General features: G+C 33.1%; 3 protein-coding genes and 1 non-coding gene across 8 annotated transcripts in view; 1 reads left to right on the plus strand and 3 right to left on the minus strand.

Annotated features, from left to right (window-relative positions):
• Positions 1-71,339: 71,339 nt before the first annotated feature.
• Positions 71,340-72,278, minus strand: LOC107921509 (uncharacterized). The gene is made up of 2 exons (XM_016851354.1): positions 71,987-72,278; positions 71,340-71,917 (listed from the first exon to the last, which is right to left on the minus strand). The coding sequence occupies exons 1-2, from the start codon at positions 72,276-72,278 to the stop codon at positions 71,340-71,342; spliced, it is 870 nt and encodes a 289-aa protein (XP_016706843.1).
• Positions 72,279-91,016: 18,738 nt separating this feature from the next.
• LOC121214258 (small nucleolar RNA R71) lies at positions 91,017-91,123 on the plus strand. The gene has a single exon (XR_005909842.1). It is a non-coding gene; the product is annotated as a small nucleolar RNA R71 (small nucleolar RNA).
• A 34,651-nt stretch (positions 91,124-125,774) lies between these two features.
• Positions 125,775-126,101, minus strand: LOC107921508 (uncharacterized). The gene has a single exon (XM_016851353.1). The coding sequence runs from the start codon at positions 126,099-126,101 to the stop codon at positions 125,775-125,777; it is 327 nt and encodes a 108-aa protein (XP_016706842.1).
• Positions 126,102-132,767: 6,666 nt separating this feature from the next.
• LOC107922268 (microtubule-associated tumor suppressor 1 homolog) overlaps positions 132,768-144,179 on the minus strand; it is an 11,854-nt gene continuing 442 nt past the window's right edge. Inside the window, exons 2-5 of one of the 5 annotated variants that reach the window (XM_016852208.2) lie at positions 143,827-144,108; positions 143,260-143,478; positions 134,186-134,388; positions 132,768-133,014 (exon numbers count right to left, since the gene is read on the minus strand). In XM_016852208.2, coding sequence (XP_016707697.1) covers positions 132,933-133,014; positions 134,186-134,388; positions 143,260-143,478; positions 143,827-144,108 — 786 coding nt within the window. In that variant the 3' untranslated portion in view covers positions 132,768-132,932. Of the gene's footprint in view, positions 133,136-134,035; positions 134,389-143,259; positions 143,479-143,826; positions 144,109-144,179 lie in introns of those variants that run through there. The other 4 variants (XM_016852210.2, XM_016852209.2, XM_016852211.2 and 1 more) reach the window with 4 other exon arrangements.

Here is a 144,179-nt window from a genome sequence, read left to right on the forward strand (position 1 = left end):
ACAAGTTGTCTTTTAGTATCATGATCTGACCACGTGATACTGCTCAGTATTAGTTTAAACATTAGATAACTAATAAGCAACATTTGCTTCCATTTTTCTTTACATGCAAAAACCATGTGAGGAAAATCATACAAATTATATTAATGTAATAAATGAATTTGTTTTATTAACCAATCTGTTCGAAAAAATTATAAGTGCACTTAGATGAAAATACTACATTTAGGGTACCAGATCCAACAGTATCCTAGTTGCCCTAGTGAAGTAGATGAGTCATGTTTCGCATTCTTGTGCTCTTTTATATGTTACCCAAAGGACTCTCTAACTACTAAAGTCTTGGTAAAACAAATCCCCAAGGTATGTCCTCGGATGCATTCTTTGACTACATTCACTATTCCGTCAAGCACTACCATCTCCCTTAATATGTTTTGTCTTATGTGGTTTCTTTTAGGTTTAGCTATATCCACACTGTTATAGTGTTATAGCTTTTCCATACCTTATATTCGGCCCTCTATAGTGAAGTTAGTAGTGTAACTCTACTTGACACTTATTCACATTATGGACCCACCATTTAATACAAAAGCACAATTCGATGTCGATTTCCTCGAATCCTGATACGTTTGAAAGTTAAATTTGGTTAATCTAATAGATGTAGGATCTCTTCCGGAATACACAAGCATATAATCCCTCACTCTTTGTAAATACTTGAATATATGCTTAACTGCTTGCCAATGTTTTGGTCTTTGATTTTCCTGATATTGACTTACCAACCCCACTGTAAAATAGATATCTGGACGTGTGCATAACATAGCATACATGAGACTTCATACTACTGAAGTATAAGGAACCTTTCTCATGTTTTCTTTTTCTTCTTTTGTCTTAGGATAGTCCTCTAAAGAGAGACGAAATCTCGATACGGAGGGTTAATTTCCTTTCTTCGAATCAGCCATTGCATGACATTCCAATTTCTTATCTTTGTATGGAGCCTGAGACAGTGCTATCACTTTGCTCTTTCAATTCTTTAGGATTCGAATGCCTAGAACAAACTTAGCTTCTCTCAAGTACTCCATGATAAACTGTTGGGTTAGCCATAGTTTAACTGACAATAATGTCCCTACATCATTCCAAAGGAGTAGAATGTTATCAACTTATAGAACAAGAAAAACCACCTTTCTATCCCCTAAACATTCATAAACACAAGGTTCATAAACGTTTTACTCAAATTTAAATGTCTTGATTATTTGATCAAATCTTTGATTCCATGGGCGGGATGCTTGCTTAAGTCCATATATGGATCTAAGCAGTTTGCAAACTTATTCACGTTTTCTTTAGCTATATATCTGGTGGGTTGCATCACATAGATGTGATCTATCGTAATTCAGTGTAGCAGATTAAACTAGTTTCCGTACTTGATGAGCTTAAATACAAGCACTTTTATTATGTTTTAGTTAAGTTTTTATATTTTAGTTTAAATTTAATAAAAACTATATTTGGAGTATTTTATTAACCTTAGAGGCCGAATGAGGCCTAAAGGTGAGCTAATGTACTTAGTAAGTGTGTAGGAGACCATTCAAAGGCGTAAGAACTGAAAGCTAGTCACTGTGCTGCAACACGGGGAGTTCGATGTCACAACATAGAGAGTAGAATGCCAGAATTGCTATACTGCCTTTGGTGTCGTGACACATCCAAGGGATGTCGCGATACACCCTTAAAGCTACCCTAAACCTGAGATACTACCTTCGATGTCACGACATAGGCACTAAGGTGTCACGACATCGGCCTTGTATGAGAAACACTTACAAGACAGGGGTGTTTTAGTTTACACAATGAAGAGTTAACACGAGAACGTCAGCTGACCTAGGGTTGAAGACGACAACAACCCTAACTCTATAAATAGGCTCTTAATACACTTGTTGAGGACAAATTTTCATACTTTAAGTTTTCTTTGTAATTTTAGTTTTAATTTTTTCTTTCCTTGAAGCTTTAGGTTGATTTTTATTTGTGTTCTTCGGAGAACGTGGTTTGTAAAGGCGATCAAACGCTAGTAGATTTTCTACACTTTATCTATCAAATACAAACAGAATCCTATAAACTCTCCTCTATATTTGTTATTTATGTTTATCCTTATCATCAAGTTTATTGTGTTCATGAGATCTATGAGGAACTAATCCTCTTATGGGGGATTAGCAAGTGGAGGTGTGAATAAATTATTATTATGTAAAGTTTTTTAGCGGATCAACTATTTGGGAGAGAAAGAACTTAAACCCTAGGTTTGACAACCCTATGAAGACATTTAGGTGGAAATTAACCCAAAATTGCTATAGCCTATCCGTGAATACCTTAGCCCCAAACCGGTCTAAACTGTGAGGTCGAGAGATAAGTAGTTCTTATCGGCTCATTACTTTAGTGGAAGATTGAGACATCATGCTAGGGTAATGACTGGTTGATTGAGTAGAAACCCAAAATAGGAATTAGTTATGACCATCGAAGCGAGCTAATCACGCATGCTTAGAATTAATTAAGTTTATAAATTAGTTTTTTGAAGTCCTTTTAATTTAGGTTTTTGTTATTTTTATTTCTTTATTTCTAAAAACCCAAAAATCTTTATTTTATGTTTTATCGTAATATATTTTTTAAAGTACTAATTAGATCTATTTTCATATAGGTTAGAATTAATCTTGTAACTCGTCAAGAAGCATGAAGCCCTCAAGAAGCATTATAGGAGACACTCTACACGCAATACACGGAGATTCGACAAAAACAAATAAGAGATTGGAACAAATGCTAAAAATAGAATATGGATGTCCCATCTTCAATTAAACAAAAAGAAAAGCTAATTCAATTAAACAAAAAGAAAAGCTAACAGCTCGGCAAGATTTTAGTGAGAGCAACCATCCCAAGTTGGATTGGATGATACATTGGAAGCAAGAGACAGACCTGGTTTTCCAAGAACACGTAACTAGAGGATGAAGAAGAGGGGCAAGAAAGTGATGAGCAAGAAAAAAAGCGAGGATGAGGAAAGTGAACGAGATGAGGAAATGGATTTTGAGGAAGAGAATGACGATTAAACTTTTTAATTTTTAATGTTTATTTTTGGAGATTGTATTAAATTTTGGAGAGTTTTTATTTTAGGAGAAAGACTAACATTATATTTTTATATCTTTGTTTTCTTTTCAATTTCAAGTTTTCTGTGTAGAAACCCCACATGAAAGAAGCACAACATTTTCAAGCTTATAACGAACAAAGAAGGAAACACCCACTAGTATACAAAACTATCACGATCAATCGGGTAACTTATTTCCTTATCCTTTCAAGACTGCACATTAGGAACAATGTGCTATCTAAAGTGTGGGGATAACATAGGAAATTTATTTTTATTTTTATAATTTTCTTTTATTTTTTATGTCAAATGTGTGCTTTAGCTTGTAGAAATACAAGTGATTGGTTAGGAGCATGTATATAGGTTGATTATATTTATTATAAATTTGGCATGATAGTGAATGATTTTAAGTTTTTTATTATTAGACTACTATATATTACACTGTAAATAGGCATTGAGTAATTGAATTTACCAAATGATATAAAGAATACAGGGTAACGAGCATGCTAGTACGTATGATAAATAGTTGAATTTGTGATTGTTAGATTGATTAAATTTGTGAATAATGAAACACCTAGGGATGACCTAAGGCATTGTTTGGTATAAACCTAGAGCCAAAAACCTAACCTTGTGTATCAATCCTTAGTACCTATTTTGAGCCAGAAAACACTTTTTGATGAACCTTCATACAAAACCCGAGCCAAAACATTAATCTGTACTTACACTTTTTCTTTGGTCTTGAATTACATGAATAATAAACATTTAACCATGCATATTGATGGTTAAGTAGATACATCATGGTGGATTTTTTAAAAATAGAGTGAAATATGAAGAATTGGTATGATATAGTGATTATAGGTTAGCCAATATGTGCAACAAAAGAAAAATTCAGAAAGAAAACAAGAAAAGTGAGTAGAAAAAGATCATGAAAAATCAAAAGCATTATGAGTGAGATGTGCAAAAAAGGAAAAAAATGTGATAAAGTATAAAAAATAGAAAAACCTAGTCAATAGTGCACAAAAACTCGTGAGTTACTAGTAGTTGCTATATTATATTGTGACTTCTTACGTGGAGAAATGATGAAGGTGAGAGAATGAGAAATAAGGTGGTAAGAGGACATGGGTTACTGCGGGGGAAGAATAGGGACCAACACGATGTGCCAAACTATTTCCGTGCTTGAAACCATTGTGATGCTTCCTGTTCTTGAATTCCATGCATGTCCTAAGCCTCATAAAGTTACAAGCCGAAAAGCCTTATGTGACCTATGTAGACTTATTCATGAATTGACATCATATTAAGTAATTACATTAACGACTGTTTATATTCTGCAAGGATAATCAAATTACTTGTACGATTTATTGATGAATGCATATATTTGAAAACCTTAATGTCTGCATACTTTGTAATATACTGAACTTAGGTGTTTGATATTAAAAGTGGTAAGTCGTTTATGTATCATGCTAGGATTATGTGTAAATATGACAATCCCTAGTTATGTACTCCAAAACCAATTTTTGTACTATACTTGCTCGAGGGCCGTCTTTTACTTTCTTTCTTTTTTTTCCTTACTTGAGGACAAGGAATGACTTAAATGTGGGGGAGTTTGATCTGACACAATTCGGTGTAGCAGATTAAACTAGTTTTCATACTTGAGGAGCTTAAATACAAGCACTTGTATTATTATTTAGTTAAGTTTTTATATTTTAGTTTAAATTCAATAATAAATGTATTTTAAGTTATTATGTACCTTAGGGGCCTAATGAGGCCTAAAGGTGATCTAATGTACTCATTTAGTTTGTAGGAGACCATTCAAAAGCATAAGAACTGAAAGCATGTCACTGTGTTGCAACACGGGAAGTTCAATGTCGCAACATAGGGAACATAATGCCAAAATTGCTATACTGCCTTTGGTGTTGTGACACACCCTTAAAGCTACCCTGAACCTAAGCATACTACATTCGATGTCGCAACACATGGACAAAGGTGTCGTGACATCGGCCTTGCATGGGAAACACATACAAGTCAGAGGCATTTTGGTTTACACAATGAAGAGTTAACATGAGAACGTCAACTGACCTAGCGTTGAGGACGACGGCAACCCTAACTCTATAAATAAGCTCTTAAAACACTTTTTAAGGACAACTTTTCATACTTTAAGTTTTCTTTGTAATTTTAGTTTTAATTTTTTCTTTTCTTTAAGCTTTAGGTTTATTTTTATTAGTGTTCTTCAAAGAACGTGGTTTGTAAACACGATCAAATGCTAGTGGACTTTTTGCACTTCATCTATCAAATACAAACAGGATTCTCTAAACTCTACTCTTGATTTGTTATTTATGTTTATCCTTATCATCAAGTTTATTGTGTTCATGATATCCATGAAGAACTAATCCTCTTATGGGGGGTTAACGAGTCGATGTATGACTAATTGATTACTATGTAACATTTTCTTAGTGGATCAATTATTTTGGAGAGGAAGAGCTTAAACCATAAGTTTGACAACCCTACGAAGTCATTTAGGTGAAAATTAACCCAAAATTGTTATGGCCTATCCGCGAACACCTTAGCCCCAAACTAGTCTGGACTGTGAAGTCGAGAGATAAGTAGTTCTTGTCGGCTCATTAGTTTAATGGAAGATCGAGACATCATGCTAGGGTTAGGACTAGTTTATTGAGTGGAAACTCAAAATAGGAATTAGTTATGACCACCAAAGCGAGCTAATAATCCATGCTTAGAATTGATTAAGTTTATAAATTAGTTTTTCGAAGTCCTTTTTATTTAGGTGTTTGTTATCTTTATTTCATTATTTATAAAAACCATCATAATATAATTTGTGTAAATTACTAAATAAATCTATTTTCGTTTAGGTTAGAATTAATTAGTAACTCGCCTCCCTTAGGTACAATCCTCGGAGTACTCACCCACTCCGTTGTAACTATATTAGAACCTGTCCCGTATGCTTATGGACACTGCCTCTATATTTTGTATCTTTTAGTTGCAGTATTCATACTCTGGACGTTAGTATGTTCGGAGGTGGTCAAGATGTTCTCTTCAAGATAGTAGTTCAAAAATGTTTTCTTGACATCCAATTGCCAGATCTTGTAATCAAGAGTCACCACAATGGATAGCAATATAGGGATTAACTTGAGCATGGCAACCAAAGAGAATGTTTCTTCATAATTGATACCTTATTTCTAAGTATAACCTTTTGCTACAAATCTGGCCTTGTAAGTTTCCACTTTTCCATTCGCTTTTTTCCTCTTGTAGATCTATTTACACCCTATGGGTTTTATCCCTTCCAGTAAGTCTATAAGTTCCCAACTGCGTTGGAATACATAAAATCTATCTAAGCTTTTATAGTTATTTCCCAGAGCGTGGAATCAGCACTTTGCATCAGTTCGTCTTATGTGAGTGGGTCATCATCTTCTTATTTGGAAGACTTAATGTTAAAAACACTTCTGCCAGAGTGGAAGAACTTAGGTCTACGAAAGACCTTCCCACTGTGACGAAGCACCCTATGTTGCTGATCATTTGCAGGTCTTCTATTAGGAGTTGGTTCGAGAACCATTTCAATAGGGTTTTGTATATTCCTCGAAAGTTCCTTGATCGCCTCTAGACATACCAACGTCTAGAGTAAGAATCCTGTGCAAAAGCCGTGTCTACAAATATAGGGGTCAAGATATAATATAGTTACAACGAAGTAGGTAAGTACTCTGAGGATCGTACTTAAGGGAGGCTAGCACTAAATTAATCCTAACCTAAAACAAAACTAGATCTAATTAGTACTTTAAATAAATTATATTATGAATAAACATGAAGAGAGGTTTTGGGGGGCTTGTAATAATGAAGAGAATAGCATAATTAAAGAGACTTTGGGAAATTAATATATTAACTTTATCAAATCTAACTATGGGTGATTAGCTCGCATTGATGGTTATAACTAATTCTCGTTTTTGGTTCTTATTCAATCAAATAGTCATTAACCTAATAGGATCTCTCGATCTTCCACTAAACTAATAAGTCAGCAAGAACTACTTATCTTTCGACCTTACAGTCTAGACTGATTTTGGGTTAAGGTGTTCATGGATAGACCATACCAATTTTGGGTTAATTCCCACCTAAATGACATCTTATGGTCATCAAGCTTAGGGTTTAATTTCTTTTTCTCCCAAATAGTTGATTAGCTAAGGAAACCCTACATAGAAATAAGTTAATCACACTTCCACTCGCTAATCCCCCATAAAAGGATTAGTTCCTTCTGGATCTCATGAACATAATAAACTTGATGTTAAAGATAAAAATAAATAATAAATTCAAGAGAAAGTTTTAAGAGAATCCTAAATTATATTGAATGAAGCGCAGAATCCACAAAGAGTTGATCGAGTCTACAGATCAGATCTCCTGATGAACACAAATAGAAAAACTAGAAATAACCTAAAGCCTAAGAAAATGGAAAAACTAAAAACTAAAATTTAGAAAGAAAATACTCAAGTCTGAAAGTCACCCATGACAAGTGCTAAATGAGCCTATTTATAGAGTTAGGGTTTTCGTCGTCCTTAACCCTAGGTCAAATAATGCTCTCGTGTTCAATATATGATTATGCAGAACAAAATGTCCCTGACTCGTAAATATCTGTCGTATAGGACCGATGTCGCAACATCGAAGGCAGTATGCTCAGTTTCAAGGTTACTTTAGGGGTGTGTTGCGACATCCTATGGCTGTGTTGCAACACCGAAGGTAGTCTCGATATTCTTGAATTTCCTTCCTATGTTGCGACATCAAACTTCCCGTGTTGTAGCACAACAACCAATCTTGAGTTTATATGCACTCTGATGGTTTCCTGCACACTCACTAAGTATATTAACTCACCTCTAGGCCTCATTCGGCCCCTAAGGTCAATAACAGACTCATAATACACTTTTTATTACATTTAGACTAAACTATTAAAACTTAATTAAAACATAATGAAAATGCTCGTATTTAAGCTCCTCAAGTGCGAAAACTAGTTTAACATGCTACATTGAATTACGATAGATCATTCCCCGAGTACTTTTTTACTCTGAGATTTGAAGTCATTCATGTAACTTCCTTCAAGGAAAGTAGCATTAGTTGACACTATAACAATATGGTCTTTCGGGTTATAAAACAAACCACCCTTTGTTCCCTTTGGGCATCCTATAAACATGTACAATTCTATCTGTGAGTCCAACTTCCTCGCGTCTTTGTGCAATACATGGGTCAGGCATCCCCAAATCTTTAAATATTTTAGACTTGGCTTCCTATCATGCCACAATTAGTATGGAGTTTTCGATACTGCCTTAGTTAGCACATCACTCAGAATATAACAAGTCGTTTGTATTGCAAATCCCTAAAAAGAGATATGCAACTTCGAATAACTTAGCATCGAATGTACGATGTCTAACAACGTTTGATTGCTTCTCTCTGCCACACCATTCTGTTGTGGATTACTTAGCGTGGTTAGCAAGGATAAAATCACATTCTCTATTAGGTACCCTAAGAACTCATTAGATAAACATTCTCCACCTCGATCTGACCAAAGTGCCTTTATGGGTAAACCTAGTTGTTTCTTTACTTTCGCACGAAACTCTTTGAATTTAACAAAGGTTCCACTCTTATAGTGCATTAAGTATACATTCCCATATCTAGAATAGTCATCAAGAAAGGTTACATAATACTCGTAACCACCTCTTGCACTAATGCTCATGGGTCCACATACATCAATGTACACAAGTTCTAGAGGTTTTCTGGCCATTGTTCCTTTTTGCGTTAAAAGATCGCTTAGTCATCTTACCTTCCTAACAAGATTCACATTGTGGAAGATTAACTACTTTAAGTGAACTTAAGAACAAGTCTAGTGATTCTTTCTCGGTTAATATTATCAAGTCTCAAATGCCAAAGGTAAGCCTCACTAGAGTAAGATTTTTTAAGTCTTTTATTCTATATTTCTGCCTCAAGCAGTGTGTATATCTTTGGTTTGATAAAATAGAAATTATTTGAGTAATATCCCGAAAATTACTACTGTAATACCCCAAAAATTACTACAGTAAGAAATCAGGTATCCTTGATATAGTAAAATAAGGAAATAAAGTGGAAAAAAGGGAAATATTGAGTTATGACAACATTGGGAAGAATATTATGATTTATTAATTCAAGAAACGATTAAATCGCAAAAGTGAGAAAAATTTTGTTGATTAAGAGTAAATACTCAAAATTTGAAAGGGTAAAGTGTAAATATGAAAAAGTTGAAGGACCAATGGTACAAATATTTTAAGGGTGGAATAATCTAGAAACTAAGGAAAATGGATGAATTAGGACCAAATTGAAAAGGTGAAGAATATTGAAGGACTAGATCACAATTTTACCAAATTAAGTGATGACTCAAGGATGAAATTTTTAAAGATTATGAAGGACAAAATGGTCAATTAGAAGGGAGAGAAATCTAGAATGCAATGATGATGTTGGAGATATTTTAGATTAATTAATTAAATAAATATTAGTTTATTAATATTTTAATTTGATTTTTAAATAAAATTTTATTATTTTATTTAGTATATATATAAGAAAAGGAAGATGAAGAATCACCATCCCACCATTTTTTCCATGCACCAACGTGAGAAGAAGAGAGATAAAAAGAAAGTTTTGCTTTCTTTACAATTTGGTCCTTCCACAAAAAATTCACCATTTTCACCTAGAAATCAAAATAATTTCCATATCCATCAAAAGAGAAAGATAACATGGAGACTATGGGGAGCTAGAATATCAAGTTAGATTCAAGAAATACAAGCTGGAGGAGAGATAAAATTAAGTTAAAGTTTGAAACTAATAGGACAAGGTAAGAACATCAAGATTTCAATATATTTTTAAGTTTGATATTATTGAAATAGCACGAAAATGATGTTATAGTAGAGTTTTCTTAAATCAGGTCTTATGTTCTTGATATATTAGTGAAGCTAAATACGAGAAAGTGATGGGAAATATTATAGAAAAAAGGAATAAGGGAGTTTGAAACTTAGTAATCAACATCTTGCATTAAAACAGTTTTGGACTGCAGCAGTAGTCTAACTTTGAAAAATCACCAAAAATTGTGGGAATCAAATTAGAAGATGAATAAAAGGTGAAATTAAATCTTAATGAGTCTAATTTGTCATGGAAGAAATGTTGTAAGCAATGGAGTTGTAAATCATGAGACAAGGTTAAAATGATTTCGGGTTCTCTTGTTCTGACTTTGGAAAATCATCAAAAATTTGAAACAAATAATTAGGGGATTAAAATTATTTGTTTGAATCCTTTATGAGTTTATTTTCAATAGAAATAAATGGTAACATCATCTGAATCATGTACGAGGAGATAATTAATTTTTAGTGAAGAAGGGTCGAAACTTTCAGAAAGCAGAACATGGATGACTTTAAAGAATAAACTGTACTTATTGGCTAAACCATAAATTCTGAAAATTTTATGGTAAGAAGATATGTGAGTCTAGTTTCATAAAAAACTTAGCAGATCTTAATTCGGAGTTCCGTAGCTCAAGATATAAATAATTTAGTGACTATAACTCAAGTGGACAGCTTTGAATGAACATATAAAGAAATAGTGAAATTATAGATAATGTTACATATAAGCATGTTATATACATTAAGGATGTGAAATGGATAGGAGGAGGAGGAAAATATATGATTATTCAACTAGCATGAGTTTTCATTAAAAATGACTAATTTGCATGTTTTAGGTTCAGGGACTAAATTGAATAAAAGTAAAATTTTAAGGGTAAATTTGTAAAAATGTCAAAAAGAGACCAAATTGCATGAAATGAATTTTTTTATTATTTAAATTAATAAATTGAATGAAATATTAATTTAGATCAAGATTGAGTAGAAATTCGAGAAAAGTAGAAAATTACCAAAATATCCTTAAATTTTGGTATTTCTGCAATTTAGCCTGGTAAGTTCGTATGAACTATATTCTATATAATTTTAATTAAATTGAATGTTATTTGGTGATGAATATTATATAAATATGTGTTTTATTATTGGAATTGGATTATTATTGGTAATATGTATAATTATTAGATGCATTGAAATGATTATCAGAAGCTCGATTGGGTTGGAAGCTTGTCGGAGATATATCACACTATCCATTGGTTCTAACAGTAATTTTGGATGATTTGATTCTAGTTATAATGGCATGTATAAGTTAAATTGGCCAACGTTGGCTCATTAATGTTTTGATTTTTATTGGTTATAAGTATGAATGCTTGATGAAATGAAATGTCTGTAAATTAATTTGTAAACTCCGGTAATGCTCTATAACCCTATTCTGGCGATGGATACAGGTTAGGGGCGTTACAATTTGGCATCCATCCATTACAGATAAGATTGTGATTTCTAAATATTACAATTCCATTATTAAAATTCACGGTCAAGCTGCAACAAAAATTATGTTTCTTTTGAAAGTTGGTACATAGAAAACGTCTCTTAAAATAATCTTCCTAAAATTATCAAAATTAAGATGTACATCTCTCACTGCTTCAGCTACCACATTTTTCCTGAACTCAATCCGCAACAATATGTTTTTATCTCTTAGATCTTTCGTCTCCTCGAACCCCTGTAGAGAAACACAAATATAATTAGTGGCTCTTGAATCAATGACCTAGTGGTCTATCGAATCATCCCCTAAACAAGCTTCTATCATAAAGAGTTTCATACCTTTTCCTGTGGTGGTTAGTTATTCCTTTCACTCTCTACAATTTTCCTTGAAGAGCCATTTCTTACAGCAGAAGGAGCATTGAGACTTAGATAAGTCTTTAGGCTTACTGGTTTTCTTCCTTTCCACTTGTGGTAGCCTAGAGACCTTAGCCTTGCGTTTCTTAGCACACTTTTCTTTCCCTTTTGAAGAAGAAGTGACAACTATGTTTACTTCTGCTCTTCGGACCAACTAACCACCATTCAAATTCAACTCATTGGATTGTAACTCTTTTATGAGTTGTGTAAGCGTCAGGTTTTTGTTGTAAGGGTTATATGCGGCCCAAAAGCTAGCAAAATCCTTGGACTAGCTCTTGAAACCACCTAATTTGAGTATTTTGGTCCAAAGTGGCCTCATTTTCCGCAGCTTCGGTAAAGTATCCCATAAGAGTAATCATATAATCTTTGACTAGAGTGTCGGATTTTTGTTAGGCATTCATCAAGCTAGTTATAGCAGACTATCGAGCTAAGGCAACTTGGCCTCTCAACATATCTTCTAGCTTATCCAAAACTACTTTGGCATTCTTACAGATCTCTAGTTGCTTATATAAGGTGTTGTTCATGCTTGTCAGCATATAACAACGAGCTATCTCATCAGACTCGTCCTAGTGTTTTCTAGCCTCAACTTGAATAGTCGGTGGGCACTTATTATCAAGAATTATTTTAAGTTTATCATAGCTTAAGACAATTATCAAGTTTTTTTTTGTTCCTTATAGTTATTTTCGTTCAGCTTGTTTTCAGTGAGTTTATTCAATAAAAGAGTTGGTACCATTTTCGAACTGAAAATAAAATATTCATATATTAATATATTTGTATTAAACAAATGTTTGAAAACATTTTGCAACATTACGATATGCATTAAGATGAAGCATACGTCTTACATTAAACCTTATATACATTTTTAAGCCATTTCAATGATAATTCCTACACCCATTGAATAAAGCCACTTTGGGGTGATCATGATCAACTACTAAGAACATGGATTTCCATCCAATTAGTACATAAACCCAATTCTTTAGGCATTCACACGTACTAATAATCGTGCAATGTTTGACCATCATCCCAACTTAAGCATAACTCTTTAGGGAGTTACTTAACTAGATAATCTTGAGTATATAACCATCAACTCAACACTTATCGCAGAATGCACCACATGTAATGCCCTAAACCCGGCCTAGAAGTTTAAACCGAATCTCGGAGGTTACATTGATCACCGAAGTGATCGTAGGAAAATTTTAGAAAACCAGTTATCTCAAATTCCATTACAAACATATTTATCTTTTTACGAACCAAGAACGTTTAACCTTTTAGATTTCAATCAGAAAAATTAAAGTTAAGTTTAATTTATGAACAAAATAAGATTTACGAAAAAAGTCAAAAACAGAACTTGTACCACAGATTTTACAAAACCTTACAGTTCAAAATCGAATGAAAAAAAAATAGAAACTGAAAAGAAGAGCTGTTCATTTATTTTTCACCGTGACTGTCTGAGACCTCCATATACCCAGTCCAGCATCAGAATTCAAAAATGCACCTGCAAGGGAAACACTAAAGGGGTGAGCTACACGAGCTCAGTGTGAGTTCAAAACGATTAACAATAGATTTACAGAAGAGAACTTCATATGGTAGTTCAATGGCAAAACATACTTATAGAGATGTGAAAAAACAGAAAACAAACTCGAAAACAACGTTCCAACACACGTAAAAGTCAAGCACACCAAATCACACACAGAATACTCAAACAGATGCATATCAATGCAGTCAAGAATTAAAAACCCACCCATCCAGCCAAAACACCTCTTCGTCCCCCGATCACACCCCAAAAGAGCTGTTTAAGCTCATCCAAACAAACACACCACTAGGACCTCGATAATAATACGCTACACACCGTGTATCTGGTCTAAGCCACTCAGATAATAATACGCTGCAAGGCTGGCGTATAACAGTATAGTGATTAGTATGCAGCAGGGCTGACGTACATGCGGTACAGTGCGGTAATCTGCTATACGAATAAGTTGCAGTAAAACTTCCAGATCAGATTAGAATCAGTCTGCCTTCTCTTCACAACCAACCCAATATTTACCTTATGCAAGTGTATTTATACATATAATCCCACAGAAACATTGAACACATTAACAGACAGTCAAACTTATGCATACATACCCAGCTAACCGGGTTCAGAATCAGGCATCTCACACCACAGTCACAAATAACACATAAAGCAGAGCACATAGCCATAGATATAGAGACTTAAGTACCCTCACTAAAGCATAGCCAAGGGTCAAAATACACAGACACATTTTTAGATAAAAAACATACACAAACTAAAATTGGTGACTTAGGTCCACACGACTGTGTGTTCCGGCTGTGTAGAAAAACCTTGGCCATGTGGGGGTCAAAACGCCCTGTAGAGGGAGGCACACTACCGTGTGGCAGAGGCATACGCCCATGTGAGCCAGGGACACGTCCGTGTAGCTCACTGTCTAAATGTGCTAAAAAATAGTACAAGGTAGACACGGCTGTGTGAGGGTCTCTCAAGCCAATGTGCCAACCAGACATGGTCGTGTGTCCATAACACACTTCCGTATAGGACCCCTAAATCCCCAAATTAGCCACACGACCGTGTGATTAGGCCGTGTGGCACCAAATCACTAAATCCCTAATTCCCAAACACACACCCCCGTGTGGCCATCCGTGTGGTCACGAAACCACCCTAAAACAGCCCAGAAAAACGTGTTTTCATCCTCAAAGCACTTTCCAGCCCTCAATAACTTGAAACTATACCAAATCAAACAAGTTCTAAGCATAAAAAATAGCGGTACAACATCATAACTAACCGATCTATGAACACACACGTAAATTGCTGACTCTCACAAAGTCGAATCTAAAATTAGCAAATAAATTAGAAAAGATACGGAACCCACACCTGATTTGTGATAAAAGCTTCCAGATGTCGACTCAATGACCAAGAAATATAAGCTCTTCGAAAGCCACAACACCACCGTTTTCAAGAAAGAAAAGAAAAAGAAAGAAAAATCAAACAAAAGAAAAGGGGAGAGGAGAACGGGAAAAAGGAAAAAGAAGAAGAAAATTTCAAAAATAAGAATAATAAAATAAATAAATAAAATAAGAATAAATAGTTATTTTTAAACATAAAGAAAATCTACTATGTAACAATATAAAAAATATATATCACTCAAAACGTACACACAAGGACTCAAACTGAGAACCTAGAGGTACACTAATACCCACTCAACCACCAGACCAGCAGGCCCACTCTGACATTATAACGCAGAAACTATACATAATTGCACACCCTAACTACAAAACTCAAAACTTTTAACCCCAAACTTCGAGGTCTTACAACTCACCCCTCTTTAAAGAAATTTCGTCCCCGAAATTTCCAACTGAACAGAACAGTGGTATAACACAAGCTACACCACTACGTTTCTATTGCGCACTCTAGCCGAGCAGTACCATATCAAACTTAAGACATCATACACATATCTAGAACACTTAACCATAGAAGCAGGTACACAGTTGTCTTCTCACACTCAATTACTATGCTCTAATTTGAACGTCGAAACATTCACAACTATACCTGTCTCAAAATTGTCAAAGACACTCCTGGATCCGATGCTTTGTGGACCCGCATCGAAAGCATGCTCCCGCCTTTTTCCAGTAATTGCCCGGCTGGTGCTTCTTACAATGCTCAAAAAACGGAGCGCTCACACCACCACTGGCACCTTCTACAAAACCATTATTGCCACTCAAATACGTTCTAACACGCTTCGCAGAACGAGGCTCTTACCTCAAAGGACTACAATCTATTTTCTTCCCACAATCTACGCACCTAGCTTGAAGCATTTCACTAGTCCCCCTTATCCTATCCTTAAACACTTTCTCTGGCATTTCTCTCACTACCTGAGTTAATGCCTCAGTACCAAACTCTGGGTTATCGCTACACGAAGTTGGCAAAATCTCACTAATCTCCGACTCTTGAACAGACACACGTCCCAAAGAAGCAGACAACTTATCGCGATCTTGCTTACCTTCAGAATCTATATCCGTATTGTGGCTAACTTAGAATATCTACATTTTCATAAAACGAACACAAAATAAATGCAAAAATCTACATTTCTAGTATCACAGTTTCGAATTTCCACCTAGACCAACATCAGAGTCTCAGACATTTCATTTTCGTAAAATATTTCCAAAACTCAAATGATTTCAACTTACTGTGGTAAAGTTTCTCAATTTTTTTTCAAAAAAACTATATACGAACATGGAAATGTAGAAACACAGGCCGCGTTTTTGTAAACTTGGCTCTAATACCACTAAATGTAACGCCCTAAATCGAGCCTAGAAGTTTAGACCAAATCTTGGAGGTTACATTAATCACCGAAGTGATCGTAGGAAAATTTTATAAAACAAGTTATCTCAAATTCCATTACAAACATATTTATCTTTTTACGAACCAAAAACGTTTAACCTTTTAGATTTCAATCAGAAAGTTAAAGTTAAGTTTAATTTATGAACAAAATAAGATTTACAAGAAAAATAAAAACATAACTTGTACCACAAATTTTACAAAACCTTACAGTTCAAAATCGAATAAAAAATAGAAATTGAAAAGAAGAACTGTTAATTTATTTTTCACCGTGACTGTCTGAGACCTCCGCATACCCAGTCCAGCGTTAGAATTCAAAAATGCACTGTAAGGGAAACACTAAGGGGGTGAGCTACATGAGTTTAGTGTGAGTTTAAAACGATTAACAATAGATTTACAGAAGAGAACTCCATATGGTAGTTCAATGGAAAAACATACTTACAGAGATGTGAAAAAGCAAAAAACAAACTCAGAAACAACATTCCAACACACGTAAAAGTCAAGCACACCAACTCACACACAGAATACTCAAACAAATGCATATCAATTTAGTCAAGAATTAAAAACCCAACCATCCAGCCAAAACACCTCTCCGTCCTCCAATCACACCCTAAAAGAGCTGTTTAAGCTCATCTCACCAAATACACCACTAGGACCTCGAAGGCCCATCCAACCTTACACACCGTGTATGTGGTCTAAGCCTCTCAGATAATAATACGCAGCACTGCTGGCGTATAGTAGTATAATGATTAGTACGCAGCAGGGCTGACGTACATGCGGTACAGTGTGGTAATTTGCTATACGAATAAGTTGCAGTAAAACTGTCAGATCAGATCAGAATCAGTCTACATTCTCTTCACAACCAACCCAATATTTACCTTATGCAAGTGTGTGTATAACATATAATCCCACAGAAACAATGAACACATTAACAGACAGTCAAACTTATGCATAAATACCCAGCTAACCGGGTTCAGAATCAGGTATCTCACACCACAGTCACAAATAACACATAAGTAGAGCACATAGCCATAGATATAGAGACTTAATTACCCTCACTAAATCCTAGCCAAGGGTCAAAATACACAAAAACATTTTCAGATAAAAAACATACACAAACTAAAATTTGAGACTTAGATCCACATGGTCGTGTGTTTCGGTTATGTGGAAAAACCTAGGCCATGTGGGGGTCATAACTCTTGTATGGATGGAGGGACACCGCCGTGTGGTTGAGGTACACACTCGTGTGGGCCAGGGACACGGTCGTGTGAATAGGCCGTGTAACTTATTGTCCAAATGTGCTAAAAAATTGTACAAGGCAGACATGACCGTATGAGGGTCTCTCACACCCGTGTAGGATCCCTAGGTCTCCAAATTAGCCACACGGCCGTGTGGCACCAAATCGCTAAATCTCTAATTCCCAAACACACACGCCCACGTACCCAAGGGACATAGTCGTGTAAAAATCGACAAAAAAATCCCCAAATCAACCACACGGCCATGTGGCACCAATTTTTACCCAGAAACTCTAATTCCTAATTGCACGCGACCGTGTGGACCACCCGTGTAGGGGCACACGCCTGTGTGGCCATCCGTATGGTCACAAAACCACTTTAAAATAACGCAAGAAAACGTGCTTTCACCCTCAAAGCACTTCTCAGCCCTCAATAACTCGAAACTATGACAAATCAAACATGTTCTAAGTATAAAAAATAACGGTACAACATAATAAGTAACCGATTTTTGAACACACATAAATTGTTGACTCTCACAAAGTCAAATTGAGAATTCGCAAATAAATTAGAAAAGATACGGAACCCACATTTGATTCGTGATGGAAAATGTTCAGATGCCGACTCGATGACAAGGAAATCGAAGCTCTTCGAAAACCACAACACCACCGTTTTCAAGAATGAAAAGAAAAAGAAAGAAAAAGCAAACAAGAGAAAATGGAAGAGGAGAACTTGAAAAAGGAAAAAAATAAAAAAAATTCAAAAATAAATAAATAAATAAAATAAGACTAAATCATTATTTTTAAACATAAACCAAATCTACTATTTAACAATATAAAAAATATATATCACTCAAAACGCACACACAATGACTCAAACCCAGAACCTAGAGGTACACTAATACTCACTCAACCACCAAACCAGCAGGCCCATTCTGACACTATAAAGCAAAAACTATACACTATAGCACACTCTTCTCTCTGACTATAACCACAAAACTCTAAAATTTAAACCTTAAAATTTAGGGTGTTACACCACAAATAATTTATGTTTGGACAATCTCACTGAGTAGCATGCTGTGACTAGTTTTCCTCTTTGAAGACAAAATTTCTTGATGTTAGAGGCCGATCCAACTATCATACGATCATAAGAAAATTTTGCTTATTTTCACGAAATCTCCTTAATGAGATCCACGTGACAACGTATATTTTAGGGCAGGTTTGTTTCATGCCATCACAAAAGACCATTGATGGAGGCCGTAGGCATGATTCTATCCTACAAAAATAATAAATTTATAAAATTCACCTCAAAGCATAATTTGGGTCTTTAAATTTTCAGCCACGGTCTTTTGCTGCGGTATTGGTTCACGTTTCCTTCGTTACTGAATTTTTGTCACCGTTTCCATTCCACTGCCACTGTCGGGCTATCCCTAATCACCATCGCTAGACCACCATCGGCTCCATTGGGTCAGGTTTTCTTCGTCTTGTTTTTCGGGTTTTGCTGGGAAAGAATTTTACAAAAATTTATATTTTCGTTTCCGGCTCACATATTTTATTCTAAATAAAAAAATAATAAAATAAAACACTGTGTCGAGATTATAGTCCACGATGTAAAATTACTTTACCATCCATAGCAATAAAATAATTCTATACACTCATTCACATACAATCTGCTAAACATACAAATAATTACAAGAATCTCATATCTTATCAAATATTAATCAAACAAGATTAAGAGAAAGATTCAGTCTTGGTTAACAATAGGAACATAGTACAACCTGGCATTTTGATACCAATTGTAGGAGAAAAAATGATTTGAAAATAAATTTCTTGCATAGCGTCAAATTAAAATTTTGAAAACTCACTTGGTTTGTAATATTTAAAGCAATAAACCTTAGACCAAAATCGTACCTGTGTTTTTGGATAATCGGATTATTGATGCTTTCTGGCTTTCAACCAAACGGTCTTCTCTACTATTCTCGTATCACGAACTCCTTCGAATGTGGGCTCAAACCGGTTGAATCAAAACACAGAACTAGAAAAAGTTTTTTTTTTTTGTGAAAACGAAAATTTTCTATTATTCAATAGAAATTGATGAAATTGTTATTCTGAAAAAATATATTTAATAGTTGAGAATAAATTCTCTCTATTTTTTTTATAAAGTAACAATCTCTCAAAGTTGTGTAAATAGCTGTATCAGTGGCATCTATTTATATAAAGAGAAAATAAAACCCTTGTTGAATTGTAGAGGTTTATTTAAAATAGAAAAATAAATTCCTACTTAGAGCGGAAGTATGGTGGACAACACACCCTACTATTCCTACTAGGGTTGTTGCCTGCCTTCATGTGACATGATCAAATTTTGGGCCTCTCTCATATCGAGTCCAATTACGAGTATTTCCTAGAGTTTTCGACCCAATACTTTGTAATTGGTCCAACCCGATTCTGTTTTTCTATTTCCCAAAATAAATTTTCATATATCTTAAATAATTTTTTCATCCCAATTTTACCACCAGTAAAATTATGACAATTTTACACTGGGTAAATTTTATAAAATATATGTTTAATATTTCACTACTCCACATGTTCACTATGAATGAATGATTTATTTTCATCTTTGGGCATTAAAATAGCTCAAAAATATAAACTCATTCTTCTGACCATTTTTTAGTAATCCATGTATAGTTGACAATGAATCATTTCTCAGTTTCATTTTCATTTCCATTTCCATTTTGACAAAACCACGTTCATTTCTAAATGAATCCATTCCTCCATTTCGAAGAAAACCATAATAATTTTTAAATTTTTTAAATTTCTCTATTTCTATTCATTCTATTCATTTTGATTCAAATACGCAATTCATTTTTGGTTTCAACGAGCTAGCGAAGGGACCAATTAGACACATGTATTTAGGGCTCAAATTATTTACAATTAATTTTTGATCTTTCGCCTATTAATTATAAACTTTTAGTCACGAAGTCATTCCACTATAGTATCGTGGCTGAGGTCTCCCTAATGACAAACCATTACAAAAGCAACTACTCAGTGCTCGTCCAATGACCTTGTCATAAGTGTGTTACCCTCATAGGATATCCTTGACCTCTTTGAGAACATATCCGCTCTCCCAATATGACCCTATTTTATCTCATGGTAACCATTACATCTCCCTTCATGAAAAATCAATTACTATGAAATAGTAATCAAGTCGTCTATCACAAAGACGAATGACCTGTGGCCACCTTTACTTTTCATCAACAATATAATTCCAATGGGACGATATCATTTACCCATGTCTCAGGCTATGAATTCCACTGTTGTGAAAGACGCTATGTACTGTAGAAGTCGTACACCCAATGCACCAGCTTTCGGTTCCTTACCTATTTGAACTTAGGATTTTACTTATATCAAAGCGTACGAGTCACGCACACATATTTCGTCATCCATTCAGGATTTACGTATGTCACACTATGAATGTTACAAGTGAATAAATCCATAAACGGATTCAAAATCTATTTTGCTTGGGTCCTGTTTGATGTACTGTTAATCCAGTCAGTCACATCTATGTCTCTATCTTCTAGGAGTCATCCGCTTCGATGCCCAAGAAAAAGTGATGGTCACTAAACTAACTATAATTACGACAAAGGCAAGTGTACCTATCGAACAATAGTATAGCTATGATGAGTAGGAAATACCGTATCCACGAGGACTAAAAGTACTAGTAATTACTATTTTTTCTATTATGTAGCCGATAAATTGGGATGATTATTTTTAATCTAAATTTACTAATCTAAATAAACTAAAAATACAACAGAAAATGAAATAGGAAATAATCAAAGAATATCAAAGAGAAAGACAATACCTAGGAAAGAATCCACTTAGACTTCACTTATTATTCTGAATCTAAATTAAATGATTTATTCACTTGTGTCTTAATCCGTAGAAATCCCTAAATTATGTTAATATCTCTTTTGAGAGTAAGATCAACTAACTCTAGGTTGATTAATTGAAATATCTTTCTAATTAAAACCCCTATTGTCACATTAACTCAATCTATGGATTCCCCTATTAGATTTGACTCTAATCCGGTAGATTTAGGTCGTCTTATTTCTATGATTGCATGTAAGTCCACTCGATTATTCTAGATCTACTCTTAAATAGGGACCTTTTCTCCACTGAAATAAGCACATTAAATATGAATTAATATCCCAAAAATATTAAAACATGAAATAAGCATACGTAATTGAGAACAAGAATTAAGTATTTATCATGTAAATCAGAAATCAAATAATAAGATTCATCGTAGGTTTCATCTTCCCTAGGTATCTAGGGAATTTAGTTCATACTCTAAAATGAAAACATCTCGAAGTCAGAAAAACTACAAGACATAATAAATTCAATAAAACTTCGAAAGAAGTTAAAAGGAAATCTTCAATCTTGAAGGAGATCCGCTTCTGAGTTGCCTCCGATGATGTTCTTTGATTAATTTCTTCAATCTACTCTGAGTGCTCCCTTAGATCTTCTTCTTATTTATATTTACAGACTTTAAAATGCTCAGAAAGCCTAAAAATTAGGTTTTTCCGCGTGTATGGGAAACAGGGTGCGATATTGACACTGGCTGACACATGGGTGTGTGGTCAGCCCATGTGGCTCACACAGGAGTGTGGCCAGCTCGTGCGGAAATGCCCAGGCCGTGTGGATATTGAAAATAGCTATTTTTGCCCAATTTTGGCTTTTTTCGCTCCCCTATGCTCACCTAAGTATAGAAACATGAATTTAAAGGATTAATAGCATCAAATTCACTAATTTTCATAACGAATCACCCAAAAATGCATCAAGAATGAGAATAGAAACATGTTACTTTTATGGCTTATCAAATATCCCCACACTTAAGTGTTTGCTTGTCCTCAAGCAAAATCCTCAACTCACAATTAAAAATTAATCTTTCTCAACTTATAATTGTCATCAATAATGTTTTGTCATAATTCACAAATAATCATACATTGATAATTCAACTAAAAGAGCACTAAAGATTCAAACAATCAAAGTCGAACATTTTTAAAGCATGAAAACATAGGTATTTCCCCTTATCTAAGTAATTACCTTTAATTCAAAATCGACAAGAATCGACATCCTCACTAAAGATTCACTGTAATCACTCAAAATGTTTAAGGTTCAAGAATAAGCACTCAATAATTAAACATGAAAAGTCATTACCATAGGCTTGCATGAAAATCAAATCTCCACCACTATAAAATGAGATGATACACAAATCAAAAGGTCTTTAAGAGGTTGTAATCAAGGGTGTGGAGAAAGGCTGAAAAAGTTGGTTAAAATCAAGATCGAATTGATAAATTCCCAAACTAGAAAAATAAACAAATGCTGAATTAAAAACAATTACATCAATCGAAAACTATTCAAGAATAACACGAGCTTCTTGTCAAAATATGAATTTAACTTTTCAAGTTCAATTAACACAGAACTAAATAATAATCAATATATATGTATTTTTTTCTTTTTTTCTTTTAATTTGAGAACAAGAAGAAATAATTTCGCAAAGTAAACAAAAGGCTTAATCAAGCAATTAACCAAATCAAATCTCGATAAAAATGGAGTCAATAAAATGAGAAAAATTTTCAATGAGCAAAAAATGAGTTATGGGTTAACATTAATGTGTAAATCAAGAAACGGTGTGTTAGGCTTAAAGGAGTTCACTAAGGGTTCACTAAGGGTTAATTATGTAGGTAGGCTTTTTATGGGATAAGCGGGTTAAAACCTAAGTGCCTTTATCATCTCAGTATATCAAATCAAAGGTGTGGTCTCGACATGCATAATCGAAACAAGTTCTAGAATAAGAAATCAAATTGACACACTCATAACCAATAATAAAAATGAGCAAGAAAAATATATGCTCTAAAGGCTCAAAATCTCTCACACAAAAAAATTATGGTTTTGATGTCAATCTTGCAAACCTCAAACTTCAAGGTAACACCTCAATTCAGGGAAACAACCTAAAATTTTTAATTCTAAAAATAAACTTATCATGTTTGATTCTCTCATGTCTTAAAGTTTAAATCAACCAATACACAATTATCAACAATTTAATCTAAAACAAATCAATAAAAATCAAAAATCGATAAAAATTCATTGTAATAGAAGTGTGAGAAAATTACTTAAACACAAGACATAATTCAGGGATTTTCTAATAATTATATAAATAACCTCCTCACACTTAAGTTGTACATTGTTCTCAATGTACAAACATAGATAGTCATAGTATAAACAGAATATTATAAGAGAGGGAGAAAATTGAAACTGCCCTGAATATTGGATGAAATCCCCAGAATGGTGAAACACGAAATTGTAGTCAAATCTAAATGTAGAGTATGATTCCGAGCAAACTAATAAGAAAATAATCACAAATAGTGAAGAAGATTAAGAGATTAAAACTCGATTAAAAACAACCATAAAACTAAAATATAGTTCAAAAGATAAAAATAAAATAAGTCTAAAAAAATAACAATAAACATAAAATAAAATAAAATAAAATAAATAGACTCAATGGTCCTCATCATGAGAAGCGTCAGTGTCGTGAGTCGTCGACTCTGAGGAGGAGATATGAAGATACTAACAGATCTGCTGCAATGTCCCGTCGATACTGTCGAACGTCTGAAAGGAATGCTGCTCGAAGCGAGTGAACCGCTCAGAGAGGTCTGCTAAAGTAGCAGCAGAAGAAACATGACGGTGACTCGAAGGTGGAAGCTGAGGTGGGTCCTCGTCATGGAGAGGAACATCATCAGTGAAGTCCTCGGGTTTATTCTGAGCGTCAGAATGAAGTAATTGGTACTGAGGAAGATCCACTCCACGAAGCCGTTTGATCATCCTCATATGTATCACGCTTGATATTCCCTTTGGAGACATCTGGCTGACGAGTGTAAGTGTAAAGGACTGCTCCGGTATGTCGAGGAGACCGAAGTGTGGAGCAAATCAAGTCACATAAGGGCCTAAACAAATAAGACCCTTCCTGTTGCTGTCTGTGTGATGGTAGAAAGCTAGGGCAATAAAGTATGCTAAATAAAAATAATGCCAGGTGGCCATGCTCCATAGAAATTAGGCATCAGTAGTACCGACGACTCCGATGCTCTCTCTTCTATCTGTCAAAGTGTGAGCTAAAAGGGCATGAAGATACTGTAAAGTCGGAGAGAGAGAAGTCGCCTTTGAGCGACTCACGTCATAAAGTGTCCTACTCGTCGTAAACTCTGCCCAAAAATGAGATGGCGAGTAATAGATGTGCCGATGTAGACGAAGGAAGTTCTTGGCACTCATAAATTCCTTAGTGTAAAGTCCCACAGCAGCGTCGAACTTGAGGACACTAATATGGCACACCAAGCCACCGAGTTTGAAAGTGACGGTGCCTAGCTCGTGATGAGTCATCATGACCTACTGTAGAATAAATCTTGAACAAAAATCCAAAGTAAGCTCTATGTATGGGGGCTCAATGTGGGAGAAAAACACGGGGCTGTGGTAATAAAGGCGCCCATGTGATCAGCGATGTGGACCTGCTCCAACGCGACCCAATCAATACATCGGCCTAGGCCGAGTGGGTATTGTCAAAGTAGCTGAAATAAATCCTCCTGGGGACTCACTGAAAATTGGAGATAAGGGTAGCGGGCCTCGGCGGAGGCACTTGAGGAGGAGGTCGCGCCTGGTGTCTTCTGCTTTTTCGGAGAGGAGACTACGACCTTAAACTTGCTTCTAGTGTTTGTCATGGTGTACCTGAGATAAAATAATTCACTATTAGAAAATAAAATGCGCATCACAAAATAAACAAACAAAGAGGCTAAGAAACAGTCGTGTAAATTAAAATATGACACTAAAAATTAGCCTAAAACACGTATCGAAATCTCAACCACCCAAATAGAAAATCGACTTTGAACACACTATGTACTAGTATCAAGTAGGCAATAATAATGAAATAGCATTAACAATGGAAATACGAACACATAATAATAAAAAAAAAGCTTAAAGAAATAAATAAAAAGAACAATAGTAATAGAAACAGTGAGCAAGGAATGTAAAATAATAAACTAATGAAGAATCAGAATAATAGCCATAAACGAAAATAGTAGCATAAAGAATAAACATTGGATGATATAAAAATGAAATAAAATAATAATAAGAGCAACAACAAGTAAAAATGTATATATATAAATAAGAATAAAAATAACAATAAAAAATAATATAACTAATAAGAATAATAAATAAAAAAACAAATAAATAAAATAGACAAACGGTGGTGGATGGTGACCAGAGTAAATAACGGTAGAGTAGTGGTGGTTCGGGGCGGGTGTCCACGTGTGTGCGATGGGGGAAGGCGCGAAGATGGATAGAAAGGGAAGGCTGAGGGGGTTAGGGGGTGCGTGGAGCAGGAACGGAGAAAAGAGGGGGAGTGGTTTGGCACGAGACAATTGTTTGAGTTCGAAGGGGGTAAACGAGAGTTGGAAAATGAGGGGTCGGAGTGGTTGCTTGGTGGTGCGGTTAGGGGAAGGCTGGTGAGTGGGGCAACAATGTGGGGGTTGTGGCTTGGATGCTGAAGCATAGGTGCTAGGGTAGGTGGTCAGTGGCGAATATGGTCAGTGCTTGCAAGGAAGAGGAAGACCAATAAAAGGGCAAGCGAGGTGAGAGGCTGTCGACGGCGGTCGGAATGGGGGAAAGAAATGAGAGCGACGGCTAGGGTGGCTAGGGAAGAGGAAGAAGAGAAAGTAAAAAAATTAAAAGGGAATTAGGGTTTTTAAAAAATAACACGATTGTGTGAGGCCCGTGTTGGACCCACGGCCATGTCACACGCCTGTGTGGTTCCTATTCAACCTATGTGCGATAAAATTTTTAACCCAGTCTTCACACGGCCTCGGACACGCCTGTGTGTCCACACGGCCGTGTGCAATCTCCTTCACCTCTCACACGACCGTGTCGCACGGCCGTGACCTCACACACGGCCGTGTGCATTACCCATGTAACTCTTTGACTTGATTTAAAAATAAAAAAATTAGCTTCAGGTTTTATACGGCCTAGAACACGTCCATGTGTCCAGGCCGTATGGTCCACACGGCCATGTCACACGCATGTTTCAAATATTTTAGGTCGTGTCTCTGTCGATTTTTGGAAAAATTAAGTCCCAGGATCCACGCGGCCAAGGACACACCCATGTGTCTAGGCCGTGTAACTCATTGTCAATTTTCTTAAAATTTTAAAACTAAGTCTTGGGATCCACACGGCCAAGGACATGCCCGTGGGTCCAGGCCTTGTGGGTTACATAGCCATGTTGTAAGGCCGTGAAACTCACTGTCGAACCCCTTTTAGTGCACACAGCCTGGGACACACCCGTGTGTCCAGGCTGTATGGGTTAAAAACACATTTTTTTATATTAATTAATTAAAAAATAACATGAAATAAAATTAAGAAAATTAGCAGTGTTAACACTCGGGTTGGCTCCCGAGAAGTGCTTATTTAAAGTCTAAGATTGACCTACCTTGTGCGTACAATTACGAAGGTTCGCGGAGCCGAAGCTCCTCTCTATCATTTCTAAAATCTTCACCACTATAAAGTTTGAGTCGATGACCGTTTACCTTGAATGTGCCATATGTTGGATGAGTTACCTCTATTGTACCGTATGGGAAAACGGTTTGTACTACAAATGGGCCTGACCATCTTGATTTTAGCTTTTCGAGAAACAACTTGAGCTTTGAATTGTATAAGAAAACAAGATCTCCAACTGTGAATTGTTTGGGCTGCTTCAAACGAGCATTGTGGCATCGCTTTGTCGCTTCTTTATACAGTCGTGAGTTTTCATAAGCATTCGCTCGCCACTCATCAATCTCTTCTCACCTGCAAGTTTAAGATCATAGTTTAGGAATTTTATTGCCCATAATGCTTTGTGCTCTAGTTCAAATGGTAAATGACAAATTTTTCCATATACAAGTTTGTAAGGGGATGTTCCTATGGGTGTTTTATAAGCAGTTCTATAAGCCCATAAAGCGTCATCTACTTTTATTGCCCAATCCTTTCTATTTGACTCTGCAGTTTTTTTTAGGATACGTTTAAGTTCTCAATTCGCAGCTTCAACTTGTCCACTAGTTTAAGGGTGATAAGGGGTAGTTGTTCTATGATGCACCCCATACTTCTTAAGAACTTTATCAAATTGAGCGTTACAAAAATGCGTACCCCTATCACTAATAATCACTCTAGGTGTTTCGAATTGAAAAAAAGAGTTTCTTAGGAAATCGAGCTACCACTCTAGCATCATTGGTAGGTAAAGCTTGATCTTCTACCCACTTTGACATATAATCAACTGCTACTAGGATGTATTTATTACCAAACGGGCTAGGAAATGGGCCCATAAAATCAATGCCCTTGACGTCAAAAATTTCACATGTGAGCATAAAAGTTTGAGGCATTTCATCACGTTTAGAAATATTACCTGTTCTCTGCCATCTATCACAAGAAGCAACATACATGTTAGCGTCCTTGAACAGTGTGGGACAATAAAAACCTTTTTCAAGTGTTTTATGTGCTGTCCTAGTCCCACTGTAATGTCCTTCTGCTGGTCTTGAGTGGCAATGTTATAAGATTTTACTCGCTTCTGATTTTGTAACACACCTCCAAATTACTTGATCTGCGCATACATGAAAAAGAAAATGATCCTCCCAAAAATTATTTTTAACATCGGAAAAGAATCGTTTTTTTAATGATCTGTCAACACTTTTGGTAGGATGTTAGCAGCTAAGTAATTTGCGATATCTGCAAACCAAGAGACTTCAGAATCAGTTATAACCAAGAGTTGTTCCTCAGAAAACGAGTCATTTATCTCATTCTCATTAAGCTCCTTGAGAAGTGAATTCTCTAGTCTAGAAAGGTGATCTGCTGCAAGATTTTCAGCTCCTTTCTTATCCTGGATTTCCAAATTGAACTCCTACAATAATAAAATTCATCTTATAAGTCGAGGTTTTGCATTTGATTTAGTTAGGAGATAACGAAGAGTTGAATGCAAAAACCACATCTGATTTTTTTGTGCATCTGTCAACGTCTTGCTGGCATAATAAATTGGTTGAAAATACTTGTCTCTTCACTGCCCAAGAACTGCACCTACTGCAAAATCACTCGCATCACACATTAGCTCAAAGGGTAAATTCCAATCAGGTGCAACCACAATCAGAGCATTAATTAATTTTTCTTTAAGAGTATTAAATGATTCTAAACATTCCTGACTAAAATCGAAGGGCACATATTTTTCTAGCAAACTTGTTAAAGGCTTAGCTATTTTAGAAAAATCTTTAATAAACCTTCAATAGAACCTAAAATGTCATAAAAAGGTTCGAATAGCCTTAATTGGACTAGGGGGAGGTAATTTTTCGATGGTTTCAATTTTTGTTCTATCAACCTCAATCCCTTTACTAGAATTTTATGGCCCAACACAATCCTTTTTCGAACCAAAAAGTGACATTTTTCCCAATTTAGCACAAGGTTTGTTTCCTCACATCTCATTAGAACTCATTTTAAGTTTTTAAGACAAAGATGGAAAGAATTATTGAATACCGAGAAGTCGTCCATAAATACCTCCATAATGTCTTCTACAAGTTCATCAAAGATGTCTAACATGCAACGTTGAAAAGTAGTAGGAGCATTACATAATCCAAAAGGCATTTTTGATAAGCAAACGAACCATATGGACATGTAAATGTCATTTTTTCTTGGTCCTCATGAGCTATCAGGATCTGAAAGTAGCCAGAGATTCCATATAGGAAGCAATAATATGTATGCCCAGATAATCTTTCCAACATTTGATCTATTAATGGCAGAGGAAAATGATCTTTTCTCGTGGCATCGTTTAACTTCCTATAGTCAATACAAACTCTCCATCCCGTGACTGTTCTCGTTGGAATCAACTCGTTCTTCTCGTTGGCTACAACAGTCATGCCTCCCTTATTAGGAACAACCTGCACAGGACTCAGCCAAGTACTATCAGAAATAGGATAAATAACTCCAGAATCTAGAAGTTTAAGTAGCTCAGCCTTAACGACCTCCTTCATGTTAGGATTTAGTCATCTTTAATGACAGATCTCTCTAATGTCAAAACTCTTTCAAGCTATAGCTCTTTTATGTTCCTTTAATACTTGCAATAACTCATCTTTTTCATTTAGCTGCAAATCTGAAGCAATAATCACTGGTAACGTAGAATTATTTTCAAGAAACACATACTTTAAGTGATTTGGTAATTGCTTCAATTCCGATTTGGGAGGTTCTTCAATAGAGGGTTTTAATTTTAATTCATTGTTTACCTCAATGCCCTCATAATTCTTCTGTCTCAGTGAAGACTTATTAGAATCTAAATTAATTTTTGTCTCACCTATCACAGCAGTATTGTCATCTACCTCCTCTCCTTGGACAAGACACAGTTTCAACGTGTCTTTACGAACAATTTCCTGTAATGAATCTTGAATAACATGGTCAATAGAGTCAATAAAATAACATGAATCATCTTGTTCTCTAGAGAATCGCATTGCATCATAGATTTTAAAAATAATCTCTTCCTCAGCTACCTTAAGCATAAGCTTACCATCACCCATATCAATGATAGCCCTAGCAGTGGCTAAAAATGGGCGACCTAAAATTAAAGGTACCTCAACATCCTCATCCATGTCAAGCACAACAAAATCAAAAGGGAATATGAATTTATCTACTTTTACAAGGACATCTTCAAGAATACCCGTAAGATATTGAACAGATCTATCAGCCAATTGAATACTCATCCTAGTGGGTTTTGGTTTCCCAAAACCAAGCTGCTTGAACATTTTATAAGGCATCAAATTAATGATAGCACCCAAATCAGTTAATGCTTTCTCAATGTTTAAACTACCAAAAAAATAGGGAATAGTAAAACTTCCTGAATCTTTTAGCTTAGTTGGTAATTTATATTGGAGAATAGCTAGACATTCCTCGTTGAGTTCCACAGTGGATAACTCTTCAACTTTCCTTTTATTTGTTAATAACTCATTCAAAAATTTTGCATATGTGGGCATCTACGAAATAGCTTCAACAAAAGCTAAGTTAATATGTAACTGTTTGAAAAGTTTAAGAAATTTTCTAAATTATGCATCCATGCTGTCTTTCTTCAACTTTGCCAGATATGGGATCGGTGGCTTACATTCTTTAAGTACCGATGTTTCACTCTCTTCGGGATTTATCCCCTCATCATTTTCATTATCAGATTCCTGTTGCAGCTTCTTTTCAAGTTCAGCCAACACTTTTCCATTCCTTAGTGTAACTGCTTTCACATGCTCTTTTGGATTGGGTTCAGTGTTACTAGGTAAATTACCTTGCTGCCTTTCTGAAACCAATTTAGCAAGCTGTCCAATTTGATTTTCGAGCCCTTGAATCAATGCTTGTTGATTTTTCAAAGCTATCTTGGTATTTTGAAAACAGGTCTCTGAAACCGAAATAAATTTTGCCAATATCTCTTCAATGTTTGGTTTCTTCTCTTGCTGGTAAGGTTGTTGTTGAAATCCTGGAGGGGGTTGTTTACTTTGGTTTCCTTGACCACCCTGTGAGAAATTTGAGTGGTTCCTCCATCTTGCATGATAGTTATTCCTATAAGGATTATTTTGAGATCTAGAATTATTACACATATAATTTATTTACTCATTCTCCATGCTAGGACCGAAGGGTAAATATTATGGATTATTTACTCCACCTCTATTTGCATCGCATTGCATCACCGGATGTACCTGCGTAGAAACACATAAACCATCAATTTTTTATTTAAAAGTTCTACTTGATTCAATATCATGGTGACCGCATCTAAGTTAAAAACATCGGTTGCTTTTGTCGGCTTCATCCTCATGACTTGCCACTGATAATTATTCGGTGACATCTCCTCTATAAACTCATAAGCCTCTTCAGGTGTTTTATTATTCAGAGTACCACCGACTGTTACATCAATTAACTGCCTAGTGGAGGGATTCAAACCATTGTAGAAGGTTTGAACCTGTAGCCATAGAGGTAACCCATGGTGAGGGCACCTTCTCAATAAACCTTTATACCTCTTACACTGATACGATCCAACCTCGTGTTTGATTTTGAGTCGTATTTGCGTTGCCCGATCGTCGACGAGAAAGTATCGTTCCAATTAGCAAGTTGTTTATAGTTGGGTAAGTATGGGAAATATCAATGGAAGTTAGGTTTAAAATTGGCTAAGTGTTGAAAATAGGTCCGGCTAACAAGGAATTAAAAGGAATTAAAAGAAAGTTGATAGTTTTTGGATAGTATGGAAAGAAATGTTTCTCAAGCGGCAAGAACGAACCAACATTAAGAATTGCTAACCCGGGACTTATATTGCTTAAGTGGTTTTGGATATAAGAGATAAAACCTCGACCCACTATCTAGGGAAATAGGAACCTCAGTATGAAGGTTTGAACGCCACACTATTGATAGTGGTAAGTTCGGATTTAAAGAAAGAACTGGTTGTGTCAAAACATAATGTGACCGGGTTCGCATCACCCATACATCATATAGGGTCTCTAAATCCATCTACACGAAGGAAGAGTTATCATTCCTCAACTTAGCTGTCTTAGCTGGTGGAAAGTACTTCAGTAAGAATTTCTCGGTTATTTGATCCCATGTGGTGATCGAGCCTCGTGGTAAAGAATTCAACCACTATTTAGCATTTTTCCTCAAGAAGAAGGGAAACAACCGTAGGCGAATGGCGTCGTCAGAAATGCCGTTAATCTTGAAAGTGTCACAGCCTTCCAGAAAATTAGCCAAATGAGGATTTGGATACTCGTCTTGCAAACCATCAAACTGAACAAATTGTTGTACCATCAGAATAGTGTTCGGCTTCAGTTTGAAATTATTCATTGCAATGGTAGGTCTCACAATACTCGATTCAACCCCAATTAGATTGGGCTTGGCATAATCGTACATAATACGAGGAACAGGATTTAGATTTCTTGGATTTGCAGCAACCACAAGAGGTAGCTGATTATTCTAATTATCAGTCATCTTCTCAGTAACAATAATAACGTCCTCTTGCTTTTCTACTATACTTTGTCGACTCTGCCTTGCTTCTCTATGGTTTCTACAACCTGTACTTTCAATCTCACTATCAAATACTAATGGTCCCGATGGGTTTCTTCTAGTCATAAACTAAAGGAACCTGTTAGAAGCAAATAAAAGAAAAATTAGAAAACAAAAATTAAACTAAAAACAAAAATAAAATGCAATAAACATAAATGACTAAATTAATAAAAATAAAGTGTTCCTATTATTTTAGTCCCCGACAAAAGTGCCAAAAACTTGATGGTCACTAAACTAACTATAATTACGACAAAGGCAAGCGCACCTATCGAACAATAGTATAGCTATGCTGAGTAGGAAATACCGTATCCACGAGGACTAAAAGTACTAGTAATTACTATTTTTTTCTATTATTTAGCCGATAAATTCGGATGATTGTTTTTAATCTAAATTTACTAATCTAAATTAACTAAAAACGCAACAGAAAATGAAATAGCAAATAATCAAAGAATATTAAAGAGAAAGACAATAGCCAAGAAAGAATCCACCTAGAATTCACTTATTATTCTGAATCTGAATTAAACGATTTATTCACTTGTGTCTTGATCCGTAGACATCCCTAAATTATGTTAATATCTCTTTCGAGAGTAAGAACAACTGACTCTAGGTTGATTAATTGAAATCTCTTTATAATTAAAACCCCTATTGTCACATTAACTCGATCTATGGCTTCCCCTATTAGATTTGAGTCTAATCCAGTAGATTTATGTGGTCCTATTTCTAGGATTACATGCAACTCCACTCAATTATACTAGATCTACTCTTAAATAGAGACTTTTGCTCCGCTGAAATAAGCATATTAAATATGAATTAATATCCTAAAAATATTAAAACATGAAATAAGCATATATAATTGAGAACAATAATTGAGTATTTATCATGTAAATCATAATGAAATAATAAGATTCATCATAGGTTTCATCTTCCCTAGGTATCTAGGGAATTTAATTCATAATCTGAAATGAAAACATCTCAAAGTCAGAAAAACTACAAGACATAAAGAAATTCAATAAAACTTCGAAAGAAGTTAAAAGGAGATCTTCAATCTTGAAGGAGATCCACTTCTGAGTTGGCTCTGATGGTGTTCTTCGAGTAATTTCTTCAATCTTCTCTAAGTGTTCCCTTAGATCTTCTTCTCATCTATATTTATAGACTTTAGAATGCTCAGAAAGTCAAAAAATTGGATTTTTCCCCGTGTATGGGAAACAGGGTATAATATCGACAAGGGTTGGCTCATGGGTATATGGCCAGCCCGTGTGGCTCACACGAGCGTGTGACCAGCCCGTGTGGCTCGCATGAGCGTGTGGCCAGCCCGTGTGGCTCACATGAGCGTGTGGCCAGCCCATGTGGCTCGCACGAGCGTGTGGCCAGCCCGTGTGGAAATGCCCAGGCCGTGTGGATATTGAAAACAACTCTTTTTTCTCAATTTTGGCTTGTTTTTTGCTCATTTCGCTCCCCTATGCTCACCTAAATATAGAAACATGAATTTAAAGGATTAGGAGCATCAAGAATGGGATTAGAAACATGTTACTTTTATGGCTTATCACAAAGCATCTCCCCAATTACTCTTGATAGACGAAATATTAGTCTTTCAATCGGTTTTCTCTTTTCCAATTAGACTAAGGACATTTTTAGGTTCGTATACTAATACAAGTTGTCTTTTCGTATCACGATCAGACCACGTGATACCGCTCAGTATTAGTTTAAACATTAGACAACCAATGAGCAACATTTGCTTGAATTTTTATTTGTGTGCAAAAATCATGTGAGGACAATTATACAAAGTATATTAATGTAATCAATGAATTTTTTAACCAATCTGTTCAAAAAATTTAAAAGTGCACTTAGACGAAAATACTACATTTAGGGCACCAGATCCAACACTAACAACAAAAAAATGTACCTAAAAACTACCTAGTGGTAGAAGCATTGATACCTTCCTTATAGGTATCAGTACCACATGAATAAATTGATTAATTGGTTATTTTTTGGGCATAGGTGTCGATACCTCATAACAAGTATCGGTACCATGCATGAAAATATAATATGAACATCTCTAAACTCTTATACAAGTATTCCTAAATCATATACAAAGTATTCTAATAAATATATAATGACCTAATGTATATAGACAACCTAATGGCATGATGCAAACATGCGTGAATATTAAAATCACTAAGTGGCCTTTTTGTGATACCAAAAAGCATAACTAGGTGACCAAAAGTGATCAAACATAGCACATGCATCAAAATAGTTTAGTGCTTCTACATTTAACTTTTCACTAAGTGAAGCATTAAGAAATTTTTATACATCAATATGGTTCTAATAATAATCCTAAAAGCATGATATTTGATCTAAAAAAAATTAGAGAGATTAAGCAATAATAAAAAAATTCACATAGAAAAGCTTATTTTTAATCACAGTAAGTGCATTTTAATGTTTTGCCCTACTTCAAACTTACAATTTTCTTAACTAAATCATTTCAAAGTGCAACTAAAGTACTAAAATCATGTTCAAAAATTATTTTGAAAGTTGGCTAAACCATGAAAGCTTCGCAACCCAGTCAAAAAAAATTAGGCATTGGTCAATCATTTATGCCTTTCACCTTTTTTTCATCCACCTTCGTGCCATTCACATAAAGAATTCTTGGAATATGAATTAACATCTAAAATAAAATTTTAATTAAAATAATAAAGCATAGGAAACAGGATAAACCAAGCGTAAAAGATTTAGATTCTATTGTAGATATAGTCGGTCATTTTTACCATGTCTAATATATGAGATACAACAAGTGAAAAGTTTTATACATCGAACCAAAGAGGTTAACATCATCAATGCTAGCGTAAGCCTATAACCTAATCATGTTTTACTTGTAAACACTAAATAGTATTTGGATGTATACATTTTTTTATATTTTTTTATATATAAATAAATGATATATTTCTTTATATATGAGTAAAATGCTAATTGCGTAATGCTTAGTACTTGTTTTGTAACACCCCGAAAATCTCAATGCCATTAAAGATTTTATTTTGGTAATGTAAATATTAAATTTTTTTTAGAAAAGAAGAATTATTAATCGACTAATGGTAGTAGAGTTAAATTAGACGCTATGAAATATAATATTTATGATATATTTTGATGGGATAAATCATGGCCATTTAATCAAAGTATAAAGATTAAATCATAGGCATTGATTTACTAATTAATGAGATAGATTGTATTTTATAATATTTATAGTGTTCCAATAACTATAAATGAAAGGGTGTAATATCTTTTAGTTATTGATCAAGAGTTATATAACTTGATTTTTGATAAAAAATTATAACTATACAAACAATATTACTTGTAAGAAATTGATGGTCCTTTTGTTATGGAAAAAATTCATGATATTGAAAAAATGTTGAATCAGTTTAAGAAATATGATATGAAAATGGATGAAATGATTGTTGTACTCTCCATTATAGACAAATTTCCTCCATCTTGGAAATACTTTAAAAGAAGTCTAAAACATAAAAAAGAGTAAATATCTTTAAAGGCTTTAGCAAATCATCTTCGTATTGAAGAAGAGTATTGAAAGCAAGATCAAAACCTAGATTTTGAAAATGTCAAAGTGCATATTATGAAGGAAGTACAGACTAGGGCATTTCAAGAATGAATGTCGATTTTTCAAGAAGAAATCTTCTTCTCAGGTTGATAATAATAAAAAGTTTGTTGCAATGATTTTTTAAATTAATATGGCACAAGATGATATTGCATGGTGGATTGATACTAGAGCAACCAAACATGTGTGGAAAGGCAAAAACATCTTCACTAAGTTTACATAACGAGAATATGGCAATAACTTGTACATGGGAAATTCTTCCACCTCAACAATCAAAGGCAAAGGGTCTGTCAAACTACAGTTCACTTCTGAAAAATTTTGAAGCTTGAATGGTGTATATATATACCAAAAGTTGGGAAGAATTTAGTGTCTGGAAGTCTATTGAATGAGTTTGGTTTCAAACTTGTTTTTGAGGCAGATAAGTTTATTCTGTCTAAAAGAGGAATTTTTGTAGGGAAAGGGTATATGCATGATGGTATGTTCAAACTCAATATTATTAATAAGAATAAACATTTTGTTTCTGCTTATATGGTTGAATCTTCTTGTTTATGACATTATAGATTAGGTCATTTAAATTATAAAAAATTGAATGACATGCATAAATTAGATTTAATTCTTGTTTTTAATAATAATATTGAAAAATGCAATACATGTATGCTGACTAAAATTACTAGAAACTTTTTTCTTGAGGTTAAAAGGAAAACAAAAATACTTGATTTGATACATAGTGATTTATGTGACATGTATATTACTCCTACATTAGGTGGAAAGAAATATTTTGTTACTTTTATTGATAATTGTTCAAGATATTACTATGTATATTTATTGCATTCAAAAGATGAATCGCTTGATAAATTTAAAGTTTATAAATCTGAAGTTGAACTTCAGTGTTACCCCCAAACCCGGCCTAGACGTTATGGCCGAATTGTGAAAGTTACATGAGACACCTAAACTACGATTCTACCCTATCGATGGTTGAAAACCTTAAATGCACTCTCTTTTTAATAAAACTGCAGTTACCTTTATTATTTAGAGAAAAACGTTCATTATTAAAAATCCAGTCTTTATTAAGTCAGGTTCGTAGCACTGGTGTGGTTTTCGAAAAAACTCTTTGCACATCGTTAAATAATTTATAAAGTTATCCATATTAATGTCTCTAAAATATTCTAAATCACTTTCCTCCACAAAATCATTTTCACAATATGGAGCATTACAAAATTGACAAATAACTCGATGGGTAACTCTTACCTCTTTTCCTCGTATGAGTATCGTTCCCTACGTGGCACCTTCTAGCCTCCTAGACTCTTGGTCCCTAAAAGATGCATAAAATTCCCGTATTACTGGAACCACATCAAATTCTTTAAGGGTAACGCAAAAACGTTCCTACCTATGATATTGGACCAGTTGCCATATATCCCTACATAGTATCATCGACGGTTCAAACCCCCTTTCTTGAATAAATGTGTTCCTTAAATTTCTAAAAGGTAGTTTTCAATGTTTGGATTTTGAAAATTCAAGGGGCTTGTAACCATCGATGGTTCAAGTTCGTTAGCCCTTCTAGTTTTTCTCGAGGGTATTTTCAATAATTTTTTAAACTAGACAACTAACTATCAAACAATTTATTTCACAATAAATAGGAGCAATTCAATGGAATAGTAAAAATTTGGGTTGGACCCCTTAGCCTTATAAAAGAGCTTGTGGTTCCTTGCAAAAAGTCTGTGCACTTTCCTCGTTAGCGCGATGTTTTCGTTTCTGCACCTAGTACAATCACAAAAGAAAGCAAGAAAAATTGTAATAGAATAGGAAAAGGGATTTTTAGGGTTTAGGGGTTTAGAAAAGTGTTTGAGAGGATTTGAAGTTTGAGAAAGGTTAAAGCTTAATTAAATAAGGTTTTAGGTAAAAAAAAATGTGTTTTAAACTTAAAAAAAATCCGGTTAAAACCTGAATTAATCCACTAGATTGAATAGTTATACTTGTTTGTTAAAAAATTAAGTGATATAACTCTTCGCGTTTAAGATACATTACTCATCACTATGAATAATGATAACTTTTGATTAATTATTTACACCCTTTCATTTATAGCTATTAAAACATTATGCATATATTAAAAATGTTCCAACACTAATGCTCATATATGCGCATATATATATACACACTCATATATATGCATCAATTTATTCTTCTATTACCACATGTTAGTTCATTAGACACTTAACCAATTCCATGTTCATCCAATGATACTTTCACTTTATTAAGCTCTAGTATTATTTGCCTTAACTGTTGATTATATATATTAACTTATTTTTACCTAAACATAGTCATTTGGTTTAATACTTTAAGCTTTTAAAGAAGCTTGCACTACTTATCTTATGCAACCAATTACTATTTTATTTTTAATCTCAAATTCATCACCCTTTTCCATGTTTTAATTATGCATGATTTGGCTAAATAGATTATTTCTCAAAGTAACGAGGACTGAGATGGAAAACTTACAAAACTTGCTTTCCTTTTGATTTCTTTGGAAGCAGCAAAATAAACTTCAGCTCATTCGAGATTTCTTTTGACACTTTTGTGACCAGCGGGAGGGACCAATCTCTAATGCCTGATTTAGCTTCAATCTAAGAAGAAAACAACACAAATTAGGAGCGGCACAAGTTCAGTTCAATTAACATCAATTAAATGGAATCAATATCAACTAACATTTATGGTAAACAATGAAATTTGTGGAGCATTTGTCAGCCGATATCAAGGCTACTTGCAACCGTTTCCAAGTGATGATTAGCAGCTCCTTTGTTGAGGATACATGGCAGCTCACTTGGTTGAATATCAATTAAGACGGGCGGTACATGGCAACAGCCAAATAATGCAATTAATAGAACAATGGTGAGAAAATCACAGCTACATGATGCTGCCAATGGTGCATTCGATGTGAAAGAAGAAAAATCACATGAAGAATTGATGAACTAAAAGATAATTCAAGAGTGAGTGATTGGTATGGACGGTGGACAGCAACTTAATAACGATGGCGTCAAGCTCCTTCTCTCTTCATGGCTTCAAAAGAAACACCAACACAGAGCAGCGGCAGCTGCTGTGGTCGGTAAATGCAGCAACTACCAACTGCTATATGCAGTATAATTAACCCCTAACTTGAAATAAAAATCAACATGTCCAAGGGGCAGTAGTTCTGCCAAGCGAAGGAGTACCAATAAGAAAAAAATAACAACACAAATGTATATTAGCATAAATTAGGACCTTTAGGCAGTAACTAATTGAAGCAAGTATCCACATAAATTAAAGTTAATGATATCTGCATGCACAGCATGTAGCGATAGGTTGCTGGGACAATTTATATCAGCTTGCTATAGCCTTAAATATTTTAACATCAATAGAAAATTTAGATCAGCAGTAGTTTGCAACATCTTGAAGAAATGGGTAGCATCATTTTAGACCGCAACATAGTTTGAAACTCCTTGAATTGAGCAGCAGCTTTGGAGAAATGGAAGCTGTCGTTATAGGCAGTGAGTGGTAGCAAGAAAAATGGAGTGACAGCAGCAATCCAGCTTGAATAACCGAATATTAGTAGAGGATTTATAAGCATCTTCAGCAGTAAGTTAGGTCCTCATTTAAACCAAAACTCTCGTATTCTTCTTCACATTTTTCTCTTCTCCCTAGTAGCATATTCGAGTGACTTATACACTACTATTGACTCCAATACTCCACGACAATGTGTACCCTTCTATCCTAGCAGAAAGCAAATTCGGTGCAGCCGCCTTCTCAATATACCACACTCATCCCATGCATAATGGAATGCTTTGACATGTTTCCACAATGCCACATAGCTTCTTAGATTTCCACCTTCTAATGCCAACTTGTCATCTAACAAAAGTGTCTTATAATTCTATTATCTACGCTTGTTAATCATTCCTTTTTAACCGTATACTAAGCCCATTTGACAATGGTTTAATTGCCAAAAACATCCTTGGTGACACTTATTAAGGTTTTGCCAGGTAGAGTGGAAAGCAAATTGGAAGGATGTAAAATTGAACGAATGGAAAACTAGAAGGATGAAAAGCATAATTTTTCTTTCCATGGGTGTGCTTCGTAGGAAAGATGAAAAAATGAAAAGAAAATACTTGTTCTTTCCATCCGTTGCTTGATAAAGTTGATAAAGGAAAAGAAAGAAAATTAAACATTTGAAGAATGTATTTTTTTTTTTGTTTCTCAAGGTATCTACTGGAGCGAGTCCAGTGACTAATCCTCTACGTTCTATAGACCCACTAATCAATACACATTTCTATAATTTTTCTCTCATCTCATCATTTCAATTTGGAAAGATTGATTTTTATGCATTAGGATGAAAAATTATCATCCCTCCTATTTTCTTTCCAACCAAACACACTCAAAATTTATTTTCTTTCCACTTTTCCGCTCCCTCCTTTCATCCCTCCACTTTTCCACCCAACCAAGCCCACCCTAAAAGCTTTTAATTTAATCATTATCTTAGCTTAATTTTCCTACTCGTATTCATGCATATCAAGTTCGATGGGATCATCCATTCAAAAAATAGCCCCTTTATCGATTAATACAATTTCACCTTGAGGGTGTACTTGATTGAGTGGAAAAGTGGAATGATAGAAGGAACGAGTGAAAAAGTCGAAAGAAAATAATTTTTTATTGTGCTTGGTATGAAGAAAAATAAAAGGAAAGAAAGTAGGAGAGACTATTATTTTCCATCCTAATGCATAAAAAAATCCTTCCAAATTAGAATGATAAGAGAAGATAAAATGAGAGAGGTGTGTATGTTAGTTCAAAATTATGCATATTTTAAATGTTTTATTTTCTTTCATTTTATTTTTCAACCCTACCAAGCAATGGATGAAAATAAATTTATTTTTTATTTTAGTTTTCCACCTTTCCTACCAAGCACACCTATGGAAAGAAAAATTATATTTCTCATCTTACTATTATTCCACCCTTTCAATTTTTCATCTTTTTAATTTTCTTTCCTCTAGCAATTAAACCTTTAGTTCCCTTTAATCCAATCAAAATGAAGGCATTCTCCACTTACTAAGGTAAATTTTGTACAAATCTTTGTGTTAAAATATTAGGTAATTTCTACTATTGTCCCTCTACTATAGTATCATGTCTCTCATTACTTTTAATTGAAAATTGAATTTTTTTTAGAATTTTTTTATGTATTTTTAAGAGTAAAGACTAAATTGACGAAAAATATAAACATTAAGAGTTATAAAAGTTATTCAACCTTTTTCTATAGTTAAATTATTAGCAGAGTTGGATGAAATTTAGCTTAATGACAAGGATTTTTAAATCAACAAAAGTATAGGGACTAATATCTCAAAATTAAAGTATAGGGACTAAATTTTAATTTTCAAAAGAGTACAGGGACCCCTGACATACTTAAACCTACATTCTTTTACATAGTTAGCGTAAGTTAAAGTAGGTCCAATAACTTTTAAACCTCTTATTTTTTTCCTATGTTTAATAAACATTGGGTGTGGCGCCTCAAATTCGGCCAGGACGGTCCGACCCGAATTCAGAACGTCACATTAGTCACCAAAATGAGTAGAAACACATCCCATTCTAACACGCGCGCAATACATGCAACATAAAATAAAACATTCAGTTAACGATAATTATATACTACATTGTAGCTCTAATATGTTACTAACCATATTATTGAACAAATTGACTTAATCCGAATTGTAATTTTTAGCCAATTTAGAAACTAGATTTTAAAGAACTAAATCGTAAGGATGAAAAAAATATCAAATTAAACGTATTAATAAATTATCTATGAAGTTAGAAAATTAAACATCTAGATTGCATGTGTATGTGTTTCCAAGGAGTTTAGTAACCATGTGATAACACTGTAGAATAACATATTTTTATGTATTAATTATATATTTATTCTGAGTACGATCCTGCCAATTTGAGCTATTTATGATCTTTTATCTCATAGGGACAAATTTGAGGCAAAAGCAAAATTAAGGGCCAAAAGCGTGAATTTAGAGATAAAATGGGCCAATGTGCGACACAAGGAAAAGTTGGTGCCAAAAGTGCAAGCATGGAGGACACAAGGGTTGAAATGCAAAAAGAAGAGATTTTATCCTATTAAACTCTATTTTAATTATATTAGGATAATTAATATTGAGATAATTATTAAGGATTATTTTTAGGATTTTATTTTATCTTTATTTATCTTCAATTAAATGTATTTATCTTTTAGGAATTTAAGTAGGATTAAAATATCTCCCCTAGCACTATAAATAGGGGGTGAAGTGACTCAAAAGGGGATCTCATATATTTTTCTGAAAACACTCTCTCCCCAAAAGTTTAGGCTTTTGTTCTTCTCATATTTCTTTTTAATAAAATCTTTATTTTTATTTATTTATTTTCTTTTCTACCACAACCATGAGCCACTAAACTCATCTAGCTGAAGGCTGTCAAAAATCCCCAAAAGGGTTCATGAGGCTTAGAATCCGTACTTAGCTTCCTCGCTGAGTATTCATCGTTTCTCCGCACTACGGGGCTGACGCTTCCGTCCATGTCCCTTAAGAAGTAAGCTTTTCAACGTATGCAAAGGCGGCCGCTTTGTATGTTTTGGAAAGGTTGCACAGTCGATTGGTTAGCTTACTGCGTCAGAGGTTGGCGAGCCCAAGAGACAAAATTGCGTGGGAGTCGCCATTGAGAAGCGTTGATCTAGCATAAGACGATCCCACAAAAGCGATTGTTGGCTAGAGTCAGGTTCCACTAAATCGTAAGTCTAAATCCTTGGAGCTGGTGGTCGTAGGCGTCCTCTTCCACTATAACTGGCTTACTCGGTTTGGAAAGGATCATCTAAAAGCTGAGGATTGAACCCAAGGCGGAACGAGACAACTGGAGGCTGGAATCTCCCATAAGAATTTTTTTTCTCTCAATTTTATTTTTAATTTCTCTAATTTTCGATTCAATATTCTTAAATTTGTTTTTATTTTATTTTTCATTTTCAAATTCATTTAATTCTGTTATTTTTTTATTTTATTTTTTTCAGGCACGCAAGTTTTCTTGGGCAAGATTCTGCCTAGGATTTCACGGAATAATATATTTTGCAAGTCCAGTCCCTGAGGATTTGACCCTACTTCCCTTTTACTATTCTTTTTCATTATTTATTAGGGATAGGATATTTTTGGTGCTTTCAACGACCGCATCAAATTTTGGCCCCGTTGCCGGGGACTGGCAATGTATTAATCTTGTTTTTTGTTTCTTATTACCAGACCTGCTCCAGGTACTCTTGCATTCGATTCAGAAATTGAGAAGACTGCTAGAGCCAATTGCAAGGAGACAAAGTTACGGAAAAAGCAGTCAGCGGTGGCTGGAACTCAAAGTAACCCACCGCCAGAAATAGAAGTCGACGATGAAACTGAGTCTAGGGTTAACGAAAACCCTACTCGAACACTTGAAAGCGTAAAAGTAGAAGTCGACTCACCAGAAGAAGTGTTTAACGCTAGGGTTAATGAAAACCCGAATCTAGCACACCAACCAATGGCTCAAACGATTCACCAACTGGCCAAAGCTCCGACAGAACAACCGCCATTGTGCATCGCGTATCGTACTATGGATACTGATTTTGAGTTGAAGACAGGTTTAATCTAGTTATTGCCAACTTTTCGTGGGTTACAAAATGAAAATCCCCACAAGCATCTGAAAGAATTTCATATGGTTTGTCTTAGCATCAAACCTCAGGGGGTAACTGAAGATCAGATTAAGTTGTGTGCTTTCCCTTTCTCCCTAGCAGATTCTGCTAAGGAATGGTTATTTTATTTACCCCATAGATCTATTACAACTTGGGCTGATCTATCTCGTTTGTTTCTGAACAGGTTTTTTCCAGCGTCTCGAGCAACTGAGCTAAGAAGAGAAATCGTTGGAATAAGGCAAAAAGAAGCTGAGTCCCTTTACGATTATTGGGAGTGGCTTAAGAAGTTGTGTGCAAGCTGCCCACAACATGGTATAACGAAGCAATCTCTTCTCCAATACTTTTACGAAGGTTTGAAGCCCATGGAGATGAATATGGTAGACACTGCTAGTGGAGAAGCATTAGTCAACATGACTCTCCAACAAGCGAGAGACTTGATCTCCACGATGGCTGCAAATTCTCAGTAGTTCTGAGCCAATACTGAACCCCCTAGAAGGGTTCACTAGCTAAGTAATTCAACCTTAGAGGATAAAGTTGATAGACTTACTAATATGATGAACCCTCTTATTGCAGAAAAAGCGAAGACAGCTCGGTTATGTGGAATATGTGCTACACCTGATCATGCAACTGATGTATGTCCTAGTTTGTATGATGATACCATGGACCATCTGGATGCTGTGGGAAATTTCCCTGGGCCGCCACAAAGGCAGTACGACCCCTACGCTAATACCTACAACCTAGGGTGGAGGGACCATCCTAACTTAAGTTATGGGGCCAATCCACGAAACAACCAACCATACCAAAATCGGTTTCTGCAACAGCCACAAGGTTCAGGTAATTTTCTAAAAACCATGGTCAATAAGTTAACAGCTAATGTTCTTGATTTTCAATAGCAAAATCTTAATTTCTAAAAAGAGATGAAGGATTTTCAACAGAAAACCGAGGCGTCCATCAGGGAGTTAACCACATCGATCGAGAAATTGACCTCTCAAGGGAAGCTGCCGTCACAAACAGAACCAAACCCTAGACAAAATGTAAATGCAGTGACGTTGCAAAGCGGAAAGGTACTGGAATCAATTCCTGACATGAATCATGCCCAAGAAATCGCCCAAGAAAAACTCGAGAAAGATGAACAGGTCCGACCGAAGCCTCTATTTCCTAAAATTTAACCTCCATTTCTAGAACGATTCAACCAGTGCCGAAGAGGTAAAGAGGACAAGGAAATCCTCGAAACATTTAGGAATGTCGAGATCAAAATTCGCTGTTGGACGCCATCAAGCAAATATCGCGGTATGCTAAATTTCTTAAAGAGCTTTGCACCAACAAGCGAAAATTAACAGGTAATGAAAGGGTGAATGTTGGTGAAAATGTATCTACAATGTTACAGCGGAAAATGCCGGTAAAATGCAAGGATAGGGGCATGTTTGCAATACCATGCAAAATAGGCCATCTGGGAATTAAGAAGGCTATGTGTGATCTAGAGGCTTCTATTAATGTAATGTCGTATTCTATTTATGAATCACTTAACGCAGGTTTTTTGACAAAAACAGGTGTTATAATTCAATTGGTGGACAAGTCTGTTGTGCATCCAGAAGGAGTCCTTGAGGATGTTCTGGTAAAAGTTAACGAGCTTATTTTCCTTGCATATTTTTATGTGATCAAAATGGAGGAGGATAGCACTCCTGGATCTTCAGATCTCCTGTTAGGTCGACCGTTCCTTAGTACAGCAAGTATTAAAATTGATGTTCAAAGTGGAACTCTCACGATGAAGTTTGATGGGGAGATCGTAAAATTTAATGTCTACAACGCCATTAGCCATCCAAGTAAAATCTTGAGCGTAAATCGTATTGACATAATTGACTCTTTGGTGGAAGAGAATTTTGAGTAAATTTATGGAGATAATTCTAAACTTGATGAAATTGAATTTGTTAATGAATTATTATCTCCAAATACTAAATTGTTACCTTTTGTTATACAGGCACCAAAGTTGGAGTTAGAACCCGCAGAACAGGCAAGGAAATTAGACATCCAAGAGTTAGAAGAAATTCGCAATGATGCCTACGAGAATGCTCACATTTATAAAGACAAGACAAAGTTGTTTCACGATAAGAGAATAGCTCAGAAGCATTTTTCGGTAGGACAAAAAGTTTTACTTTATAACTCCGTGTTAAAGTTATTCCCAGGTAAGCTTCGATCACGATGGCAGGGACCTTTTATTGTTACTAAAGTGTTCACACATGGAGTGGTTGAAATAAAGAGTGAAGAATCTGGAAGGCGATTCGTAGTCAATGGCCAGCGGTTGAAGCCGTTTTATAAGAATTTTCAAGCTCACACGGTTAAGAAAATCCATTTGGAACCACCATAGAACCAATAACGGCGTTGAGCTAACGACGTTAAACAAGCGCTTGTTGGGAGGAAACCCAATTTTTTTTTTCTTTACTTTTTTATTACTTTATTTTATTTTATTTTAACTATTTGGATATTAATAAATTTTTGTTCTTTTGCTTAGATAAAACAGAGCGAAAATGCGAAGAAAACCGTTGAGCAACGCTTAGAGCGCATTAAGGCCCGACTTGAAACCTTTGGCCAGCAACTGACAAAGCTCATTGCCATCATTTGCGATCGGCAGTAACAACACGGGGAGTTTTTCTAAACTTTTCTACCTATATATTTCTTTTCGTCCACATTGAGGACAATGTGCTTTCAGTAGGGGGAGGTACTCTTCGTTATTACTATCATTTTCTGCTGTGATTTTGGTTATTGTTGCTGGTGTTGCTGCTTGAGACTTTATTTTTTTCATATTTATTTTTTTGGAATCTCCTGCCTCTTTTCATGCCCAAGATTTTTACCAAGAATGGCCTACTGTTTGACCTACAAGCATGATTCTTGTTTTCTGAGAAAATTACGAATTTTCCATAATTGATGCCATCTCCATTGTTTTATTCTTATCAGACTAAAAATAATTGTGATCCATAAAGTTAACTTTATCTTGCTTTTCGTAAAATTGATCAAGTTTAAATATAAAGTAGACACTTAATATGTTTGCATGCTAAAATATGTTGATGACTATTAAGGTAATTACTGAAACTTATTTTTGAAACTTGATTATTTTTTCTTTAAAGTCCTCATAAAAAAAGTTATTATTAAAATGTCGTTTAATGTTTCTGTGGTTATGAGTGCAGCTTAAAAACGTGACTGACTGAGTAACTGGGGTAGGGTGCTTGGGTTGTCATCCTATTTCGCGTCAAAAGGTTGTGTGACGTGTTAGGTAAAACTCCGCTAACCGGAATTAATTTTTAAGAACATGTTGGGCTGAGTCACCGGGGTGGGGTGCTTGGCTGTCATCTCTCTTCGCGTCAGAAGGTTTGATGTGTTCTTAAAAAAAATTATAATAAATTAGGAGTTTGTTGGGCTGAGTAACCGGGGTAGGGTGCTTGGCTGTCATCTCTCTTCGCGTCAAAAGGTTCAGTATATTCCTAAAGCATAAAAAAAAGAAAAAAATAATTTGGGGACTAAAGGAGGAAACAAATAGAGTGTCTTGGTAGGTTTGGTAATTTACTTAATTTTCATTAAATAATTCAAGTTGATTCTAATTTTTGTGTGTATTAATTGGAAAACTTTTTCTGTTTTACTTAAAGCAAGCTTAGGGTTCTCTTTATTTTTCATATGCATTTTTGACTGATTTTTATAAAACTTTGGAGTTGTATTTCTTTTATGGCAGAATCTAACTTTCACAGTAGATAGGAACCATACTTGAGGGCAAGCATTGGCTAAGTAGGGGGATTTGATAACACTCTAGAATAACGTATTTTTATGTATTAATTATGTATTTATTCTGAGTATGATCCTGCTAATTTGAGCTATTTATGATCTTTTATCTCATAGGGACTAAATTTGAGGCAAAAAGGGCCAAAAGCGTGAATTTAGAGATAAAATGAGCCAATGTGCGACACAAGGAAAAGTTTGTGCCAAAAGTGCAAGCATGGAGGACACAAGGGTTGAAATGTAAAAAGAAGAGATTTTATTCTATTAAACTCTACTTTAATTATATTAGGATAATTAATATTGAGATAATTATTAAGGATTATTTTTAGGATTTTATTTTATCTTTATTTATCTTCAATTAAATGTATTTATCTTTTAGGAATTTAAGTAATATTAGAATATCTCCCCTAGCACCATAAATAGGGGGTGAAGTGACTCAAAAGGGGATCTCATATATTTTTCTAAAAACACTCTCTCCCCAAAAGTTTAGGCTTTTGTTCTTCTCATATTTCTTTTTAATAAAATCTTTATTTTTATTTATTTATTTTCTTTTCTACCACAACCATGAGCCACTGAACCCATCTAGTCGAAGGCTGTCAAAAATCCCCAAAAGGGTTCATGAGGCTTAGAATCCGTACTTAGCCTCCTCGCTGACTATTAATCGTTTCTTCGCACTACGATGCTGGCGCTTCCGTCCATGTCCCTTAAGAAGTAAGCTTTTCAACGTATGCAAAGACGGCTGCTTTGTATGTTTTTGGAAGGTTGCACAGTCGGTTCGTTAGCTTACTGCGCCAGAGGTTGGCGAGCCCAAGAGACAAAATTGCGTGGGATTCACCATTGAGAAGCGTTGATCTAGCAAAAGACGATCCCACAAAAGCGATTGTTGGCTAGAGTCAGGTTCCACTAAATCGTAAGTCTAAATCCTTGGAGCTGGTGGTCGTAGGCGTCCTCTTCCACTATAACTGGCTTATTCGGTTTGCAAAAGATCATCTAAAAGCTGAGGATTGAACCCAAGGTGGAACGAGACAACTGAAGGCTAGAATCTCCCATAAGAATTTCCTTTCTCTCAATTCTATTTTTAATTTCTCTAATTTTCGATTAAATATTCTTAAATTTGTTTTTATTTTATTTTTCATTTTCAAATCCAAACATTTAATTCTGTTATTTTTTTATTTTATTTTTTTCAGGCACGCAAATTTTCTTGGACAAGATTCTACCTAGGATTTCACGGAACAAGATATTTTGCAAGTCCAATCCCTGAGGATTTGGCCCTACTTCCCTTTTACTATTCTTTTTCAATATTTTTTAGGGATAGGATATTTTTGGTGCTTTCAACGACCGCATCACCATTTAGAGCTCTTATTGCATTACTTAAAACCTAGGACTAAATTACAAAGTTGAGTGAACTACCCTTAAAAGCACCCAGCTCCACGTCGGGATGACGCAAAGAAACACGTCGCAACATGCCCAGTTGATAGGCCCTCACCCTGACTCCATGAATAGGGCGTCTCGATGCCAATTTCACGTACCGACAACATTCGAACGTCGTCTCGACATCCCCTACATTTTTGTAGCAAACAAACCTGCAATTTAACAATTTAAAATTTGGGCACTTACCACTTCATGCATTTAAGGTCTAAACTTAGTCTACAAAAGTCATATTACTCTCTTTCAACATTTAAGACATGATCACAACCTCCATAACACATCATGGCATATTTTGACTCTCTAAGTAAACAATACATTTTCACATGTATCATTAGGCTCAAAAGAAAGTACTCAACTTACCAAAGCAACATATCATGCCTTTCTAAAGGACCTATATGCACAAAATGAACTATTTGATCAATTGAAACATGTTAAAAGCTATAGTATACTTTTTTTCCATTAAATCACATTTCAACCATGTTTCAAACTTTTTTAACGTAAGTGTCTCAAGCAAGAATAATATGCATCATCCATAACAAAAGTAAACAATAGAGGAAGTTCCAAATCCTAAATACCAATTCAAAAGGTCTAGTCCCAAATGAAACCCCACATTACCTTTGTTCATAGTTCGAAACCAATATCACCTACTCAAGAGTTATGCCTTGGATGGATCACCACACTTGCCCACTCCTCACTCCTTAGATGCGCTGCTAGTCTGCAAAGTTTTGGTAAAGTGTGTGAGCTTATGCAAGGTCAGTGAATGCTCAAAATTACTACTAAGCATACATAATCGCAAAGGTTAAGCAAGAGCATATTTTAGGCACGTTTACAATTCATTTTCATAAAGCTAAGTCGATATATTCTTGCCACAAATATCTCACAAACATAGTACTTATTCTCACATATAAACTCACCCAACAAACTCATTTATTTCAATCACCGATATATTGGCATCTTGAGACTATGAATCGTACATGTATACAAGCACACACACGCATTCACGTATTAGATAAACGGATCTCCATCATACTAATGACTCAAAGAGTCTAACATGTACCAAAAGTGTAGCATTAAATTAAACACTCTTCAGCCTATCCCAGGTCCTCAACTCCCAAATCACAAAACACAAAGGTGAGTACTCACAATCTTATGGCATGCCAACTATATCCAATGGTTTCAAAAGTTACAAGGCCAATATATCCATACATACACATGTTTCTTTATTGATTTATGCACATTTAGTCTATTCATAACCAACATATTCAAATTCATAACACATTCACATAACATACTTACCATATTCACAATTAAGGCACTTACAAGTGATAGCACAATGCTCAAAAAGCCACAAACACATTAGATCTCATGTATGTGTATTAAACCAGTAAATTGTATACCATATCTTCAGTTTAAATCATATCACATTCTATTTTGACACATTGACATCATATTTAACCTCATTCGATATTTTTTTGCAAAAACAAAGCAAATGGAGTAGGAAGACATACTCTCAGAACTTAGGATAGGTGTTTAAGCTAACCTAAGCTCTCAATTAACATAATGAATCATGTATACCAGCAACAACTCCAAAACACTCATCGATCTTGCTTTCACTTGCTAGCTGAAACCTTAAACAAGCTTCGTCTTGCCTTTCGCCTTGCTCGTAGAGGGCTCCGAAAAATCTGAGACGTCTCATACATAAAACACACAATACATATAGATCATTAACAACTACAAACAAAACAAAAATCAAACAAAAAAGTAGATCCAATCTAAATCCACTTAAACTGAATAATTCGACTAGTTAAGCCAAAAATTTCTTGATCAAATCTAGTTTTCGTTGCTTGAAATCGATTCTAAATATCTAATCAATCACTTTAGGAAAGATCTAAACCACTTAGGACACCTAGGAAGTCAGAATTAAATTTTTAGAAAAATCATCTTAGAACACCTTGTAGAAAAATCGTCAAATCTTTAAAATCTCTTAACAATTTGTTAAAGTAATATTAGGAACCTTTTAGTCTAATCAAAATAAGTTGAAAATCACTTAAAAACTGAAGTTTAGTTTGGAAATCCGAATTTCGCCATTATTGATCTCAATTTTTGACATAATACATTAAACTTATAAAAAATCATTCTAAAGAATCAAACCTTGATTTGTAAAAAAAAGATGCATAAACACATAGTCAAGAAATAGAATCTTACCTTGTTGGGTGAAGAAAAACAAACTGGAGATTGAATTTTATGAAAATCTAATAGAAAAAGAATGAAGAAATTGATGATGTTCTTGATGGTTTTCTTAAAAATTGAGAGATATTTTGGAGTTTAGGAGAAAAGAAAAAGAAATTGGTTTACGATTAAGAGTTTTTCCAAATCCCAAATCTTTTAATTTTTGGTCAAATTGCTTGTGGGCAACTCCCAACTTTGCCCCATTTTCGAATTAGTCCTCTTTTCTAATTAAAAGTTATTCTTGATTCCTTTTGTAACGTCCCATGTTCAAATCTTGTGTGTGCAAAGCGGGAAATGTTTTTGTTTCCCTTATACTGTGTCGTCCATATGGCCATAATTTGAGTTAAAATCAAATTCTGGGAAATCTGATATAGATAACAAACAAATTTAGTGGGAAATTTTTTTTTAAAAAAATATGAGAGAATAATCCCCTAAAATTTCTCCCTCAACCTGTAGTCTTACTCTTTCCACATTTTCCATTTTTTTGTTTTCCCATTTAGCTATTGGAGCTCTCTCTCTATCGTTCCTCTTCTCTATTTTTCCTCACTTTTTTTTGTTGTGTTCATAACTTTAAAAAATCATCCACTACTCCTTTCTTTTACCGATTCTACCTCTATTGTGACATCAATCATTTTTTCTATTCCATGTGTTGTGCGTTTTGGACAAGAATTTAGCGGGTTCGTCATTGTATAAGTGTCATTGTGTTTTCATTTTTGCATAGTGTGTATTTATCTTTTAGTTTCGTGAAAGGTAGGTGTTCTAAATTGTGTTAAATCCTCGCCTTTAATCATTTTGGGGTTTTCTACGTGAAGATTGTGAAACATCAACTCCTCCAACAGTCTAAGTGCAATTTACGACTGCTGTTATTTGCAAGGGTAAGTGGGTGGAAGTTCCATTTAAGGGCTAGTTTTGTTTAGTTCGTAATAATAAAGTGTTTGTGTTCGATTTAGTGGTCGAATTTAGTATGATATTTTCTAATTAGTTTATTTTGAATATCATTTTTAGGTGCTAAAATTGCAACTATTGTGTCGGCATCGAAAAATGACCAAGTGTCCCAACAGATAGCGAACGACACAAAGCTGACGTAACACCCCTAACCCGTACCCGTTGTCAAATTAGGGTTACGAAACATTACTGAACAAACAAAACATTGAAACAAACATCTCATACATGAACATAAATATATCATATAATAATCATACACATACATATCGTCCCTAAATCGAGCCCCCGATGCCTTAAAAAATACATTAGAAACAAGCCAGGACTAATTTGAAACAATTTGGAAAGCATAGGGAAAACATGCAAATTTTACAAAATAGGGGTCACACAGCCATGTACCTCACGAGGCTGAGACACACGCCCGTGTCTCAGACCGTGTAACAATCGAATTAGGGACACACGAGCGTATCTCAAACTCTGTGTCACACGCCGGTGTCACAGGCCATGTGGACATGAATTTGCCCAAAATCAAGTCATTTCCAATACTAAACCATACACACACCTAAGAGCCTTTTATACACATAATCAAGACATCACATCATGACCAAAACTTACATGTAATGACCAATTCAATAGTCCAAAGACAATCAACCAATATGCCATAAAGGCACCTCAATTTCAAACATCCAAACTTACCTAAACTTGCATATTTGGTCACATTTCCATCATCAATTACTAGATCAATGCCTTTCAATACATTTCATAACTTTACCATATTCAAATTACCTCAAAACATACCACATAAGTCATTTCCAAAATATGCAACATGATATAGCATAATAACACAAACCATCAAAGCATTAAGTGACATCAACCAAGATAATTTATACATACCAAAACATCAAGTAATCATCCTATACCATAACAAACATCCTGTACATGCCATTATAAACCTTGACCAAAAGTGCTCAAAACTACCAAATTGACTGCTGGATAGTATGATAGATTTTCTACGAGCTTTCAACCAAATCAAGTTTTTCGATGATCTACAGGAAAAGAAAACAACTAATGTAAGCAATAATGCTTAGTAAGTTTGTATAAAGGTAACATAACTACTGAACATATTAGAATAAACAACTAGGCATAAATTTTCATTCTATCATAAGCTACCTTTCATTTTCTATTCTATGCACCTCTCATGGATACTTGGTGTAATCTTGCATATACATGTATATATATATTTCCTTATAAGCATTTCCTATAATCATTTCACTTAAACGTTTCTCCTTACTATAATACTTACACATTTAACATATAATCATTCCGTAATTCATCTTTCGTTTCAAAGTTTCATATAAACATATCATCCCGAAATCAATTACTTTCACTAAACAATGTGAAAACTAAATAAATACATTAATCATACCTGTTATTGATTCACGAAGCACTTATAGGATTAGTACTAAAAATGGTTCATCGTATGCTTCCTGTACTGTAATAATTCAATCCAAACTCATTCATATATGTATATAAATATCTAACTTTAACCATATAATCATTGATATAATTGTACTCACATATGATCAAATAGATCATTGAACATTTAACATTTGCTACTATCTTGACTATACGTTAGCCTTTAAGCACATAAATAATTTTGTAAATTTTATTAACCTTTAGCCTGATGAACTAGTAACTTGACTCGGATACTCAGGTAACTACACCACACCAAGGGCATCATAGATGCATAACAGGGGCACAAATGTACAAAAAAGGACACCGAAGTGTATACAGGGGCACCGAAGTGCAAACAGAGGCACCGAAGTGCAAATAGAGGCACCAAAGTGCAAATCCTGTACAACCACGCATACTAACCCTTTTGGCATGTCAATCGTATCCTAATTGTTTACTATGTCCAAACGAGCATTTTAACCAAACTATAACTTTCATGAATCAGAGGCACCTCCATATTTCTCAATACACATGTTGTAACAAATCATAATCATTCCATAATCATATATATATATCATATTTCATAAATATTCAATAGTTTTCAAATAAATCCTTTCTCACCTTATATTCAGTTATAATACTTCAATTTCCAACTCGCATACTAAACATTATATATATATATACATTCATAAATTAGTAGTAAATATATATATATGCACAATTCTATACCTACAAACTTACTTGGTTAAATTGCAGCAATGACTAATTACAAGGGCTATTTGGTAATTTTCTCTTTTCCTCGATTTTCCTCTCGTTCTTGGTCTAAAATAATAATTTCATTCAATTCACTATTTCAAACAGCAAAAATAAATTCATTTTATGCAATTAATTCCTTTTTAGACATTTTACAAAATTGCCCTCATATCTTAATTTAATTTAGTCCCTGAGCCTAAAACATGCAAATTAACTATTTTTTTAAAATTCTAAGCTTAGCCGAATGGTTTGGAACTCCTTTACAACCCATATTTGTTATTATTTCACAGCAAGTACTTGCACTTTTACTAATTTCACATTTTAGTCCTTAAACATTAAAATTATCAAAAATTACTTTATAAAATATGTCTATTTAACAACAAAGCTTAACAACATATTATAAATTTTCACAAACACCTCAAATTCATACATGGCACATTCTAAAATATTTGATAATTTCAAAAACAGAGGTACGGGTTAGTTAGATCTAGTTGCAACGATCTCAAAAATATAAAAATTACAAGAAATAAATGAAGAATGGACTTACATACATTAGCCCAAAGAAAGACCGAAACTTCAAGCTCTTTAACAATGTAGTTCGGTTGAAGAAAGGAGAAAATAAAAACATAGCTTTCATGTTTCCTATTTTAACATTATAAATTTATTTTAATAATAAAAATAACATATAAAACTTATAAAATTAAAAGAAATTAAAGCTCAAACCGTCTCACTATCTTAAGGATAGTTAATTTATCCATTAAGGTCATCCAATTATATTTCTTTAATAAATTAACACCTTTAAACTAATAGCAATTGACTTTTTCAACTATTACGATTTAGTCCTTTTTGCTTAATTAATCATTTAAACATTAAAATTTCTTAACAAAATATTAATACAACCTTAATAACACTCCATAAATATTTAATAAAATATTTTCGGCTCGGTTTATAGAAAAGAGGTCCTGATACCTCATTTTCTAAAATCACTTGACTTTAAGGTCATACCACTTGAACTTAATTGATCTTCCATTCAATAAAAATCATTAAATAAAATTTTAATCATTACACCAAATTACTCATAAATATTAAAATAATAATATTTACCATCTCACACGTCGGATTTGTGGCCCCGAAACCACTGTTTCGACATTACAAAGAAATGGGTTGTTAGAGCTGAAAAGTATATTGTCGACTCCATCGGGCCGTCTGCCAAACCGTGTGAGCCACATGGTCGTATGGGCCACACAGAACTAGGTCATGTAGGTTGTGTGGGCCACACAGACAAGTTCTAAGCCATGTTGGCTAGATAAGTCATGTGGGTCACACGGGCGTGTAGGTCCATTTTCAGTAAAATTTAGTTAAAGCCATGTATGATGTGCGATTTAAGGTTAACGACCCCGTGGGGTTTGTTATGTGCATGTATAACTTATATATACAAAATTTGATATTCTGCTTCTGCATGTGTAACTTTTGGAAGCATGTTTGCATGTTCTTATGTGTAAAGCATGTATGATTTGTGTGCATCTGGATATATGAATAGTGATTGCATATGAATTGGGTGAGATTATGATGTGATGGAGGAAATGTTGGTAGTTTAATGATTTGTCTTATCTGGTGGTTTGGCCATACTTATTTGGTTTTGGCAGATTATCGCATTATTTCTAGTAGCTTGACTGTACTATTCTAAAAAGTGGCATACGTTCACTATCTTGGTGTGTGGGGTTGGATGGGTATTTATTACCCTAACTAGTGTGTAGGGATGGACGGAGATGGTGTGTAGCGGATAGGGGTAGGATTTGTATTTGTATTTGTATATGTACTTTCATTTATATTTGTAACTGATTTGTTTGTCATACTGCATCGTGAGATATGTCTTGCTTTCGTATCTATCTGATTTTTTATTTGTTATCTGATTTGTTTGTATGGGTTGAGTTACACACTGAGCTTGTTAGCTCACTCTATATTTTTATCTTTTCAGGTAATCAACAAACGTAGGATCGAGCGGCCTGCGTGAGCTCAGATTGGTTTCTCAGTTAGTTAAATGTGTTGGTTCATGTTTTTAAATGATTATAAACTTTTTGGACTGTGTAATTGTTTGGTACTTTTCTTTTAGGTTTCAGTTTGCTTTTGTTGGATTTAGTAAATATTATTTTAAAAATGCAAAGTTATATGTTTTTACAAACTAGAGTCACGATTTTTAAAATTTAATACTTTGAAATTTCTACTAAAAAACTAAGTAATCAATCAAACGATTTTCTGTAAAATGGACAACTTCAAACACAAACTTTCTAAAAGCTAGAAAGAGGTTTGCAAAAATTAATATTTTCGAAACACACGCTTTCTAGTTTAAAATTTAGGTTTAAAACTGATTTAAGTAATTCTTCAAGATTCGGCCATAACGTCTAGGCTAGGTGTGGGGTATTATACCTTTTCTTTAAAATCCATCTTAAGGAAAATATTTTCCAGTTACATAATTTTGAATTCCCGAACCTAATTTTGGACTCTAATTTTCTAGAATTCATCCCAAGGCCCAAATCGAAAACTCGATTCACTAATCCGAAACTACTAGGCCGAATTTTGGGATGTGATACTAGGCCTTTTGATCCTTTTTTTTGGTTGGTTGAGGCATCAAGTTCATCAGCAGCAACAAGTGTCTTTCACTTACTCCTCATCTTCTTTGGAGCATCAGGAATCAATTGTACTTTACCTATGTTTGCATCTTTCTTCTAAACATGTACCCCTTCAATTGCCTTTCTAGCAGTAACTCGAGTTACTCTTGGAGTTGTAACTTGATTAGCAATTGAGGCTACCTCAACCAATTTTTCTTCTTTTTCTAGTTAAACACCAACGTCTAGTTCTTATTCAATGCCAGCCAAAGACACTTCTTCTGCAAACTCTTATACATTTGGTTCAACCTCAAAAAGCTCTTTCTTTTGCTATAGGCCCTTAATGATATGATTTATTGCTTGGTCTTGAACTATTTGGTGTCCTTCCTTTAATAGTCTACCAACCTCTTCAATTTCTTTCTTGATCTTTTCTCTTAATGCTTCCAAAGCAAAAAAAAACAACCTCTTGGTCTCTAGCGTTATCAATTTCATCTACAATAGTATACTCAAAGGCAGGATAATACTTGAAGACTACAAAATCATACCTTTCTAACAACTCATTTGTCTCATTTACCTTGGCGGAGGAACTTGAAGGACTTCTTCAATTTTAGGCAAAATAGGGTTGACTCGAGAAGCTTTTTATTTGTATACATTAAAATTGTTTATACATGCATTTTACTTTAATGTCCCAAATTGTTTATTCATGGCTTATATTTGTTTGTTTTATTCATGGCAAAATAACATTTTACTTTAAAATGCATGTATAATTTTAAAATTTATACTAAAATTTAAGCCATGAATAAAACAAACAAATATAACATAAATTTGTTGATTCAAATTTGAGTCATTCGTGTATATAAAAAAAAATTCGAGTCATTCGCAATCCTAGATGCAAATGGGGAAGTGTGTCGGCCATGGACGAATATGTAAACGGGGGACTTAATTAATGCTTGGGGGTAAGGAGACCGAACCTGCTGGTGAAACCAGACTTAGCACATACACACAGAGAAAGGTTACAACATTCAACTAGAAAACAACAGCCATAAATGAACAGTTCTAATTTTATGAATTAGACTATTAGTGCGGTAGTAAATATTCCTAGTAAATGAAGTTAAAAAGAAAAAAGAAAAAAAAGAATAGAGAAGCTGTTGTCTTGTTTTTGCATATTAAAGAGAAAAGAAAGAAGAAAAAGTTAAGAGATAAAAACAGGAAAATCCGATGGATTGACAGCACATCTACTGTCTGTCTTATGATTTGATGACCCACGATTTGACGTTTGACTTGTCTTTTCACCCTCCTCCTTCACTCTTCAGCAGAATCATTTCGTTTTTTCTTCGAATCCTAAACCACATCCAATCGAGAAAAAAATTGCAGAAACAGCAAGAAAAATGTTTTTAATGCAGCGGCTGAAGATCAAACAGAAACCACAGGTCACCCCAACCTCTCATTTTCGGTTCTGAAAATGGTGATGGAGAAAGAGGGGATGAATAAAATTGGTGAGCTGTTGGAGGAAGAAGAAAGAAGTAAGAACCAAATTCAAAGGAAGTGAAAGAAGCTTAATTTCGCTGTATTGGATGAAAATAAGGATGGGTTCATCGATGCAAAGGAGTTCAGGAATGAACTGTTTTCGTTAGGTTTGGTAGATGAAGCTTCGGAAAATGACTGCAAAACAATGATTAAAGGGTTTGATGATAATTTTGATGGACTAATTGATTTTAATGAATTTATAAAAGTTTTGGGGACAAGTTTCTGTTACTCAAATTCACCTTCATTTCCACCTCCATGGGTTTTTTACAAAATTATTATAAAAAAAATAAAAAATAATCAAAATATTATAACTTTTTTATTTACTAAAATATTATAATTTTTTTTATTTACCAAAATATTATAATTTTTTTTATTTACTAAAATATACAAAAAAACAAAAACAGAAAAAAAAACTAACAACAGCCTAATCAGGCCAATCACATTGGCGGCACCAAAGGTGCCAAAGTGATTGGCGGCACCAATGGTGCCAAAGGACTAAAATGTGACCATCTGCAGTTTCAAGGACCTGACATGCAAATTTACCATTTCAGATTTTGAAAGTGAATTGCTAGGGCGGGCGCACTAAAATTGAAATGTGGCTAATTGCCTTCTAAACCCTCCTTATTTATTATTTTATTTTTATTCCCCTTCAACTCACTTTTTTATTTAATAAACAAGCCCTCAACCTATTTTTGTAGTTAAATAAGCTCTTAATCTATGATTTTTACTCATAAAAGCCCTTTATTTTATTATTAAAGTAAATATATTTTACCTAAAGTAAAGCTATTTAAAAAAGTATAAACTAATTCGCATTTTATGTATTATTTTAGTAATTTGATGAGAATAGTTTATTTAAAAAATTTACTAAATTTGATGATAATAGTTTATAATTATAATTTATTTTTTCTATTTGGGTCACATTTATGGGTGATCAGTTTTATTATTATTTCTGGTTTTTCAATAAGGCCTGCCTGGTATTTCTATTAATTTTTTAATTAAATCTAATATTAGTTAAGTGATAATTAAGATACTTAGAATTCTAATTAAGTAATAACTCTATTTTAATTTAATAAAATATTCTCATTTAATAACTTATTAAATGAGAATAGTTTATTAAATTAAAATAGAGTTATTACTTAATTAGAATTCTCTCATTTAATAACTCTATTTTAATTTTAAAAAAATTAAGTAAACTATTTTAACTTAATTTTTTAAAATTAAAATAGAGTTATTAAATGAGAATAGTTTATTAAATTAAAAGGTTGAGGGCTTGTTTATTAAATAAAAAAGTGACTTGAAGAGGAATAAAAAGAAAATAATAAATAAGGAGGGCTTAGAAGGCAATTAGCCACATTTCAATTTTAGTGCGCCCCACACGCACAGGAGCAGCAATTCAATTTCAAAATTCAAAATGGTAAATTTGCATGTCAAGTCCTTGAAACTACAGAAAGTTACATTTTAGTCCTTTGGCACCATTGGTGCCGCCAATGTGATTGACCTGATCAGGCTGTTGTCAGGTTTTTTTTCCTTCTCTTTTTTGGTTTTTTTTGGTATATTTTGGTAAATAAAAAAAAGTTATAATATTTTGGTAAATAAAAAAAAGGATAATATTTTGGTAAATTTTTATTTTTTTATAATATTTTTATAAAAAAACCCACCTCCATACACTCTTGTATATTTAACTGTATTGGTTAAAATTAAAGTTATCTAAATAAATTTTTTGCTGTTTTGGATAAAGTAAACTAAAAATCACTTAATTATTAGTAAGTTTGTACTTTGGTCACTCAATTTTAAAAAAAGTTACACATTGATCTTTGAACTATTCGAAAGTTACAAATTAGTCACTCAACTATTAGTAAGCTTACAATTCGGTCATTTAATTTTAAAAAGTTATAAATTGGTCACTAAACTATAAGTAAGTTTATACTTTGAATATTTACATCATTACTTCCTAACTTGATAATCTAAACAATATCAACTAAGGGTGGAGCCAGAAATTTTGAATTGTGAGGGTCAAATTTTGAAAAATTAAAATGATTATAAAGGTCGTATAAACTAATAATTTGGTTTTTTTTTTTGAAAAGTTGTGATTGTGAGGTTGATAATATAGTTTTTGCAAATATGCATGCCATTCTGAGGTTGATTGTATCATTTAGATATGTAATTTTAATTCTTAATTTTGGATCGGCTGAAAGGTTTTCAAAACTTAACTCTTTAGACTTTTTTCAAATTAAATCACTTTAGTTCTTTTTGGTGTCATGAGAATGCAATATGTCAAACACAATATGAACACAAACACAAGATTCACAATAATGACACTATCAACAATATTTTATAAATAGAAATGCTAAATTTCTAATCAATTTTCAAGAAATTCGATACTATAAAGGCAATCAATCTTAATTTCTCCTAGTATTTCTATTAATAAACCTATAAAAGTTATTACTCAATCAAGATATTAGGAATCTCATACAAAATCAATATTCCAAAATCATTTGACGAATAAAATAGAATCTTGCATAGAAATCCCAATCCTTTATAAGAAAAGTCACAATCCTAAATTTTTAGATATTAATCAATAAAGTTTGGAAGAGTTATTATCAAATTAAGAAGACTTACTTAAAAGTATTGAAAAATTAATTACATATAATATAAAAATTATAGAGTGTGCAAGAGAATAAGAGAAATTTAAGAAAAATGATGAATGTTTATGTAAATAATAGGCCTAAGGGTTTTTGAGTTTTAGTAGTGGAGAAAACAATTTTTTATATAAAATAATCTTTTTTCAAAAATTTTGATGGCTCATTTAAAAAAAAAATGAGGTCAATTCACCAATTATATAAATTAAAACTTTTTCGTAAGTCTTCTTTTAACTTTTTCTTTATGGGGTCCACAATCATGAATGTGGCTCCACCACTAGTATCAATAACTCAAGCCCCAAGTTGGGTCCAAAAGGAATGATGTTGGGCCTTGGTGCAATTGAGGCTGATTGGGCTTGCATGTGATTCAACCCAATCTGGAAACAGGAATAGAAATTAGAATTAATTAAAAATAAACTAATGAAAGAAAAATAACAAGGACAAAATATGCCCTTCCACCCCCCTAATCAATTGTAAGTCTTTTCAAACTCGAATATAAGTAGCTGATGTCAATTGTAAGGATAGAAAAGTTATATATACCTCCACTTTTCTAAGAAAATTGATAAATAAATAACAACCCTGATTAAATCATGAAATATTTTCTTGAAATTAAATCCCTTCCATGCTCCTATCAATACCTTTAAAAACAATTAGTAGATATTAGTAATTGATCCAAATAAATGCTAAGTGGTATTGAGTAATTTATTATTAGATACTCTCGATAGACTTAAATATAATTATATATGAACCTTATGTGACGGCCTAATGGTCAAAAGTATTTATTATCCCATGTGTGATTTAAATTCGAGTCGCGCTAATTACGTTTGTTATTCGAACTTTACACTGTTATTATAATTTACTAATAAAAAAATTCATATATATTATTTTTGCCCCTTAGTCATGAGATGAAATGTGTATATGTCATTTAGTGCAGAGTATGTGAATATAAAAAAAATAGATTTAAATAATTTCTCTCTGAATTTTGAGTAGCATCACCAAAAGGAGAGTGTCATTAGCTTGTCCTTTTTGCATAATTGATGGTTATTGACAAGCATCACCAAAAGGAGAGGTGTCGTTAGCTTCCTTTTTGTCTGCTGAGGAGTCATTTCAGTCTTTTCCTTTTTAATATTCTTTTTAAGACATTTTAGAAAGAAAAAGATAGGCTCTTTTACATTAATAATACAAAACAATTAAATAAGAAAAAATTTATCTTATGAGAATAATATGTTTTGAATAGTGTTTTTTGATGTGGCCATGTAATAGACGACATCACCCTTAAAAGAATTCCAATTATAATTAAATCATTTCAGGTGAAAAAAGAAATGTTTTTTAATTGGTGTTATCAGTTTGTATGGAAACATTGAAATTTTATTGAAGAAATACGGGTAATTGCATCAAATATAAAGGAAATTTGAAAATTTACAGTTAATATTGATATCGCCCGATTAAGTGGCGACCCTAGTTTAAAATTTGAAAAACAAATTTTTTTGCAATGTATTAGGGGTGAGACTGCCATAACTAATTGGTCACATCAGCAATAAGAGTGTCAAGGCAATGCTACCTGACAATCGGTCACGGCAACCCCTCCCCCAATACATCATTTATATATATTAATTTCACCTTCCAGACCAATATTTAAACATTGATCCCCTCCCCTCCTCCCACACATATTTTGGAGTTGAGCAAGGGTACAAAAAAAAAAAATTCTCCTCCCATACAAATTTTAAACAGAAGCAACGGTTAAAAAAACAACTTATCACGAGTTGGAGTTCTAGGGCATCTTGTGAAACTTATAAGGTTCAGTTTTTTTTTTTTGTAATAATTTATATATTATATGCTTATATTTTATGTGCAAGGTTTAGATTTAGAGTTTAAGGTTATATTATATGTTTATAATTTATTTGTTGGAGTTTTGGGGCAACTTGTGAAATTGTTTCTAATATGTATGTTAAAAATTATTGATTTTTTAAATAAAACAAATTATGTTTTAAATTTATATGTTAATTAATTATGTTCATATTTTACTTATTGTGTTTTTGCTTTAGAAGTCAGTTGTGAAACAAAGAGATAAGTGTGTGTGATTGAAGTTTTTATTTTTGTTATTTTTATGTTTGTAATTTATATTTTAATAGATTAGTTATGTTTATATTTTTTTAAATAAAGATACATATGTTTTAATATTTATTTGTGTAGAATAGAAATTTCTAGTTTCAAACATTCGAGTTAAGGTAATTTGTTTTTGTATTTTTCTATTTAGTTGATGGTTATATTATTATGCCGATCTTTCAATTAAAAAATACAAAAAAAAACTTATTTGCGAAAATGAGTGAGATAAGAATTATTTATGTACAAAAATAGGTTGGGTTAAGAATTATTTACGAGAATGTTGTTATTATTTAGGGTTATTAATCTAAAAATACAAAAAAATTATTTATGAAAATGGGGTGGGAAAAAATATTTATTAGAATGCTTAGAAGCGTTATATTGTTTTAATATAATATGTTTATTCAATTTTGTTTATGTAGATATATCAAAATGACTTCATTGATAAGAGCAACCGATAATATTGCTTTGATGATTAATGTGTCGATCAAAAAGTTGATTGCTACTTGCTATTTATTTAAATAGGAATGTTATTTATTTAAATGAAAAAACATAATTGCTATTCATAATTAATCTATAAAACTGCATATATCTAAAATTTTAGTAATGGTGTAATTTGTTATGGACAAGGTGAGTACCATGTATTGAGAGCATGTGTCCACGCTCCAAGCTACGAGCTAAACAATTGTATTTTCCTGTTTTTGAATGTTGAAGGATTTTGGACATCGATATTGATTAGGACATTTGAACTTAGGCCCAACTTAATATCGACCTTGGTTGAAGGTGGCGTCTGGAGACCCACACATTTCATTTGCCGTGTGAGGAGTGTATTATCACTCTTAGGCTCCTAATTGATGAAGTTGCGGTCTTGGGTTCAAGTAAAGTGGTCGATGTTGTGTCACATTGCTATTAGTTGCTTGGACGATCATCGGCTAATGGTGCTACTAGATTTAGCACTGTAACATGCCAAACCTGATCCTATAATAAGATTTGAGAATGGTACATCACTACTTAAAAACAGTCAGACTTAAAATCACTTTAGTAGAAGCTTCAAATAATTATTACAAGGTTATAGTCATAAAACATTTTTTTTATAATTTTTATTCTATTAAATTAAAAGAAACATTATTAATTTGTAATATTATCCAAGACATATGGCATATAAACTTAAATAAGACAACTTCAGTAATAAAATACATCGACTTAAACTTAAATATTATTACTTTATAAAACTTTCATCTAAATAAGGTCTTAATAAACAAAACTTTATAGACACAACATTTTCAAAATACACCTATGTGCCACCCCCTTAAAGCAAACATGATATGGAAACAAAGCAAACATCATACAATCTAAACAACTCTCTAGCGAGTTCTTGATCAAATTTCCTTCAAACAAATCTTGAGAACGAAAAAGAATAATAGAGTAAGTTCATATGAACTTAGTGTATGACGACCCGAAAGTCAATGGTATCGAAAAGCGTGCTTTGGAATCTTGTTTTCGTAAATTGGACTCGTAAATATTTCTATTAAATATTTACGAATTATAATTGAAGTGAATTGAGTTTCGGTTGGGTAATTTTATTGAATTAGGGCCTAATTAACGTGCAAGGATGATGGTCACTAAACTAACTATAAATACGACTAAGGCAAGCACACCTATCGAACAATAGTATAGTTATGGTGAGTAGGGAATATTGTATCCACGAGGACCAAAAGTACTAGTAATTACTGTTTTTCTATTATTTAGCCGACAAATTGGAGTGATTGTTTTTAATCTAAAATTACTAAACTAATCTAACTAAGAGCGGAACAAAGAATGAAATAGGAAAATAATCGAAGATAACCAATGAGATAGACAATACCCAGGAAAGAATCCACCTAGACTTCACCTATTATTATGAATCTGAATTAAATGATTTATTTACTTGTGTCTTGATCCGTAAAAATCCCTAAATTATGTTAATATCTCTTTTGAGAGTAAGAACAACTAACTCTAGGTTGATTAATTGAAACCTCTTTCTAATTAAAACCCCTATCGTCGCATTAACTCGATTTATGGATTCCCCTATTAGATTTGACTCTAATCCGATAGATTTATGTCGTCCTATTTCTAGGATTGCATACAACTCCACTCAACTATGCTAGATCTACTCTTAAAAAAGAGACTTTTAGTCCACTAAAATAAGCACATTAAACTTGAATTAATATCTCAAAAATATTAAAACAAGAAATAAGTATACATAATTGAGAACAACAATCAAGTATTTATCGCGTAAATTAGAAATCAAATAATAAGATTCATCAAATGTTTCATCTTCCCTAGGTATCTAGGGAATTTAGTTCATAATACTGAATAGAAACATATCAAAGTTAAGTAAGTTAGGATAGCAACAAGACATAAAGTAACACAATAAAACTTCGAAGGAAATTAAATAGAGATCTTTGATCTTAAAGGAGATTCACTTTCGAGTTGATTCCAATGGCGTTCTTCGAGTCTTTTCTTTGATCTTCTCTATGTGTCCCCTTAGGTCTTCTTCTAATTGGTATTTATAGAATTTAAAATGCTGAGAAAGCCTAAAAATTGGGGTTTTCCGTGCATTTTAGAAGCAGGGTGCAATATCATAAGTTAGGGTACGACCTTCTCGAATCTAAACACGAGATTTTGGTTATTCAAAAATCATAATTTATGTATTGAATAAAATTAATCTAATACGAAATAGTAGAAATGAAACACGGTGTCAATATGTGTAGCAAAATAAAAATGAATACAATGATGTACACATAAATAATACGAGCAACAACAACAACCAAAAAAAGATAAATAAAAAGAACAAATCAATTATACAAAATAACAAGTATATAAGCAAATAAATGTAACATTCTCTTAAAATAATAACGAAAACGTAAATAAAGAACATGAATAAAAATGAAAAAAGATATATGTACATACACATATATATAAATTATAAGATATAATAGAAAGAATATATAAGTATGTATATATTTATAAAAGTTAAAATATGTACGTATATATTATAAAAAAGTATGTGTGTATATATGTATATTTTTTGAAGTCATAAAATATGTAAAAGAAACATATGTATGTATAAATATATATAACATAAAATATTAGTATGTATGTATATTATAAAAAAATTTGTGCATATGTACGTGTAAGTATGTATTATAAAAAATATTTTTTTTTAAATTGTAACATAAAAGATATATATATGTATATGTGTCAGCTATAAAGTATATGTGGGTATATATGTGTTTTAAAAATATAAAACATAAAAAATAGATATGTATGTATATATGAATAATAAAATGTATTGGATATAGGTATTAAATTGGAAACTACATAAAATTTCAAGGTAAACATTCGAAATAATAGAAATATGGGATAAAGGACCAATTCATAATGCGCTGGAAACATCAGGGGCGAATGAGCAAATGTTCTAGGCCCCTTGTGCGCAACGTTTCGCGCGGGATCGAATTGAAACAAGTACAAAATTTCTGGGGTCAAATATAAAAACAGGAAGACCCGATTGCATTTTACTGCAAAAGCAGAGGGACCGATTGTGAAAATATCCCCACAAACGAAAACACGCGGATCCTTAGGTAGGTCGAGTCGCGTATGCGGGTTATGAGCAAAACGACATCGTTTTAGGGCTATTGTGGCCAGCCCTAAACGACACCGTTTAGTTGGCCTATACAAATCTTTTTTTAAAAATTAATTTATTCGCCTTTCAGAAAAAAAATGAGTTTTTTTTCTTTCAAAAACCCCTCCCCTTTTGTGACCGTCGGGCTTTCAGGCCTTTGCAACGCCCCTTCCGTGGCCAGTAGTCGGAGTCGCGCGAGATGGGTTTTTTAAACCCTGACTTTTGGCACGCATAAAGGCAAAGCCTTTTTAAGCCAAGAGGCCGAAAGAAAGGGGGGCCTAGAATCTTCCTTCGAGCCCGAATCCGACGCTGACAAGAGGTCTCCGATGACGCAAACAGATTCAGGTAAAACCTTCTCTTTCACTTGTTTATAAAAATAAAATAAAAATAAAAATAAAGATAAAAGAAACAAAAAGATTGTAAAAAAATAGGAAATCACCTTGAAATTTTGTTTTTCTTTTCTTTTCTATTCGTAAAAGAGGGAAAACCAAACCCCTTACAGTGATCAGATTCGGCTTTTTATAGCCAATGTTACGTGTTATCTCTATTATTTCTTACGTGTTTCTGTTGTTTGCGTGTCTTGCAAGTGACGGCGCAAGTGGGGGACGGCGACGTGACCGTGGTGGTGGCAGACGCGCTGCGGTGGCGACTGGCAGGTCAAAGGTCAGAAGACCCTAGGTGCGGCGCACCTAGGGTTAGGGTTGCTGCTTTGTTTTTTTTTTTTTAAAATAGGATAAGGTATTGGTCTTTAGATTTTGGTCTTGAGGTAGTTGGGTCTATAATTGGGTATTGGGCTAGTGTTTTTGGGTTGGGTGTGCTATTTTTTTATTGTAATTCGGGCCTGGGCTGAATTAGCCTACAACAGTTGCCCCACTTTGCTGGTTGTCGTGTAACGAGAATAGAGCAAAGACTCTGAAAGGGCCAATTTTGCCCAGTCTCGCTGATTCTTGACTTGTTCTAGTGCTTCTCTTCTTCCGGTAACCTCCTTCCAGTCCACTGGGTCTTGTTGTTTCGATCCACTCCACTACACTTCAAAGAGATATGGCTTGTAGCTTCAAACTGCTCCACTGCGACTTCAGGGAGATAAGGTTGGTTTATTTTTAACCTGCTCCACTACAACTTCAGGGAGATAAGGTTTGTTATCTTCAGTCTGCTCCACTGCAACTTCAGGGAAATAAGACTTGTATCTTTAACCTGCCCCACTGCAACTTCAGGGAAATAAGGGAAATAAGACTTGTATCCTGCCCCACTGCAACTTCAAGGGGATAAGACTTGTTATGATAGATTTAATCCAACCTACTGCAACTTTAGAGGTATAGGATTCATCGTTTTAATCTGCTCCATTGCAACTTCAGGGAGATCCGATTAGTAGCTTCAATCTATTTAACTGTAATGTCGGTGATTCGCTCTTGTAGCTTCAATCTATTCCACTACACTGCCAGGGAAGTAAGATTCGTTGTTGTAGCTTCAATCTATTTAATTGTAATGTCAGGGAAGCAAAATTCGCTGTTGTAGCTTCAATCTATTCCACTGCACTACCAAGGAAGTAAGATTCGCTATTGTAGCTTCAATCTGTTTAACTGCAATGTCGAGGAAGCAAGATTCGTTGTTGTAGCTTCAATCTGTTCCACTACACCACCAGGGAAGTAAAATTCGCTGCCTTCAGCTTTAATGCCAGTGAGATAAGATTCGCTGTTGTAGCTTCAATCTGTTTAATTGCAATGTCAGAGAAGCAAGATTTGCTATTGTAGCTTCAATCTATTCCACTACATCACCAAGGAAGTAAAATTCGCTGCCTTCAGCTTTAACGCCAAGGAGATAAGATTCGCTGCCTTCAGCTTTAATCTGCTTCGCTGTAACGCCAAGAAAATAGGATTCGCTACCTTTAGATTTAATCTGTTCCACTGCAACACCAAAGAGATAGGATTCGCTGCTTTCAGCTTTAATCCACTCCACTTCAGCTTTAATCTATTCCACTGCAACATCAGGGAAACAAGATTCACTACCTTTAGCTTTAATCTGTTCCGCTGCAACGTCAGGGAAATAAGATTCGCTGCTCTTTTCAAACTATTCCACTGCGACTTCAGTGGTATAGGATCTGTGGTTTCACCAATCTGTTCTGGGGAACATAACCTGTAGGATCTACTTCATGGGCCTATTTATGCCTAGTGATTAGAATGTTATGATCAGAATGAATAAAAATCTCCTAACCAGATGTGTATGCATGAATGCAAAATGTCATGAAAGTGATCCCTCAATGTTTGAGTTGTTATTGCTCATTGTTCAATAAGGCTTCTTTACCAACACGTCAGAATGTTATCTTGTTTGGCTAGTAACACAGTAATCCTCAAGGTTCAATCCACTGTACCTTCGGGACATAAAATTTGAACCATCTTCCTCCCATTAAGTATAGGATCTGGCTCTTTCTCAATCCTCTCCCATTGCAATTCAGCGATACAGGATCTGAATCTCTTTGGTCTTATACCATTCCCAAGGTGCCATACCAAATATTTATTCACAATTGTAAAATTTTCTTCTCCGAGAAAACCTCTTCTTATCACTCGGTGATCATTGCTTGTTTGTTTATTGAAGCTTTGTCACCCACGACATCTTTTCATTTTGTTCAATTAATGTTTGGACAACAAAATCCGAAGGGATAGTCTTAATTTAGACATTTCCTTCTTAGAGTTTTCAACCTTTAAACTTGGTGTGTTCTAAACAATAGTCCTATTTCAAGTTCCTATATTATTTAGAAACTTCTAGAGTAATATGAAAAACTTCCCTTGTGAAAGTTTTATTAGTCCATTAATCATTATTGCAATGCAACATGCTTGCAAAAAGATCATAACAGTGGATAAAAATGAAATTGATTTGGGAGCATAGCTCGAAATGAATAAATTATCAAGAATAAAAGAGGAATTGATTGGGAACACGTATCTTGAAAAAGAAAAAAGTATTCCAAGAACAACAAATTCAATATAAATAGTATGAAGATTAGGTGCCCCAGATACTGCAGCTTGAATTTCTCTGTACAACTTTCTGAAGGACCATTCTGATTTTGACATGTGTTTAGGAGATCTACAGTACTTTGTCGATGCCCCAAGATGTCGCCTAGCCTTTCCTGTTGATTCAGGTATAGCAAGATCATCATATGCCCCAATCTGATCAAAATTTGAGTCACCCTTTTCAGGTTTTCAACTCAAATCCCCTTTGGTCTCAAAGTGCCCTTTGCGGGTTTTCACATTGGCCTCTCCATTTTACTTTTTCATTTTTCATCATTTTTTATTTTTTGGACTCAAAGCGGCATTTGCGGGTTTTTACCCTTTTTTTTTAGAACTCAAAGCGCCCTTTGTGGGTTTTCAAAGAGTCCGAGTTTACAGGATTTGGCAAGCTTTTAACATCCATCTCACTCAAGATCAAAGCTCTTCCAGAAAAGGCCTTCTTTAGAACATAAGGCCCTTCCCAATTTGGCATCCACTTCCCTCTAAAATCCTTTTGTAGAGGAAGAATCTTCTTCAACACCAGGTCTTCCTCATGAAATTCTCTAGGGCGAACCCTTTTGCTATAGGCTCGTATCATTCGTTTCTAATACATCTGACCGTGACGAATAGCTTTTAGGCTCTTTTCTTCTATCAGGTTCAACTGGTCATATCAAGATTGAATCCATTCGGCCTCATCTAACTTTAGCTCAGCTAACACCCGAAGAGAAATGATTTCAACTTTAATGGGTAACACTACCTCCATCTCGTAAACTAGAAAAAAAGGTGTTGCACCAGTAGAAGTCCTAATAGATGTTCGATATGCAAGGAGAGCGAAAGGTAATTTCTCATGTCAGTCATTGTAGGTTTTAGTAATTTTCCTTACAATTCTCTTGATGTTTCCACGGCACCATTCATTTTGGGGCGATACGGTGACGAATTATGGTGTCTGATCTTGAACTGACTACAAACTTCTGCTATTAAGTTGTTGTTCAAATTCAGCGCATTGTCAAATATAATTCTTTCAGGCATCCCATATCGACATACAATTTCCTTTTTCAAAAGCTTACTAACCGCTGACTTCGTGACGTTAGCATATGAAGCAGCTTCCACCCATTTAGTGAAATAGTCAATAACCACAAATATGAAACGATGCCCATTAGAAGCCTTTGGTGATATTCGCCCAATGACATCCATTCCCCACATGGAGAAAGGCCATGGAGAAGTCATAACGTGAAGAGGTGAAGGAGGTGCATGGATTTTGTCACCATAAATTTGGCATTTATGGCACTTTTTGGCATAATTAATGCAATCTCCTTCCATGGTGGACCAATAGTACCCAAACCTCATAATCTGTCAGGCCATCGTGAAGCCGTTGGCATGCGTTTCACAGATACCTTCATGGACTTCTTCCAAAATTTTATTGGTCTCTACAGCATCCACGCATCTCAACAATACTTGATCATTTCCCCTTGTATACAAAATTTCTCTATTTAGGACATAATCAATGGCCAGTCTCCTCAATGTCCTCTTATCATTCTCCGTCGCATGGTCGAGGTATTCACAATCCTTTACATATCGTAGTATGTCTTGGTACCATGAATGGTCATCATTTTCCTCTTCCTCAATACTGTAGCAAGGACCTGGGGTTTCATGAATACTGATTTGAATAGGCTTCATGTCTTCTGGTTTGTTCACTTTGACTATAGAGGCTTGAGTGGCCAAAACATCAGCCATCTGATTTTCTTCTCGCGGGAGATAACGAAAAGTGATACTGTCAAACTCCTCGATCAATTTTAGAACCAATTTCCAGTAACAGATTAACTTTGGGTCTCTTGTTACTTTGAGGTGGTATATTACCAATGCAGAGTCTTCGTATACCTCTAGTATCTTAATTGTTCGATCTATGACTGCCCGGATGCCCATGATGCAAGCTTCATATTCAGCCATGTTATTAGTGCAATCAAAATCCAATTTACTGGTAAAAGGATAATGATCTCCACTATGGGACACAAGGACTGCCCCAATTCCATTGTCTACAGTGTTCGAAGCTCCGTCAAAGTTTTGCTTCAGAGGATGATCTTCATGGGAATCCTCTTCAACGGTTGCCACATACATCAACTCTTCATTTGATAAATCAAAATTCAAAGGTTTGTAGTCTTCTAAAGCTCTGCTGGCCAAAAATTTTGCAATCGCACTTCTTTTGACAGCTTTCTGATTTACGTAGACTATTTCAAACTCGGAGAGTAGGATTTGCCATCTAGCCATCCTCCCATTCAACGTAGTTGACTCCATAATATACTTTAGAGGGTCTAACTTTAAAATTAACCAAGCCACATGATAGAGCATGTATTGCCTCAATCTCTGTGTCGTCCAGACCAGGGCACAACATAATCTTTCAATGGGCGAGTATCTCATTTCACAGTCAGTAAATTTCTTACTGAGATAGTATATCACCTTCTCATTCTTCCATGTCCCATCATGTTGACCTAGCACACATCCTATGGAGTTATCGAATACCGTTAAATACATGATCAGTGGTTTGTCTGGCCTAGGCGCCAGCAACACTAGAGTATTGGACAAGTACTGTTTTACCTTGTCAAAAGCCTCCTGGCATTCTTTATCCCACACACCTGGATTATGTTTCTTCAGAAGACGGAATATAGGGTAACATTTCTCGGTCAGTTGCGAAATGAATCGAGCAATATAATTCAGTTTTCCTAAGAAACCTCAAACTTCTTTCTGAGTACGTGGTGGAGGAAAATCTCGAATTTCCTTGACTTTGTCTGGGTCGATTTCAATCCCTTTTTCACTAACTACACACCCCAAAAGTTTTCCTAACCTAGCTCCAAAGATACATTTGGCTGGATTGAGTTTGAGTTGGAACTTTCTTAATCTTAAGAAAAACTTTCTTAAGACTTGCAAATGTTCTCTTTCCGTCTGGGATTTTGCGGTCATGTCATCAACAGATACTTTAATTTCCTTATGCATCATATCGTGGAAGAGGGTCACCATGGCTCTCTGTTATGTGGCTCTCGCGTTTTTCAACCCGAATGACATCACTTTATAACAAAAAGTTCCCCATAGGGTTATGAATGTGGTTTTCTTCATATCGTTAGGATGCATCTTAATTTGGTTATATCCCGAAAAACTATCCATGAAGAAAAATAGTGAGTGTCCTGCCGTGTTATCCACCAGGGTGTCGATGTGAGGTAAGGAAAAATTATCTTTCAGGCTAGCCTTATTCAAATATCTGTAATCTACACACATTCGTACCTTCCTATCTTTCTTAGGAACGGGTATAATATTGGCTACCCATTCTGAGTATTTAACCACTTGTAGGAACCCAGCATTGAATTGCTTTTGAACTTCCTCCTTTATTTTTAGTACAACATCAGGCCTCATCCTCCAGAGTTTTTACTGAATTGGCTTGCCATCTTCCTTTATAGGAAGACGGTGAACTACAATATCAGTATTTAATATAGGCATATCCTGGTATGACCATACGAAGACGTCTTTGAACTCTCGAAGAAACTCAATGAAGTCTTGTTTTACTTCTTCAGCTATGCATGTTTCGATCTTTACCACCTTTCCCTCCTCTAGGGTCACAGTCTCCACCGTCTCCTTGTGAGGTCAGATTTGTTTCTCCTCCTGCTCTACAATCCTCAACAAGTCCGGAGATAGGTTACAATCTAGGTTATCTTTAAAGTCATGAGATCCCTCTAAACACATATCTCGTTCAAAAAGATTTTCCGAGTCCATAGTAGAGTCACTCATATCGTTGATATCTGGGGACTTGTTATAGGTACCAAAGAATATACAAAGAATGTATGAATTTAAGAATACTTATTTATATGGTATGATTATGAATTAATGAAAGAATGATTTGGAAGAAAATCCAAGAGAATGAAAGAATCCAAAATGACTATTCGTGCAAAAATAATGAAGGAATCTTGAAAGAATATCTGCTCAAAAATAGTTGCAAAGATATATTTCATTAAAATAACAATGTTCAGATATATGCCCATTTCACAAAAAGTTTTCATTGTCTCTAGGCTAAAACAACAAGCATGTTTTGAATATTACTTTGAGAAAGCTCTAAAAACTTCAAGTATTTCTTTTGTAGTCCAATTATTTAGAACACTCTCAGGTTTATAGGGACAAATATCTAACATCATCTCCTCTTCATTCGTATCTTCCTGTATGGCATTGATGCCCTCTTCCCTCAGCACACTTCTCTCAAGATGAATGATTCCTCCTGATACAAAGGTTTTGGATATGTGGGGAATTATCATTGATTTTCATTTAATTTCCTCTCCATTTAGGCGTGCCCTTCTTTTTTCTTGCCCTTTTTCTAGCTCTTTCATTCTCTACTTTATGTTTGGCTTATATCTTAAGCCAAAGCGATCTTGTTTTTCTTTCAGCACTGGAGCCTCAATTCTTCCTTGGAGACACCTCCCTAATCCTCTTCCGGGTAAAACTTCTTTTTCCACCAACAATTGTAACCCAATCTTCGTGGTCTTAGATATTTTAAGTATTGGAATTTTTCTCCCCTCAGAAATAAATGTTACTTTTACAAACTCCAAAGATCGATAGGAGCATTCAACTGCTTCATCATTAATTTCCACGTATGGCGCATCATTAGCTACAGCTGCTATGATGTCTGCTTCGGCTTTTATTTTCACCAGCTGACCTTCTAACACCAACTTTAGCCTGATGTAATGATGATGGTACAGCCCCCAACGAATGTATCCATGGCCTTCCTAATAGGCAATTATAGGAGGGCTTGATATCCATTACGAGAAAATCCACCTTGTAAATAGTTTGACCAATCAATAAGGGTATCTCGATTCTTCCCATGACATTTCTTTCTGTGCCATCGAATGCCCTCACTATATTTTGGCATGTCTTCATATGCGAACTATCCACAGGCAACCTGTTAAGTGTGGATAGGGGCAATACATTCAATGTTGACCCGTTATCTATTAAAACTCCTGGCAAGGTATACTCTTTGCATCGGGTAGTAATATGCAAAGCTTTAGTGGACCCCATGCCTCTAGGTGATATTTCGTCATCGTTAAAAAAGATAAAGTTATCGGTGCTTATGTTGTTGACAAGCCGATCTAATTTGTTGACAGAGATGTTATTGGCCACATAAGTCTCATTCAGCACTTTCATCAACGCCCTTCGATGCACCTCTAAACTTAAGAGCAAGGCTAGCACGGATATACGAGCTGGTTGTTTATGCAGTTGTTCAACAACACTATATTCTATGTGCTTCAGGAATTTGAGGAATTCCTTGGCTTCTTCCTCTTTCACTAGCTCGGTAATAGGTAACACAGGCTCGACTATTTTTTCCTTCTTTTGCTCCGTCACTATGGCATTTTCTTTTATTGGATCGGCTGGAGGACTTATCAAATCGTAGCATTTCCCACTACACGTATAAGAACCCTTGCCATGATCCTCTTTCGCAGTACTAGCTAAAATTTCATTTTCATGGACGCTTATGTTGCACTCATTGTTCTACAGAACATTCTTGTTATCCTTGTAAGAGAAGGCTGCAGACTTCTTGATTATTATCTTTGGCATTACCGGTACTCCCGCCTTGTTATTCCTTGGTCGCGAGATGATGACCACAGGATGGTTTACTTTCGGAACCCTTGTCGTTGGTTCCGACGCGCATATGCTTCTTTCTTCTTAGACTTCTTCTTGGACTTCTTCATAGAACTCCATTTCTTTGTCATCCATCATGTCTTGAACCAAGTCTCAGAATTCTATGCACTCTTAGATTTTGTGCCCTTCTACATGATGGAACTCACAATAATTTCTCGTCTCCTTGTATCTCCCTTCTACATTCGAACTGATTAACCCCCTTTCTATCATTTTCTTCCAAACCCATTTCAAAGGAGTTCTTACTTCTGCAATATCTGCCTTGATTTTTCTCCCCACATTTCCAATTTTCATGTTTACCCCCTTATCAGCATGGCTAGGCAATGGATTTTCCGCACTGGATAAATCATCAATCTTGACAACACCCATACTGATCAACTTTTCAACCAGCTTTTTGAAGGCTGTGCAATTTTCTATTGAATGCCCCATAATCCCTGCATGATAGTCACATTGTGCATTCGCGTTGTACCATTTGGGGTACGGAGATTGCAGAGGTTTTAAGTAGAAAGGGGAAATAACATGTGCATTGAACAAACTTTGATACAACTCCTTGTATGGCATTAGAATCGGCGTAATTTGGGGATTCTCAGTGTTTTGTCTTGTGCCTCACTCTTGTCTTAATGAACCTTGTTGGTTAGTAGCCATCTTTCTTGGTTGGTTCACCGTGATTGATTTTGAGTAACCCTGGTTATAGGTGCTCATGTTGTTCATCTCATTCTCCTTTTTTCTTCGGAGCCACCCTTCGGTTACTTTCTCCAGCATCGATCTTCCCACTCCTTAAGGCGTTTTCAATCATTGCTTCATTCATAAGTATGTCAGAGAAGCTTTTTGTGACACTTCCCAACATATGTGTGATAAATGGTGCCTTCAGTGTGTTAATAAAGAGCATTGTCATCTCCCTTTCCAAGAGCGGTGGCTAGACTTGAATGGTAACCTCTCTCCACCTTTGTGCGTATTACCTAAAACTTTCATTAGGCTTCTTCTCCATATTTTGCAGAGTGATTCTATCAGGGACCATATCTGCTACATGGCTGTATTGCTTCATAAATGCTTATGCTAAGTCCATCCATAAACTAATCTTGGTACAGCTTAATTGATTGTACCACTTACATGCTGCCCCTGTGAGGCTATCTTAAAAGTAATGTATAAGCAGCTGGTCGTTATTAACGTATCTAGTCATACGCCTACAAAACATGGTAATATGAGCTTAAGGGCAACTGGTCCCATTGTATTCCTCAAATTATGACATTTTGAACTTATGGGGGAGTACCAAATCCGGGACCAAACTCAAATTTTTAGCATCAATCCCCTAGTAATTCTCACTACTTTCCATAGCCCTGAACTTTTTTTCAAGCAATTCTTCCTTGGTTTTCTCTTTCTCAGCCACTTCGTCAAAATTGAAGACAATGGGATTGGAAGAGTTCTCTCCGGAGTGAAAACCTAATCCGGTTTGGAAGTTCATTGGCATTGAAGTGCCAGCTTGAAACTGTTGAGGCCTGATTGTGATAGAGGACCTACATGGGTGTACCTCAGCGTGGGGCTGTACATGTGGATGAGTAAAGCCTGGAGGGTAGAGGGGTCTATCATTATCTCCTTTTTCAATATTGACCATGGGGTCTTTTCCTTTGTCATTTCCCTCAGCCAACAGCTATTTTAACTGAGTCATCATGCTCTTCTGGGACTCCATCATCTTTTCCATCATATCTTGTTGAATTTTTTCTAACTGGTCCTACATTTGGTCTTGCATCTCCTGTTGGAGCTATTCGAGCCTTTCCAATCTTTGATCAATGTTTTTAGATTTTACTTGAGTACCGTAAGGGTGCTGGTTTTCCAGATTAACTGAAATAATTTTATTCAATTAGGGTCTTTTAATGGTCGTTAATGCATATGATGCGATGCAATGCATGAAATGAATGCAAAAAGGCGTCAATCCTAATTCAATTTCATTTTGAAAACTTTACTCGAAAACAAACTTCTTTACATAAGATGGATTACAGATACGGCTTAGCCCTAATGCTCAAAACTCTAATCTTCCTAAGTAGCGAGGCTAACTCCTATCCCCGACTTGATTCCAAGTCATACTTCACGCTCAACATATCAGCTTGCACTGCCAAAGTCTGTAGGTGATCAACTACCTCTCGGATTTGAACAACGGCTTATCCCATGATATGATCTCTCTTTCTAACTTGGTTCTGAAAGTAGTGTAGCCGCTCATTCTGACGATCTTCGTTAGCTTTCAGGTACTCGATCCGGATCTCACAATTTCGCAACGCCATTTCTAACTCTTCTATTCTTTCTTTCATTTCTTCAATTTTACCTAAACTTGCTCTTAATTCCATCACAGAATTCTGATTTTGATACCGATGGAGAGATCCTTCTAACTCAGCCACTTTACCCTTTAGTTCGAATTTTTCCTTTCGGTTCTCTGACAAACTCTTCTCTAGAGCCCCATTTCGTGTCTAGACCTCTTGGAATTTCCTTTTCCATCTATCGGCCTTGTTCTTTTCTTCTTGAATCTCTTCACGCCACTGCTCCAAATTTTTTCCTAACCCGGCAGTTCTCATCGATAGGCGTAGCTTCTTATAATCTGCCTTCATGCTATCTAGATCCTCCTCGGCCTTAGCTTTCCCTTTTCTTAATCTTTCTGCCTCGATTTTCTGAACATTCACGTATAATCTCAAGTTTATCTTTTCTTCTTCCATTTTTCTAATTCTACATTTCTCTTTTCAAAATCTTGCTTCATGATTTCTAATTCAGAAGGGACGACTCGTAAATGCTCCTCTATCGACTGACTGTTTTCGTGACTTGGTTCGGGGATATTATCATTGATTCTTCTAACCCACCATTCATTATACTCAGGAGTCGTCATTGGACCTATGGCTAATCTCTTCATCCGACGAGTCTGGTTCTACGCATTGGACATCTCTCGAATCTTCTTTTTGTAACCATCACCCCCGTACGAGAATTCACACTCAGCTAGTCCCTGAGTTGCGAGTATAAACTGCCTTGACCTATACTGCCTAAGCACTAGCAACGGGGAATAACCAACAGCTCCCCAAATTCCAAGCAGAAGGAACCAGTCAAAATCACGGCACTGATACAAAATTTTATCTGGAAGCAACCACAGAGCTTTCCACTTAATGTCCCCTTCTTGCAGGTTCTCAAGAATTGCCATCCACTTCTCCACCAAGATGTTATCCCTCCTCGGTGTAGCTACTATCTACTTTAGTGGAGAATAGTTTTCAGAGAAGACCTGATACGAAACCTTATCAACTTTCCAAAAATGACTGTGGAACCATGCGAGTAATAGCTGTGCACATTCGATGAATCTACCTTCACTTGCTCTCTGACAGGCATTTAGTGACCTGAATGTTTCCGCCAAAATCGCTGGAACTGGTGTAACCCCCTTATCAAGTCGGTCGAACAAGTCAGTGACTGCCTTATCAACATGTCTCAAAGTCTTGGAGAAGACAACTAAGTCGTATATGCTCAAAGCAAAGACATCTACCCACTTATTTGCATTTGGATGTGCTAGAACTATATCTTTCAAATTCTTCCAAGAAATGCACTTGTTATCCATATTTTGTTTTATTCGAGCTGTAACCCACTGTTCACTCATCTCGGTTATGTTCATCAACCTCTTCAAAAAGGTCGGTGCATTTACAGCTCTCGAGTAAACTCTGTTGACTTGAATTTTTCCACACTAAAGTAAAGCCATGTATTCTTCTACCGTAGGCACTAAGTCGACTTTTCTGAATGTAAAGCAACTGTAGGCGGGGTTCTAAAATTGTGTGAGAGCGCAAAATAGATGTTTGTCTACCTTCATATCAAACAAGTAAGGTAAATCCCCATAATTAGAATAGAATAGAATAGCTGTCTGACCTCCTCGTTTCACTAATCCCAGATTTCCTTCAACTCTAGCAAACTGTTCTGAGTTACACTAATACGGGTAAAGTCACATAATTTTGATGCATATCCTTCATCCAAACTATCACCTTCTCGTGCTGTGTCGTTTCTGACCAAATTCGGACAGCCGCATTACCTTCTACCTTATCAAGAAACCCCCTTTCCAGGATAAGCTTTCTATCTAGAAACCGAATATGAACCAACGCCTTTCATGATGAAATGCCATGTAGTTGAAGTGTCATGTAGTCAAAGTAAAACACAAAAAGTCAATATCCTGTATAAACCCAATACAATCAAGAAATAAATAAAACACCTATTCAGGTATCTTCCATGGTTTGGTGTAGTTCTCCCTAGGGTAAGTTCCTGAGGTTCACAACATGAGGTTTGACTCTAAAGTAAGGGTACTTGAACCAGCAAATTCCTCGATCTTCACCCATTATAGGTTCATACGGACTGAGATTGATTCATGGGAATACATTTTCCTATGGCTGCACGGAGATGAAAATCTCACGAAGACATAGGTACGGATATATCCCGAAAGCGATCCACTATCCTAGACGGAGGTGAAAACCTCACGAAGGAGTAGCTTCTCACTCCCACTTAAAAGGGTGTGACCAATGGTCATGCAATGTAATGTGCAGAAATATACCAAAACTTAAACTAACACAGCAATTATAAACCACAATGATGAATATCATAATAAAGAAGGATGAAATGCAACGAAAAGATCGTATATTTAAATCAAGTTTTCAATTTTTGACAAAAAGATAAAAAATAATCAACTCGTGGCTTGACTCTCTTATTTTTGGTCTCCAGTGGAGTAGCCAAGTTGTTGACACCATATTTTTTTGTGAAAACGGGGTCAACTTGGATTTTGAAAATGAAAACGAAAATGGGAGTCGCCACCAATCTTTTTTGATGAGGTGTGATTGAGTCACCTCAAAAAGTGATTGTTTTTAATAAAAAATTTGATTTTATTAAAACAACGATTTTGGTCCACGAAATTCAGAAAAACAGGTTCGGGAGTCGGTTACGTACGAGGAAGGATTAGCGCCCTCGTAACGCCCAAAATTGGTACCTAGTTGATTAATTAATGTCTTAGTGTCGAAGATTGAAAACTTTAAAGAGATTTAAAATACGATCCTTTATTGAAATGTTGAAAATTTTCGGAAAAGGGCATATTTCACGTTAATCGAGAAAGAGAATTATATCCAGTAAGTTAGAACACAATGTCTTGAATTCCCGATGCGCGAATGAATGCAAAAAATTTACTTATTTAAAAGATATTTAGTTATCTCGGATTTAAAAAAGGGATCATGCCCAGTATGTTAGGACACGATCTTTTCTTTATTCCCGAGATCGTTTAAAACTTGAATTTGAAAATATTCGTGTATTTAGATTTATTGTGAAAATCGAAACCCCGTAAGTTAGGTACGACTTTCTCGAATCTAAACACGAGATTTTGCTTATTCAAAACTCATAATTTATGCATTGAATAAAATTAATCTAACACAAAATAGTAGAAATGAAACACGGTGTCAATATGTGTAGCAAACTAAAAATGAATACGATGATGTACACATAAATAATACGAGCAATAACAACAACCAAAAAAAGATAAATAAAAAGAACAAATCAATTATACAAAATAACAAGTATATAAGCAAATAAATGTAACATTCTCTTAAAATAATAACGAAAACGTAAATAAAGAACATGAATAAAAATGAAAAAAGATATATGTACATAGACATATATATAAATTATAAGATATAATAGAAAGTATATATAAGTATGTATATATTTACAAAAGTTAAAATATGTACGTATATATTATAAAAAAGTATGTGTATATATATATTTTGAAGTCATAAAATATGTAAAAGAAACATATGTATGTATAAATATATATAACATAAAATATTAGTATGTATGTATATTATAAAAAAAATTGTGCATATGTACGTGTGAGTATGTATTATAAAAAATATATATATTTTGAGATTGTAACATAAAAGATATATATATGTATATGTGTGAGCTATAAAATATATGTGGGTATATATGTGTTTTAAAAATATAAAACATAAAAAATAGATATGTATGTATATACGAATAATAAAATGTATTGGATATAGGTATTAAATTGGAAACTACATAAAATTTCAAGGTAAACATTAGAAATAATAGAAATATGGGATAAAGGACCAATTCATAATTTGCTGGAAACATCAGGGACGAATGAGAAAATGTTCTAGGCCCCTTGTGCGCAGTGTTTCGAGCGGGATCGAATTGAAACAAGTACAAAATTTTCGGGGTCAAAATATAAAAAACAGGAAGACCCGATTGCATTTTACTGCAAAACTGGAGGGACCGATTGTGCAAATATCCCCATAAACGAAAACACGTGGATCCTCAGGCCGGTCAGGTCGCGCATGGGGGGTTATGGGCAAAACGACGTCATTTTAAGGCTATCGTGGCCAGCCCTACAGGACGCCGTTTAGTTGGCCTATATAATTTTTTTTAAATTCATTTCTTTGTCTTTCAGAAAAAAATGAGTTCTTTTCTCTCAAAAACCCCTCCTCTTTTCACACTGTCGGGCTTTCAGGCCTCCGTCGCGCCCCTTCAGTGGCCTATGGCCGGAGTCGCGCGAGATGGGTTTTTTAAACCCTAGCTTTCGGCACGCATAAAGGCAGAGCCTTTTTAAACCAAGAGGCTGCAAGAAAAGGGAGGGGGCCTCGAATCTTCCTCCGAGCCTGGATCCGACGCTGACGAGAGGTCTCCGACGGCGCAAACAGATTCAGGTAAAACCTTCGCTTTCACCTATTTATAAAAATAAAAAATAATAATAAAAATAAAGATAAAAGAAATAGAAAGATTGAAAAAAAACAAGAAATCACCTTGAAATTTTGTTTTTCTTTTCTTTTCTGTTCGTAAAAGAAGGAAAATCGAACCTCTTACAGTGATCAGATACGGTTTTTTATAGCCAATGTTACATGTTATCTCTATTATTTCTTACGTGTTTCTGTTGTTTGCGTGTCTTGCAGGTGACTGCGCAAGTGGGGGACGGCGACGTGACCGTGGCGGTGGCAAATGCGCTGCGGTGGCGGCTATTAGGTCAAGGATCAAAAGACCCTACGTGCGGCGCACCTAGGGTTAAGGTTGCTGCTTTGTTTTTTTTCTTCTGAAAATGGGCTAGGGTATTGGGCTTTAGATTTTGGGCTTAAGGTAGTTGGGTCTGTAATTGGGGTATTGGGTTAGTGTTTTTGCGTTGGGGTGTGCTGTTTTTTTGTTGTAATTCGGGCCCGGGCTGAATTGGCCTACAACATAAAGGAAATTTGAAATTTTACGGGTAATACTGATATCGCTCGATTAAGTGGCGACCCTAGTTTAAAATTTGAAAAACAAAATTTTTTGCGGTGTATTGAGGGTGAGATTGCCATAACTGATTGGTCACATTGGCAATAAGAGTGTCAGGGCAATGCCGCCTAACAATCAGTCACGGCAACCCCTCCCCCAGTACATCTTTTATATATATTAATTTCACCTTCCAAACAAATATTTAAACATTGTTCCCCTCCCCTCCTCCCACACATATTTTGGAGTTGAGCAAGGGTACAAAAAAAAATTTCTCCTCCCACACAAATTTTAAACAGAAGCAACGGTTAAAAAAACAACTTACCACGAGTTGGAGTTCTAGGGCATCTTGTGAAACTTATAAGGTTCAATTTTATTTTTTTTTGTAATAATTTATATATTATATGCTTATATTTTATGTGTAAGGTTTAGATTTAGAGTTTAAGGTTATATTATATGTTAAACAAATTATGTTTTAAATTTATATGTTAATTAATTATGTTCATATTTTATTTATAGTGTTTTTGCTTTGGAAGTCAGTTGTGAAACAAAGAGATAAGTGTGTGTGATTGAAGTTTTTATTTTTCTTATTTTTATGTTTGTAATTTATATTTTCATAGATTAGTTATGTTTATATTTTTTTAAATAAAGATACATATGTTTTAATATTTATTTGTGTAGAATAGAAATTTCTAGTTCAAACATTCGAGTTAAGGTAATTTGTTTTTGTATTTTTCTATTTAGTTGATGGTTAATATTATTATGTCAATCTTTCATTTAAAAAATAAATAAAAAACTCATTTGTGAAAATGAGTGAGATAAGAATTATTTATGTACAAAAATAGGTTGGGTTAAGAATTATTTACGAGAATGTTGTTATTATTTAGGGTTATTAATCTAAAAATACGAAAAAAATTATTTATGAAAATGGGGTGGGAAAAATTATTTATTAGAATGCTTAGAAGCGTTATATTGTTTTAATATAATATGTTTATTCAATTTTGTTTATGCAGATATATTAAAATGACTTCATTGATAAGAGCAACCGATAATATTGCTTTGATGATTAATGTGTCGATCAAAAAGTTGATTGCTACTTGCTATTTATCTAAATAGGAATGTTATTTATTTAAATGAAAAAACATAATTGCTATTCATAATTAATCTATAAAACTGCATATCTCTAAAATTTTAGTAATGGTGTAATTTGTTATGGAAAAGGTGAGTACCATGTATTGAGAGCACGTGTCCACGCTCCAAGCTACGAGCTAAACAATTGTATTTTCCTGTTTTTGAATGTTGAAGGATTTTGGACATTGATATTGATTAGGACATTTGAACTTAGGCCCAACTTAATATCGACCTTTGTTGAAGGTGGCGTCTGGAGACCCACACATTTCATTTGCCGTGTAAGGAGTGTATTATCACTCTTAGGCTCCTAATTCATGAAGTTGCGGTCATGGTATCAAGTAAAGTGGTTGATGTTGTGTCGCATTGCTATTAGTTGCTTGGACAATCATCGGCTAATGGTGCTACTAGATTTAGCACTGTAACACGCCAAACCCGATCCTATAATAAGATTTGAGAATGGTGCATCACTACTTAAAAACAGTCAGACTTAAAATCACTTTAGTAGAAGCTTCAAATAATTATTACAAGGTTATAGTTATAAAACATATTTTTTTTATAATTTTTATTCTATTAAATTAACAGAAACATTATTAATTTGTAATATTATCAAAGACATATGGCATATAAACTTAAATAAGACAACTTCAGTAATAAATTACATCGACTTAAACTCAAATATTATTAAATTATAAAAGTTTCATCTAAATAAGGTCTTAATAAACCAAACTTTATAGACACATCATTTTCAAAATACACCTATGTGCCACCCCCTTAAAGCAAACATGATATGGAAACAAAATAAACATCATACAATCTAAACAACTCTCTAGCGAGTCGTTGATCAAATTTCCTTCAAGCAAATCTTGAGAACGAAAAAGAATAATAGAGTAAGTTCATATGAACTTATTTTATAACGACCCGAAAGTCAATGGTACCGGAAAGTGTGCTTTTGGAATCTTGTTTTCGTAAATTGGACTCGTAAATATTTCTATTAAATATTTCTGGAATTATAATTGAAGTGAATTGAGTTTCGGTTGGGTAATTTTATTGAATTAGGGCCTAATTAACGTACAAGGATGATGGACACTAAACTAACTATAAATACAACTAAGGCAAGCGCACCTATCGAACAATAGTACAGTTATGGTGAGTAGAGAATATTGTATCCACGAGGACTAGAAGTACAACTAATTATTGTTTTTCTATTATTTGGCCGACAAATTGGAGTGATTGTTTTTAATCTAAAACTACTAAACTAATCTAACTAAGAACGCAACAGAGAATGAAATAGGAAAATAATCGAAGATAACCAATGAGATACAAAATACCCAGGAAAGAATCCACCTAGACTTCACCTATTATTATGAATCTGAATTAAATGATTTATTCAATTGTGACTTGATCCGTAAAAATCCCTAAATTATGTTAATATCTCTTTCGAGAGTAAGAACAACTGACTCTAGGTTGATTAATTGAAATCTCTTTCTAATTAAAACCCCTATCGTCGCATTAACTCGATCTATGGATTCCCTTATTAGATTTGACTCTAATCCGGTAGATTTATGTCGTCCTATTCTTAGGATTGCATGCAACTCCACTCAACTATACTAGATCTACTCTTAAAAATGGACTTTTGCTCCACTAAAATAAGCACATTAAACTTGAATTAATATCTCAAAAATATTAAAACAAGAAATAGGTATACATAATTAAGAACAATAATCAAGTATTTATCGCTTAAATCAGAAATCAAATAATAAGATTCATCAAATGTTTCATCTCCGGTAGGTATCTAGGGAATTTAGTTCATAATCCTGAATAGAAACATCTCAAAGTTAGGTAAGTTAGGATAACAACAAGACATAAAGAAACTCAATAAAACTTCGAAGGAAATTAAATAGAGATCCTCGATCTTAAAGGAGATTCACTTCCAAGTTGATTCCAATGGCGTTCTTCGAGTCTTTTCTTTGATCTTCTCTGTGTGTCCCATTAAGTCTTCTTCTAATTGGTATTTATAGAATTTAAAATGCTCAGAAATCCTAAAAATTGGGTTTTTCTGTGCATTTTAGAAGCAGGGTACAATATCGAGACGGGCTGGCACATGGGCGTGTGGCCAGCCCGTATGGAAATGCCCAGGCCTTGTGGATCATGGAAACAACTCTATTTGTCCGATTTTGGCTTTTTTTTTGCTCATTTCACTCTCAAAGTCTCTCCTAAGTATAGAAACATGAATTTAAAGGATTAGGAGCATCAAATTACTTAATTTACAAAATTAATCATCAAAAAATGCATTAAGAATGAGATTAAAAATATGTTACTTTTACAGCTTATCAAATATCCCCACACTTAAGCGTTAGCTTGTCCTCAAGCAAAATTCTCAACTGATATTAAAAATAATATTTCTCAACTTGTAATTCCCATCAATAATGTCTCAAAATAATCCATAAATAATCATGCATTGGCAATTCAACTCAAAGAGCACTAAAGTCTCAAACAATCAAGCTAAAAATTTTAAACACGAAAACATAGGTGTTTCTCCTTATTTAAGTAATTACATTTTATTCAAAATCGACAAGAACAAAAATCCTCACTAAAGATTCACTCAAATCACTCAAAGTGTTTAAGGTTCAAGAATAAGCACTCAATAGTTAAACATGAAAAGTCATTACCATAGGCTTGTATGAAAATCAAATCTCCACCACTATAAAATGATATGATACACAAATCAAAAGGTCTTTAAGAGGTTCTAATGAGGCTTAGATTAAGGGTGTGGAGAAAGGCTGAAAAATTTTATTAAAATCAAGATCAAATTGATAAATTACCAAACTAGAAAAATAAACAAATGCTGAATTAAAAAAATAATTACATCAATAAAAAACTATTCAATAATAAAAACGAGCTTCTTCTCAAAATATGAATTTAACTATTCAAGCTCAATCAACATAGAACTAAATAATGATCAATAGCTTTTTATTATATATATTCGATTTTTTTAGAATAATAAGAAATAATTCAGCGAATCAAACAAAAGAGCACAATTAGGCAACTAACCAAATTAAATCTCGAAAAAAATGGAGTCAATAAAACGGGAAAAAGTTTCAACGGAAAAAAAATGAGTTATAGGTTAACATTAATGGGTAAATCAAGAAACTATGTGTTAGGCTCAACGGGGTTCACTAAGGGTTAATTATGTCGGTAAGCTTTTTATGGGATAAGTGGGTTAAAACCTAAGTGCCTTTATCATCTCAGTATATCAAATCAAAAGGAGTGGTCTCAACGTGTATAATCGACGCAAGTTCTAGAATAACAAATCAAATTGACCACCTCATAACCAATAATAAAATGAGCAAGAAAAATGTATGCTCTAAATGCTCAAAATCTCACAAAAAATTATGGTTTTTTTATGTCAAACTTGTAAATTTAAAACTTCAAAATAATACCTCAATTCAGGGAAACAACCTAAAATTTTTAATTCTAAAAATAAACTTATCATGCTTGATTCACTCATGTCTTAAATTTTAAAACAACCAATGCACAAATATCTATGAATTTAATCCAAAATACATCAATAAAAATAAAAAATCGATAAAAATTTATTCTAATAGAAGTATGAGAACATCACTTAAACTCAATACATAATTCAAGGATTTTCTAATAATTATACAAATAACATCCCCACACTTAAGATCTACATTTTCCTCAATGTACAAACATAGATAATCACTGTATAAACAGAAAATCATAAGAGAGGAAGAAACCTGAAACTGCCCTGAATATTGGATGATATTGTCAGAATGGTGAAAAGCGGAATTGTAGACAAATATAGATGTAGTGCATGATTCCGGGAAAACTAATAAGAAAATAAACACAAATAGTGAAGATTAAGGGATTATAACTCGATTAGAAACAATCATAAAAATATATTTCAAAAAAATAATTATTAAAATAAGTTTAAGAAAATAAATAAAAAAAGCAACAAAAACAAAATTAAAAAGAAAGATAAATAAAAAATAAAACGAAAAAAAGAAAAAATAATAAACTCAATGATACCAATAAACTTAAAGGTAATTGTAATAATAGTAAAAAATAATTAAAATAGAAGAAAAATTAAAATAAGTTTAAAATCTAAGTATAAGAATAATAAATAAAATAGGAAAATAAAAATAAATAATATAACAAATAATAACAAATAAATAAAATAGAATAAAATAAAATAAAAGGGGTAGTTTGGTTGAGGAAGAAGAAAAAGACAAATTGAGAACGAAATTATAGAGTTTGGGCCACATGGTCGTGTGACACAGCCGTGTGGAGTATTTTTAACCTGTGTGTAATTAAAAATTAACCTAGTTTTCCATGGCCATGGACATACCCGTGTGTCCAGGCCGTGTGGTACACACGTCCATATGTCAGGCGATGTGTGTTTTCCTTCGCTTCTCCCATGCCCATGTGAGATCCCACACGCTCGTGTGGCTTGGCCGTGTCTCTCACATGGCCATGTCTCTTGTCAGTGCAGCTCTCTAACTTTGAAAAAATTAGCTCCAGGTTGCATACAGCCTAGGACACGCCCGTGTGCCCATGTCGTGTGGGTCACATGGCCATGTCGCCAGGCCGTGTGTGTTATTTTAGGCCGTGTAACTGTCGATTTTTTTAAAATTTAAGTCTCAATATCCATACGGCCAAGGACACGTCCGTGTGTCCAGGCCGTATAGGTCACACGGCTATGTCACTACGCTATGTAACTTACTGTCGAACCCCTTATAGTGCACATGACTTGGGACACGTTTGTGTGTCTAGGCCGTGTGGGTCAAAAACACTTTTTAAAATTTTTTTTAAAATTTTGAAAATTAATTAGTTTTAAAAATAACATGAAATAAAATTAAAAGAATTAGCAGAGTTAACACTCGGGTTGCCTCCCGAGAAGCGCTTATTTAAAGTCTAAGCTCGACTTACCTCGCATTCGAACGGTCACGGTGGTTCGCGGACTCAACACTCCTCTTTCTCGTTATCAGTTTTATTATCAACATAAGGTCTAAGTCGAGTACTATTTACCTTAAATGTGTCAAATTCAAAATGAGTTACCTCGACTGTACCGAATAGGAAGACATTCAGTATATAAAGGGATTTAATCCGTTTGCATCAAGCTCCTAAGTGGCAATTCGAGGATTCATTTTATCTAAAAGTACCTTGTCTCTAACCTTAAATTTTTCTGTTCCATCCACATGCTTATCATGGTGTCTCATTAACTCTTCATCATGTTTTTTTGGTTTCTCCTTAACATGTGTTCACCATTCATCTAGTTCATCGATTTGCAACATTCGTTCATCATGAGTTGTTCTGTTTCTATTGCATGGACTGGAATGTGGCTCCATCACATTTTTTCGAGGGGTTTCCTGCAAAGAAGTTTGAGCCACATGGTTACTCATATTAACAGAACTTGTAAAATCATCTCGATCGTTAGATGTCTTAACAGAATCACGAGCTTGGAGAGTAATCGTTTCGTCACCTACACGAAGTACTAACTCACCTGTACCAATATCAATAATAGTTCTAGTAGTTGCTAAAAAGGGTCTTCCTAAAATTAAAGGTACTTTATTACCCTCATCCATGTCTAAAACAACAAAATCAACTGGGAATATGAATTTACCAATTTTTACGAGAACATCTTCAATAATACCCCTAGGAAATCTAATGGTTCTATCTGCTACTTGAATACTCGTCCTAGTTTGTTTGGGTTTCCCAAGACCTAATTGTTTAAACATTTTATAGGGCTTGACATTATAACTCGCCTTTGAATCAGCCAAAGCATAATTAATATTCAAACTACCAATTAAACAAGGAATAGTAAAACTCCTTGAATCTTTCAATTTGTTGGGTAGTTTATTTTGCAAAATGGCTGAGCAAACTTCATTTAGTTCTACATGCGACGAATCATCTAACTTCTTTTTGTTCACCAAAAGCTCCTTTAAAAATTTAACGGAATTGAGCATCTGCAAAAGAGCTTCAATAAACGGTAAGTTAATATGTAATTTTTTTATAAATTTAAGAAATTTACCAAATTGTTCGTTCATGTGGTCTTTTTTCATCGCGTTAGGATAAGGCACTCGAGGTCTATATTCCTTACCGACCAGTTTTTGTTCATCCTGGCTTACCTCGACCTTACTGTTACTTACCACACTTTCTTGCTTTGGTTCTAACTCAGATTCTACTAACCCTTCTTCAGCTTGCACCGTAATTGCATGAAGTTGCTTCATTGGGTTAGTTTCGTTATTGCTAGGCAAACTACCTTGTGGTCGTTCTGAAATTAGTTTAGCAAGTTGACCAATTTTATTCTCGAGTCCTTGAATCAATGCTTGATGATTTTTTAGCACCGCTTCAATGTTTTGAAAATGGGTTTCTGACACCGATATAAACTTTCTTAACATCTCCTCAAGGTTCGGCTTCATCTCTTGCTGGTAAGGTTGTTGTTGGAAGCCTAGAGAGGGTTGTGCTCTTTGATTTCCTTGACCACCCCAAGAGAATTTGGGATGGTTCCTCCAACCTGTTTTATAGGTGTTACTGTAAGGATTATTTTGAGGCCTAGAATTATTACCCATATAGTTGATTTGTTCGTTCTCTGTGCTAGGGCCGTAGGGTAAATATTCTGGATTGTTCATTCCTCTTCCACTCGTATCACACTGCATCACCGGATGTATCTACGTAGAAACACATAAGCCATCAATTTTCTTATTTAAAAGTTCTACCTAATTCGATAACATGGTGACAGCATCTAAGTTAAAAACACCAACTACTTTCATTGGCTTTGTCCTCATGACTTGCCACTAATAATTATTTAGTGCCATCTCCTCTATAAACTCATACACCGCTTCAGGTGTTTTATTGTTCAGAGTACCATCGGCTACTGCATCGATTAATTGTCTAGTTGAGGGATTCAAACTGTTGTAGAAGGTTTGAACCTGTAGCCACAAAGGTAACCCATGGTGATGGCATCGTCTCAATAAGTCCTTATACCTCTCCCATGTATTATATAGGGTTTCTAAGTTGATTTGAACGAAGGAAGATATATCATTCCTCAACTTGGTCGTCTTAGCCGGTGGAAAGTACTTTAGTAGGAATTTCTAGGTCATTTGATCCTAAGTAGTGATAGAACCTCGTCGTAAAGAATTTAACCACTGTTTAGCTTTGTTCCGCAACGAGAAAAGGAATAACCATAGGCGAATGGCGTCGTCAGAAATGCCATTTATCTTAAAAGTATTACAGACTTCTAGAAAATTAGTCAAATGAGTATTTGGATCTTCGTCTTGCAAACCATCAAACTGAACAAATTGTTGTACCATCTGAATAGTGTTTGGCTTTAGTTAGAAATTATTCGCGGCAATGGTGGGTCTCACAATACTCGATTTAGCCCCAGTTAGAGTGGGCTTGGCATAATCGTAAATAGTACGAGGAGCAGGATTCGGATTTGCAAGATTTGCAGTAACCGCAGGAGGTAGCTGATTTTTCTGATTATCATCCATCTCCTCAGTAATAATAACGTCCTCTTGCTCGTCTACTATACTCTGTCGATTCTACCTTACTTCTCTACGATTTCTGTGAGTTGTACGTTCAATCTCACTATCAAATAATAATGGTCCCGACGGGTTTCTTCTAGTCATAAACTAAGGAACCTGTCAGAAGAAAATAAAACAAAAATTAAACTAAAAACAAAAATAAAATGTAATAAAAATAAATGACTAAATTAATAAAAATCAAGTGTTCCTAATATTTTAGTCCCCGGCAACGGTGCCAAAAACTTAGTGGTCACTAAGCTAACTATAAATACGACTAAGGCAAGCGCACCTATCGAACAATAGTACAGTTATGGTGAGTAGGGAATATCATATCCACGAGGACTAAAAGTACTAGTAATTATTGTTTTTCTATTCTTTAGCCGAAAAATTGGAGTGATTGTTTTTAATCTAAAATTACTAAACTAATCTAACTAAGAACGCAACAAAGAATGAAATAGGAAAATAATCGAAGATAACCAATGAGATACAAAATACCATGGAAAGAATCCACCTAGACTTCACCTATTATTATGAATCTGAATTAAACGATTTATTCACTTGTGTCTTGATCCGTAAAAATAACTAAATTATGTTAATAACTCTTTTGAGAGTAAGAACAACTAACTCTAGGTTGATTAACTGAAATCTCTTTCTAATTAAAACCCCTATCATCGCATTAACTCGATCTATGGATTCCCCTATTAGATTTGACTCTAATCTGGTAGATTTATATCGTCCTATTTCTAGGATTGCATGTAACTCCACTAACTATACTAGATCTACTCTTAAAAGGGGACTTTTACTCCACTAAAATAAGCACATTAAACTAGAATTAATATCTCATAAATATTAAAACAAGAAATAAGTATACATAATTGAGAACAAGAATCAAATATTTATCGCATAAATTAGAAATCAAATAATAAGATTCATCAAAGGTTTTATCTTCCCTAGGTATCTAGGGAATTTACTTCATAATCTTGAATATAAACATCTCAAAGTTAGGTAAGTTAGGATAACAACAGAACATAAAGAAACTCAATAAAAATTCGAAGGAAATTAAATAGAGATCTTCGATCTTCGAGTTCTTCGAGTCTTTTCTTCGATCTTCTCTGTGTGTCCCCTTAGGTCTTGTTCTAATTGGTGTTTATAGTCTTTAGAATGCTTAGAAAACATAAAAACTGGGTTTTCCACGTATTTTGGAAGCAATGTGTGATATTGACACGGGTCGGCACATAGGCGTGCCGCCAGCCCATGTGGAAATGCCCAGGCCGTGTGGATCTTGGAAACAGCTCTATTTGGCTAATTTTGGCTCGTTTTTTGCTCCTTTCACTCCCAAATGCTCTCCTAAGTATATAAACATGGATTTAAAGGATTAGGAGCATCAAATTCACTAATTTACATGATTAATCATCCATAAACGCATTAAGAATGAGATTAAAAATATGTTACTTTTACAGCTTATCAAAGGACTAAATCGCGTAAGTAATCAAAGTGTGAATTGCTAAGGGTTTTTAATTAGTACTTAATAAAGGGGACTTATAAAGTAATTAAACCAATGGTTTAATATTAGTGGACCGTATTCGATTGTATATTAAGGAAAAATGTAATAAAAATTTATTAATTAAATAAATCATAAAATAATAAAAATCAAGTTAAGTTTGTGGAAAGAAAACATTTTCATTTCTTTCTTTCCAAAGACCGAACCATTTAACGGGGGAAGAGCTCCACTCACATATATGGACCCAACCATTCATACTTCAATTTGGTTAGTGTAATTTAGTTCTTTTCTTGTAATTTTTATGTTTTCAGAATTACGGTACCTTGAGCTAGATGAACCATATTTTATTTTTTGTTATTGTTAAAATTTTAGGATGTTACTTTAGTCGAATAGGTAAATTTTTAGGGACCAATTTGATAGATTTTTAGGTTAAAAGTGAAAAAGGACTAAATTATAAAGTCAATTATTGATTTTGTGCAATAGGGACTAAAATGTATAAATTGTAAAATTTGTGTTATAATTTTAAAATAGGAAGTCCTATAGGGACTCTTGTGAATTCAACATAAACTTAGAAGGCTAAATGTGAAAGTTATGATAGTCTCAGTTTTAGGGACTAAATTAAATAAAATGTAAAAGTTGCATAACTTAGAAATTGAATGTGAAATTGGATACGTATTGATAATTTATTATATTTATTTTAATTCGTAGTTAACGTTGATCCCGATTCCTCGAAAAAGAAAGGAAAAGACAAAGTTGTCAACGAATAGCTTAGAGTTTTCGATTTATATTTATGTAATCCGAACTAATTTATAAATTGTTGCATATTGATTTGTTGTTCATGGTAAGCATTTGAGGTGAGAATTCTTGTTCAAATGCAACATATTCAATTCATACATTTACTCTCAACAAATATACATTTATTCAGGATAATATCAGCCACAATTATCCAAACATATTCAACTCATACATTTATAAATAAAAACATACATTTCTCAAATATGCACAATTGATTAGGCACCTAGGATGATTGTTTTAAATGATGATTTTGACTTGAACTGGATGCTTTTGAATAGGTTGAAATGTGGCTTAAATAGTAGCTTGTGGCAAATATTTTTCATGCTTAAATGGTAGCCCGTGGAAAAAGTGTTTCGTGGTTAAAAAACTAGGAATACACATGGTCTAACACACGATTGTGTATCATATACGGGCTTATGGCACGGCCGTATGGTCTATAAAAGTTTAGGTATTTTGGTGCACATGGTCATAGTTAGTTGTATGGTCTAGGGATACAGTTGTGTGGCCTATCTTACATGGAGGTCATGATACCCTTAACACTGTTGAAGTGAAGGAAATTGAAGCCAACTCTAGTGTGCGCGATAAAACTAAAGATTTCGGAAAACTATTTTCGAAGAGCGGTTTTTAACTGCAAGCGTACAGTGTCAGTTGTAATATTTGTAATGTCTTATGGAACACCAAAGTGTTCCAAGGGGTCGAACCCAAAGGAGTCGGCGATTTAAAGTTTTCTATTTAAGAAGCATGCAAGAAAAGATTCTAGCTAGCTACTCACTAATATCTATATTACGTCAAAACATAATTTAAAGCTTAATTAAACTAATTAATTACCTAAAATAGAAAATGACTGAATTGTAAATAAAGAAAAATATAAAAATAACAAATACGATAACAAACAATGACTAGTTGATTTCCATATTGTTGATTAACCCTTGAATTAGGGATCTAAATCGTTAACACTCCTAAATTGACTCCATTTTATCTCTCGATCTCCACTTTACCAACTTAGACAAATTAGTGTAGTTTATCTCCCGATGTCACAACTAACCCGAGACTAAAGAATTGGTGCCCAATAAGATCTACTCTCAGTCTCACATATCTTGATTTTCCCTCAGGGGCATCAATTCGAAGTTTTAAATTTTATTCGATTTAGTCAAATTTTGCGATTTAGTCCTTAAACCCAAAAACTAACCAAACAACATTCCCATCAACCAACCACCTAAGGTTAGTTACCTATTACCATATTAAAGCTAACAAACATGAAAGAAACAATTATGGAAGCCATGAACATAAACTTGAACCAAAAGATGACAGTTTTGATTTTTAACTTAATAAACTTAAACGAAAACCAACTAACACAAAGATAAAGAAACAAGAATAATACAGATGGGATTTTTAACAGCTAAAAATAAAGAAAACTGAAATAGAATTAACTCAAAAATAAAAGAGTGCTTACGACTAGGTTTAAATTCTTTAACATGTAAATAAAGCTAAGCTATAATACCTATAGAACTAAGTAAAACCAGTAAGAAACATAAACTAAAACCCTAAAACGAAGAAGCTTTCTAACCTAAACTACGACCTCCTTTTTTTCAGCCAACTTTTGGCTTTTTAAAGAAGTCATTCTGACCCCAAAATGATACCCAAAATGCCATTCTTCGTCTTTTATTTGATTGATGCGTTGGGGGTAGAAAGGTTACCCTTGATGTCATTTTTTTGTCTCTATATGATAGGGATATCGCAATACCTAGAGGTGGGTATTGTAACACCCCCATACCTGACCCGGTCACCGATTCAAGGCATCAGGATGTCACATTCGTTGCTGACACAACTACTAAAAATTTCAGATCAATGTATCATATTATTTAATTAATGTAGATCATTCACTCATTTTAGTAATAATTGAATTTACGATAGAATTAATAATGAGTTAATGGAGCTCATAAAAACATCAACAATTGATCAAAGGCCAAACTGTAAAGTTGATAAAAATTTATGAATTGTCATCGCGACGTTGGGGTTTCCACGTCGTCTCTATTTTCCTACAAGTTTCATGCTTTATTTTTATTTATTTATTTTTTATATCATTACCTGAACCGTATTCAGATGACATAATCGCCACTTCATTTTACATATCATCCACTTACATATATTTCTAATCTCAAGTCCTCATAAAAACATGATATTTAATCAAAGATAACAAAGTTTATAAAATTAACACAAATATTAAAATTTTACAAATAAGACCATTGGAGGACTTGCACTTTCAAAGTAGTTTACCCACTTTATGTATATTTCATATTTATTTCTAAATTGTGCCAATCAATTTAATTCTTCATAAAATTTTAACAAGAATTCAATATCACATCAATTAACAATTATTTTATCAATTCGTTTAAACATATTCACACGTATTAGTCATTCCATCATTTACAACCATTTCGAAACATTTCAAATTCATCTACTATATAAATATATTCATATATTTTTCCTCCTCCTCCTCTCCATTCCACATCCTTTATGTATATATTTATTAGAATCTTTAGCTTTCATTATATAACATGCTTATATGCAACATTGTCTATAGTTCCACTATTTACTTATGTGTTCATATCAAAGCTGTCCACTTGAGTCATAGTCACTAAATTATTTATATCTTGAGCTACGAAATTCTAAATTAAGATCCGCTTGATGTTTTTCAAACTAGACTCAAATATATTTTTACCATAAAAATTTTAGAATTTATAATTTAGCCAATCAGTATCGTAAATTCTTCAAATTTGTCTTTGTTCTATTGCTTGACACCTTCGACCTTTCTTTACTAAAAATTAATTATCTCTTAATACGATTTTTGGATGATGTTTCCATTTGTTTCTCTTGAAAATAGACTCATTAAGAATTTAAACATATAAATTTAAACCCATAATCATATTTTTACAATTTTTTTATAATTTTCCAAAGTCAGAAAAGGGGAACCCGAATTGTAATAGCCCGATTTTTAGAAATGTTGACAACAGTGGTACGAGACCACCAAATTCAGAAAATAAGCTCATAAATTTTATTATTTAATAATTACGAGTCAAATATGATTTTTAAGAGATTTTTGAATTAGTAATTTGTGTTTTATAAAAAATTATTAAGTTAAGAAATTGAGGAAAAGACGTATCGAGACCTTGATGTTATAAATTAAGCCATAAATATTTTTATAAATATTTACGGAGTGTCAATATGGTAGTGTTAAAGTTTCGTCCAAAAATTTTAACGTTTTGGCAGTCAATTAATTAAAAAGGACTAAATTGAAAAGATGCAAAACTTGCTAAAGTGATTAAATACCTTAACAATTAAATAAGAAAGGAATAAAAGAGTAAAAGGACCAACATAAGTGGCAGTGACGGCATATCGTTAAAAAAATCAAAGATTTTTATGTATTTAAGGACAAAATTGGAATTACAATATGGCCAAAATTTATTTTAAGGATTTCAAGACCATTTCCTCTTGAAATTTCTGTGGAAAACAGCCATGGAAGAGGGTTTGAGCTGTTCTTCCATATTTTAGCTTCAAGTAAGTGTAATTTTTACTTTTTCCTTGAAATTTTTATATTTTTAGACTTTTACAATTAGGTCCAACTTAGTATTCTACTAGTTTCTCATTTTGTTGAAAGTTTAGGAAAATGACATTGATAATTTCATATGATTTTTGTTATTTGATGATGAAATTGATATGTTAATGGATGTTTAAAGGTGTTTTATTAAAGAATTTTGGATGAAAACATGTTTTAGGGATTAAGTTGAAAAGTATTGAAATTGTGGAAAAATTATGAAATTTCATGGAATCCATGGGCTGTTATTGATATGTATGAGAATTATTAGGCTTATACCAAGGATTAAATTGAAAAATTTTCATTTTCCGATCCTAGGGATGAAATTGTCATGTGTTAAAAGTTTAGGGTCAAAATGGTAATCAATATATTGCACTCAAACAGTTTTGGGCAGCAGCAATGTTCAAACTTTGAAAAATCACCAAAAATCGTGGGAATCGAATTAGGAGATTAGTAAAATATAAAATTAAATATTATTGAGTCTAGTTTCTCATAGAAGAAACGGTGTAAGCAATGGAATTGTAAATCATGATATATAATAAATTTTGTGAGAGAGAGGCAGAATAATTTCGGAATCCCCAGTTCTGAATTTGGAAAATCATTAAAAATTGTAAAAAATTAATTACGGCTTAAAATTTATATTTTAGAATCCTGAACGAGTCTATTTTCATGAAAAATAAATGGGAATACCATCTGAATTCTGCACATTGAGATAATCAATTTTTAGTGAAGAGAGGTCAGAACTGTCGAGCAGTGCAACAGGGGAAACTTTAAAGAATAAACTGCACTTATTGGCTAAGTCAAAAATTCTAAAATTTTTATGGTAAAAAGATATATGAATCTAGTTTTAGGGAAAATTAACATATTTTAGTTTGGAGCTCTGTAGCTCCGGAATAAAATAATTTTGTGACTCTGACTCAGATGGGCAGCTTTAAATTTACATATAAGCGAGTAATGAAATTATGTATAATGTTATTAAGCGTGTTATATACATTAAGGATGTGGAATGGAGAGGAGGGGGAGGACAATAAAATATATGAATGAATTGTGTATAAATGGTTATATGCCCGATTATAATCGGTCAATGGTAAATTGAATGGTAAATATGTATTGGTATTGAAAGAATTATTGCGATTTTAAAAAGCAATTGATCAAATGTTTAAGAAATTTAGTCATGGTATATATATATATGTGTGTGGTAATTTTGATATATGGATGTATTTTGGTTGTGGATTGATCATGATGATAAAGGTTTGGTATATTTGGTCTATTAAGTGACATAATTGAGAAGTTTGATAGGTGGGTCATTCTATGTGTGAGATGATGGTATAATTTGGCTTGGTTAAGTAAGTTAAAAGGATGATTATACCATTGAGCTTGAACTGATTAATTCGGTTTATGTGATGGAAATGTCAAGTATGTTTGCCTTTGATGCGTGATGATCATTTAATGCCATGAGAATTTGTTTATTGGTGAGGTTTAAAATGTATCTATATTTTGTTATATAACTTGTTTTGTAATTTATTTGACAAATGATAAAAATTAACTCGGTTACTATGTGAGGTGAATTATGATTTGGGTAGCACATCTATATTCTGCAATAATAGATAAAATATATTTATGTCATGGGTAAATGGTTAAACACTTGGGCTAGTATAAGGTGTATATTGATAGTTGTATAGGAGATGAATGGATAATGTATATGTGACACTTAGCTTATGAGATATTGAGTAATTGATATATTACAATAGTTAAATAGGAAGATGTGACGACATGAGAATATTTAATGATACGGATCAATTCAAGTACTTGTGACGAATTCAACAAGTAAGTGGAAATTTATAAATTCATACGACGAAGAAGTGAAAGATTGTGAGTATATTGGGCCACGTAATCCCTAATTAGCGAATCAAGAATAACAATTTGAAAGTTTTAGTTTAGATGAAATTTTAGAACTCGGTTTAATATGGTTAAAAGTGTATGTGTTCTGGTAATACCTCGTACTCTATTCCGGCATCGAATACGGTTAAGGGGTGTTACACGAATCCACTCCAACCTTGTTTCACGAAAATTAATATATCTCAAACTACAGAATCTCGTTTGTAACGACCCAAAATCCGTGGGCACCGGAATAATGTGTTATCGGGCCTTCGTCTTAGTAAACCGAGTTAGTAAATAATTATTATGAGTAATTAAAAATTATGAGTCTGATAGTGTGTTTAATTAGATTTTTTTAGTGAAGTTAGTTTAATTTAAATTAATTAGGAAAAAGGATCAAATTGAATTAAGAGTGAAAGTCTAATTATAGATTAAAAGAAAGTAAAAAGGACTAAAATGGCAATTAAGCCATTTAGCATAGTTGAGGCGGTATAAAGGGAATAAAATCTAAGATTTTATTTGTTTTAATTATATAATTAATGATAATTAAATTATAATGATATTATATTATTAAATAAATCAAAATATGCCAATTGTATGGATATGATAAAATACATGTGTAATATATGTATTTGTACATTTGTAATATAATTGTATATTTTCTTAAATTTTAAGTAAAAGAAATTTATTAATTAAATTACTATATTAAAATATTTTATTTATTTGATAAATTAGTTAGATTAAGACAAATGTAAGGTTATGATATAGTACAAATGTATTAATTATATTTATTATTAAAATAGTTATTTTATAATTATTAATTAACTTAAATATAAAATAAAGTAAATGAATAAAAAAAGGGAAAAGAAAACATAAAACGAAAGAAACAAAGTTAAAAGTAACAGAGGCCATTTCGAAACAGAGCAGGAAAGAAAGAAGAAAGGGAAAATTAGAGTTTTAAAGCTTGAAATTTAATTGGTAAGTTTAATCAAGTCTTTTTCTTATAAATTTGATGTTTTTGGAATCCTAGAGTGAAATAATCTTGGATTTAAGTTGAAATTTTGAAAGTTAATAGATTTTTGAGTAGGATATATGCTGGAAAAATGATGGAATTGAGGGTTTATTTGATAGAAATTTTGATTGAAATTGAATAAAGGATTGAATTGTAAACTAAGCTATAAGTTTTGAGTTTTAGGGATTAAATTGAAATAAATTCGAAATTATTAAAATATGATAAAAATTAGATAGTTAAATGTGAGTTTTACAAGAAATTGAGTAGCAAAATGATATGAATTGAGAAAGAAAAATATATAGGTTTGGTTAGGATTCAAATTGGAATTAAAGTAAAAGTTAGATAAAAATTTTAGCAATTAAATTGTGTTGTGCTAATGATTGTGAAATTATTTTAATTATTCGTAGCTAATAACGAGCCTGAAGCATCAGCCCAAAAAGGAAAAGAAAATATCGTTGAGGATTAAATTCGAAGAGAATTCTGGTTTGTATCACTACAATTCAAACTTTATCATTATTATGTGTTTAATTTACTAATTATGTGTGGTAAGTATTTTAAGGTAAGTGTTTAGTAAAATGAAAATTTATGATTGGGTATTGAAAGTGAAACTGATACTGAATTGCATTATGGAATACTGAATATTATTTTTGAGTACTGAATTGAATTGTGAAGTTACTAAATATTGTTATATGTACTGCATTGAACTGTGAAATTACTGAAGTAATGAATTACTGCAATACTGTGAAACTGATTGAAATAAGGAATTATAATTGATACTGAACTAAGACGGAAATTGTATTGAAAAGCGAATTAAATACCATATTAACTAGTCGGGCTAGTCGGATATAGTTGGCATGCCAAAGGATATGGAAAAGTACGGGTTTTTGGCAGCTTACTGATCAGGCATTTATATGCCGACTACTGTTACTGTTATTGATTCGACACTTTGTGTGTCGAATACTATTACCGTTACGGTTACAGATTCAGCACTTTGTGTGTTGAATACTGTTCCTGTTACTGTTACTGTTACTACTACCGTTACTGATTACTGTTTAGGTCCTGTGTACCGTTAAGGTACAATGTGTAGTACTGGTGTGTTGCTTGAAATCCGTGTATCTACCGAGTCCGAGTCAAGTTAATAGGGGCAAATGAAATAAATTTACTAATAAAACTAAATTTGAATGATATGACATATGCGAAAGGTGAGAATTGAAATAAAGAAATAAGAATGGCATATAGGTAATCAAATGATAATATAAAAGATTGAATTACTCATTAAATGATGATAATTGTAATGTAAAAGTATGTGTATGTGATTTAATGTATTTAAATATAAATTGAATTATAGTGATACCACTGAGTATATGCATACTTAGCGTACGGTTGTTTCCGTGCGCAGGTTATAGAAGTCAAGTACTGAACTAGCATCCAAAGTCAAACCCGACTTCAACAAACTTTTGGTGATGTACATTTTCTTTTGGTAATGTGGCATGTACATAGGATGTATATAAAGGTTATTATGTTTTGAATATAAATGGTTAAAAATGCTAGTAATACAAGTCTAAGAATTATAATGAAAGACGTTTATCCGTTTCAATTTAATTAGTATATTGATAAATTTAAATTGATCTTATATTGAATTGGTTGAATTGGTTAAGTTTGGAAATGGATACGGTTTTGTTTGCAGGGATTTTATGTAAAAATAAGTAGAAATACTGTCGAAATTTAAAACAAATATTTACGAAAAAAATTTTGGAATACTCAAACAAGTTCTGTTCTACTTTTAATACATGTTTTGGGCTTCGAGAGTCCTTTATAGGGATTTAATTATTAAATTATACTATGAATGATATTTTAATTATGAATTATTCCTAAGTTGTCTGATAGGTTCGGTAATGCCTCGTAACCTTGTTCTGGCGACGGTTTGGGGTTAGGGGGTGTTATAATTGTTGGTATCAGAGCCAAGGTTTAGCCGATTCTCAGACTAAATCAAGCTTGCAAATGAGTTTAAAAGTCATGCCACATTTAACTCGAAATTGAGTCGGGTTTTTGGATGCTAATATATTTATTTGATTTTGTTTTATAAATAAAATGTTAGACGAAAGAATGTATGAAGTTGAACAGGAAATGTATACTGGAAGTTGAGAATTTCAAGAAACTGAATCTGCTACACCTAGTCTGAATTCGTTAGATAATCAACCTCCTAACGTAGGGAGAGAAAGAGATGACTCACAACTGTTAAAAACTATAGCCGATGCATTACAGCGTGTAGCGGGAACTGTACCTGTTACTACACCAGTACCAATTGTTAGACGGGCTCCGATTAAAGAGCTACGAAAATATGGTGCCACGGAGTTTTTGGGATTAAGAGGAACTGATCCGCCCGCTACTGAAAATTGGATGCAATCAACAAAAGAGTTTTGCAACAATTAGATTGCACTCCCCAAGAGAATCTGATATGTGTTGTATCACTGTTACAAGAAGAAGCGTATCTCTGGTGGGAATCTGTGGTTAGGCATTTGTCGGATGATCAGGTAACCTGGGACTTGTTTCAAAAAGAATTTTAGAAGAAGCATATTGGGGAAATGTACATTGAAGAGAAAAAGCAAGAGTTTTTAGCGCTGAAACAGGGTAATATGTCAGTACTGGATTATGAGCGAGAGTTCTCTAAACTGAGCAAGTATGCTTCAGAATATGTTCCAACCGAGGCTGATAGTTGTAAACGATTTCTACGAGGATTGCGAGATGAAATCAAGATTCAATTGGGAACTCTCAGAATTACTGAACTTGTTGATTTGGTTAAGCGAGCAAAAATGATAGAATAAGTATTGGGCCTGGATAAAAAGTCAGAAATGGGTAAATCAGCTGGGAAACGTATGGGAATTACCAGTTCTAATCCATTACTGAAGAGATCCAGAGAATCAAGAAGCGGTTGGAGATCAAGCTTTCGGCCTGATAGAAGTGAAAAAAGTAGAGGAAAACAGATTACTGTTTCCACCGGTAGTGTAAAAGCTCCGCCCCGAGAAAGTGAAAATCCTGAATGCGATTATTGTAGGAAAAGCCGTTTTGGTGAATGATGGAAGAAAATCAAAGGATGTTTCCGCTGTGGCTCTACTGAACACTTTGTTAAAGATTGTTCAAAAACTCAGAGTAGTACACCTGCCACATCTTAGAGATCGGTATCGACTGTCAGAGGTAGAGGAATGTCTAGAGGGGTTTTGTTTTGATGAGGTTCTATTTTGAGGAGAGGAGAAGCTGGTAGAGGGAGTGATATAGCTACACAACAATCTGAAGCAAGAGCTGCAGCTAGAGCTTATATAGTCAGAACCCAAGAAGAAGGTAATGCTCACGATGTGGTGACAGGTATATTTTTACTGTATTCTGAACCTGTTTATGCTTTGATTGATCCTGGATCTTCACACTCATATATTAATTCAAAATTAGTAGAGTCGGAGAAATTAAAAACAGAAATGTCTAAAGTCTCAATAGAAGTATCAAGTCCATTGGGGCAAACAATATTAGCTAATCAAGTGTGCCCGAAATGCCCACTAACAATTTATGATTAAACTTTTCCGATGGATTTATTAATAATGCCTTTTGGGGATTTTGATGTTATACTGGGTATGGACTGGTTAGCTAAAAATGGGGTAATTTTGGACTGTTATTAAAAAGAAATTCAGTGTTCAGACTGAAGATGGTGATAGTGTTGAGGTAAATGAAATCTGTACCTGTGGGTTAGCTCGAATCATATAAGCAATTAAAGTTAATAAGTTGCTTCATCAGGGTTGTACAGAATATCTGGCCTATGTTATTAATTTTGATTCTATCGAAAGTTAGTGTAGTCAAATTAGGACTGTATGTGAGTTTCCAGATGTATCTCCTAAAGAACTGTAGGGCTTACCACCTGACAGAGAGGTTGGATTTGCTATAGAAGTGTATCTGAGTACAGCACCAATCTCTATACCTCCGTACCGAATGTCGCCCACTGAATTGAAAAAGTTGAAGGTGCAGTTACAGGATTTACTAGATCGTGGGTTTATTAGACCGAGTATTTCACCTTGGGGAGCTCCAAATTGTTTTTGTTAAGAAAAAAGATGGGTCAATGCGGCTATGTATTGATTATCGACAGTTGAACAAGGTAGCAATCAAGAATAAATATCTATTACCTCGGATTGACGATTTATTTGACCAACTGAAAGGAGCTTCGGTATTTTCAAAGATTGATTTGACGTCTAGGTACTATCAGTTGAAAGTAAAGGAAAGTGACATACCAAAGACAGCTTTCTATATGAGGTATGGTCATTACTAATTCAAGGTAATGTCATTTGGATTAACTAATGCTCCAGCTGCTTTCATGGATCTTATGAATCGTATCTTCCAGCCGTATTTAGATCAGTTCATGGTAGTCTTCATAGATGATATACTGGTCTATTCAAAGACAGAGGCAGAACATAAACAACATCTTAGAATAGTGCTACAGATATTACGGGAGAAATAGTTGTATGAAAAGCTTAGTAAGTGTGAATTCTGGTTATCAGATGTTGTATTTCTAGGACAAGTGGTATCGGCAGATGGAATCAGAGTTGATCCGAAGAAGATTGAAGTAATTATTTAGTGGAAAGCACCGAAGAATGTATCTGAGGTACGCAGTTTTCTCGGGTTGGCTAGATATTATAGAAGATTTGTAAATGGATTTTCGAAGATAGCTTTGCCGATGACTAAGTTACTACAAAAGAATGTTCTTTTTTTGTGGGATGAGCAGTGCCAGAGGAGTTTTGAGACATCAAAACAAATGTTGACAGAGGCACCAGTTCTAACTTTACCAGAATCGGGGAAAGATTTCATAGTGTACAGTGATGCTTCTCTGAATGGTTTGGGCTGTGTATTAATGCAAGACGAAAAAGTAATAGCTTATGTATTTTGATAGTTGAAGCTACATAAACGCAACTACCTGACACACGATTTGGAGTTAGCTACTGTAATCTTTGCATTGAAAATTTGGAGACATTACCTGTATGGTGAGAAATGTTATATTTACACTAATCATAAAAGTATTAAATATCTTTTGTCGCAAAAGGAGTTGAATCTAAGACAGAGACGATGAATAAAACTTCTAAAATATTATGATTGTATTATAGATTATCACCTAGGAAAGGCAAATGTGGTAGCAGATGCATTGAGCAGAAAAGCAGCGGTTGAATTATGGGCAATGTTTGCTCGACTTAGTATCAATAATGATGGAAGTTTGTTAGTTGAATTAAAAGTTAAGCCAGTGATGTTTGATCAAATTAGAGCAGCTCAGATGAGAGATGAGAAGATAATGAAGAAAAGAGAAATGGTACAACATGGTACAGTGGAAAATTTTAGCATTGACGAGCATGATTGTTTAAGGTTTCAGAATCGGATTTGTATTCCAGCTACTACAGAGATTAAAGAGCTGATTCTCCGATAAGCACATGATAGTACTTTTGCTTTGCACCCTAGTGGAACGAAGATGTATCGTGATCAACGAGAACTGTATTGTTGGCCAGGAATGAAGAAAGATATAGTCGAACATGTTGGTAAATGTCTGACATGTCAGCAAGAAAAAGCAGAGCATCAGGTACCGAAAGATCTATTTCAGCCTATTAGTATTCCTAAGTGGAAATAGGATTGTGTCACTATGGATTTCGTTACAGGACTACCGTTATCAGCAAGCAAAAAGAATACTATCTGGGTAATTGTTGATCGGCTTACAAAGTCAGTTCATTTCATAGCAGACAAAACTGATTGGTCAATACCGAAGCTTGCCGAGGTTTATATCTGGGAAATTATAAGATTGCATGGCATTCCTACATCAATAATCTCAGATCGAGATCCGCGATTTACTTCGAGATTTTGGAAGTAACTACATAACCTTTTGGGAACCCTACTCAATTTTAGTCCGGCTTTTCATCCACAAACGGATGGACAATCAGAGCAAGTAATTCAAATTCTGGAAGATATGCTTCGGGCTTGTATCATCTATTTTGAATTAGGTTGGAAACAATATTTGCCACTAGCAGAATTTGTTTATTACAATAGTTTCCAATATAGTATTATATGGTCGAAGGTGTCGATCACCAGTATGCTGGACAGAATTGAATGAAAGAAAAGTGATTGGGCCAGAACTGATTCAAGAAACAGAAGAAACAGTTAAGAAGATTAAAGATAGATTGAAAGCAACCTTTGATAGGCAGAAATCATATGCAGACTTGAAACGGTGAGACATTGAATATTCTGTTGGTGAAAAAGTATTCCTTAAAGTATCACCTTGGAAGAAAGTTTTAAGATTTGGCCGAAACGAAAAATTAAGTCCACGTTTTATTGGGTCGTATGAAATTGTGGAGAGAGTTGGACCAGTTGCTTACCGATTAGCTTTACCTCCGGAATTACAGAAAATTCATGATGTTTTTCATGTTTCCATGTTACGAAAGTATCGATCGGATCCATCTCATATTATTTCTACTGAAAACATTGAGATTAGATCCGATTTTTCATATGAAGAAGAACCAGTTCAAATACTAGCTCGAGAAGTGAAAGAATTAAGAAAAAAACGGGTTCCTCTGGTAAAAGTACTGTGGAGAAGCCATAGTGTGGAAGAAGCAACATGGGAACCAGAGGAAACTATGAGATCACAGTATCCTCACTTATTTTCAGGTAAAATTTCGAGGACGAAATTTTTTTAAAAGGGGGAGAAATGTAATGATCCGAAATCCGTGGGCACCGAAAAAGTGTGTTATCGGGCCTTCGTCTTAGTAAATCGAGTTAGTAAATAATTGTTAGAAGTAATTAAAAATTATGAGTCTAATAGTGTGTTTAATTAGATTCTTTAGTGAAGTTAGTTTAATTTAAAGTAATTAGGAAAAAGGATCAAATTGAATAAAGAGTGAAAGTCTAATTATAGATTAAAAGAAAGTAAAAAGGACTAAAATAGCAATTAAGCCATTTAGCATAGTTGAGGCGGTATAAAGGGAATAAAATCTAAGATTTTATTTGTTTTAATTATATAATTAATGATAATTAAATTATAATGATATTATATTATTAAATAAATCAAAATATGCCAATTGTATGGATATGATAAAATAAATGTGTAATATATGTATTTGTACATTTGTAATATAATTGTATATTTTCTTAAATTTTAAGTAAAAGAAATTTATTAATTAAATTATTATATTAAAAGATTTTATTTATTTGATAAATTAGTTAGATTAAGACAAATGTAAGGTTATGATATTATACAAATGTATTAATTATATTTGTTATTAAAATAGATACTTTATAATTATTAATTAACTTAAATATAAAATAAAGTAAATGAATAAAAAAAGAAAAGAAAATATAAAACAAAAGAAACAAAGTTAAAAGTAACAGAGGCCATTTCGAAACAGAGCAGGAAAGAAAAAGGAAAGAAAGAAGAACGGGAAAATTAGGGTTTTAAAACTTGAAAGGGTTTAGGGTTTAGGGTTTAAGGTTTAGGTTTAAGGTTTAATTGGTAAGTTTAATCAAGTCCTTTTCTTATAAATTTGATGTTTTTGGAATCCTAGAGTGAAATACTCTTGGATTTAAGTTGAAATTTTGAAAGTTAATAGATTTTTTAGTAGGGTTTATGTTGGAAAAAAAATTATGGAATTGAGGGTTTATTTGATAGAAAATTTGATTGGAATTAAATAAAGGATTGGATTGTAAACTAAGCTATAAGTTTTGAGTTTTAGGGATTAAATTGAAATAAATTTGAAATTATGAAAATATGATAAAAATTAGATAGTTAAATGTGAGCTTGACAAGAAATTGAGTAGCAAAAGGATATGAATTGAGAAAGAAAAATATATAGGTTTAGTTAGGATTCAAATTGGAATTAAAGTAAAAGTTAGATAAAAATTTTAGCAATTAAATTGTGTTGTGCTAATGATTGTGAAATTATTTTAATTATTCGTAGCTAATAACGAGCCTGAAGCATCAGCCCAAAAAGGAAAAGAAAATATCGTTGAGGATTAAATTCGAAGAGAATTCTGGTTTGTATCACTACAATTCAAACTTTATCATTATTATGTGTTTAATTTACTAATTATGTGTGGTAAGTATTTTAAGGTAAGTGTTTAGTAAAATGAAAATTTATGATTGGGTATTGAAAGTGAAACTGATACTGAATTGCATTATGGAATACTGAATATTATTTTTGAGTACTGAATTGAATTGTGAAGTTACTAAATATTGTTATGTGTACTGCATTGAACTGTGAAATTACTGAAGTAATGAATTACTGCAATACTGTGAAACTGATTGAAATAAGGAATTATAATTGATACTGAACTAAGATGGAAATTGTATTGAAAAGTGAATTAAATACCCTATTAACTAGTCGGGCTAGTCGGATATAGTTGGCATGCCAAAGGATATGGAAGAGTACGGGTTTTTGGCAGCTTACTGATCAGGCATTTATATGCCGACTACTGTTACTGTTATCGATTCGACACTTTGTGTGTCGAATACTATTACCATTACGGTTACAGATTCAGCACTTTGTGTGTTGAATACTGTTCCTGTTACTGTAACTGTTACTACTACCGTTACTGATTACTGTTTAGGTCCTGTGTACCGTTAAGGTACAATGTGTAGTACTGGTGTGTTGCTTGGAATCCGTGTATCTGCCGAGTCCGAGTCAAGTTAATAGGGGCAAATGAAATAAATTTACTGATAAAACTAAATTTGAATGATATGACATATGTGAAATGTGAGAATTGAAATAAAGAAATAAGAATGATATATATAATCAAATGATAATATAAAAGATTGAATTGTTCATTAAGTGATGATAATTGTAATGTAAAAGTATGTGTATGTGATTTAATGTATTTAAATATAAATTGAATTATAGTGATACCACTGAGTATATGCATACTTAGCGTACGGTTGTTTCCGTGCGCAGGTTGTAGAAGTCAAGTACTGAACCAGCATCCAAAGCCAGACCCGACTTCAACAATCTTTTGGTGATGTACAATTTCTTTTGGTAATGTGACATGTACATAGGATGTATATAAAGGTTATTATGTTTTGAATATAAATGGTTAAAAATGTTAGTAGTACAAGTCTAAGAATTATAATGAAAGACATTTATCTGTTTCAATTTAATTAGTACATTGATAAATTTAAATTGATATTATATTGAATTGGTTGAATTGGTTATGTTTGGAAATGGATACGGTTTTGTTTGCAGGGGGTTTTATGTAAAAATAAGCCGAACTACTGTCGAAATTTTAAAAAATATATATTTACGAAAAAAAATTCGGAATACTTGAACAAGTTCCGTTCTACTTTTAATACATGTTTTGGGCTTTGAGAGTCCATAATAGGAATTTAATTATTAAATTATACTATGAATGTTATTTTAATTATGAATTATTCGTAAGTTGTCTGATAGGTCCGGTAATGCCTCGTAACCCTATTCTGGCGACGATTTGGGTTAAGGGGTGTTACATTGTTTCTTTTACCGTTTCTTCCATATGAAACTAAGATCAATATGATTTAATTTCACATTTAATTCAATCTCTAACTAAATTTCTGTAATTTTAGGTGAATTTTCAATGTTAAGTCACTACTGCTGTCCAAACTATTTTAATGAAAATATTTCCTTTTCCAAGGGTCTTTGCATTATCTTCATTCAATCACACATAATTGCCATAGTTTTGATTACTATACAACTTAGTCACTTATGTTTATGTGTAGATTACATATTCATTTCTTAATCTTAATACTTTTCACCATACAAATCACATTCTCTCTTACCAATTTAGTGTTTTAAGTCTCTATTCTTCATCAAATACTTTCTATTTATAGTATTTAGATTAAATACATGTTTCATACATCTCACTGAAACATCTTTAACTCAATCTATTGAAATACAAGTAGGTTTAGTATAAAACTTACCTCATTTGTCAAGAATTTCTTCATTTCTTCTTCATTTCCATACATTTCTTATCTTCACCACTTTCCTTCCTTTTTCTTCTCATTTTCTCCACTTTCATCTACTATTTTCTTGCTTCTAAATTGATGAACATATTCTCTAGAATCTCTACTTCATCTTCTCTCTTTAATATCTAAGGAAATTTTCAAAAATTTTGGGTAAAAATGTAGGTTTTCATGGCAAATGACTAAATTGTAAAGAAAAGAAAACTTCTTTTCTCATCCTTTCACTCACATTGGAAGGATTATAAATTTCCTTCATCCTTCCTTTCTTTTTATACTACCATTTTCTAAATAAAATACTAATAAATATCTAAGTAAAATATTAATAAAATAATATTTAACTAATTAATTAAAAAAATCACCAAAATATCATCAACATCATCATTCCATTCTAGAATTCTCCCTCTTGCTAATTGACCATTTTACCCTTTATGATCTTTCAAAATTTCATCATTGAATCATCACTTAATTTAGTAAAATTGTGATTTAGTCTCTCACAATTCTTAATTTATTCAATTTGGTCCCTGCATGTCAATTCCATTACTTAGTAAATTAGATTATTTTCACTTTTGGTCCTGCAAATTTCTCATTTTTATACTTCGATCCCCAAAATTTTGAATATTTACACTTGAGCCAAAAATTTCACATATTTACGATTTAGTCCCTTCTTTAATACATCATGTCATACTTCTAGATTTAACTATCTTTTGATATATTGCAACTTTCATTTTCTTTGATTTTATACCTTATTTCGATAAGATTTTATCTCATTTTATTTACGACCAATGGGGTTTTGAGGATGTTACAAGTATTGCGACATCTTCGGCAGTCTACTCAGGAGGTGTTTGATGGTGGATATCGCGATACCCAAAGGTGGGTATCGCAACACCGCTATAGGTGGCTCGCATTCCTCTTCATTTCAGGCCTGTTGGAGGTGTTGTGACTTTCACGCTTTAATGTCGTGATACATCTATCTTTGGTGATGTTTTCACTCATGTTTGGGCCTCCGACGACTCCTTAAAACACTCAATCAACCATTAAGTTCTTGATAGCATATTTGGCCATCTCGAGTCTAAAAAATAACGCAAAATGGCCACAAAATGCATGAAGAGCTTATTAAGGCTAATGAATGAAAAATAAACGAAAACTATGAAAAAAATATTAAAATTACTCGAGAATAAACTCATTAAGTATAACGGGCAGCCTAATTTAACATATCAAATTACGACGGATCAAGTATCACGGTATCAAGACTCCCTCAAGACTACCAAGTTCGACACTGCCTAGGGTATCATGATACTAGAGCCTTACGAGGAGAAAATGACTGCAGAGGTAGTTTTTGTCCAACAACAACACCAATCAAAATACAACATTTAGGGCAGAGGCGATTCTAGGGGGGCTGGCATTGGCCCTAGCCCCCCTAAAATGAAAAATTGCCATTTAGGCCTTCTAAATTTTTTAAAATTTTAAATTAGTAAAAGTAAAATTTCACTTTGGTCCCCCTAAAATTATAAAAATTCGATTTAATCTCTTAAAAATTATAAAGATATAGACTATAAAAAATTAAAATTTCATTTGAGCCCCCTTAAAAAATTGTTCTGGCTTCGCCCCTGATTCAGGGGAATTTTGTTCAAAAATTTTGGGTTGTAACCTTTTAGTAGACTTATGCTAAGCAATAAGACCGAAAGGGTATCCGTATGCTTAAGGGAGACCAAAAGGGTATCTTAGGTGGTAAATCTTAGCAAAGATGAGACCGAAAGGGTATTCCTAGTTAAGAGTGATAAATAATTGAATTAAGGGTTAATATTTTCTTAATTGATAATTTTTAATTCAATTTATTCTAGGCTAAGTAACTCGCATCGTTGAAACTAGAAATATAAAGTTCCAATAATTTAACATAGGGTTAATTTTAATTTTATCTTAATTTCATCTTGAATCTGCACTAGTAATTCATGACTCAACTAGGTTAGTAATTATTTTCAGGTGATTAATTTAATAATAATTTTCTCCAATATAGCAATCTTTTGGGTACGATCCTCGGAATACTTTCTAAATTTTTTTGTTGTAAACTAACTATATTACAATTTGACTTGTACGTTTGCAGATACCACACTTCACTTCCACATCTAATTGCATATTCTTTAGCCCCAACACAGCACGTTAGGGTGCGGTCAAGCCTCCCGCAGTCGCACCGCCTGTTATGGAGACCAACCCAATATGACCTTGTTGGGATACACGCTTGCTGGCTGAAAAACTCTATCACCTAGAAAGTTTCTAGTTGCTAGGAATATAATGTATGAACATCCACCTTGCCTTCCATGACTGCCATCATTTTCCTCAACTCCTCACAGTAAATGTGTCTTGTCGCCATCTGCTTTGCTTTTTTTGCCCCTATTTTTGGCATTAAGGTTGCTAACCTGTAGAACGTAGTCGAGAAAGTAGCTGAAATAGGAAAATGTTTTGTAATGAATCTTTTGAAAATAGCGTAATGAATGGTGAAAATAGTAAAGGGACTTGAATGATAATTGGCTAATTTTGAATTGAACAAAGTAGAAGGATTTATCGTGGAATTTTATAATTAAGTAATTGGACTTAGTGGTAATTTGTACCTTCTTGCATAGAAATTTTGGTTGGTATATGTATTCTTGAGAATGAAAATTAAACCATAATAAATGATAAATGATTACTTTATATATTGATATAAGTTGAGAGGGACTTAGAGTGCAAATATACCAATGAGCAAGTGGGCTTGTATGTGATTAATGAATTAGCTAAATGAGGTGAATAATTTAATATATCTTTATTAAAAAGAATATAAGGTTGATACATGTTAGTAAATTTGGTATAGATATTTTTGATATAATATTTGTGATTGGAATCATAGTGTGACACAAATGTATTTTGCCTTAATCTAGATTATAAACTTGAAAATTGTATGAAAGTAAGTATTACATGACAAAATATACAATGGAACTAATTAAAAGGCAAGTATAAACTTGTGAGAAGATGGAAAGAGTTATAATTGTACTTGAACCTCGAATTATGATTAAATAGTCTCAAATAGTCTCAACAAATTATGTATGTTTAATACTTTCAATCAAGATCCTGAAAAAAGGCTTGGTGTAAAAAGGCTTGGTTCCTTATAAGTTAGTTGTGTGATAAATAATAGGTATATGTGTGAATGAATTGGCTTAGGGGAGTAGGGCCAAATTGAGTATGATAAAGTACTTGAAAGTGGTAATTGCTTAAACAACCGAAAACAAATTTGAGATTTGTAAAATGGTAGAGTATGAATATGATTAGAACTTAAAGTTGGTAATTGGATAATGAAGTTCGCTTAATAAATTAAGTGTGAACAATTTCATAATATGAAAGAATAATAAATAGGAAAATTGAATAAGATTGGTTAATTCATTTATTAACAAAAGATGACTTAAGGTCAGCAACCTCTTTGCCTAGTGGTAAGAGTATTATGTTGTAGGCATGAGAGCTTGGGTTCGATCCTAAACAACCCCATCCCCCTCCTCTAATTATAAAAAAAAAACAAAAGATGACTTAATTAACTTAATGAATCACTAATAATTTAAAGGGCTGAAATGGAATTTATTGGAGTACCACTAAACATGTTTTAATGTTTAGTATCAGATTTCTTTTCCTCATGTAGGTTGTGGATCAATAATGATGACTACCATCGAAGTCTACCTTGCCAAAGTCACACCCAAAGCAGTGTAATTAGTTTGTTTTGGCTATGTATATTTATGATTATATTTGGCATTTACTTAGGGGGCAATGAAGGTTGTTAACGGTATTGTTATTATACTTTTAAGTTAGCTTGTAAGGATGGATATAAACTTGCAAAAGTGGTATGTATGAAGTTGTAGATGATGTTTGTTGTACAAGTATGTGATTGTGTATGAGTTTTGAAGATTTTCAAGTATGATAGATGATGTTTAGTTATAATTAAGTATATTTGATGGTTAAAATTTGATATTTGAAGTTTAAAATTGTATAGTAGGCTGCAAATACTTGCATATTATAATCATATAATAACACATAAGGTTTATTAGAGTTTAAATTATGAATTGTAAGATCGACAATGCCTCCAAGCACCGAATGTAACATTGTTTATTGGGGATCGACATCTAATACCGAATTTAATATAAAATATTTCAAATATATATTTTATAATAAATCATAAAATATTATCATGGCCCTATTTATTCTATTAAGGATTCGTTCTCCATTGCATTTCAAAAGAGTTTTTGGGGTCAAAAACAAATTTAAATCCATAAGGAGCTAATAGAAAGTTAAAAGTGCTTTTAAACTCAAAGCAAAACTAAATTTTATAGCTTTGGCGTTTGAGAAAAGCAATTTTGAAGTCAAATGATGTTTTTAACCCTTATCTATTATCTAATAATTTCTATGTAATATTTAATACAATTATTTCCCTTTCGAAATTTATTTAAAATATATAACACTATATATTTGATTTTATAATGGTTACACTTTAATATCTCAAATATGGTTTATATAATCAAATTTAATTTAATTTATAAATAACTTATATTAATTGCTTAAAAATATTTAAAATTTATATTCCATATATCAAAATATTAATGAGTTAAAATAAATTATTTTCTTATATTTTTATTGAAATATCATAATAATAACAAATTTAAATATCATTTAAATATAAAGTTTTCCTTTAAAATATAATGTTTAGAATTGACATTTTATCTTCTCAAAAACGCTTTTTGATAGCAATACTGAACATTTAAATATGGGATAAATATCAAAACCACACATAAACTTAGTTTCAATGTGCAATTCGATACATGAACTTCGATTTGGTGCACTTACATACATGAAACTTTGGTTGTGGTTCAAATGTACACATTAAACTTTAATTTTGATTCAATTATAATATATCTATCTATTTTCATATTGGATTAATATAACTATTTGTGTGTGCAATCTATAAATATAAAATGATGCTACATTGATAATGTTGCTAGTGATTTATAAAAATTGAATACAACCAAAGTTTAATGTAAATAATTGTATCAAATCAAAGTTTATGTATAACATTGCATACTAAAAAAAAATTTATATGTAATTTTAATATCTATGTTTTTAAATATTAAACCAAACTTTTCAAAGGAATTTTTATAACTAAAAAGCAATGTATAACTAAGCTTAATCCTACTTGGGAGTTAAAATTTTTAATACTAAAACAATAAAAATCAAATTTATAATGAATTTTAAAATATTATAGTTGGCAGGTGAAAATATTATAAATTTAGTATTAAAATTATAAAGAATATTAATTTAAAAAAATAATATCCTACCACTATTTATATCAATACTCTAATTTGAAGTTGAAAATATTATATTTATACAAAACATTATATTAAAATATAAAAAAATAAATTTTATAATGATTTTAAAAGATTATCATGCCCTATTTACTCTATTAACTCTAGGAGCTAAAATTTGTAATATTAAAATTATAAAAAAATGAATTTAATAGTGAATTAAAAAGACTACCCTACCTCTATTGAATCCATTACCTAACTCTTTTTGGGAGCTGAAATTTTTAATATTAAAATATAAAAATTTGATTTCATAGTGAACTTTTAAATACGTGTATACTTGACAGCTTAAGATATTATGTATTTAATATTAAAATTGTAAAAATAAATAAATATAATAGTGAATTTAAACTCTACTTGAGAGTAGAGGTGCTTATAGGCCGGACCAGTCCCAGAAAAAATTTTAGCCAGCGTCCTAGGCCCAGGCCTGGCCCGGCCCGAAATATAGGCATGAAATTTTGTCTAGGCCCGGCCCGGAAAAAAATCTCTAAGCCCGAGCCTGGCCTGGCCCGGCCCATTTTTTTAATAAACACTAAAAATTTATTTTAAAAATAAAAAATAAAAAAAATATTTTAAAATATTTTAAAATTAAAAATAAAATAAAATAAAAATATATTTATTATATTCGGGCCGGGCCAGGCCGGGCCTAGGCCAAAAAAGCAGTGCCCGAGGTCCAGCCTATTTTCTAAACAGACATCATTTTTTTGCCCAAACTCATATTTCGGGCCTATATTTTTACCCGAACCCTCTCATATTTTAGGCAGATCGTCACCCGGCCCGGCTCATGAGCAGCTCTACTTGAGAGATGAAAATACACATAAAAAAATAAAGATTTAATAAAAAATAAAAAATTATAAAAATTTAGTTAATTTTGAAATACTTAGAACTTTTTAAAATTGCTTGATCAGCCTTATTGATGACAAATGCTCCAAATCCATTGTAAATAAGTAATAACAGGCAGGGGAATACGCAAGGTTTGCTGATGATTTGACAAGACAAGGTTTACATGTGAGAGGGAAAAATTGATGTAGACATTTGACCTGACCTTTCGACCATGCCTCAGTCCCAGTCTCAACGTCAGCCTCTTAGGCAACCCAGTCAAGGCAGCCAGCTCCGCATCAGCAGCAACCCAACAGGCAAAGACAGGGCAAGAGATGGGAGAGCTCGTTTTACCCCCCCCCCCAAAAAAAACGGCTAAGAAACCGTACGATCATGAAGAAAACGGTCCCATTGGCGCCTAAAAACTTTTATCCTACCGACACGAGTCAATAACCCATTATCACTCCTTGTCCAATCGTTTGTTTTTTAGTATACTTTGAAACTGTTTTGCGCTATGCTCCACGAGTGGGCAGAGAGGCCTTTTCTTCTATCTTATTATATACATATATTTTCCTTTGGGCAATTAATATAGGGGGCACTGACTCCCACGTCCCAACGATGACTATCTGACATACACACACAACTCCCTTCTCTTTCTCTGGTTTTGGTTTTAATGAAGAGTCTTTGATGACTGCTTGACGTTACAAGGACATTGTCTTAAACAGAAAGAAAGATCAGCCACTGAGATAGAAGATAAAAAGAAAATATTACACGTCTCTTCCATCAATTCTCTCTCATTCCTTCTGCCCATCGGGATTATTTATTTATTTATTTTGAACAGTTTCACTTAATTTCCTTTCATCAAACTATCCCTTTGTTTTGGTGGTCCCTGAAGAAAAGTGAAAAAGAAAAGAAAAAAAGAAGACTGCAACCTCTGAGAGAGTCTATAAGTAAAAACCCTTTATTGATGGTATATTAATGTCTGTGTGAGTCTACAGTTTAAACTGGGAGTTGGAGCTAAGTGCGTGTCAGCTAAAGCAATGGTTCTCGTTAGTATGAACGAGGGAGTTTTTGCCTGTCTCATCCAACAACTGTATCTCAGTTGTCACCACGCCTTTCCTCGGCATTCTTGCATGCGGGACACTTGTTTTGGAATTTGGAATTTCTATTACACACTGATGCTCAATGTTAAGAGCATGGTATAAGAGATCATATCCCAGTTCAAGTATGACATTGTAGTTCAAATTAAGTTAGCTTTGTAATAGGAGTGTTGACATGATAATTATAACGAATCAATGTTCTCAACCCCTGAATGCAAACCCAAATAATTTAATCCTATGTATATTCTCTCTCTTCAAGGTTTCCAACTTCAAGGAAAGCTAGTTATCGACCATTAAATAAAATTTTGGACCGGCCGATCGTAGAATAGTTGACTATACAAACTAAATATTTCCCCCCAGATACAAGTCTTGCAGATACAAAAAGTTGCGTTCAGGAAATTGTGGTGAGGGATGAAAATAGTTCGACATATTAAGCGAAAAGTCGTACTGTGGTGGTGGAGAATTGAGGTGCGAGGAAGTGAAGGAAAGAGATAAGCAACAGAGAGAAGGAAGTTGGATATGCTTTGTGAGAGAGTGAGGAAACATGGCCTCTCTTGAGGTGAGAGAGGGCCTCTACAGGCTATCTTAAGAGACATGTGCGTCGTATAATGTAGTCACATTATAAAATATTTTCAAATAATATCTAAGTTAGAAAAATGCTTATGTATCATTTCACCCCACGTTGAAAGTAGGCATGACATTGCATCCCAGGATAATCTCTTAACTCACATATATACTATAACTAAGTATTAATTCTCTCATTCTTTTCAATTAAAAGAAGCTTGGAAAAGAGTTTATGATTTAATATATTATATAATATTAAATATATGAAAGAGAAAAATATAAAGATGAGATGAGAATATATATATTATTGTGGGAAGGGTTGGGTTAACACCAACCATTTTCACTATATATATATATATGAATTAGTGGAAAGGTTTAGGATCTAATACAATCGACGTAAATTTGGCCGTTGAAATCAAGCTACATTTAAATGTTGTTTTTCAAACAGTATTTAAAATAATTTGAATTATTGGCGGAAGAGTTGTGTTGTTTGGTGCAATTTTGAAATGGAAAAATTACACAATATGAAATTCTCTTTCTTTCATATTTTTAGTGTTCTCTGGAATTATTTTGTTTTAGAACAATTCAAATATGGTGTCCTAAATTCGATCGGGATGGTTCGACACGAATCCAAAACGTCACATTAGCCACCAAAGTGACTCAAAACACATAACTGACTGATGGCGAAAGTCATGGGCATGCAATTAAATCATACATGATCATGAATGAACAAAAAAACCTAATAGCATGTTTTATCTAAAATTAATCATTCAACTGCAATTAGGGGCAAAATAGTCATTTCACATCTCATATTCGAACACACACATAACAAAAATTTAGAACTACATTTTAATTCTAAAATCCTTTTAGACACATTGTTGAAAGAATCAGATTAATCCGATCAACAATTCTCCTTTAATTTTAAAAACAAGTGTTTTTGGAAATAGTCATTTCACATCTCATATCCGAACACACACATAACAAAAATTTAGAACTACATTTTAATTCTAAAATCCTTTTAGACACATTGTTGAAAGAATCAGATTAATCCGATCAATAATTCTCCTTTAATTTTAAAAACAAGTGTTTTTGGGACCAAAGTGAAAGAATGACAAAATATAAAAAAATAACCATATTACTAAATTGTCTTTGAATCTAGGAAATTAGACATCTAAACCTCAGGTACGTGTGTTTTCAAGATATTTTATAACCTTTTTGGACTCCAATTGCATTGTTTAAAACTTAGGACTAAATTGCAATGATATAAAAACCAACCATGAACGAACAATATGTCACATTTCAACGACGTGATTCACCTTGTCGCAACATGACCTGGAGGAGGCCCTTCATCCCGATGAAGCGACAAAGGATGTCCCGATGTTGATCCCTTGTCGCAACATCATTCTAATGTTGTCATAACATCAACTGCAATTTTTGGAGAAATAGTCCAGAAACCTGCAATTTTTAACTTTGGTCACTACCAAACATACCATTTCGTGCATTTTGGCCTACTTCTCATTTCTAACAAATCATATATCCTACAAACACCATTTAAAACATGCCATAACACACAATAGCATAATTTGACACTTCAAGTAAATGTTTATGCTAGCATACGACTATTAACTTACCACTCAATTACACAACATACCATATCAACATGCTCATGATTCCTAAGCATCCTACATACGTATTTTGTACCATTTGGTCATTTTAGACATACCAAAACTTTCAGAATATTGTTTTAGCCTTTTTATCACTTTGTAGCCATGTTACATGCAGTTTTAACACACCACATCAACTAAACAAATCATGCATCATCAACATTATCCAAAACATCCAAATAACGACAAAACAAAGTCCAAAGTTCTTTTTAACAGTTCATAAGAAAGTCTAATCCCACAAAATATCCCACATTGCCTTTATTTAAATTTCAATAACCAGTATCACATACTGAAACGTTTATACCTTGTAGGGATCACCCCACTTGCCCACCTCACACTCCTTAGAAGCACTATCTCTTTGCAAAACATTTGAAACACGAGTGTAAGCTTTAATCTCAATGTGTTAGAGTATACCCAAAGACCAATCATGAGATGATTGTAATAACATACTTGTTTTACCTTATTTATTAATATAAGGCATTGCAATTATTATTTCACTTTCTTTTTTGTGTATATAAACAATTTTTTTTATAATAGTGTCCTGAGAATAATATGATTATTCTTAAAAGGTCCTTAGTCGAGTATTATTGTAGGCTTGGACAATAATAATGCATTAACACTAACATGTAGTTGATTGATGACAAAGTGTTGTCATTGACATAGGGATGTCAAAATTAATACATGAGTATATGTTAGAGAACGACATATTGGACTGACTTGCTATGAGTATGTTTCTTAGATTATTATGTAATAGGCACAACATTACTCATAGTGATAACTATGTATACGATCCTTAGACTTGTGATAACATAGTGAGTTGTATATTTTGATATAGTTAAATGTCTACTGTAACAGGTTGTACTGATAACATAATGGGAGCAATATCTTAGACCATTTGATGAAGTGAGACTAGAAATGCATGGCCATACTCAAATAAGTTAACATGAGATATTACATTTATTTGTTTATTGTACTCTATTTTAGGTATCAAGAAACATGAGATTGGACTTTGCAAGTGTGACTATTCCATGACTTGTGTCCAATCGAGATATAAAGGACAAAAGGATATAATACATAAAAATTTATCACAAAAAGGTTATGTTGAACCATGACTTCTTATAATTTGGGTAGCGATGATGCATTGATAGATGCCACTCATTGCTTGTAATGTTAGAAGTGTTCTAGAATTACTATCAATGTTACAAGAGTCTATAGGGTCACACCCTATGGTTGAAACGAACAAAATCTAAACACAATTGGTATTAAATTTAATTGTCACGAGAATTATATTAATTATTGAATTAATTTAATTTGACAGTTAAATAATAAACATAATATACGTACAAATTCGTTGTACAAGAATAGAGAATATAATTAAAATAAATGTATGAAATTGATTCATATAAAATATTAATTATGATCTGTTTACCGAAAATGTTAAAATAAAGTATTATAATAATTAATTATGGCCAAATATAATATATATATAAATTAATATCCTTTTGGAAAAGATATTACACGGTGATATTTTCATATATATTCTGGCACCAAAAGGGGATTTCTTTTTTTCATTTAGGGAATATTAAATAAAAGGAAATGAATCATAAAATAAAACCCTAGGGTGCAAAAAAAAAATGTTAACCAACATTAACCACAAAAGAAAAGAACCTAGGTCTAGCAACCGCATTTCTTTTTAGAAAAACTCTTTGAAACGTTCAGTGAGAGTTTTTGTTCTTTCGTTCGCAATAGGGTGGACTACATAGAGGTTGGAACGATTCTGTTGTGACTTTGGATCGGCAGCATGCCAAGGGGATTAAAACAACAGTGGTTCCTTCCTATTTTTCGGAGTACGAAAGGTATATTTTTCAAACCTTTTCTTCCTAATTCATTCCTCGTGCATGGATTCCTGGTTTGGACCGCGGAATAATTTTTGTGCTGCGCCACGTGGCGTTCCGATGATCCAACACAATAAATGTTCAAGAATACCACAATGTATACACAATATCAAGGGTTAAACAAAGGCATGCTAAATACAATCACTCATGACACTTTTAAGCATAATTCAGACATTTCAACATTGATATATTGGTTTCTTGATACTTATGAAACATATATACATACACAATTCAACACATTGGATAAACAGATCTCCAACACACCAATGACTCAAAGAGTTCATCATGTCTCAAATAAAGTGAAGCATTAAGCTAACACTCTCCAACACACCAACCATGTCCAAATGAATGAAGCTTAGCTCAACAATCCTTTATCTCTCCAACATATCTTGGGGCCTCAATGCCCATATACAAAATACATGTATGAGTACTCAAATCTTATGGCATGCCATTATATCCAGTGGTTACAGAAAAGTCACAAAGCTAATATGCAATACCCTCTAACCCTGAACCGTTGTTGGAACAAGGCTACGAGGCATTGCCCAACATATCAGACAACTTACAAATAAATCATAAATAAAATAACATTCGTAATATAATTGAATAACTAAGTTCCTGTAATGAACTTTTGAAGTCTAAAACATGTATTAAAAGTGGAATGGGACTCGTTCAAGTACTCCGAATTATTTTTTTATTTTTTTTACAAAATTTCGGCAGCATTTCTGCTTATTTTCACATAAATCCCCCTGCAATTAAAACCACATCATTTCTAAACACCACCAATTCAACCAATTCATTTCACATTCTCATTTTCTATTTTAAATATCTTCTAATCAAACTCAATCAATATAATATAATATCAATTTAAATTTATCAATGTACTAATTAAATTGAAATAGATAAACTTCTTTCATTAAAATTCCTAGACTTATAATACTAACATTTTTAGCTATTTATATTCAAACATAGTAACCGTTATACACATCCTATGTACATGCCACATTACCAAAAAGAAAATATACATCACCAAAATTTTGCTGAAGCCGGGTCTGAGTTTTGGATGCTGGTTCAGTACTTGGCTTCTACAACCTGCGTACGGAAACAACCGTACGCTGAGTATGCATATACTCAGTGGTATCACTATAATTCAATTTATAATTAAATACATTAAATCACACACATACTTTTTCATTACAACTAATATTACTTAATGAACAATTCCATCTTTTATATTAACAATTAATTATATATAAATATCATTCTTATTTCTTATTTCCAATTTTCACCTTTCTCATATACTATATCATTCTGGATTAGTTTTATTAGTAAATTTATTTCAGTTGTCCCTATTAACTTGACTCGGACTCGGCAGATACACGGATTCTAACCAAACACACCAGTAAACAGTAATCAGTAACGGTAACAGTATTCGGCACGCAGTGTCAAATCGGTAACAGTAACAATATTCGACACACAAAGTGCCGAATCGGTAACAGTAAAAGTAGTCGGCACATAAGTGCCTGATCAGTAAGCCGGCAAATACCCCGTATTCTTCCATATCCTATGGCATGCCAACTATATCCGACTAGCCCGACTAGTTAATAGGGTATTTAATTCACTTTTCAATACAATTTTCATCTTAGTTCAGTATCAATTATAAATTATTTATTTCAATCAGTTTCACAATATTGCAGTAATTCATTAATTCAATAATTTCACAATTCAATGCATTATACATACAATATTCAGTATTTTCACAATTCACTCAGTATTCAAAACAATATCCAGTATTCCATAATGCAGTTCAGTATTAGTTTCAATTTCAATATCACATTATAAATTTATCATTTATTAAACACTTACCTTAAAATACTTACCACACATAATTAGCAAATTAAACACTTAATAATAATAATAAAGTTTGAATTATAGTGATACAAACCAGAATTCTCTTCGGATTTAATCCTCGACAATCTTTTCTTTTCCTTTTTGGGCTGATGCTTTAGGCTCGATATTAGCTACGAACAATTAAAATAATTTCAAAATTATTAGCACAAAACAATTTAATTTCTGAAATTTTTATCTAACTTTTACTTTAATTCCAATTTAATCCTAACTAAACCTATATATTTTTCTTTCTCAATTCATACATTCTTGCTACTCAATTTCTTGCCAAACCCACATTTAACTATCTAATTTTTATCATATCTTCATAATTTCGAATTTATTTCAATTTAATCCCTAAAATTCAAAACTTATAGCTTAGTTGACAATTCAATCATTTATTCAATTCCAATCAAAATTTCTATCAAATAAATCCCTACTTTAACAATTTATTCAACATGAACCATGCTTAAAAACCTATAAACTTCCAAAACCTCAACTTATTTTTAACAAAACTTTGTTTTAAAACTTCTAAAACATCTAAATTAAAAGAAAAGGACTTGATTAAACTTACCTTTAAAGCTTAAAAACCTTAAACACTAATTTTTCCTTTCTTTCTCTTTTTCTTTTTCTTTCTTTCTTTCTCCCATGTTTCTTCTCTGTTTCTCTCCGTCTATTCTGTTTCTTTCTTTTCTTTTGCTTTGTTTTATTTTACTTTATGTTTAGTTAATTAATTATAAGTATTACAAATGTATGTATTTTATTAATACACTTGTACTAAATCATCACCATACATTTTTCTTTATTTATTTATTTTATAATATATTAATAACTAATAAATATCTTTTGCTTATTGTTTAAGAAAATATACAAATATATTACAAGTGTATTTTTATGTATTTTACACGTGTTTATTATCACTACCATACACTTGTCACTATTTTAACATTTCACAATATGTAAAAATAATAATAATAATTATTATTATTTAATTATTTATCTAATAAATATCTTTAAAATAATAAGTATCTATTTAATATACAAATAAAAATATATTACAATGGTATATATTTATGTTTTACACATGTATTATTTAATCATCATTCATTTGGCACAAATACAATATCATGATAATAATAATATAAAACCATAATAATGGTCAATAATTATAATAATTATATACATGTAATATTTATATATAACTTAAATAAATCTTGGATTTTAATGCATGTATGCCGCCTCATTTTATATAAATGGCTTAATTGCCATTTTAGCCCTTTTTACTTTCTTTTAATCTATAATTAGACTTTCATTCTTTATTCAATTTGATCATTTTTCCTAATTATTCTTAATTAGACTAAATTCACCTAATTAATACGTAATTAAGCACTAAACTAAACTCATAATTACTTCTAATAATTATTTATGACTCAGTTTACTAAGACGGGGGCCCGATAATGTACTTTTCCGGTATCCTCTTTTATGCACGTTTAGTTACTATTTTATGCACAATTTCTCTATTCACGTTCATCATTTCCACATCACTATCACATTCACACTTGATGCACTTACAAGTGCCACTACAATGCTCAATGAGCCACAATCATTTTAGTTCACATAGATGTGCATTAAACCAGTAAACCACTTATCATATACTGATATTTTCACTTATTACTTGCTATATTATCACATCTCATATCCAATCACACATCACATGAACACCATTTTTCAAAATGAGGCAAAGGTATAAAAACACTTACATTTGGAACTTAGGATATGTGTTTAGGCTAACCTAAGCTCCCAATTAACTCAATGAATCATGCGTACAAATAATTGGTCCTCTTCTTCTTTAACTGCAACATGTGCTCCATCTTGCTATTGATTTCTTGTTTCCTTGAAGAACCTCTAATGTGCCCCATCAAGTTGCACCTTCTACAGTTCACATCTGGCCTTCTTCAACACCTAAAATAGAGATGGTTTTGCTTTCCACAATACTTATATGAAGAGTACTTGTTGGAATTTCCAACACCACTACCTTTTGTAGTAACTTCTGAACCACTATTGCCACTACTCTTCTTCCTATTCCACTTATGGTCCTTTCCTCCTTCACCCTACTGCATCTTAGCCTTTAATGCTCCTTCTATGCTTCCTTCCTGCCTTAATAGCCTCCTCTGCTCCTTTGCTTGTAAAGTACTGATCAACTCCACTACACTCAGCTGAGTCAAGTCTTTGGTGTTTTCCAAAGAAGAAATTGTTGCTTCATACTTCTCAGGCACAAAAACTAGTTTTTTTTGCACTAGTCTACGATCAGAGAGATTCGTCTTAAGAACCATTACCTTGTTAGCAATATCTATCAGCTTGTCTAAGTATTCTTTGATTGACTCAGACTCCTTCATCTGCAGCCTCTCGAATTCTCTGATCAAGTTCAAAAGCTCCATGCTCTTAATCCTCTCATCTCCTTAATACTTAGCCTTGGGGTAGTCTCATATCTCCTCTGTTGATCCAAAAGCCATAAATCTATTGAATATGGTTGGTGAAATAGTAGCTTAAAAGCAAGCGTTTTCTTTTGCCTTTCCTTCTTGGTGGTTCTCTCGTTATGCAGTTTAATCTGGTTCATAGTTCGATTGTTGAGAAGTAGAGTCACCTCATAGTCTTCCTCAACAACTTTCCAATAATCACAACCCTTCATGTATGCTTGCATTCTCATAGCCCATGTTTGATAATTCTCTCCATCAAACACAAGTAGGGCTAGAATAGACAGGTTGCTTGATCCTAATTCCATTTTTCTCAATTCCTCACAAGTGTATCTCTTAGTTTTTCTCTCATGATTCTCACAGGGCTTCTCTCATAGGTCCCTCAAGAAAAAAGGTTATTGATACCACCATTGTTTCAGCAAAGAGCTAACTGAAGGCATAAAAACTGAAAATGGAGAAGGATGATCAAAATTCATTAACCAAGCAATGCTTATATACATGACTCAAGCTAACAAACTCTAACAAACCTAGCCCCCTACTTTTACTAAAAAGCTTACAATCTCCCTAGTACTTTGACAAAGACTTTCTTAATGAAAAAGAAAGACTTTGCAACCCTTGAGACACTAACATAATCATATTTACCACCTTGCATGTCCAACTTCTCCAATTTTCTACAAACACAACCCCCTAAATGTGGGTATTGGTGCTTTGGAACGCTTTCTAAAATATTTTAGTGTATGAATGATACATTAAAATATTTTAATGTATGTTATTTTTTAAGTGTATTAGAACTTAATTGCTTTGTATAAAATATTTTAATTTTGCTATCTATGAATTATATAGTATATATTATATATATGTGAAATTATATATGATTGGATTGTATTATTAAAAAATACCAATTTTTAATAAATTTTAAAAATTTAGATGTGTTTATTAAGGGAATGCTACTAGCAACCTCGTTTTGCGGCGTTTGGAAGAAAGAATGCCATAAAAAGCTTGGAAGTCATGACTTTATCCACTAACCAGGTGGATTTGCTCCTTTATGTTGTCGTGACATTGCTTCCTTCAAGTCGTAGTGCTTGCCATTTATTTCTCCATAATTTTCATTTAACATCCTTCTTAACTTACACAATAATTGCAACATATTAAAAATAAAGAAAAATGCATTAAGTTGATTGAGCGCTAATTCAATTGACATCAATGCTATTGCGATAATAAGGAAGATGTGAGCTTGAGCGTTTACACTTTTCCTTTTATTTAAGGATTTAGAGGGTTAAGAATAGAAAATTGCATTGTATAAAAAGAAAGAAAGAAATGAATGAATTGAAATGATGAAAATTAACAAATAAATACCTAAATTCTAAAACATGCAAAATAACACTAGAAAACTAGTAATATTTCTCTAAAACAAAGATTGACACAAAGGTGAAAGTGTGCTAAAATATAAAACAAATATACAATCATCAGAATCCGACGTGGGTTCAAGTGTAATAAGTGAGGAACCAAGTGTCCTTGCATCTAATGTCCCATTGTCCCTTAGTCTTACTCTTATAGTGAAGTAAAAGTGTTGGGCCTTCGCCACATTTGTTGAGGGCCCTTCGATTGTTCTTAAAGGGTCTCAGTCTCCCAGTCTTCCTGGATTCTAACATGCAAATTTAATTTAAGAGCTAAATTTAAGACAACTCTAGGCAAGTCGTTCTCTAGAAGGAAAAATTTGCCCATTCGGGCTTGTCCTCCCTAACTTTTGGCAATTGCTTTAATAAAGCACAAAGTGCTTTTTATGCCCCAAAAAGGAAGTTAATTACATATCACCTTTTAGTGTTAAAGCAAGATAATGACAAAAGTTTTAGAAAGTAAATAAGCAAGTGGAAACATGAATAGATAATAGAGTTTGCTACAAGCTTTTGAAACATTTTTCTTTTAACTTCATTATTATATGAAACTAGTGTGCATTCACTGCAAATTTAACAAGTTTCATCTTCAAGAGGTTAATTTAAAACTTTATTTTAGAAAAAAAACATTAACTTATTTTTAAATTAAATTACACACTCATAAAATTAAAATTTAACCTGAATTTTTCTATCAATTAATACCAAAAATAAATAAATCTAATATTCAAATAAGGAACATATATCAATCCATAAAAAGACAGGTTGACGTTCAACGACTATATATATAAAGAATAGTTGTGTTAGATATAAATTGACTTAAATTATATTACGATATTGATCACTCTATAATGTTTAAATTTATGACTAATTTACATATCTTTATTTGATCTAATTTGTTCTTTCTATAACTATAATCTCATTCAAGTAATTATTTTGATAATTCGCGTGACTTTTTTAAAACATTTATTTTAATCTATAATGTTAAAATATTCTCTTTTATTGTTATTAAAAAATACATCAATATTTTATTGTAAAAATTAAATTATATTAAAAATATAAAATTAAAATTTTAATATAAGCATAATAGAAAAATCAAAACTCAATCACCCCATTTTCTTATAAGGTGAAAAAGGAAAGAAGGGACACTGTCCACGAAGCCTTTTATATAGTTTTTATACATACTTTTAGGATCAACGATATTGATTATTGCCCCGCTTGTCTACCACATAGGGTTGAAATTGTCAACATTGTCAGGCATTTTCAAACATGTCATCAAACTTTATGTTAACCATCTTTCATGTTGGGTACAAATTGATATCAGATCCAATTTGATATTTGACACTAAATTTAATCAGTGCTAGAAGTAATGTTATGTTGAGTTTTAATTACTAAGATAAGAAATGTTTTCGTTCTACTGAATCTTGATCAAAGAGAATATTTATTATCTTAACATCTTATACAGGAAGTGAACTTAAGTTCTAACATTTGAAAATTTAGGACTCTTAACCAAGTAACGCACTTATTATTACAAAAGTAATACATTCTCGAATCAAGCTCTTTATCAAACAAAATAAGTGCTCTCAACTCAATACAAAATCTATTTCAATTCGTATACTTTATACATATATGGACTTGTTAGCATAATCAATTATATACAATCAATTATCCCTTGAAATAAATAAGATAAATATTGCATAAATCTCTAAAATAGGTCTTCCGTTAGTTAAAGAATATTTTTCCTTCAAAATGGCATGATTTGATCTTCTCCTTAGTTTAAAGGATATCCATTGCTTCGATCCAATTTCAATAAATTTTCAAGATACCATACACAAGTAGATTGGATATGAAGAATGGATTGACAAGCATCACAATCAATCAAGTAGATATCAGCCCAAACATATACATGGCAGTTCAATGTAACCAATGCTACAAGTAATTGGCTTTGATTCGGGTACACTGGATGAAAAATGCCTCAACATCTCATAATTTCTATGATATTTGTCTGATAATATATTTGATTATGGTATTTGTTAAATTTATTGGCTGAGCAAAATATTATAGGCAACATAATAATAATTTTATTAATCTATACTATATTAAGCACTTATTTTAGTTAGTGTCATTAGTCAATTGAACACTAATTCAATTAGATAATGACGAAAATAATTTATTTTATAAAGTATATTATATTATTTTGAGGATATTTTTATTATTTTATATTTTTTATATAAAAAGAAAATAAAAATATAGATATATAATGGAATTTGAACCTAAACTTTTATAATTTTTGACATTTATACTTTACCATTCAACTAAAATTTCATTTGTTATTTATATAAATTTTTTTATAAATATATTTAATACATAATTCTATTTTTAACCGACATTGTGATTTGCCATATTCTAGTTACTATATAATGCATTTGACTGAACTGGTGTTATGAGTTAACTCAACACTAACTCAATTAGAGAAATTACTCAAAAACTATTTTCTAATAAAGGAATGAATATTAATATAATAGGGTTTTCGCGCATTACTATTTTTATATAAAATGTTTAAATAAAATTACTAAAATACAATGTCTAACCAATAAGTGTTGAGTGTAGTGATAAAACACATTGCACTTTCAGACCCAAACATAGACAGTAAAATGAACATGAAGGATACCAAAAAAATAAAATAAAATACAATGTCTAGAACCCAAACCTAAGGAAAGTTTATATATAAGCTACTTACTTTTTGACCTATAATTCAATCATTAATTATATTTGGTACACTTGTAATGAAAAATTTTTTACTCCCCAAGCGAGGATGAGATTTTACCATGTATCCTTAAGTTGTATTTAAAAAATTAAAAGTAAATAAATAGGACATAGGACATATGATGAAACGTTAAGCTCGCTTGTAGAATTAAAAATTTCCATCGCCAGTGTACTAAATAATTATCCTAATTTTAATATTATATTTTTCTTTCACTCACATCTAGTATATTTTGATATTTTTACTATCAGTTCCATAACTACTTTGTTTTCAAAATACATATTTCAACCCTAATTTTAATATTTCAGATGCAAGATATCATTTTAGTGTTAATCCATATCGGATGCATTAGAAATCAAATTTTTGTAGTCAGATCTGTAGAAATTTAGTAAAACAGGACTCTCTCTATTGCTAGACATCTGGAAGGGCCCGTAAATTCGTCTGCATTTCTTTGGAGCAATCAGGCCCAAAATAAACACACACTACGGGCTCAAATCAACAATGCGATGCCTTTCAAAATTAGATACAACCATGACCTAACAACATTAAAAAAATATATATGTTTTTTAATAATAAAAAAAGTGCTTCGCTGAAAATTTTAAAAATTAAAAATAATACAAAGATCACTAGAACAAAAGATGGTAGAGTTTTGAAGCTGTTGAAAACTGCTGACTAGTCAAGTCAACCCATTTTCTTCCCTATAGATATGTTTTAGTGAGGCTATTGTGAAGACCTGCAATGGTTAACAAGAGCTGTTTCCATTATTTTCACAAACTTTTAATTTTTAAATGAGTTGACCTTGATTCAAAATCATATACACAAAAATGATCTTCTTTTTCAACCTTTTTAAATATCAAATTTATTTTCATGGTTCAGGAGTTTTTTTTTATTATTATTATAGGAAAATAGGTATCAAACATGGTTTTACCAATGGAAACAAATTTTCTTCTTATAATTATATTATTTTATTAAAAAATAATTTTATTGGTATCATATATAATTATTATACACTAAGCTGTTGGTATATTAAATTTTAATAAAAGGAAAGGGGAAATAAATGAAACATGATATATAAACTTGTTTTGTAAAGAGTCATTTTGTAGCAAGAGATATTTGATGAGACACATGGAGGGCTTTCCATGATGATATGATTAGTATCCAATGTCCATCAATTGCTCACATAAAAACACCAAGTCTTTGCTTTTTTTTCTTCATTGATTAGTCCAAAGCAAAAACATCTATATTCACCAACTATATTAAAAGCTTTAGTTTGGTTAAAGGTTTTTGCTCTTGTTATGTAAGAATTGATAAGATTGACACTTTTGATAACAACACTCAAAAAAAAAAAAAGTAGATTTTACATTTAGGGTCTAAAAATGTTACTAGTGAAATTTTTGAAAAAAAAATATTAAAACATGTTACCATCATTTCATCTCTACTAACAATGTATCAAATATGACTTAATGATATTATAAGCCTCCAAACGGTTTTAAAAAAAATTCATTAAGCCCTTCTAAATTATTTGCACCCCACTGAACTCCTGAACTAATAAAATTGGCCAAATATGCCTTTTGATTGACGTTGACTGTTAGTATTTAACAACAACGTTGATGTGACCGTTAACAGACATCATTTTATCACCATTTGTTTACATGACAGTGCCACATCATCATTAGTTGACGTCAGCAAAAATAAAATATATTTAAATAAGTACACAATGAATCTGGACAAATTAGCTGTTCAGGTTTATTTGAATCCAGACATCTTTTTGTCTAGATTCATTCTAAAATTATAAAAAAAACATAAAAAATTTAAAAATTATAAAAAATTTTAAATTTATAATAATTATTTGAATTTAATCTTAAATCATAAATTTTACAAAATTTCTAAAAAAATAATTTATAAAACACCTTATAGATTTAGAAAAAAAATAATTTATAGAAATTGTTAGAAATTAATTAAAAACCATAAAATTTTATAAAAAATAATTTATTTGTATAAAATTTTATAAAAATTATTTTTCTCATTTTTGTTAAATTATTTTTCTAATATAACTTGCGCAAATTGAAAAATGAGAGGCAAAAATATAATAGAAAAATTGTTAATTTTGATTTTATGATATAAGTTGCTTTTTGGTTTAAAATACAAAAATAATAAATTATTCCTTTTATAGATTTTATAAAATTTTAAGTTTTTCATAATTTTTATTTTTTTATAATTCCAGAATGTATCTAGACAAGCGGGTATCGAGATTCAAATGAATCCAGATTCACTATGTACTTGTTTTAAAACTATTTTTATTTTTATTTTTGAATTGACGATGATCAGCAAATGGTGCTAACATGACGTATATTAACAACCACGTTAGCATTGTCATTAAACACTAACAATCAACATCAGTCAAAGGGCCTATTTAGTTAATTTTGTTAGTTTAAGAGTTCAATTAAGTGCAAAAAATTGAGAAGGGATATTTTTGAAAAAATTCGAGTGCTTATAATACCATTAAATCTATCAAATATACATTACTAAAACACAAATACCATCTCAAAAACTTTAAATATACATTTAAAGTAATCACCATTGTCCATCTATAACTTTCATCACAACAAATACCATCTCAAAAATTCGATCCCAATCTTCTTACCCTGTAACATCTCTTCCCTCTACAAAAGACGATTGAAGCCATTGTGGATAGTGGCGGAAGCTGAAGCAACGATCAAGGCTATTGAAGTTGCAAAAGATATGAGATTTAAAACAATGAAATGCTATTGGAGTTATTAAACAACTGAGTTCAAAGTCGTGTGAAAACTCATAGAAGATGCCATCAAATTTGAGGAGAGTTGCTGAAGAAGACAACATATTTGGTATTAGAGGTGTATTGTTTCACTTCTGTACTAAAGCTTGTATTGGCCTTTCCGGTTTGTACCACCACTTATGGCAATAAATACAATGTTTTTTTTTAATCATTTCTTAATGCCCTCTCTATCTCTACCAATATTTTCTTTTTGATAATTTTTATATTATCTATATCAACAATATTTTATTAGTTTTTAAAATTTTGGAAAAAGAAGTCTGATTCTAAACCACTTGATTGAAACAACCTTATGGACAACGCACTCCCAAATGAAGTATTACTTATAGAACAGCCAAACACCTCCCAAATAAAAAATAATACTAACTTTTTTTTAATTTATTAATCACAGGAGAAAATATTATAAAAGAAATGAAGATATATATAAGAGTTTAAAATTCTAAAATTCCAATAACAAAGACTTCTTATGCATTATTATACATTGATAAAGCCCAGCCGATCTCTACATGATGGAAGACTTTTTATGCAAAATTACCAACATTAAATTTAACAACTTTCACCACTAATGTTTTATATGGTAAGGGTAATACATCAACACTTCTTATGGGTGCTATAGTTAGTAAATTCCACTGCTCATGTAGTAAGAATAACAATATATGAGGTAGTATACACATGACCAAATTCAAAGACCATAACTGAAGAGAATTGGCAACATCACAGCACCACCAAAGTAACTCCTATATGATTACCCCTCCAAATAACACAATGGAGGCTCACTATCATACCGGCCAAGATTGGCCGACTTACAGTCTACCCACCAGCTATACACCCATGAAAAGGAAGATAACGCATGTGAAAACAAGAAAAGAGATCAAGCAAGATCAAAGAAGCGAGGTCAAGGACACGAAAGCTAAACTGCTATCACAAGATATGCCATAAGTAGCCATATAATGCATGAAGATAAGCAGAAAATAAAGTACAAACACAGACAAGTTGTGCTAGGGAATAAAATACAGCACATTTTGTCAAGTGAGAAAGAACACAGGGCATATCTTCAAATAGTAGTGGCAATTTAGCTTACTGTTCTTGTTCATGCTTCTTGTCATCGTCACTGATAATCTTCCCACATAAAGCATCATTCTGCACCTTGAGTACTTTATTTTCAATTCTTAATTTTGCATTCTCCTCTGCAAGCTGTGGTAAGTTACAATTAGGATTGGCATTCTTCCTCAATGATGCATTTTCATCTTTTAGCTTCTCGTTTTCAAGCCTCATTGGATCAGCCTAAAATGAAAACTACCCTGTTAAAAATCTATACAATCATATTTAAGCTCTAACATGTATGCATGTGAGCAATTGTTATACTTTTAGAATGAGATTACAATCATTTAAGCAAAAGTCTACAAGCAGAACCCATATGAAATCAATAATAAACTACCTTTAGCTTTTGGAGTCAACATTAATAATAATATGGATTTTTACATAACACCTGCATGCGTCTATAAAATTAATCAAAAGAGATAATAGAAATGTAGGAAAACTGTTGAGGGCACAAATCCACATAAAATACTAGTATAATTATGACAGGTCCCGGTCCAAGCTATGAATGAATTGATTATTCTGCTTAGGGTGAGAACAAAGCCACAATTGATTTTCTAGAAATCAGATTGCCTCTTTATTGCTTCTTTATATCCACGTTCATGACTTGGAGAATTAGGATAACAACTAAAACAAATAACTGCATGATCTTTTAAAATAAAAACAGAATATAAAATAAGTAATCCTATTCTTATGCAGCAAGCTGTTGACCACATGCTCACTAAGCAGACTTCATGGCTTTCATTGACTATACTTGGGATTGCTCTTGGGTACACGTAGAAAATGACGTGGCGCATCAAATTATTAGCAAGTTTTGGATAACTGGTTAGCAATTTATTCGTATTGGACAACATAAAATCCCTTCAGCATAACAATGCCTGCAAGTAAATAGAAATGTCGACTAACTTACGTAAATATTAGCAATTTATTTAGTTTAGGATAACTACCAACTTATTTTTGAATTGAACAATTTAAGATTCCTTCAGCACAACAATGAGATTGGTAGGGTGTTAAAAATTAAACAGAACATGACAGCGAGATTGAGTTCTACAATAGCAAAACTGAAACTGGTGGGGAATCATTCTCATTTGGACAGAGGAATGGTACCCCGACGTGGTGATAAAAAAAATATCACTAGGTCAATTAGATTAAAGTTTGTATATTGTGTATTTGTGTAAAACGCAATGTCCAAGGATTGAACCCAAGCCTAAAAAGTGTTTATCATTTTACCTATAGCTCAATTGTTCAGTGTAACAAAATCTAGAATTTATTAATGAAATCATATATATTCATTTCAATTTTTATGTATTTCTTGAACTACTATTTATAGCAAGATAAATTCGTATTTTTAATGTATTTATTTTTGCCTAATTATCGGATAAAATACTATTAAATTTGGATTTTTCTTATCAGGAATGAAATTAGTATGCTGAATTCAAACTCTTAAAAAAAGGGGGCTAAATTCGAACAAAAAGCAAAGAGGAGGGCTTGATTGAAAGATTGAAAACTCAAGATAACTAGATAAAAATTGAAGGGTTGAAAATTTTTTTAAAAAGTGGTTGAATAAAGATTTAATGATTTTTTATATTGTTACAATTCTATAATTAGTTTAAATTCTAGTTTAAATTTAATTTTTAAAATTTGAATTATTTAGTGATAATATTTAAAATTATTTAGTGAAAATATTTAGTATTATTTAGTGATAATATTTAGAAAAAATCTAGCTAAATTTTAGTACTAAAAATGTGTATAAATACCTAGTGACTACAGTCAATTGAACATACATTTTGCCTTTCACATATAATAAATCTCTATTTTTTTTCCGTCACCTTTCTATTATGCTGTTTCATTCTATTTTTTTTATTTACTTTCAATTTTTAGTTTAATTATCTTTCAAGGCTTTTTTCCTTCCCACTTTGCACAATTCCACAAATTTATTTTCAAAGCATGACTTTTTCCATGATTAATTAATTACCTTTCAGCTTTAGCCCAAAAATTGCTCCAATAAAACAATAGTGAGATACGAGCCAGCTCAAAAAACCTCTCAACATAGTATTTTCTATCTCTCCAGTATATGAGATAGTACAATTTCATCCCTTAAAGTTGATTCAGCTTCGTTTCAAAAAGTGTACGTTGGGTTGGAGTTGTTTGGCATACAGTTGGGAAGACGAATCGGCCGTGCTATGTTCAAATTCCAGTGAACAAATTGGTGTGTCTAGGTGGGAAAAGCCAGTTGGATTCCATCAAGGGAGATAGAGATTGGATTTAAACAACTCACTCGGTTGAGGCCGTTAATTCGAGTTGGATTTTTCAGATTGCAAGCCTATCAAAATCTTAAATTGCGAACACGTGTATCGTAGTTAGAAATTTGGCAAGAGTCAATTTCCAAGTCGTACCGGGATTGACTACATAAGGAAAAATTGGTGATTGGGACGTTTTTGGTTATTATAACTAGTTTATTGCTTGGAAGGGAAAATCTGTTTCAAAAATCAATTCAAGATTGGAGTACACCGAGGCTAAGGCTAAGCTTAAAAAATATTTTATTTATCCATTTATTTTATTTTCTTAAATTTATTTATTTTTTACATTTTAGAATATGTTTTATTTTTTTCGTATTTTCTTCTTTTATTATCTTAATCAATTTAAACCCCCCATTTTTATTTTTCTTTTCAACATTTCTACACAGGCCGTGGGTATAACTGTGACCGCAAAATCGATTCTGGTCACGAAAAAAGGCGAAATTAGATAGCCAACCCCTGTGGATTCGACCCTACTGCTCTATACTGCTAATTACTGTTATTTTGTAGTAGAAATTTATATTTGGTGGTTTTGACGCCCATCAAATTTTAGCGCCATTGTCAGGGACATTTAAAGATTCAGATAGAGGAAAAGGAAAACCCGAGCGGAGAAACTTGAATACGTTTCAATCCACCTATGATGAAGGAATTCAGAAAATGCTTCAAGATCAAAGAGCAAAGGTTGAAATCTTTCTATGAGAACTTTCAAGTGCTCGTAATTGAAGAATTAATTCTTAAGAAACCAAATGAATAATACTCAGGTCGTCAAGCTAATGACATTAAACAAAAGCGCTTTATGGGAGGCAACCCATATTTATCTTTATTTATTTAATTTAATTTTGAATTCTAGTTTAATTTGAGAATTAAATAAAATATTGTTTAATACATTTTCTCGCGTTATATTTCAGGTACACGAACTGCTAGAAGCAATAAAGTCTTTCAACGAAAACACGATCCGGTTACTGGAGAACAAGAGGAGCAACCACCTTCTACTTTAGATGAACGACTTCATCGCATTGAAGCTCACCTCGAAACAATGGAAGTCAACATCTCAAGCATCCTCAACATGCTACAAATTGATCATTCTATTCATTATTGTTTTAAAATTGCATATTGAGGGCAATGTGGGCTAAGTAGGGGAATTTTGGATCATGCCATACTTTCTTTTTGCATGTGTTTTGCTAAGAATAATTTTTTTAATTCATTTTGGAAATAAAACTCTAATTCTTATGTTTAGTTTACTTAAATAAGTGGGTGAATCATGAGTAACTATTGCTTGTTTGATCAATGAACATTTTGTAGAATTGAAAATGTGATGCTTTAGTCAATATTTCATGAAAATTGTTGGTTTTGTTGAACTTGTCTAATGAAAGTACCCGTTTAAATAAATAAATAAGTTTGCAAATAGCTTGGTTAAGGGTGAAGATTCGAAAATGTAACCAAGTTGAGTAACTGAGATAAGGTGTTTGGGTTGTCATCTCATTTCGTGTCAAAAGGTTTGTTGACGAGCCAAAACTTCTAACACTCTGCTAACCGAGCTGCCTTAAGAAAGGAGAAATAAATCGATTAGGGACATGTAAAATTGAGTAACAGGGATGAGGTGCTTGGGTTGTCATCTCGATTAGCGTCAAAAGGTTTGATTATGTCTCGAATTCGTTAAAAATAAAAAATTAAATAAAGAGAACGTGTCGGGTTGATTAACTACGGTGAGGTGCTTGAGTTGTCATCTCATTTCACGTCAAAAGACTTGACTATGTTTGAAAATAAATAAATAATTAATTAATTAAAACAATATATAAATGAAAGTATATATTGGGTAAGATCGTTTTGCATGTTTGATTAAAACCTAAATCTAGTGAAATAGTTGAATTTGACATACCGTTCGAGATTTTATAAAATGCTTATTGATTGAGTTTTAACAATTTTTTTTATTCATCTAACTGTTTGAAGTATGCTTGACTAGGAAAGGGGGTTTTGATTTTGAAAGGGATTGACGAATTATTTTTAGCGGATATCATGCTTGAGGACAAGTATCAGCTAAGTAAGGGGAATTTGATAGCAAGATAAATTCGTGTTTTTAATGTATTTATTTTTGGCTAATTATCGGATAAAATGCTATTAAATTTGAATTTTTCTTATCAGGAATGAAGTTGGAATGTTGAATTAAAACTCTTACAAAAAAAGAGACTAAATTGAAACAAAAAGCAAAGAGGAGGGCTTGATTGAAATATTGAAGATTCAAAGATGACTGGATAAAAATTGAAGGGTTGAAGATTTTTTTAAAAAGTGGTTGGATAAAGATTGAAAGATTTTTTATATTGTTACAATTCTGTAATTAGTTTAAATTTGACTTTTAAAATTTGAATTATTTAGTAATAATATTTAGGATTATTTAGTGATAATATTTAGAAAAAACCTAGCTAAATTTTAGCATTAAAAGTGTGTATAAATACCTAGTAGCTACAGTCAATTGAACACACATTTTACCTTTCGCATTTAATAAATTCTCTATTTTTTTCCCTTTCCTGGGTCACATTTATATTATGTTGTTTCATTCTTTTTTTTCTTTACTTTCAACTTTTGGTTTAATTATCTTCCGAGGCCCTTTCCCTTCCCACTTTGTACAATTCCACAAATCTATTTTCAAAGCATGACTTTTTCCATGATTAACTAAATCCCTTTTAGCTTTAGCTCGAAAATTGCTCCAATAAAACAATCGTGAGATACGAGCTCACTCAAAAAACCTCTCAACATAGTATTTTTATCTCTCCGGTGTATAGGATAGTACAAATTCGTCCCTTAAAGTTGATTCAGCTTCGGTTCAAAAATTTGCATGTTGGGTTGGAGTTGTTTAGGGTATAGTTGGGAAGACAAATCAGTAATGCTGTGTTCAAATTCCAGTGAACAAATTGGCATGTCTAGGTGGGAAAAGTCAGTTGGATTTTGTCAAGGGAGATAGAGATCAGATTTAAACAACCCACTCAATAAGACCGTTAATTCTAGTTGGGCTTTTCAGATCGTAAGGCTGTTGAAATCTTAAATTGCGAACACATGTATCGCATTTGGCAAGAGTCAATTTGTAGGTTGTACCGAGATTGACTACATAAGGAAAAGTTGGCGATCGGGGCGTTTTTGGTCGCTATAATCAACTTATTGCTTGGAAGGAAAAATCTATTCCAAGGACCGATTCAAGATTAGAGTACACCGAGGCTAAGGCTAAGCTTAAAAATATATTTTATTTATCCATTTATTTTATTTTCTTAAATTTATTTATTTTTTGCATTTTCGAATCTGTTTTATTTTTTTCGTATTTTCTTCTTCTATTATCTTAACCAATTTAAACTCCCCATTTTTATTTTTATTTTCAGCATTTCTACACATAGGTCGTGGGCACGACTGTGACCGCGACATCGATTCTGGTCACAAAAAAGGCAAAATTAGATAGCTAGTCCCTATGGATTCGACCCTATTGCTCTATACTGCTAATTACTGTTATTTTGTCATAGAAATTTATATTTGGTGCTTTCAACACCCATCAACTATATAATAATATATTTGCTTATTACATTAAAAAATAAAAAAAGAAATTACTAAAGTAAAAAATTAATCCAAATGAAAATTAAAAAAACAAAACATAAAAAGAAACAAAAGGAAGAATAGGCAAAATGTAAAACGGTAAAAACCAAAAAGATAAAGGGAACCAAACTGCCAAAATGATATATAACTCTAAGCCCAAACTTTATAGTTCCATTAACTGACAAAAATATTTTAAAATCTTTAACTCTTCAAGTCCACACTCATAATTACAAAATGCATCCTAGAACAAAAATATTAATATTAGTTTACAGGCTTTATTACAAGGCCATGAATTTTGTGGTTAATATAAAAGCTTTAGTTCACAGCCCAAAAGGAGAGGCTCTTTTTATCCAAACTGACATGACAAGATCCCAGGCGACAATACTCAAAACAATACAGTGACACAAAGTCTAACTCCTAGATAAGTGGAGACTAGAAGGAGATACAAACCCAGTTGAACTAGATCCCATTAGAAATATTGAACTAAGCCCAATTGCTTTAGGGATCCCATTAACTGTTCTTTTCTAACTTTGCCTTGATTTAAAGTTCCTCTATATCCTATTTCAAAGGCATCAGTTTATACTATTTTAGGAGAGATTGGACCTGTTAAGTGTAGATAAGGTAACTCTAAAATTCATAATTTTTTATCTATACAACTATACCTGTATAAACTTTTGGCTAAGGGTGTGGATGTTTTTGAGACATTCATATAAAAGCTTGCAAAATTTGCTATGACTTAGATAGATATCTAGTAGAATCATACCTACCTCTGAATGTTTGTAGAAAACTGAATGATTACAACTACTCTACTTTAAATCAAAAGCTTGGACCACCTCACTAAGTTGTGCAATCCAAGCTCGAGGACTCTGTTTCAGAACATATAAAGATTTTCGAAGATGACAAACTTTCCCTTTCTCCCCCTGAGCAACAAAACCAAGTGGTTGCTCTATATAGACTTCTTCATGAAGATCACTCTGTAACAAAGCATTCTTTATATCCAACTGATGTTAGGGCCAATCATATGGAGCTACCATGGAGATGAACAATTGAACAGAAGCTAGTTTAGCAATTGGAGAGAATGTTTGAATAGACAATTCCATAAGTTTAAGCATATCCTTCACCAACAAGTCGAGCCACGTATACATCCAGATTACTTACTGCAAATGCCCATTTACATCCGGTAGCTTTCTTATTTGTAAGCAAATTTACTGAATCCCAAGTATTATTATCCAGAGCCACCATTTCTTCTACCATAACATCATGTCAACCAGAATGAGACAAGGCTTCATTAATAGTTTTAGGAATTGTAACGGAATCTAATAATGCAATTAAAGAACTAGAAGAAGACAACGGACCATAGAAAACAAAAGATAAAATGGGATAGGTACATTGACGTTTACCTTTTCAAGGAGCAATAGGTAGATCAAGACTGGGATCTAGGTCATTCGTGATTGGATCTTCCGACGAAGGAACTGGTGGAGGACATGAGTTAAGAGGCTTTTGTCTTTGAGAATAGGCTTGAACAATAGGAGGTTGAGTAGATGTTTGATCTAGTACAAAAAACTACTGGTGGAGGCAAAAAATAGTGGCGAGATGACTGTTCACGCACCCCCATGCGTCAGTGCATGGTGGGGCATATGGCTTTTGGCGGCACGTTAGCCTCATATGCGAGACTTTTGTTGGCTATAAACAACAAATTGGCTGAAAAGACGCTACCACTCCTTATGCAAACAATGCACACCAACGATCATTGGAAAAGAAACCCACAAAAAAATTATTTTGAGATGGAAGCGACGAAACATGAACCAAAAAATTGATTCGAAAGGCTCTGATACCATGAAACAAATTTTAGAGAACTTAAAAGAAGAGAGAAACTGATGTTCTCTAAACTTGTATTTCATTCTATCAAGGATTACATATATATCTAGGATTAATAGTAAAATAAAAGAAAATCAAATAAAATAAATAAATCAAATCCAACCCCTAAAAATCTGCTATGTAATCTACATAATCGTTATAAGTTTGCCATCTAATTTTATACACAAATATTCTGTAACATAAAATAGTTTAAAAGAGGTCTCCTAATTAGCGACCATATAGAATCAAAAAGGGAGGAATCTAGTTGTAACCCAATTAAAAGATGTCTCCTGCATTAATCTCATCTTTGTAATTTGAATGGTAAGGGTTTTCCTAAAAGTTCTTATGCCCTAAAGCCAATTGGACTGATAAGGTCAATCCCATAATTCTTTATCCCCCCTAGCACCTAGGCTTGTCAGTAGCCTTATTGGGAAAGATTCATTTAAGGAACTAAGTTAAATTGAACAACTAGGACTAGAAGAATAAGAGTTCTTCAAGTAGGAGTTCCAAGCTAGTTGTGATTCCACCCAATCTTCCACTATAATTAGTGGTTGGCCCAGCGTTTCAATATTCAAGCAAATCCCAAGCATTTCTTTCGATCTCTAAAATACAAAGAACTGTATTTCAAGGTTGTTTTTTCTCTTTTTAAGAAAAACACCGTTTCCTCGAGGTTTTTCTTGTGCAATTTTAATCCCTAAGAAACCCTAAACCATTATGCCAAGTCTCATTGAGTTTCTCCAAATTAGCTTTTAGTCTTCTTAAGCCGAAACTCTTGGTTGAAAGCTCTTATTTGGCCAGAAGCAAACAGATAGTTACCTTTTGATTTAGATTAATAAATTTTCAAACTAGTAGAAATGAATAGTCGCCTTTACAAGGGTTTCAACAATCGTCTGCATAAATCAACATTAGAGGCGAAGCACTACGATTTGCTTGTGATCTTCGAGACACCATTCTGGAGACAAAGACATCTTCAAAGAAAGACAAACCAATTTGATTGATTGATTTCAAATTTGTTTTTAAGTTACACATACCACAAGTTGATCTTAACCTAACAATCTAAGTAGATGTTTTTAATTTAATTAACTTCCACTTTATAACTAATTTGTTCTTAAATTGTTTTGAGCATAACACCGAGAACATCCCCGTGATCCAAACTTGCAAAAAAAAAAATGTCATCGCTACATGGCTAGTACCCGAAGATAAGTACTACAAAAGCCAATATTAGTTCTCACTATTAAAACAGATAAGGAGTATAACCATTAATTTCTTCATGTGGAATGAAAAATAATTGGACATGTATACTGAGTATAGAGAAGAAGAGACTTACTAAAAGCCCTGAAAGTGTTAGCACAAGAACATTTTGCTTCTCATGCTCGCGCTTAAGCTGAAGAAGATCATTCCTCAACTGTTCAATCTCTTTTTCTTGATCTCTCAAAGTTTGATTCATTAAAGAATAATCCTTTAGTAAGGACGTATTCTCTTTCTTTAAAGAATCATTTTCGTCTTTAAGGTTCTCCACATTTGATTGCATTTCCATTTTGTGATTCTGCGTAGAAAGGAAAGACAAAATGTATTCGTGACTCAAACTAGAATATTCATCATTTCATTCAATTCAGTTAATGATCTTTTGCTTTTAAACCAACATTTTGAATTTCGCATGCTGCTATTTCAACCTGCCTATTTGAAATTTTAAATCAAAAAATGAAAGATGAACTTCTTTCAAATGGGAAGCAATTAAATTATTAGTAAGTTCATATTTCGCCTAATTCATATTTTATTTCACAATCAAAAACAAAAAAGGCAGAATAAATTGCATGAAAATTGATCCCTTTTCCTTTAGGTTGGACCCAAATTATTGCAAGAGAAATGAGATAAGATGAGAAGATAGACTCACCTTACATCTTTCCCGATATGCCTGATCGATTCTCTTTTTCCTTAGAGCTCGCTCTGATCCAGATACGCTTGATAGGTTCCTTTTCAAAATAGAATGATTATTAGTAAGTTCCTTTAGGCTTGGAGAATGATTACTGATCTGGTTTGGGACAACTCCACTGCTTATTCCAGGCTGATTATGGCTCTGAGCCCAGTCGGGGTACAGAAAAGATCCATCCCATGGTTGTAGCGACGGAGAAGCTGATCTCCAATTCTGGGAAAAAAAACCCTCAGACTTGATCACCTACGCAACCGAATTGAAATATAGCTTCAATTTACGTATTCTATTATAAATCACCCAGAGCCTCAAGAAAA

The sequence above is a fragment of the Gossypium hirsutum genome, chromosome D01, assembly GCF_007990345.1.
Source record: "Gossypium hirsutum isolate 1008001.06 chromosome D01, Gossypium_hirsutum_v2.1, whole genome shotgun sequence".
NCBI classification, from domain to species: domain Eukaryota; kingdom Viridiplantae; phylum Streptophyta; class Magnoliopsida; order Malvales; family Malvaceae; genus Gossypium; species Gossypium hirsutum.

Bases quoted from the DNA above. Each gene is read 5' to 3' on its own strand.
- LOC107921508 (XM_016851353.1), bottom strand. From the start codon at position 126,101: ATGGAGCTTTTGAACTTGATCAGAGAATTCGAGAGGCTGCAGATGAAG.
- LOC107921509 (XM_016851354.1), bottom strand. From the start codon at position 72,278: ATGGAGTCAACTACGTTGAATGGGAGGATGGCTAGATGGCAAATCCTA. The intron at 71,918-71,986 runs GTGGAGATCATT...CTGAATATGAAG, and splicing joins GGCAGTCCTTGTGTCCCATA to CTTGCATCATGGGCATCCGG.